Below are 121,896 nucleotides of genomic sequence, written 5' to 3' on the forward strand. Positions count from 1 at the left end.
CACACGTTCGCTTATGTGATCACAGAACCTTCCCGAAAGCCACTCCAGGCACTGCAGTGGAGCCGAGGAGAGATCTTTGGTATCTGGCACCAGGTGACCATATTAGCTAAGGACGGAGACCAGGCCAGCGCCGCAGCTCAGTAGGCTAATCCTCCGCCTAGCGGTGCCGGCACACCGGGTTCTAGTCCCAGTCGGGGCGCCGGATTCTGTCCCGGTTGCCCCTCTTCCAGGCCAGCTCTCTGCTGTGGCCAGGGAGTGCAGTGGAGGATGGCCCAGGTGCTTGGGCCCTGCACCCCATGGGAGACCAGGAAAAGCACCTGGCTCCTGGCTCCTGCCATCGGATCAGCGTGGTGCGCTGGCTGCAGCGCACTGGCCGCGGCGGCCATTGGAGGGTGAACCAACGGCAAAAGGAAGACCTTTCTCTCTGTCTCTCTCTCTCACTGTCCACTCTGCCTGTCAAAAAAAAAAAAAAAAAAAAAAAAGGACGGAGACCAAACCAAGATGCCAGCAGTGCCTGAGGGCCTGGCACATTCCCGAGGGAGCCACATCTTCTCGCACACAAGGGGCTTCAGCAAGGTCCCAGGAGAACGGAGCGAGGAGACAGCAAAGCCTCCCAGGAACTTTGGGAAGCCCTGCGGCCCACCCGTGGGGCTGCAGAGACCCCCACCGACCCGCTCACACCAGCGGCTACTGACCGTGCTCTGTGGGCGGTGACCGCATAGCGCTCGGCGTGGTGGGGGGGTCGCACTGGGGTTGCCCTGCTGGCACAGGTGCGGGGAACTGAGGCCCTGACGTGACATCACCCAGGGTCTCATGGTCAGGGTGGGTGGGGTGAGCCGGCACTTGAACCCCCCCCCCCCTGCAGCCAGAGACTGCGTCCCAGGTCCGGGTCGCTCCGCCACCGTCAGCTGTGCGGCCTCGCTCTGGCTCTCCCTTCCCCTCTCCCTTGCCTTTTTTTTTTTTTTAAGATTTTATTTATTTATTTGAAAGGCAGAGAGAGAGTTAGAGAGAGAGAGAGAGGTCTTCCATCCGCTGGTTCACTCCCCAGTTGGCCGCAATGGCCGGAGCTGTGCTGATCCAAAGCCAGGAGCCAGGGGCTTCTTCTGGATCTCTCATGTGGGCGCAGGGGTCCAAGGACACGGACCACCTTCTACTGCTTTCCCAGGCCATAGCAGAGCTGGATCAGAAGTGGAGCAGCCGGGACTCAAACCAGAGCCCCTGTGGGATGCCCCCCAGAGCTGCCCCTGGAGTGTGTTCCAAAGCAAACGCGGGGAGAATGTTCCAGATCACAGGCCGCCAAGGAGACTCGCCACCAAACGCAGGGCAGCGATGGGCGCCTGCGCCAGGAGAATGAAGCCGAACAAAGGAAGCAGGTGCAGCCTGGGAGCGGGCGCTGTCACTCGGCCGCCGTAGGTACCGGCCGCACCCGCAGAGCCAGCACGGCGTGGGGGCTGTGGCGGTGGCGGCCCGTTGCCGGGGAGAATGTTCTGGAGAATGTGGGTGAGGGGCAAGGATGTCTTCAACTCAGTCCAGCAAAATCCACGCAGAGAGAGAGAGCGGGCGCCGCGTGTGCGCCCAGGCGTGGTGACAAGCGGGGCATCTGGGGGAGACCCACAGGGGTCCTTGGGAGGAGACAGTGGGGCTGTCAGGGCTGCGGGGGGTGGGGGGAGAACTTTCCAGATTGGCAGAAATATTCTTTCTCTCTAACATGGTGCTGGTTACCCAGCCACATGAGTTTGTCAAATTTCACAACATTTTACACCAAAAAAGGGGAAATCCACTGTACTAAATTACATACGCATTAAAGTGACTTTAAAAAAGCGGGGAAGACAGAGAACTACCTGGGCCCCAGCACCCACAGGGCACCTGGGCCCCGGGCACGCAGGAGGTCCTGCCTTGAGCCAGCCCCGCCTGAGCCCCGCCCACTCTGGCCGGGGAGGGGGGCGCAGCATCGCTGGGGGGAGGGGGCTGCCCTTCGGGGCCTGGGAGCTGCTGCCCAACCTTGGCGCGTCCTCCGGAGCCGGCGGGCCGAGCCCAGGGCCAGGAGCGACCCCGCGAGTGACTTCCTTGTGGAGCCCGGGAGAGAGCAGGTGGAGGCCGCCCTGGCACCGTGCATCCGCGTGACCGCGCCACCAGCCCGAGCTCCAGGGCCTAGAGCGGGGACGCAGCTGACCCAGGGTCAGCCCTGTCCGAAACCAAAGCTGCGAGCTCAAAATCGGCCACCGGGAGACCGACCGGGTCCAAGTCTGTGCTGCGGCCGCGGGCAGCCACGTCTCAGGAACCCGGAACCCCGGGGCCGCAGCCGTCCCTGGGGGGTGTGGGCCGCGGCCTCCACGCTCAGTCCCTGCCCTCCGTCATCCCCGCCGTCCGCTCCCAAGCCGCCTCCACTCCCAGCCTGCGGGTCGGGTCAGGGGCATGCGCAGGAGCAGGTGGGGGTCCCACGCCCGCCCCCCGCCGCCCGAGGAGCGCCCACATGGCACGGAGCCACGGCCTGTGCCCAGCCCACGAAACTCACCTCACCCAGAACCTGTTTCAACTCCTCCGACTCCCCTTGGCAGCGCGCGGGCCTCATTAAGTGATGCCAGCGCCTCCCACGCGCCACCCAGAGCAGGGAGGGGAGGCCCGGCCAAGAGAAGGCTCGAGGGCACCGTCGGAGACCCACGCCTGGCCCAGAGACCCCGTGGTCCCCGCCCGGCCGACGAGGAGGCGGCCCCCGGCCAGGCAGGTTCACCTGCAAGGCCCGGGCCTCGCCGGGAGACGCCGCCCGCTGCCCCGCCGCTGTCCCGGGCAGGCCCGCATGGGCCCCGCCGGGCTGTTTCACCTCCGTAATTAACCAGCAATGATTAAGAGGCCACCTTGGAAGGCCCCTGGGGGCTTCCAGGAGGGCTGGGGGCCCGAAATTGGGGGCAGGGGCCCCCAGGGGCGACTGGCTCAGAGCCTGCTCCCACCGTGCGCCCTGGGGAAGGGACCCCCATCCCGCACCTGAGAGTCTGGGGCAGAACGGCCCTGGCCTGGCCCCCCGCCCCGGCTGTGTGGCGCTGGGAGAGTGGTCTCCCCTCTCTGTTCTGTTGCAGCAGCGGGAGGCGGGCGAGGGTGGCGGCGAGAGCTGATTAATGACTGTTTGTGAGAAGGCCCTGAGATGCCGCTGATAACAGCCCGGCTATTATTCCGGGAAGGCACCCGGGCCTGAGCCCATAATTACCAAGAGGAGAAAACAGCAAGGGAGGACCGGGACGCCTCGCCCAGCCCTGCCCGCTGCCCCCACGCCCACCCTGCAGGCCAGGGAAACCCAAGGGGGAGGCCTCGGACCCTGGCCCGAGCCTCCGTCCCTCCTCTCGGCCCCCAGACCAGTGGGCCGTTCTCATCACCTCCTGCGCTCACCCACCCGTGCGTTCCGTCCACAAACACTACTGTCTGCCGGGCAGTGGGACTGGGCGAACTGAACCCACACAGCTCCTGCCCACGGGGCTCAGTCCCCTGAAGCAGGCAGGGAACAAACAGGCGACCAGGAAGCAGAATATTAAAATGAAAATAAAACCAGAAAACAGGGGCAGCACTGGGCCTCGCCGTGGCTGCCTCCGAGCACCCGGGTTCCATGCCCGGCTTTGTTTGGCTCCCGGCTCTCGCCGCCCACCCAGACGCTGCGGGGAAGCAGTGACGGCCCAAACTGGGCGCCTGCCACCCCCATCGGACACCTGGATGGAGCTCCCCGCTCTAGACTTTGCCGTCAGCCCAGCCCCGACACTTGGGGGCATTTGGGAAGGAACCTGTGAGCATTTGCGAGCTCTCTCCGTCTGTCTCTCTGCCTCTCAAATGAGACAAGAGACAGGCGAGGGAAAAACAGGGTGGGGGCTTCAGCTCAGGTGCTCAGCAAGGGCCACGCTGGAGAGGGGAGGTCCAAGTCAGGTTCAGACCCACAGGATGAGATGCAGCCTCTGGGGCGAGAAGAACAGCACGTGCAAAGGTCCTGGGGTGAGACACTGGCTGAAGCTGAAGGCAAAATGAGGAGAGTTGGCGGGGGGGCCAGGGAGGTGGGGGGAAGGTGGGGAGTGAGGAGGTGTGGCCTCGGGGACACAGCTGGGAGCCTGAACGGCATCCTGGAGATACAGGGCGGCCACAGGAGGATCCGGAGCCGAGGGGGGACAAGGGCAGGGGCCTCTCCCAGCACAGCGCACACCGGCTGGATTCAGACCCCAGGGGCTGAGGACCCATCCATCCCGCTTGCTTCTAGAACCTTTGCCAACTCTAGGCTCCAACCCCAGCCCCACTCTGTGCCTGGCCCCACTTTCCCGCCCTGGCAGGTTCTCCTTTGCCATGGGTCAGGTGGCGAGGATGCCGCCGCTGCTGCCCCCCACCCATGGGAAGTGCTTCCTGCGGCGGGGGGGGGGGGGGGGGGGGCGAGGGGGGCGGGGCCGGCCTGCGGGAGGCACCTGCCGGGCAGCCCAGCTCAGATCCCCGCTCTGCCCCGGGGGGCCGGGAGCCTCGGGCAGATCTCAGCTCCGGGCTGCAGTCTCCACTCTGTGGAACAGGCTCAGTGACCACGCCCGCTCACGAGGGTGTTGTTAGCACGCGCGGCCAGGCCACGTGTCCACGCCTGGCCCGGGGCGGGTGCTCCTGTCCTGGCTGCTCCTCTCATTAGTGTCCTAAGTTCTCCCTTTAAAGTCCCAGTGGATTCTCTCTTTAAGATTTATTTATTTGAAAGTCAGAGAGGAAGACAGAAACGGCCGGCCGGCCGGGGTGAGGGGATCTTTATCTGCTGCTCCGCCCCCCGAATTCCCACAACAGCCAGGGCTGGAAGTCCGGAGCCCGGAACGCCACCTGAGTCTCCCACGCGGCTGGCAGGGACCCAGGCTCCTGGGCCGCCTTCAGCTGCTGTCCCAGGCGCACTAGCAGGGAGCTGGGTCAGAGCGGCTGGGACTTGAACCAGCGCCTGATCCGGGCTCCCCCCGCCCCTTTGAGCCCCTGTGAGCTTCCCGCCTGGGTGTGACCACCCGCCAGGTCGTCCCCCCCCCCCCCCTGCCGCTGCAGCCAGCGGGACGCTCTCAACCGCGCTTCTCCTCTGCTCATGGCTGCGGTGGCTCCCACCGTCTCCGCACCACAGTCCCACGAGGGGACGCCTCCTTGCCATGCTGTCCCCGGCCTGAGCAGCTTCCGGTCTCCACAGGTCTCAACCGCCCTATCTGATTCCCTTTGCACGTGCTGGTCCTTTTGCTCGCAATGCCCTCCCTGCCTGAGCCAAGTCTCCCTTCCGTGGGAGGCCAGCGGGGCCCCGCTGCTGGCCGGTGCTCGGGCTCCCCCAGCGCAGTCCTATTGAAAAGGTCGGAGCCCCTACCTGGGCCACAGGTGAGGCGTCCCTTCTGGGAGCGGAGGGGAGTGGGGGAAACCAAGCTGAGGGAAGACCTCTCCCTCTCCCTCTCTCTCTGTCTCTGTAACTCTGACTGGGGGAAGGGAGGCCCACGGGGCTCCCTGGTCCAGCCTCGCGGGGCCCAAGGAGGCGTGGAGGTTTTACCAAGCCATGGAGGACTCTGGGCAGGGGACAGGGCGGCCTGCACAGCAGGGGGCCTCTGGATGCAGCAGAACAGGTGCCCCCGCCCTGGCTGAGCCACAGGTAGGCGGGAGGGGCGGCAGGGCCTCGGGGAGCAGGCAGGCCCCTCGCACCCCAAGGGATGCAGATGGCGGGTGGTGGGGCACCTGGAGCAGAGGGGGAGGGGCTGGGCCTGGCGGGGGCTGCCCCACCCCAAGACCCCGAGCCAGCCCCACCGGCACAGAGCAGGCTCCAAGGGGCCCCAAGGACGCTGCCGGCCCGGCGGGGGTCAGTGCCAGCCAGCAGCGCGGTGGCTGTTGCAGTCAACCCCACCCAGCGCGATGTCAGAGCCGTGGCTCACACTAGACTCCCAAGCCTCGAAAAACAAGGGGCGCCTGGGACCCCCCAACCTGGTGCACACACAGACCCCCCTGGGGCTGCCTGGGGCTGCTGAGCAGAACTGACCCCAGCCCACAGGCGAGGGAACCGGCCTGCCCACCCCATCTCACGCCAGTCATTGGGGCACGAAGCCCCATGTTCGCCGCACAGGCCACACACCTGCCGTGCACAGGCGCCAACCCAGGACCGGGACTGGCTCCACCCGACACCTGAGCACTGGGCAGTGGGGTCAGCGGGTGCTGACCAGCACCTACTGAGTGCCTACTGTATACCAGGCACTGTGCTGACCCAGGGCGTGGATTTCCATGCTCCCTCTCCCAAATAACCCCAGGAAGTGAAACCAGGTCCGTGAGGCCGAGGGGGGGCTCACTCAACAGCACAGGTGTTTGCACCCCCCAGGCCTGACGTTCACCGAGCCGAGCGAGAAACCACTGCTATGGCCCTGCACCTGCAGCACGGCCCTTAGTCCTAACCACACCGTGTTCAAAGTGAGAAACTGAGGCTCGGGCAGGGCCTCCACCTGACCAAGGCCGTGCAACCCGGCAAGGGATGGACAGAGACGCGAGCCCGGGAGAGCCAGCCCCACCTGGCCGCCCTTCCCTCCCCACTTCCTTCCTGGCTCCAAACACACCTCCTCCAGGAAGCCCCCAGGACCCACTCCTGCTTCTGCCTCCCCCACCCCCATGAGTGCACCCGCCCCTGGGGCTCACTTGGGCTTCTCCACGTAAGCGTTGGCCATGCAGGCGCCATCTTTCCCAGGATTTTTTCTTTGACCGCCCCAGCCGATCCCCGCCTCGGGGTCCCCAGACCAGCGGGATCCCTGCTTGTCCCGTGATGATTCCATCAAAGCCCACCGTGACCATGGCCCCAGTCCAGGCCGCAAGCGCGTGGTGCGTGTAGGAGGGATGGGGAAGCTCCAGCGGCCGCTCTGCGGGGCGGCGGGGGCCCCCCACTGCCCGCCTGTTCCCTGAAAGGAGCTTTGGCAATCGAGGCGACGGTGGTTTTACCAGGAAAAGGAGGAAGAAAATCAGGCAGAGGGCGAAAAGCTCGTGGCAGGGATGAATCAACAGCCGGTGGGCGGGGGAGGCCGAGAGGGGACCCCAGGAGCTGAGCCCCGGACGCAGCCTCGGACCTGGCCACAGCCCAGGCCGGGGCCAGTGGCCGGAGGACCCGGAGGGGACCTCAGAGGCAGGTGTTCCAGGCACAGACCTCCCTGGCTCCGCCCAGCAGCCCCGAAGGCAGGTGGCCACGCCCCCATCAGAGAGACAGACTCGGCCAGGCCACGGAGCTTCTCGCAGGGCATCTGGCGCTGGGCCCCCGTCTGTGGCTCCGGAGTGGTGAGAAGCACGGAATTCGTCACCCCGTGGGTGACCCTGTGCCCCGACATGTCCCCACTCCCTGGGCTTCGATTTCTCTGGATAGCAGACGCGACGACAATGCGCCAGCCTCGTCCTGGAGGCCGGAGCGTGGGCCCTGCTTGGATACTCCCACTGCTGGGCGCTCAGTCCCTTACAAGAACCTTTACCCAGCCAGAAGCATCCCCTCACGGGGCCAGCGCCATGATGTAGCGGGTAAAGCCGCTGCCTGTGGTGCCGCCACCCCATAGGAGCACCAGTTCGAGTCCTGGTTGCTCCACTTCCCATCCAGCTCTCTGCTGTGGCCTGGGATAGCATTAGTAGATGGCCCAATTCCTTGGGCCCCTGCACCGACATGGGAGACCTGGAGGAAACTCCTGGCTCCTGGCTTTGGATCAGCGCAGCTCCAGCCATCTGGGGAGTGAACCAGCGGATGGAAGACCTCTCTCTCTCCCTCTCTCTCTCCCTCCCTCTCTCTCTCTCTCTCCCCCCTTTCAAATAAATAAATAAAATTTTTTTAAAAAGTCTCCTCCTTGTGCACTAAAAGATCCCGGCCTCTCCGAGCACCAGCCAGGCTGTTGGTGCCGGGGCCTCTGTGCTGCCGCCAGCCTCCGGGAGCTGGGTGACCGGGAAGGGGGCGAGCGCGGCCTGAGGCCCTCCCGTGACCCACGCCGTGGCCTGGGACGCTTGGGAGTTCCCAAGGCGCCAACAGGCCATGCCGGGAGACAGCGTCCACGGAAGCCCAGGTCTGCAGCGGCCGCATAAACCTCTCAGGGGATCTATGTACCAGAAGTGAGCATGCGACAGGGGACACCTCCAACACCGTGCACAGACCGGCTGGTGCTGCTTCCGGCTCGGTACGCTGCCCTGGCTCCTGCCTGCACACAGCTACCTGGGACCCGCGTGACGTCACGCCAGCCTCCGGGGCCACCTGGAGCTCTCCTCTCGCTCTCCAGCTGGCCGGGCCCCCACCAGGCAGTCGCATCCGGGCCCTGTCTTTGCCTCTTGGCTTCTTTCCCCGAGTCCCTGCGAAAATCCACGCAAAATGGAAAGAAAAACAGCCAGGACAGAGCGTGAGTCATTTGTTTACAGCCCCTAATTAATTACTAAGCGCAGAAACTTCATTTCCATTCTTCCTTTTTTCCCCTCTGCCCTTTGAGAATGTTTGGAATCCACAATGTTTCCCAATGCAAAAGTATGTCAAGTTTATTTTTAGCAAACACACATGATGGCCGGGACTGTTATTCATCTGCCCGCGTCAGCCGGGAGCCGGCCGCGAGCATGCGGGCCGCCTGACGCTCGCTCGCAGATGTGGCTCCGGCCGGCGTCCAGGGCGCCCAGGGCCCCCCACGCGCGCTGCGGGACCAGTTCGGGGCAAGGGTGCGCCTGCAGTTCCTCCTCCAGACCAGGGGCGGCGCTGTGGAGTGGGGACCCCAGGAGCCACCGGACAGCCCGTTTCCTGGAGCGGGACGGGGGCGGGCGACTCGGGCCCGCAGTCTCCATCTTCGAGAGGCTGGAGGGGAAACCTAGTTAGTTTGCCTTTGGTTTGCCCAGGCTGAGAAAGGCCCTGTGCCCTGTCCAGCACACGTCCCCTCTGCTCGCCCTTGCACCCCCCTGCACACCCAGGCTGGCGCTGGGGGCATCCTTGCCCCGGCCGGGGGTTCCCTGCCAACATGGCTGCTTCCAGCACGCTCGGGCCCTGTGAGAGCCGCTCCCTGTCCTGGCCGGGGCCTCGAAGCTGTGGGGACTGCAACTCACAGGTGCAGGTGTCCCGAAGTAAGGGTGACAATATGGCTGTGTGTCCCAGCGCTTGAATACAGTGGGTGCTTACTAAAGGCTCGTTGAGTGATTATGTCCTGAGCCCCAAGCTCACTGTGCACCCTCAGGGGAATCGCTAGCCCCGTCTGAGTCTCTGCTGCTTCCCTAGCCCCAGCGCCAAGATTGCCAATCCCACGGCCCACGGACGCCAGGCAGGGACGGTGGTGGGGCCAGCGCTGCCCAGCCCCAGCGCCCAGACGGGGAGCCCCCGGCTCTCGCGTGTCCCAAGAAAGGCCAGAAACCAGGGTGTCCGTGTCCAGCACCCCAGTTGTTCCGTGCTGGCGGCAGATTCCCTTGGGCCCGGCTGCCAGCCTGGGCCCCGGCAGAGGCACCTGTGGCTCACGGGGCCTCGGAGCCGGCCTGATCCGCCCAAGCCTGGGTCGGGGCCGGGGTGCAGAAGGCGTTGAAGCCTCGCCCCGCGTGGGAGTAGCTATTAGGCCGGCTTATGGGAGGGCCGGGCCGGGCTCCCGGGGGCTGGGGCTGGGGCCCGGCCTGCAGAGCTTGGTGTACTGACTTCAGGAAGCCGATAGTCATCTAAGTGGAGCGCGGAGCCCGGCCGGGAGCGAGTGAGCCAACCGGCCCGGCGCGGCCTCTCTATTGTAAAAAGCCAGATCTAATATCCGATTAGGAGACTGTGTGTGCCCATTGTAACACCGTGTCATTACGGGACGTGTTTTAATGAGGGCCCGAGCAGGCCCCCGTCTTGCCCAGGCCTTGCACGGCGACTCCTCCCAGCTCCCTCCTGCCCGGGACCGGCCGTGCACGTGCGTGTGTGTTGCTCTGAACACACGGCCCGGGCGCCAGGCCCTGGGGGGCAGGGCCAGGCAGCGAGGGAGCCGTGGCCCCAGCGAGCTCCCCTCCAGAGAAACAGAAAAGAGTGGAGTGAGTGGAGACTGGGGAGTGAGGGCGTGGCGGGGCCAGGGACGCCGACTCCAGGCACCCCTGAAGGAGGGCAAGTCCACCGTGGGCTGTCACCTCAAGAAAGGGGGCCTCGGGACACTTGCTGCGTTAGGCTGGGGACACCCTCCTGCCTACCCTGTCACCAATTCAACAAATCTCCATCGACGGCCACCGCACTGGGGGCCCAGGAACCCCCAAGGCAAGCAATCCAGAGGGAACCGCAAGTGCAAAGGCCCTGGGGCTCGAGCATCCCTGGGGTGTTGCAGGGAGAGCAGGAGCCCAGGCGGCCGCAGCAGAGAGAACGGCGGGCAGAGGCAGGGCCTGTGGCTTTGGGGGAGGCTCTGGGTTTTGCTGTGAGGCAGGAGCCTCGGACGGGCCTAAGGGACAGATCTGACGTGGGGCCTAACAGGGTCCCTGTGGCTGCAGGAGGGGCATGGGCAGTGAAGGTGGGAGCGGGGAGAGCGACCAGGAGGCCCCCGCGGCCTCCGAGCAGGAGAGGGCGGGGCCGGGAGTCCAGCGGCCGAAGTGGGCTCTGGACGTGGGGTTGACGGCGTTTGCTGACACTCGCTGGATGGAGGGCAAGATAAGAATCCAGGGCAGCTCAGGCAAGGGCCTGGCCTGGGCAGCGTGGGCCTGAGAGCGGAGGCCCAGGGGAACCTCGGGCTGCGCCTGCCGCCGCCCACTCCCCAGAAGCCCCCCGCTCACTGTCCCCCCAGCGTCTGCTGGGTCAGGGCCGCGCAGGGAGAGAGTGAGGAGCTGGCCCCACCCAGGCCCGCGGGCAGGAAAGGGGCGCCCAGCCTGGCCGCAGGATGACACAACACTTAATCATTTCTCCCTGCCGAGTGTTGCAACGGGCACCCTTTATCGACAGGCGAGGGCACAGGGATTTTGCAACTGCCCCAGCGGGAGACTGGGCTGATGCCAGCCAGGGGCTGCGAGGCCAGGCCTCCGCGGCTTCCTGACCCACAAGGCCTGAGTCCCGAGAGGCCATCCGGGCCTAAGCCGCCAGCGGGTGGCACTGAGGGTCAGCCCTTGGCCGGTGACCTTGGAGGGGTCACTTTCCCTCTCTGGACCCCAGCTCTTTCTCTGAGAAAAAAGGGGGGGGAGAGGAAGAGCAATTAAATGAATCATTTAAGATTAACATTTATTGTTAACATTTATTGAGCACCTGCTGTGTACCTTTCATGCCTCCCCACGCCAGCCATGAAATGGTTGTGCTCCCATTAGACAGATGGGACAGCTGAGGTTCAGCGAGAGGAAGTGACTACCCGGGGCATGAGCCAGGACACAGCCCCCGGCCCCCAAACCCTCCCGCTGCGGTTGGGGGGGGCACTGCTCTCGGGGCTGGGCGCTCACCTGGGAACCGGGACTTCGGCAGCGCCCACCGGCTGCCTGGCACCGGGGAGCACTCACTCCGCAGCCAGGACAGAGCGTGGGGTCACCCGGACCTCGGGGACCCCCACCCTGGCCCTCCCCCGGCCCCTTTGGGGCACAGCCAGACACCTGCTTCTCGGCTCCTGCTGGGACCCCGGGCACGCGTGTCCCCAGGATGGCCCATGGAAGTGAACCCCGGCTTGACAAGGGGAGAAGCCAGGCCAGACTGGGAAAGTGGCCCGCCCGGGACCCTGGGACATCACCAAGCACGGGCCGCCCTCCCAGCCGCGGGGGGCCTGGAGCTGCCAGCCTGGTCCCCGCCTCCGTCTCTCTCCCTGGGAGGCTCTCGGACCAGCTCTCTCTGTCCTCCCCCTGCCCACCCCGTGCCTCTGTCTCTCGGTCTCTCCCCCTCCCCTTCCCACAGTGCCTCCAGTTTGGGGTCCTACAGGTCATGGCCAGACCCGTCCCCGATTGGCCCAAGTGGAACATGGTCCCTCCCTCCCTCCCCTTGCAGCGATTGGTTGAGGCTGGCCATGGCCTGCACCTGTGGCCAGGGAGACAGGGAAGCCTGCTGAGGGGCTTCTGGGAATGAGGTCTTCCAGCTCCTGTCCCTGCATTGGTGGAGTGAAGACGAGAGGGCAGGTGCGTCGGCAGCCCCGGGGGAGCTATGGAGAGCTGGACTGGGTGGAGATGGTAGAAGTGCGAGATGGAAAGAACCCGGGGCCTTGACGCTTGGGCCCAGCTGCCAGCCCTCAACTCCCCAGCTGTTACGCATCCAGTCTTTCAGCAAGCACTTAGCACTGACTGTATGCCAAGCCGCGCAATGGGCACTGGGAAGCAGCAGGGAACAGAGAGGGAGGGAGACAGCTTAATCCACCTGCACGCGTGCGGCCGCGGTGAGGGCTCTGCGGGGGAGGCCAGGAGGCCAGCTCCCGCAGGGCCTGCCGGGCCTGAGGTCGGCTTGCCCAGGGCTCCGAGGGGAGGGAGCGGGCTGGAATGCGCATGACTCACTGAGGACGTGCAGGGGGGAGCAGGACGGGGCGGGAAGGCGCTGAGCCCTGGGCCCAGCTGGAGGCCAGCGTTAGCCAGCCCACCTCGGCGGAGGAGCTGAGCTCGCAGTCCCCACTGTGTCCACTCTGATCTGGGGTGCGGGGGTTCCCAGATACAGGAGTTCCCGTTCAGTAAGGCGGCTCCTAGAAAGCGGCTCAGCGGGGAGCCTGTGGTGGCCACATTGCCTGGCATCTGGGAGGTGGGTACAGGGCCCAGAGAAGAGAGACTGGGTGGGTCACCAGAGCACCCACTGCTGGAGGGGCCCCGTGCCTGAGACCTGCACATTAGCTAGGTGATGAAGAGAAAGCATTGCAGTAGCAGAGACAGCATATGCAAAGGCCCTGCGGCAGGCAGGAGCAGGCTACACTGGGAAAAATACCCAGGCGGCCGTGGCAGAGCAGGTGAGAGGTGATGAGGGGCCAGGCCCCATGCTGCCGCACCTGCAGGTCACGGTGAGGTTACCCTGTGGTGGGAAGGGGCGGGGGAGGGGCAGGGTCTCTAAGGCTCTGTCTCGTGGCCGTGGAGAAGGGGGAGGGGTGGACACTGGGAACAGAAGGCAGGTGGAGGCTGTGAACCCCCCCAGGTGAGCCCCCAGCCGCACAGTGGAGGGAAGGCGGCGTGGAGAGGTGGAGCGGGGGCGAGGCGACAGCTCGGGGCAGGGCAGTAGTGGTTACCCGACTTGGGCACATCCCTGCGACCAGGAGCCTGGCCGTCCCTGCTCCCCGGGGGAAACAGAGCTGGTGGGATCGGTGCCCTAGGCATGGCTCAAGCCCTCAGCTCCGGGGACTCCCCTGCCCGCCCTGTGACCCCGGCTGCAAACTTCGGGACCCAGCGAGGCAGCCGCTGTGGACCTGCCTCCCACAGCGCCAGGCTCTCCACTCACCTCCTCCGGGGAGCCCGTGTCCACCCAGGCCCTCACTGGCTCCCGCAGGGCCGGACCCCGCCCCGCATCACAGGGAAACCCAGACAGGCACTTGCCGCCGGCGAGCAGGCGGCGGCACTGGGCCTGTGCAGTTCTCTGTGGCCGGAGGCAAGGGGCCTGGTGGGACACCCACGGCCCCGGACAGGAGGTCCTGTGGCCCAGGCCCTGCAAGGACAGGCGGGCCCTGCCCAGCCACCAGATCATCGCCGCCAGATTACAACATCGCCGTCAGGGCCACGGCGGAGGCTGGGGCTGGGGGAGGGGCCGAGAGGGAGACCCAGGGCTCCTAGGAGGACGCCGCACTGGGCAGTGCCCAGGCCAGCCACCTCTCTGATGGTCTCGCCGGCTGGTGGAGGCCCTGCCGTGTGTCAGGCCCTGGACAAGGGCAGGGCCTGCAGGTGCACCTGGGGATGCCGGGAGCCTGGACCGGTGCAGGGGGGAGCGCTCAGAGAGGGCGTGGTGGGGACATGGCATCTGCGAAGGGCCTGGGATGGGCCGGTGTGGACGCTCAAGACAGAGAACCAAGCCGTGGCCCAGGACGGGAGGGAAAGGCCCTAGCGGCGAGGCGGGAGCTGAACTGTTCAGCATGGGGCTCAGGGTAAGGGCCACAGGGAGCCACGGAAGGCTGCAGGCAGAGGCTGAGGTGGGCATAGCCTCAGCGGCTCCACAGCAGGGCCTGAGGGACCTGAGCGACTCCAGGCCCTGGGACCCCAGGGCCCAGACCCCCTGGGTCTCCCCAGCCCCGATAACCCAGGGATCTGGGAGCCGGCAGGGCCGACTGGGCGCCGGGTGGCTGCCCACCCCCACCCGGACCTCCTGGGGAACATTCCAGACTGCGATTATCTCACTCTGAGCACTAATTAGGTCGGTTTCACTCCAGGCCTTCGCAGCTCTGCCCGGAGAGGGCCCCTGGGAGGCAGCGGCCAGGTACGCGTCCCCCGGGGAGACCTGGAGCTGCAGGAAGTGCGGCGAGGCCTGTGCCGGCTCCAAGGCTCCTGGGACCAGACCTGTAGCTGGGCCCAGAGCAGGAACCATCCCCGCTGGGGGCGCCCAGACACCCGGCCCCCTCCCCCTGCACTCCTGCGCTGCCGCCCGCCCTGCCCGGGCACCTGGCCAGCGCCGGCCCCGCCCCCACCCCCCACCGTCTCTGCTCTCCCAGCCTCTCTCCCCCTGCCTCTCTCTCTGTCTCCTCTCTCTCTCTCCCCTTCCTCCCACCCCGTGTCTCTGTCTCTTTGCCCCTAACCCTCGCTCTCCCCTCCCCCCAAGCTGCAGCAGTGCAGGGTGCTCTTGCGGCCCCAGCAGCTCGGGGGTGTGGGCTGGGGGAGCGTGGCCCCGCAGCCTCCAGGCAGGGGAGTGGGGATGCGGCCTTGCAGACCGCGCCAAACGTGCCGGTTTTTCCAGCTCGGCTCCGCCCCGCACTGGGCCGCCCCCTCCCCGGGGCCACCCTCCCGGAGCCCAGCAGGGTTCTGGAAGCTGAGGCCTGGAAACCAGTGGCCGAGGCAGGAGCGGTTGCCCAGGGCCCCTGCACTGGCCCAGCCCTCAGCTGAAGCCCCTGAGACCCTGCCACACACAGGGAGTCCACAGCCCCAGGACGGCCACGGCGCGGGATCAGAACCCAGGGCTCAAGCAGGGGTTCAGACCTAAGCCCAGTCCCAGCCCCACCCCCTCCCCAGAGCCACCCTGGTCTCAGCTTCCTGTGTGTCCCTCCAGAGTTGTCTACGCACAGCCACAGTGCTGTGCGTATGCGCGCGCGTGCCCGGGGCGCAGTGGGCACTGTTCCGCACCTGCTCTTTCACCCAGCCTGGCCTGGGGAGTTTGTCTTATCAGAACCTTCTTCCTTGTTTGTGACGCCCACTGGGTCCCCCGGGGCACAGGTGCTTAACCAGCTCCATTCCTGGGCGTCCCCGCTGTTCCCAGTCTTCACACAGAGAATGTCGCCGCGGTCCCCAGCCGCCCCAAGCGTGCGCTAGGGTGAGTTCTGCGGCGTCCCGGGCGGCAGGGGGGACAGCTGAGAATCCTGGGGCCCATGCGAAGCAGCCACCTGCGACGCCCACGTCCAGCTCAAGCCCCAGAGATCCAGCTCCCAGTTAACGCGCCTCCTGCAAGGCGGCCGGCGCCGGCTCAGGCGCCCACGTCGGGGACCCAGGCTGGCCCGGCCCCAGCTCTTATGGCCATTTGGGGAGGGAACCAGCGGACAGAAGATTTCTCCCCGCTTTCTGTCATTCTGCCTTTCAGACAGACAGACACAGAGAAATGTCTTTCAAAACAAGAAAGAAAAAAAATGCAGATTTCCGAGCCGCTTCCAAGCCACGAAGTCGAGGCTTTGCTGGAAGAACCCTGGAACCTGCATTTCTGGCCAACCCCCCCAGAGAGGGCGCGGGGCGGGTGCAGGGGTCGCGGCTGCTCTCTCCTCACGCCTGCCCCGGAGAGATTTAGGGGAAAGCAAGACAGAGATCACCTCCCAACAAACCCAGCCAATGGTGGAGCCGCAGAGCCGGCCGCTGGGGGCTGCAGGGCCCTGGTGCTGAGACGCAGCAAGGCCAGGTTGCCGAAGGCGTGGCCAGGGGTCTGCGGCGCAGCCAGCCACCCCGCCCGCCATCACCCACCATCATCCCTCTGCCACCTCTCACTGCCAGGCCGCCGACCGCCGGTCATCCCGCTGTCCCGCGGCTCCACCACACCTCCCCCCCCACACACACACCCCCTGCTGTGAGCCCGGGGCACCTGCTCCGCCCCAGGAGCCTTCTAGACAGGGGACACACAGCGAACAGCTCAGCCCCTGGGTGAGGGCCTGGCTGGGGCGATCCTCACTCTCACCCCCGCCCTCCGCGGGGGCCCTGGCTGTGGGCCGCGCACGGCATGGAGGGGAGCGGCGGGTGGGCTCCTTGGCCAACGCTGGGCAGTGAGAACTCATGCTCCTGGCAGAGGACAGGGAACAGCATTGGTTGAGGAGGGAACAGTAGAGGCAAAAGCCCGAGAGCAGAGGCGCTGGGGAGGGCCAGTGGCCTGCAGACGGCGAGGAGGGCGCGGGAAGGTGACCAAGCAGGGCCGCAGAGGAGGGACCGGAGGGGCTGGGGCAGGAGCCGAGCGCGGGGAGACCCCCATCAGGAGTGAGGCTCCTGCCGCGGAGGCCTGCCCGGCAGAGGCCTGGCAGCTGGGAAACTCCCCCTTGAGCAGGGAGAGCAAGCGGGGCCTGCCCTCCCGGTGGGAACTCGGTCCCGCTGGCCCCGCCAGCTCTGGCCCCCAGCTCCCCCGGGGCGGCAGGCCCTCTGCGGGGCGGGGCTCTCTCAGACACCACCCAGCACGCCGGGAGCCCCACTGCAGCCGAGCAGGTCACGGTGCGCAGGGCTGTCCCTGGGGTGCCTCCTGGGGACGGGCAGGTGGGGCCCGAGACGGGTGGGCCGCCAATGCTCACTTCCTCTCCCGGCCACCACCAGCCTCCCATGGCCCTGGGAGGAAGAAGTCGGACCACACCCCCAGTCAGCCTGCGAAGGACGCCGTGTCCCTGCCCTCGCCTCGGTCCCAGCAGCTCGCCCCTCCCCGCCTTGCTGTTCCTTGGACACAGAAAGCACGCTCCTAGGGCCAGCGCCGTGGCGCAGCGGGTAACGCCCGGGCCTGCGGTGCCAGCGTCCCACATGGGCTCTGGTTCATGTCCCGGCTGCTCCGCTTCCCATCCAGCTCTCTGCTATGGCCTGGGAAGGCAGTGGAGGATGGCCCAAGTGTCGGAGCCCCTGCTACCGACATGGTAGACCTGGATGGCGCTCCTGGCTCCTGGCTTCAGCCTGATTCAGCCCTGGAAGTGACTTGGCAGATGGAGGATCCCTCTCTCTCTCTCTCTCTCTCTCTCTCTCTCTCTCTCTGTGTGTGTGTGTGTGTCTTTCTGTGTAACTCTTTCAAATAAATATATTTTTTAAAAAAAGAAAGCATGATTCTACCTCAGGGCCTTTGCACCTGCTCTCCCTCTCCCCCGTGGCTGCCTTTTCTCCTTCTGGGTTTTGCTCAACATCACTTTCTCTCGGGAGGCTTCCCCCGACCCCGTGCCTGCTGTGAAATGCCCGCTCGCTCGCCGGCTCTATCACTCCCGCACACGCACACTCATTGTCACACACACCCCAAAGCCCCTTCTCACCTCCCTTCTGTACCTGTCTCCACTTCATCCCCAGGCGACCGTATCCCCCGGGGACAGCAGAAGCGCCACGAGACAGCCGGCCTGTCTTCTTTCCCACCCTGCGCCGGGCTTAGCGCAGGGCCGGCTGTGTGGAGCCCGGCTGTGACACGCCAGGGCACACCCTGGGGATCCTCTCTGTGCAGGCTCTGGGGGCGAAAGCATCGTGGCAAGTAGCCCCAGCGGCCCCAGCCCCGGCCTCCATTCAGCCCCGTTCTGTGTGTGGGACCCCAGGAAAACACCGGACGCCTGTCCCAAGCCACCCCACTGGCTCCCTGCAGGTGCCTGTGCCGCCCAGTGCCGCCCCCTCCCCCCGGCCTAGGGCTCCGGGTCAGCGGAGGCCCCTGCTCCTGCAGGCTCGTGGGTAAGCGCCAAAGGGCTGGAGCTCGCGTCGGCGAAATCCTGGTAACCAGCGCTGGGCGCTGCGGAGGGACTGCGCTGGGCCTTTGCGTCCGTCAGTCCGCGCCCCCGCAGGTGAGCGGAGGCCCGGCGCAGGGATCGGCGCAGGGATCGGCGCAGGGATCGGCGCAGGGATCAGCTCCGGGTGCCGTGAGCTGGCAGGCGCATGCCGGAAGTGCACATCAAAGCCACCGTGAGACGCAGCCCACGTGCCCAGATCGCGCAACCCGAGAAGGCCGCGGAGGCGGGCCGTGTCCCGGGAAGCCCCAAACGGCACTGCGGGAGGGGCGGGGCAGGAGCGCGGCCGCCGGAATTACAGCGTGTTTGCGCCCACGGCGCACCCCCATACAAAGTGTACGCTTCCTTTACCTTTTCAATTTTTATCTATTTGTTTTATTTGAAAGGGAGAGAGAGAGAGAGAGAGACAGAGACAGAGAGACAGAGAGAGATCTTCCATCCGCTGGTTCACTCCGCAAGTGCGCACAGCGGACGGCTAGGCCAGGACGCAGCCAAGGGCTGGGCACGCCCTCTGGGTGTCCCATGTGGTGGCCGGGCGAGCACTTGAGCCGCCCCTGCTGCCCCCCAGCGTGCACACCAGCAGGAAGCTGGGATCCGAGGCAGAACCAGGACTTGAACCCAGGGTTCTGATTCGGGATGGGGGTGTCCCAGGTGGTGACACCAAATTGACATTTTAACAGAACAGGCGAAAGGGAAGGAGACAGGACAGAGTGGCAGAGTTGGAAGAAACACACAAAGATCTGGAAATTCACACCCCAAAGCACAAAGCCGCTCTGGGTGTGGGGGAAGCAGGGGCCCGGCCCTGGCGGGTGGAGGTCCCGGGGCAGGGCGGAGGGCTGACTGCGTCCCCATCAGAGACACCCTCAGGCCTGAGCCTGTGCGCCTGGGTCTGCAGTGAACAGAGCGTCCCGGCCAGGAGCCGAAGAGCAGCTGGCATCTGCTGAGCACCTACTGTATGCTGGGGTGTGGGGGGGGGCACTTTCAGGCCTCGTCCTCCCTAGCTCACGGCAGGTGCCTGTGCCGCTACTGATGGAATTGGACAGCCAGAGGCGCAGTTCGCCCCGGTCCCCTGTGGCCTTGCCCAGGCCCCTCCCGCCCACTTCCCAGGTGAGGAGACAGGTCAGCCAGGCCAGCGCCGGGGACACCGGCCTCACGAGTGTCCCTGAGTGTCAGTCCTGCCCGGGCCCCGCTACCACAAGACGCAGGGCCCTGTTCTAGAATCCTGGAGCTCTGGGAGGCCCTGGCGAGCAAGGACCCCCGGGGCCCACCTGCTCCTGCCTCAGCCCAGCCTGCACTTTGGGACGGGAGTTGGCAGTCATAAAGCTGCTTCCCGCATGGCGCCCCAGCCCGCCCGCTGTGGTGACCTGCGGTGACCTGCCGGTGCCCATGTGGCCTGGGGGGTAGCGTGGAGGGGCCGCCACCACTGCACGCTCAGCAGCTGCGGCCTGGGGCTGTGGTTCCCCGGCGCTCCCCGGGCGGCTCGCTCACCCAGGAGCCACATGTGCGCTCCAGAAGGGAGGAGGCCAGAGGTCAGGGTGGGGGTGGGGGCCACAGCAGGAGGCTCTGGGGCAGGGGCTGCCCTCCGGCCCACTGACTCCCTGGCGCCCTGGGAACTGTCAGCACCGGGCTGCGCGGCTCTGCCAGCCAGGGGTTTCGCCACCCATTGCCAGGCCCTGGGGAGCCTCCGGAGCACAACAAGTCTGTCCAGGCCGAAGCCCGGGGTGAGGCCCGCGTTCCTGGGTTTGCTGAGCCAGATTCAAGTCCTGCCTCTGCCACCCACCTGCTGGGTGACCCCAGGTGACGTCCATCCCCTCTCCGTACCCCCAGGTCTTTCTGTTTTGTGCTTGGACCTGATAGGTGGTCATTGGCCTCCTTGGATCACAGGGCCTCCCCTGACCCACCCCCCTTCCCTGCCCCCGCTGTAGTGGGTAAAGCCCCTGCCTGTGGTGCCAGCATCCCATATGGGCACTGGTTCGAGTCCCGGCTGCTCCACTTCTGATCCAACTCCCTGTTATGGCCTGGGAAAGCAGCGGAAGGCAAGACTTCAGGTCAGCGACAAAGCTGGGCTGTCAGTCACTACTCAGCCCCCTCGGGAGCCCTAGAGGGAGGCCGTGAGGAGCAGGGCAAGAGGTGGAACTGTCGGAGCGGCACGGGACCCTGGGGAGTCGGCCTTGGCTCACCCCTGAATCGCAGTCCGCACAGCAGAAGCCCAGATCCTGGGCGGGGCGGGGCGGGGCGGGGGCAGTCAGAGCGGTGCAGAAGCCGGCAGAGGGCCGGGCTTTGAGTCCTGACTCCGCTTCCGATCCTGCTGCCTGCTGGTGCGCACACTGGGAGGCGGCGCTCCTGGCTCAGGCAGCTGGGTCCCCGACGCCCAGACAAAAAACACATCGAGTTCTGGGCTCCGGCTGTGGTCTGGCCTGGCACTGGCAGAAGTCCCTTGGAGGCCAAGATGAGCAGGCTGTGCCACCCAGGTCCCCTTCCGGGGAAACAGCCACAGGGAGTGGTCGGCATGCAGCCCCCATCCCCCCACCCCCACCCCCGCCAGCAGAGACCTCAGTCGCAGAGCCAGGGAGGGCAGAGCGGGGACAGAGCTCTGGCCGCCCAGCCCCACGCGGGACACCCCGGCAGGCAAGGCCGCTGCAGCCAGGATCTGCGGGTCCACAGCACCGGGAAGGCTCCCTGCCCCAGGGCGGCTCCTCCGCCCCTCTCACCCCAAACTCGACATCCGGGTCCAGACGCCCTGCCTGCGACCACAGTCCACAGTGGCGTCACCGTGTGTTTCTGTCTGTGTCTCTCGAAGGGGGAGTGGCTCATTATAATGTGACAGGTGCCGGGCCCAGGAAGAGCAGACGCCCAAAAGGCAACAGCGCAGAGGGACACGGAGCCCTGGGGAGCTGCGTCTGCAGTCCGAGACCACAGGAACGTAGGCTTCCATCGTGAGGGACGTGTGACCTATCCGACATGTGGCGGTGTGGCATGACGGGGGTTGGAGGAGGGAGACTGGGACGGGTCAGTTCATCGCAGCACAGCCACGCATCAGAACTACGTGATCATGAACGGGACTGGTGCAGGCGTGCAAGACTGATGTGAGCAAGAGCCGAGCGCAGGGCACTGTGGGAAGCCTGGCGGCCGCTGGGGAGGGACCAGGGGTCTGAGGGCGCCGTGGGAGGGGGACACCTTGCACAGTGCACCCACTCACAGCTGCCAGATTGTGAACCCCAAGCACGCATTATGGATTCAAGTCACATTCAAACTGAGAAGAAAAATGCGTGGAGACGGAGGTGGAGCTGGTGAGGAACCCCCCCACCAAGTACTGGCTGGTGGCGGTGGGGGGAGGACAGTGCTGCAAATCGCCTGCACATGGGGGAGGGGTCCGTAAGCAAACATCCTGAGGGAGAAAGCCCAGGAAAGAGTCCTGGGCAGAAGCACACAGTTCCCCAAGTGGAAGCCGTGTGGACAGACGGACAGACAATAGCACGCAGGTGTGAGCGGGTGGAGATGTAGGCATGGGAGGGTCTCCAAAACGTACTACAGAAACAACTATTAATGGATTCAAGATGTTTTGCACCAAAATCAAGTGTTCTTTGCACTCCATTTCCCATGCACGCACCCAGGAGTCGAGGCAGCCCGGCAGCCGTGAGCACACACGGCCCAGAGACCATGGCTTCTAAACCCCCTCCTGCCTGGAAGGAGCCAGGGCTCCTGGGAGAGACGGCAGACCCCAGGGTTGGGCAGGAAAGTGTTCACTGGGTGTGGAGTGCCTCATTAGGCCGGAGAGGAAGGGGGTGCCCACGAATGCTGGTGACAGTCACGGAGCCACTGTGGCTGGCGGCCAAACGCGGGACAGTGTGAGCACTGTAACTCAGTGGCGATCACTGCTCATACGCGACAAGCCGCTAAGCAGAGCGGGACCCCTGAGCCCGCACTGACCCCCAGGGTTGGTGACCTTTGGTATGCTCACAAAGGTCAAGGTCCCTCTCAAGGGCTGAGTTACAAAGGAGAAAGAAGCAGACACCATGGCCGAACGGGTCCTAGCCCAGGCACTCGGGGCCCTGCACCCCCAGGCAGGCCCGGGTGGACAGCCCAGCACTCGGGGGCCCTGCACCCCCAGGGCAGGCCCAGCTGGAGTTCCCAGCTCCAGGCTTCTGCCTGGCCCATCGCTGGTCTTGGCAGGCGTTTGGGGAGTGAACCGACAGATGGAAGACTCTCTCTCTCTGCTAGCTAGTGTCTCTGCCTCTTCCATTACATTGAACGGAAGCGCACCCCGGAGCAGCGGGCCACATAGGACGCAGCCCCTCCCCTGAGTGTCCAGCCAGCGACACGGAACTTGCAGCCAAGGCGTGGGAGGAGGACCCTCACGGCGCGGCCTGCATCCCCGAGCGCACCGAGGGCACGGGCTGCTCCTGCCGAGGGAGACCGGGGGAGGCGGTGACGAAACGCCACCCGTGACCACGAGCCAGACGCTTCCTGGACGCCGTCAGCGCGTCTGCTGAACCTGATCGCTCTCGGCCGCTGGCGGCCAGGAGCCCGGTGCCGCCCCGACTTGGTGGTGAGGTTCGGATTCTGGAAGAAAGCGACCTCGGTTACAGGAACCGCGTGCCACTGCTCCGGGTGGTGAGCGGCGCAGGTCGGCAATTTCTTCTCCACTCGTGCGGGAAAAAGGTGCTGTTTGTACCGCATCGGTCACTTTCCTGTACATTTCAGATCTTTCTCAAAATTGAAAGTTTTCAAAGCGTAGAAGAAAAGCTAATAGGAAGATCCAGGGTAAAGTACCATCGACTGGAGTTAAACTATCCTGTGGCCCAGCAAAGCATTCCGTACAGAGTTCATGCAAATGAGCATCACTTAAAAATTACACACGGGGCCGGCGCTGTGGCATAGTGGGTAAAGCTGCCGCCTGCAGTGCCAGCATCCTGTACCGGTGCTGGTTTGAGTCCTGGCTGCTCCTCGTCCGATCCAGCTCTCTGCTGTGGCCTGGGAAAGCAGTGGAGGATGGCCCAAGTGCTTGGGCCCTGCACCCACGTGGGAGACCTGAAGAAGCTCCTGGCTCCTGGCTTTGGATCAGCACAGCTGCGGCCAGTTGGGGAGCGAACCAGTGGCTGGAAGACCTCTCTCTCTCTTTCTCCCTCTCTCCTTCTCTCCCTCTCCTCTCTCTGTGTAACTCTGCCTTTCAAATAAATAAATAAATCTTTTAAAAAAAAGAAGACAACAACAACACATGGTCGTCTCAGCCAGAGCTGATGAGCTGCAGACAACGCACGCGCCCTGGGCAGCACAATGGGCAAAGACTCCTGGGCACCGCTGTGCGGCAGAGTCTGCCTGGTGACACCAAGGGACACGTGCCAGTACCCCCCACAGAGGACGGTGACAGTCACAGCACTGAGCAGACGAAGCCAGACCCAGGCTGCCTAGCGTGTGCTCCCACTTCTGCAAAGTGCAAGGCTAACCCTGTTGGAGGATCGTGGTCAAGGTCACACTCGGAGTGGGGGAGGGGTGGCCAGTGGGGGACGAGGAGCTGCTGGGCTCCCAGCTCCATCCCTTTCTTGGTCTGCACCCGGGTGGGCCTAAGCCCAGGAAACTCGCGCAGCTGTGTCCCGTGTCCCATGCACCTGCCGGCGCCTGTGTCTGTGTCACTCAGGAAGCCGCGTACAAAACAACGCGGGGTCCCTGAGGACAGACCCTGGCTCACCAGACCGGCAGCGGTGAACAGTGGGAGAAACCAACGTGGGAGCGCGACATAGGCCCGGTGAGATCCGATATCGGCCAGGGCCTAGGAACTGGGACGCGCGAGAGTCCAGGAGAAGCAGGGACGCATCACCCATGTCCACTCGCCCCTCACTGCCCCCCAGAGGGTCCCCACAGCGAGTCGGACGACCGGCTCCATGGGACGGGGGACAAAGGCCTGGCTCGGGTCCGGCAGCACTGGCCCCCGCGGACCCCTGCCCGCCAGGCTCTCCTGGGAGTCTTCCTCCTCTCGGGCCACCTCCGACCCTGCCAGGGCTCCGGCATAGGACAGAGATCTGGTGACAGCTACAAAAATAAAAGCTCACCCGGCCTGGCTCCCGGCTCTGGCCTCACCTCACAAAGCTCCCAGCTGGGCTGGCCCCACGCGGTCTGGCAAAGGCGCCCCAAGGCCCTGGCAGGCCGAGGTCTCGGTGCAGCAGGTGGTGGTGGCGGCGGCAGGGGGCACCGGGGTTATTCAGGGTGGCCCAGGGCACCTGGTCCCAGCGCGCTGGGTGCAAACACAGGGCCCCAGCTGGATGACAGACAGGGCCTGGGGGGCGGGACCTGGGGCGGACCGAGGTCATCCCAGGGGCCCGGGTCAAGCCTGACCGGAAGCACCCGGGGTCCCAGGGATGCTGCTGTGGCCGACGTCAGCACGCTCTCCCTACTTGCGCAGTGCAGGGGCACGAGGCGGTTCTCCCTGCACCTGCGGCGGCAGTGAGTTCTCCCCGCGATGGGCTGGCGACTCGGTGCTCCTGTGCACCCGCGTCACCAGAGCACGCACAGACGAGCAGGCACTGGGGCGTCGCTAAGAAATGCGGGTCACCAACCAGCGTCTATGGGTTGGTTCTGCCTTGGCAAAGCCGTCAGCTGGAAACAGAGTCGGCTGCCAGGGACAGGAAGCCAAAATGACAGAGACCTCACCAAGCAGAGCTCTGCTTCTCGTGGGTAAACAAGCCCAGAGCAAGACAGGCAACGGCTGACGTGGCTGCTCCACCAGCATCGAGAACCTTCTGTCTTTTGTCTTCTTCAGCATGCGACACACACACACACACACACACACACACACGCCGTGCCCCAGGGTTCGCCTCATGGTTCAAGATGGTCCCTGAAGCTCTGGCCATCACATCTGAGTTCCAGGCAGGAAGCAGGAAGCAGCGGCAGATGGGGGCAACCAACGGAGAAGGAACGGGCCTCACAGCCGAGTCACCCCTTTCGCAGGTGCTCCTGGGAGCTCCACCGACAGCTTCTGTTTCTGTCTGCTGGCTACATCTAGCTGCAAGAGAAGCTGGGAGAATCCAGCCTCTCTCCGCCACTCACCCCCAGCGACGGTGGAGGGGTAGCAGGGGGAGACCCCCGAGGGGCCAGCGGTGGGGGAAGGGGCGTCTCAAACCCGCAGCTCCGGCTCCACCGAGGGGAAAATGAGCAAAGAGCGAAAACTCTGGGAGGCCCAGCTCGCTCCGCCCGCGCACTTGCTCCACTGCCGGAGGCGGCTTCTACCTGGGGCCCACGGGCAGCCGAGGCCCAGCCAGATGCGGGCCCGGGCCCCCAAACCGCGCAGCAGGGAGCCCTGCGAGCCCGCAGCCTCAGCCCGGCACCTGCGCCCCTGACCTCACCGCGTGCAGGCACCGCTCTGAAGACAGGTGTGGAGTGACCGGCTCAGTCCTCGCAGCCACCATCCCAGCCCATAGACAAAGCACCTGACGCACAGAGAGGGGATTTCGGTTGCCCAGGGCGGCACAGCACCGTGAAGGTGCTTGTTTCGGGGTGGTGGAATTACGGGTGCTTTTTGCCCCCTTTGTACAGACACTGCATTCTCCAGCCCTCCCCGCGGGGTCTGGCCCCCCCTCCCCCCTCCCCCCCGCAGCCTGGGCTCCGCCTCGCACCACACCGGAGCCATGCCCTCTCCCCTGCTGGCCCGGCTCCCTGGAGACCTCTCCCTCCTTTGGCTCCCTCCCCGGAGCCCTTGGCCCGGATCCTGCTGGGTGCACGGCTCCCGGGGCTGCAGGTCCTGGGTCAGAGGCCACCCTGCCATGCGGTCTCCCGGCCCAGCGGCTCCCTGCGCCCTTCACCCACTGCACCTGGCCCCTTCCCAAGGGCCGGGGGGCCTGTTTCATTCCGTCAACAGGCTCGCTCAGAACTTGCCGGTGCCAGGCCCTGGCAGAGACGCGAGCTCGCTCATCCTCAAAACAACCCCTTCCGTCCTGGCCCCGCACGCAGGCCCCCACCATCCCCCGGCGTCCGCCCCCGACTCAGCCCCCGGCGGCCCCCACAGCGGGGCTCCTGCCCCTGCCCTCTCGCCCGGAGCCTCGTCCTGTCTCAGGGCCTTTGCACTTGCTGCTCCTGCTGCCAGGAGTACCCATAACAAGTCGTCCCTTCCCCACCGGACCGTCCCTAAGGCCTTTATCAGAAGCCGAATTGAAGCGGCCGGTCAGCTCGCCGGACAGCAGGTGCCTGCTTCACACTGTTGGATACACACACTCTCTGCTCCAAGGCGAGGACACTCGGGCCCAGAGAGGCCAACTGCCTTGCCTGAGGTCTCCCAGCAAGCAAGAGATGAAGCCGCGTCTTGGCTCTCAGGGGCAGGAACTCGGCACAGGCAGCCAAACAAGCCGGGGTCGCAGAAAGATCTGGACTCAAATCCCAATTTCTCTGCTTTCCACGCGAGGGGCGTCTCATCTCGGAGCCTCGGGGCCCCTCTGTAACGTGGGACTCCCACCTCACAGGTCAGCAGGAGGCGCACAGGCGCCAACAGCCCGGGGCCCTGGAAAGCCCCTGGCTTCCCCAGACCTGGCCTCCCTCACTGCCCTGCGCATGGCCACAGCGGCAGGAGCGGCGGCTGCAGCCGGCGGCCAGTGGGTGCCGCTGGGCCCCGCTGTGGGTCATCTGGGGGCAGGGGGAGGGACGGGACAGGAAACAGCAGCCAGAGGTCTGGAGCTGAGGGGAGGCAGGCGGAGCCGGCCTGGCGGGTTCAAAGGTGAAGCGAGAAATCCAACGTATGTTGGTTACTCGTGAGCTCAGGGGCCACGATGGTGCCTCCCTGCCTCAGTTTCCCTGCTGGAATGCAGGGGAGTGGGAAACTCCACTCCATCGTTGGGTTCTGAAGGGATCCAAGGACTCGGAGAGCACGCGGGACAGCAGCTGGGGCAGAATAAGTGACCCATGACCTCGCTGCCCCACGCCTGCCTCCCTTCAGAGGCCACCTGACATGCCACGTCCCCACCCCACCCTGTCCTCACCTGCTGTGGTCCTGCTCTTGGTTCGGCCGCTTAGTGTGCGTCTCCCCTTGGTCACCACGCGTCCCCAGCACCCCAGTACAGAGCCTGGCACACAGCAGGTGCTCAACAAATGGTTGTCAAATAAATGAAAATCCCGGAGCCCAGGACAGGCAGATGTGGCCCGGCCCCCAGGGGCACGGGGACCAGCTCCAGCAGCGAGGACAGCCTGGCCAGGCCCCAGCACCTCTAGCCCCACTGCTCTATGGAAAATCACGTGCAGTGTCAAGGCCAGGTGGGGGGTTCCAGGCCAGCCCCCAGAGCCACACCTGCCGGAAGGGGCTTGCCAGGGACACGGAGCCGGCAAGTCAAGTCAGGCTGGCGCTGGGCACACAGGGAGCTCCTGACCCACACCCGCTCCTGGCTCGGTCCCTTGAGGTCAGCCACGGCCTCCCTGGCTCCCGTGGCGACCTCAGCTCCATCCATTCCTGGCTTCCAGACCTGCGAGTGGCCTGGTCCTTTCTCCCTAAAGCCCGCGGCCCTTGGAGCCCAGAGACCCAGAGGCTGGGTGTCACCCCTCCAGGATGTCTCCTTGACCTAGGAGAGAGCTCTGGCCACACAGCCCTCACCGGAGGCCACAGAGGCCGCGGATCGAGTCCTCCACTGGTGTGGGGGGGTACAGTTTGCGACGGCCCTAGGCCTGTCCCCTTGCTAGTGCTCCTAACCATGACACTGTGTGTGGCTCTTGCAAGGCACCCTGGGGGAAGGGTGAGGACGTGGGGTCGGGGCTGGGCTCACAGAGAAGCCGCCCTGCCCCACACACTCACGAGGTGGGGGGGGTCAGGCAGGGCTTCATCCCGGCCCCACCTGTCACCCCACACAGACCTCACTTCTCAGAAGTGTGCCGATGACAACAAGGCAAGAGCGCGACCTGAGAGTCCCGGGTCCCGTGTGACCGGCCGCACTCCCGTGCGCAGGGACAATGGCTGGGTGGGGGGAGTCCTCACGGTGAACGCACCCTCTGCCCCGAAACAGAGGGGCCACCGCCCGCCGCAGGCCAGTCCCCCGAACCGGGGCCTTCTACAAGCTTCTCCTACAGGTGGTTGAGCCGACGTCGCTGTGGCTGACGCTGAGGGAGCCACGGAGACTGCTGGGCTGGGCTGGGCTGACCGAGGCCCCAGGGGCCCGCCTGGCCGCCCAGGGCTGGAAGGAGACCTGGTCAGGGCCGACGACAGGTTACCTGGCTCCAGCAGTCTGCCTGGCCCCTTGCGGCCACCACTGGGAGACGCTGGTGACTGGGAGGGAAAGCGTGTGTCCAGCCAGAGCTCCACGACGGTGGGGGCGCCCAGGGTCTCGCTGCCTCTGTCCCCCACATCCGGGGCTCCCACAGGGTAAAAGCAATGCAAGAAAACGCTCTCCCTGGCCTCAAACCGCACTGTCGGTAGCTGCTCCCAAGACCCCAGGCCACCCCTGGGCCCGGCAAGCCCCTCTCTGAAGCTGCCGCTCTGGAGTCCCTCGGGGCATGGGGACCCCGAGCCAGTGTCTGGAGCCCACGCGGAGCTGACGCCGGCAGCTGCTCCACGGCCCAGCAACAGGCGCCACCGTCGCGCCGGCTTCCCAGAGACCGGTGAGGCCCAAAGCAGCCCAGGCAGGGCCCGCGTTCGCAGGCAGCGCAGCCGCTGGCAAGCGCCCGCCACACTGGCGCTGCCCGAGGACAGAGGCGCCCGATGCCAGGAGCCTCCCAGCAAAAAATAATCGCACGGGCAAACGCTTATATAAGCCCCGGTGCGCGCCAGGCACCGGGCGACACCGCGCGGGGCTCCGTCACCCCCACATCCACGTCCTCAGCTCCCAGGAATGCTCAGGGTGGGGGGCGGGGTGCAGGGGGAGGGGCGGGAGAGCGCAGACCCCGGAGCAGGAAGGATTCAAGTCCCCGGGTTCAAGTCCGGGCACAGCCACCCCGAGCCAGCAGGTGAGGCGGAGCCTCTGGGTCACAAAGCAAGCGACTGACAAGTTCCCCCACAGCGGGACAGGGGCCAGAGGAGGAGGCAGGCCGCCCCCTGCCCGGCCCGGTGCCCCTCTTCCTGCCGGCCAGGCCCGCTCACGCCCCCATGCTGGTCCCCCAAACAGAGCGCGGGGGGGGGGGGGGGGGGGCCGCAGACCCGAGCCTGGCCCCAAGCAGAGCTCCCAGCCGCCCGGCGCCAGCACCCTAGGGCGCTGAGTCACCCCAGAAGCCTGCTCCAGCTCTGCTCCCCCAGGGCAGGCGCCCCCATCTCCAGAGGGGGCGAGAAAGCAGCTGCAACACCCCCAGCCAGCCACCAAAAGCTCCAAAAATAATGGTGCCCCCCCACACACAACCCCCTACACACCAGAACGGCAAAGCCAAAACCCTGTAAATCCAAAAGGAAAGAGGAAAAAAAAATCAAAATCCAACTACTGCCCCCAAAAGGCTTTGTAACCATTCTCAAAAAAAAGTTTATTCAAAGTATTCTCACTTAATGCTCGAAACGGAAAAAGATTCCCAAAATATACAGACGCCTCTTTTCTCATAGAAATAGATTATTTTTTATATAATACAAAAAAAAGACCAAAAAAAAAAAAACCAAAAACAAAAACAACATGGACAGCAACAACCCCGCAGGAACATCGCTGGCTGATTACTCAGGGCCCGGCTGACAGTTGCACGTGGGTTGCGTCAGGGTCGTGTGCGCCCGCGTTCAGCCATGTTGAACCCGATTGCATCAACTTCGAGAGCGGCCCGCCCGCCGGCGCCCGCGGAGCGGCAGCGGAGAGCGCCCGTCGTCCGTCCGTGCGCGCACACGCGTCTTCCTCAACCGCCGCGGCGCGCGGTGGCTGCGGCCGCAAACAGACAGACAGAAAGTAGCCAAGTCGCCGGCGGGCTCCCCGCGCGCGCGGCCGAGCGCCCCGGGGCCGGGCCGGGGCCGGCGCTCGGCGCAGTCCCGCGGCCCGCAGGGCGGCCGCGCTAGCAGTGGCCGGAGGAGGCGAGCAGGGGCTCGGGCAGCTGCTTGAACAAGTTCCGCAGCGTGCTGAGCTCGCGCGACAGCTGCTCCACCTTCTTCTGCAGCCGCTCGTTCTCGGCCGTGAGCTCCAGGACCTTGTGCTGCGTCTCCAGGTTGCGCATCTTGGCCTTGTCGCGGCTCTTGCGCACGGCGATGTTGTTGCGCTCGCGCCGGATCTTGTACTCGTCACTGTGCTTGTCCACCGCCTTCTTGGCCTTGCTCTTGACCTGCGAGGGCGCCGGCGCCGCCCCCGGGTAGCAGGCGGCCGGGGGCGCCTTGGCGTCGGCGGGGCTCGGCGTGCCGGGCGGGCTGGACGACGAGGACGTGGAGAGGCTGCCGCTGCTGCCGCTCGGCACCGCCTGGTAGCCGAGGTAGGCGCGCAGCGCGTACGGGAAGCCCGCCGCCATGCCTGCGGCGCCGCCGCCGCCCGGCGCTCCGGCCTCCTCCTTCCGCTTGCAGTCCGTGGGCTCGAAGCCCGGCTCCGCCTTGAGCTCGGCGGGCGGCGGCGGCGGCGGCGGCGGAGGCGGGTGCAGCGGCGCGAAGCAGCCGGGGTGCAGCGCGCCCTTGGCGGCCCCCAGGCGCCCCAGGCTCACGTAGCCGTACTCGGCCGCCTTCTTGCAGTTCTTGCCCCCGTAGTCGTCGGAGAAGAGGTCGGAGAGGAAGTCGTGGTGCTGCCCGGAGGAGGCGGGCGCGGGGGCGGGCGCGGGCGGAGCCGCCTCGAAGGTGTCCGTGGCCGTGGCCGGCGCCGGGGCCTGCGGCGCGCCCAGCGGCTCCAGGTACGGGCTGAAGTCGATGGCGCGCTCGTGGTCGCCGATGCTGCCCAGCTCGCCGGCGGGGGGGCGCGGCGCGGGTCTGGCCGCGGGGGGCGCCGCGGGGGCCGCCTTGCCGCCGTACGCAGCAGCCAAGCAGTCCGCCTCGTAGTAGAAGTTGGCCACTTCCATGGATTTAAAGGCAGGCGGCGGCGGCAGCGGGAGACATGCTGGGTCCCAGGCCACCAGGCGTTGCATGAACGCGGGTGCCCGGGGAGGGGGCCTGGGGCTGCCCGCTCCGGCCGGCCCGCGGGTGGCGCGGCCTCCCGGCTCCGAGCTGTCGCCGCTGGGCCGCTGCCGCTGCCGCCGCTGCCGGCGTGGCCGCTGGGAGTGCGGGGGCTGACGGCTGGACCCTCGGATGGGTCCCCTTCCCGGTCCCGTGCGCGGCTCTGACTCGCTAAAGTTTCTCCCGAGCCCGGTTATTTATAAGGCGATCCATAGCAACGGCTGCGTCACGCTGGGGGCCGCCCCGGCCCCTCCCGCCGCCGCCGGAACGCAGCGGCCGCGGCCGTCCGGGACCCCCGGGAGGGCGGCGGCGGCGGCGGCGGGACGCCGGGGGCCGGCCCCGCGGGGGCCGGAGCGCGCCCCGGGCTGGGGTCCGCCGGCCGCGGGGGGTGGCGGAGGCTGGCCTCACGCCCCCCTGCCCACCCCCACCCGGCAGCCCCGGGATTGGGAGCGACAGGGGGAGGCGCGACCCCGCCCCCGGACCGCCCCCTCTGGGCTGGAGGCTGCCCGGGAAGGGGAGGGGGCGACCTGGTCGCCTTCCCCCACCCGAAACGCGGCCGCGGCCCGCCCCCTGCTGGAGGAGGCGGTGGCTTCGGGTGGGTCCGACTCGGCCCCGGCGTCTTTCGGAGCGCGGACCCCGGAGCCCCGGCCCCAGGTCCGGCTCGCGGGGAAGCGCCCGACTCCCCGGCCCCGCCTCGGCCGCGGCCCCGCCCCAAGCCCTGCCCCCTAGGTCCACTGCGCTGGGAATGGCGACTTCCACGCCCGGGACGACTCCCCGACTCCGCACTTAAAGCCACCGCGGAGGAGAAGACCCTGGGGGTGGGCGGGCGAGGGGACAGGGGCGCGCTCCGGAGGGGCCCTGGCCGGGGTCTACCGCGCCCCGCCCCTAGCCCCGCCCCCCGCACCTGCCCGCCCTCGTAGACAGCACCTGGGGCTTCTGCCCCCGCTCCGCCCCAGCTGGGCCCCTGGGACGGGCGGCGAAGGGGCGGTGGCTGCCCGGCTCTGCCACGCTGACCTTGGGAGAGAGCCACCCGGCTTCTCCGGGCGGTCGTGGCCTCGTCCCCCCACCCCCCGCACAGCTCCCGGGGGACCGCTCTTGCGCCACACGGCAGCTGGAGAGGGACCCCCACAGAAGGGCCAAGTGGACTGGACATGGTGCTGCAGACCCGGGTGGGGGGCACATGGCCTGGTGTCCCCACTCATCCCGCAGGAGTGGCCCTGGTCCCTGACCCCTAAGACCTGTTTGCCAACCCCGGGGGCCAAAGGGCCTGGTTGCCACCCTGCTGGGGAGGGCCTGGAGTCGGACCCCAACCGGAGGTGCAGGGCAGCGGGGAGACCCCACACACACACCTGTACAAGGTCCCTGCTGGACCCGCGGGGTGGGCTTGCTGCCGGACCTGCTGTTCCCCTGCCCGAAAGATGCTTTGGTGCCTGTGTCATGGACTCGAACCCAGGCCTCCAGTCCTCTGGCCACCTGCCCCCTGCCCAGAGGGCTCTGATCTGAGGCCCCGGCAGCCCCCGCCCCCCCACACCAGGCCCTTCCCCCCCACTGCCCAGGCAGGGCTGAAGCTCCCAGCTTGCCTGGGGCTGACCCCCGGCCCACTGACCCCAGCCCTGGCCCCAGCAGGCTGGCAACCATTGCTCAACCTCGGTGTTATCTGCCGAGCTGGGGTGACCTCCGGCCCGACAGCTCGCAGCGCCCTTGGGGGGAAGGGGGCAGGGAGGGCCGGGCTAAACCGCTGGCCCTGCCTGCTGGCTTTCTGGGCCCAGACGGGTGTGGCCACTTCCCCTGGGCTACCCAGCCAGGCCTGCTGAGCTGCACAGTGGGGCGCTCAGGGCTCAGCGGGAGGCCCACCCCTCCCAGCCCGGGTCTCCAGCCACACCCCGACCAGCCCGGGGTCTCCAGCCACCATTGTTCTCACTGTCTTGTCGCCACCCCTTGCCCCCAGCCTGAGGACTGGCCTGGGCGTACCAGTGAGCCACTGCCTGGGGAAGGAGAGCACCCCCCACCCCACCACAGCTCCTCGGTTCCAGCCCAAAGGTCACCTCCCCTGAGAAGCCCTCCTTACCTCCCGTCACAGAAAGTCCAAGGCCCTTGGTCAGGCCTTTCACGCACACACACCAAAACTTCTTTTTTTTTTTTTTTTGAAAGGCAGAGTTACAGAAAGAGCGGGAAAGACAGAGAGAGGAGTCTTCTATCTGCTGGTTCACTCCCAAATGGGGCTGGGCCAGGCCAAAGCCAGGAGCCAGGAGCTTCTTCCAGGTCTCCCACGCAGGTGCAGGGGCCCAAGGACTTGGGCCACCTTGTATTGCTTTCCCAGGCCATAGCAGGGAGCTGGATCAGAAGTGGAGCAGTTAGGACTCGAACCAGCGCCCCTATGGGATGCCAGCACTGCAGGTTACAGCTTCACCCACTACACCACAGCACCCCAAGGTTCATTTTTGTCTCCATTCTCATTTTTACCCAAATGATCTCCCCTGCCATCTTGTGGCTCCCCACCCCGGGGGGGGGTGTGTGGTTTCAGTGCCTACAGCCAGCAGGTGCGCAGAGCGGCTCAGAAGGTAGCGTCCACTGGTGGCTGGGCTGGGTGGCACTGTGTGGCCTCGGGCAAAGCGGTTCCCCTCGCTGGACCTTCCAGTGGGGCCTGGGGAGTTGGCCGCTGGCTGGAGGACCCTCCCTCTCTGTGCCCCACTGTAAGTGCTGGGTGTCTGTTAACCACTTCATCCCCCTGAGAATGGGCAGCAGGCAAGTCCTGACACTTTCTCCACTTTACAGACGAGAAACCTGAGGCCGGTGGAGTGAGCGAGTGCTGGGGTCACATCACGGAAGTGGGCAGGAATACGGTGGGGCCACTGGCCGGGGGAGGCTCACAGTGGGCCAGGGGTGGGCCTGGACCCCAACCACAGCCAGACCCAACCCCTGGGGGAGCTCAGGCCTGGGATGCAGCTCACAGCCTCTGCCCTGCCTCCACGGGGTCCCGGACCCCTGGACCCTCTGACAAAGGTGGCAGCCCCGGCCCGGTGCTGACACAGGGGTCTGTGCCCTCTCGGGTCACACATCAGTGCTGTCCTTCCCCAAGGAGGGAGAAGGGGGCACTTGAGCCCCCAGAGCCCAGCGGGGCAGGGTTGGGGGTTCGGAACTCAGGACCCGCCTGGGGCCAGCTCGCCCCGGGTCCCAGCCCCGTGGGAGTTGTAAGCACGGGGGCGGGGCTGGGTGAAGGGTCTCCAGCCGGTGGCCTTGGCCAGCTCCAACTCACAGAGGCGCTCGCCTTGACCCACGGTGAGTTGCCCGATTCGGGGAGGCTTTTAAGTGAATTTTTTTGCCAGCACTTAAAATTCAGATGATTTTGAATCAAAAGTCAAACTTCCGGCTCCTCATGTAACACCTGGAACCAGGGGCTGGGCCCACGTGGCTGCCCCGGGGCGGGTGGAGCAGGTGCCTCCTGCCCCCCACTGACACTGACAGCATTGTCGCTAGTGAGTGGCAGGCACAGGGTTGTAGGGACCCTCCTTGCTATGCTCCCTGGCCAAAATCTGGTACCCCCGGGCCTCAGTCACGGGTCTGGAAGAGGGGGTGACCGCACCCCTGCTCTGCCCCGGGGGCTCTGAGCCCATGGTTCCCGTCACCTTCACTGGGGGGTGAATCAGACCTTTGAGCCCCAAAGGACTTGACTGCTGCCAGCGCTCGCAGGGAAACTGAGACCAGAGAAGGCAAGGACCTCCCCCAAGACCACAGTGAGCAGGGAGAGCCAGGCTTAAAAGTCAGGTTCTCCGACTCCAATGACCGACTTTTCCCCCACCACACTTCCTCTCCGGAGCCTCAGCTTCCGCACCTGGCAAATCAGGCCAGCGGGGTGTAGACCCCGCGGCTGCCAAGCCCCCTTGTTGGAATCCGGGCCAGGATGGCCAGCGAAGGTTGCCTGGGCGTCTGCTGCCCCCGTGCGGCCGTTTCTGGGACTGCAGGAGTGATTTAGCCGGCTCCTGGATTGAGACCAGCCTTGTGCTGAGGTGTGGGCAGCCAAAAAATGACCCAAAGACTTCATAAGGTCAAAGACTTATCAGCACCTGTGTGGCTCAGGCCCTAGAGACACGTTCACGAACAAGACAGAAGTGATGGCCTCTTCCCAGAGAAGACAGGTGAGTGAGGTGTGCACTGTGCAAGGTCAGGGGGCTGAGGACTTGACTGACCACAGAGTGGACGGGGAAGTTCTTGAGGGAACCTGAGGGAGTGGACCATGCAGGAGGGGGCCCCGGACAGGGGGCAGCAAGTGCAAAGGCCCTGAGGTGGAAGCATGCTTGTGGACACTTGGGAAGACTGGCTTTGACCCTGGGGACCAGAGCCACGGAGAGCAGGGTCTGATGGCTTCTGGTGAGCTCTCCGCAGCTGCGCGTGGGATGGGCAGAGATGGGCAGGTGAGGGCAGAGGAAGTGAGGCGGGAGCAAGTGGTTCAGGCAGCAGGTGGACAGGACTTGCCCAGAGGCTGCCCATGGCTGTGGGCCAAAGCGGTCAGATTCTGAGTCCACTTGGAGGGTGGGGCCACCGGGGTTGCCCGCAGGTCTGACGGCAGAGCAGCCCGGTGGATGGCCGGATGGTTCAGCAGCCACTTGGCAGGACAAAGGACTTGTACTCAACAGGAGCACAGTCAGGTTCCCCGGGGTGGGAAAGATGATACATTGTCTCTGGCTGCGGCTGGAGCAGGCAGAGCTACTGTTTAATGGAGACAGAGTTTTAGCTTGGCAAGAAGTGGCAGACGGTGGCAAATGTCCCCAACACCCCTGAGCTGTGCTCCTGAAACGGCTAACGTGGGGGCAGGCGCTGGGCCTGGTGGCTAAGACGCCTGCGTCCCACCCCACCCGACCCGGCTGCTGGCTACAGCTTGGCGCTCACGCAGACCCCGGGGGCAGCGGCGAGGGCTCCAGTCCTTGGGTTCCCGCCGCCCACGTGGGCGACCTGGGCTGAGCTCCCAGCTCCTGGCTTCCGGCCCCACGGTTGCAGGGGTCTGGGGGGTGAACCATGGAGAGGAGCCTGCCCTCTCCCTCCGTGCGGGTGCCTCTCAGAATAAATGGCTGTGAGTGGTTAGTCTGGTAAACCTGGTGCTGTGTGTATCTCGCAGCAATTTCTTTAAGGCGTGAGTGTTTGCCTTGGTGGTTCTAACTCTGCTAGGGACCTCCCACCCCATACCACAGAGCCTGGGTTCAAGGCCACCTCATTTCCAACCCAGCTTCCTGCAGCAGGTGTCGGCTCAAGGGCTTGGGTCCCTGCCACCCTCGTGGGGGACCTGGACTGAGATCTGGGCTCTGGCTTAGGCCTGGCCCAGCCCTGGCTGTTGCAGGCATTTGGGGAGTGAACCAGAGGAGGGAAAAGGGCCCTCCCTCCCTCCTTCCTCTCTCTCTCTCCCTCCCTCCCTCCTCTCTCCCTCTCTCCCTCTCCCTCCCTCTCTCCCTCCCTCTCTCTCTCATTTTCTCTTTCAGATGAAGTGGAAAAGTAAACAACCTGAAAACAAACGAGAAAGGACCCATCACGGAACCTGGGGATGCTGGGCACCTCCACAGCGGTCGCGTTTACGGAGACGACTGGACAGCGGCCAGCGCCTTGAGTTCCCAGCGGCGACGGTCACCGCCAGCGAACACTGAAGAAGAGGCAGGGCCAGCGTGTGGCGCAGCAGGTGAAGCCACCCCCTGCAGCGCCGGCATCCACGTGAGCACCTGTTCAAGTCCCGGCTGCTCCACCTCCAATCCAGCTCCCTGCTGATGCACCTGCCACCCACACGGAGACCTGGAGGAAGCTCCTGGCTCCTGGCTTCTACCCAGCCCAGCTCTGGCCATTGCAGGTGCTTGGGGAATGAACCAGTGGATGGAAGATCTCTCGCTCTCTGTCTCTCCAACTAAGCCTTTATTTGAAAAGTCAGAGTTACAGAGAGGCAGAGAGAGAGAGAGAGAGAGAGAGAGAGAGAGAGAGAGAGAGAGGCCTTCCCTCCACTGGTTCACTCCCTAGATGGCTGCAATGACCAGAGCCGCACTGATCTGAAGCCAGGAGCCAGGAGCTTCCTCCAGGTCTCCCGTGTGGGTGGCAAGGACCCAAGCACTTGAGCCACCATCTGCTGCTTCCAGGGTGCGTTGGCAGGGAGCTGCATCGGAAGCAGAGGAGCTGGGACTCGAACCGTGCACTCTGGTCTGGGAGTGAGGCCCCCCGAGCTGGGGCTGACCCCGCTGCAACACAGCGCTGCCCCTCCCCGCTGCTGCGGTGCCTCCATTCCGTGTGTGGCCTCGGCTGGGGTGACTGGGTCATTGCTGCCACCATAGCCCTGTGACCCTCAGTTCTCCCTGGGGCAGCCACTTCCTCCCCACGTGGCCTCTCAGTGCCCTCTGCGTGGCTTTCCTCGTGGCCTGTGTATGGCGGCTCTCCGTGTGGCCCAGCTGCATGGACTCCCCACCACACACTTCTTAACAGCTGCTGGCTTCCCCAGAGCCCTCCTCGGCTGTCACCTGCTGCTGTGCCTGGCCGGGAAGCGACCCCAGGGGCACAGGAGGCCAAGGACACAGTGGGGAGAGGGTCTGTACCTTTCTGTAACTTTAAAGTGCTGTCCCTGGGGGCAGGTGCTTAGCCCAGTGGCTAAGATGTCCAACCCAGAAGAGACCTGGGTTCAAGTCCTGACCAAAGTTTCCTGCCCACGTGCACCTGGGAGGCAGGTGCTGGCTCATCGTTGAGCTGCCACCATCCCCATGGGAGACTTGGACGAGTTCCCAGCTTCAGGCCTGGCCCCTAGCATTTGGCAAATGAACCAGGGATAGGGGCTGCCTCTCTCTCTCTCTCTCTCTCTCCCTCTCCCTCTCCCTCTCCCTCTCCCTCTCCCTCTCCCTCTCCCTCTCCCTCTCCCTCTCTCTCTTCTTCTCTCCACCCCCTTCCATCTCTGCCTTTCAAATATACAAATAAATGTTTTTTAAAAGTTCACTGTGGATGTCTTCCCTAGTCGGTTGTCTGAGTCTGGCCCCGCCCCTTCTCTCCCCGCCCCCAGCTGGACAGGTGCCCAGGAGACAGAAGGGGACCAGGCCACATTCCCCCTCCCCTGGGTGCCCCTCAAGGTCAACACGGTCTAGGTCTTCTGCACACATAGCGGGATCGCACAGGTGCCCCGTGAAGACCCGCGCTGGCCCCCAGCAGGCCCAAGATGCCACCATGTTGCACTTCCCAGAATCGCCCGGGGGCGACAGCGCCCACCCTCGCACCTCCATCTCTGCTCTCCCGCGGGAAACCCCCTTGAGGTCGGAGAGGCCTGGCCACAGCGCCCTAAGCCCAGCGTTCTGTGCCAGGCCTGTGCCCTAGCACGACACCAGGGTCCCACATGGCTGCCGGTTCGAGTCCCGGCTGCCCCACTTCCTATCCAGCTCCCTACTAACGCACCTGGGAAAACAACGTAGGATGGCCAAAGTGCTGGGGCCCTCACACTCACCTGGGAGACCCAGAACAAGCTCCTGGCTCATGGCTCCGGCCTGGCCCAGCCCTGGCCACTACAGCCATCTGGGGAGTGAAGATGGAGGTCTCTGTCCCCCCTCTCTGTATCTCTGTGACTTTCAAATAAATAAATCTTAAAAAAAAAAACAAAACAAAACAAAAAAAAACAAAACAAAACAAAAAAACCCTCCCATCCCTGCCCACGCCCCTTTTCCAAATTTTGCCTCCTTCTCGCGCCCATCGGCTGTGGTTATGCCCAGTTCCCTGTGCGCGTGCCCTGTGCTGCCGCAATGAAACACGAGGCACTGGGCGGCGGGGGGACAGACGGCTCTGATGGAAGTCTGACGTCAGGGCTCTGTCCCCCACAACGGCTTGGGGAGCTCTCCCTTGCCTCTTGCGGCTCCCAGAGGCAGCCTGCTCCCCCTGCTGTGGCTGCATCGCTCCAACCCGAGCCCCTGTCTCCTGATGGCCTCCGTCGGTCTGGGTCGCCTCTCCTCTCTCTCCTACAGACGCCAGCCTCGGGGCTCAGAACCCACCTATCCCAGCCCGAGCTCGGCCTGCGGGCACCTGGCCCTGACCGGCGGGTGGGACGGAAACGCGCCTTCTGAGGGCGACGGTGCAGCCGCTGCAGGTGCCGCATCTGGGCAGGAGTTTGCGGGCCAAAAAGATCAGAAGCCGTGCTGCTGGGTTGCCCGGCGACGCACGCGCCCCAGATTTGCTGTAAATCCAAGGTCATATTGGGGAGAAGGCCAAGGAGGAAGACCATCCTCACACCCAGCGCTGCCGGGCACCTGCGGGGCCCTGTACTGAATATGGATGAGGGGCCGGCGCTGTGGCGCAGCGGGTAAAGCCGCCAAAGCAGTGCCGCATCCCCTGTGGGCGTCGGTTTGAGTCCCGGCTGCTCCACTTCCGATCCAGCTCTCTGCTGTGGCCTGGGAAAGCAGTGGAAGATGGCCCAAGTGCTGGGTCCCTGCGCCTGCGTGGCAGACCTGGAAGAAGCTCCTGGCTTTGGATGAGTGCAGCAGTTGGAGCCATCTGGGGAGTGAATCAGTGGATGGAAGACCTCTCTCTCTCTCTCTCTCTCTCTCTCTCCCTTTGCCTCTCTATAACTCTGCCTTTCAAATAAAAAATAAAGCCTTAAAAAAAAAGAAGAAGAAAGTGGATGAGAACGGAATCAGATGACTTCTTGAATGTGCACAGGCAAACAGCCCAGCCCTCTTCCGCTCGCGTTTAAGGCTGTGAACTCCGGAGCTCCCTGCAGCCAGATCTAAAGCAAACACAAGAGGGGCCCGCACTGTGACCCCCCCATCAGAAGTCCCGCGACACCCGAGCGCGTCCCCCAGTCTCTTTCACAGGCACAGAGGCTCCCCCTGGGCTCTGGTGACTGACAGGCGCGCTGGGGGCAGGGGCAGGGAGGGGGCGCTGGCGTCTGCACCTCACTGTGAATTGAATCCCCAATACAGATGGGCGGGCGGGGCGAGGGCGGGAGATGGGGCCCTCGACTGCGTAGCCCCAGCGGCGCCCGTCTGATGCCTCCATCAGGAGCTCACCACGCTGTCGCTGTCGCTGGGACATTCTGAAAGCGAGGGAGGGAGATGGAATCCGGGCTGGGCGCTGCGGCCCAGGGGGTTAAGCCGCTGTTTGCAACATCCGAATCCCATGTTAGAGCGCAGGTATGACCTGCTCCCTGCTAACGTGCCTGGAAAAGCAGCAGAAGATGCCCAAGTGCTTGGGCCCCTGCACCCACGTGGGAGACCCGGAAGAAGCTCCTGGCTCCTGGCTTTGGATGGGCCCAGCCCTGGCTGTTGTGGCCTTCTACGGAGTGAACCAGTGGATGGAGGACCACTCTCTCTCTGCCTCTCCTTCTCTCTCCCCCCACCCCGATCTCACTCTGCCTTTCAAACAAACAAGAAATAAATCTTTTTATTTTTTTTTAACAGGCAGAGTGGACAGTGAGAGAGAGAGACAGAGAGAAAGGTCTTCCTTTGCCATTGGTTCACCCTCCAATGGCCGCCACGGCCGGCGCACCGCGGCCGGCGTACCACGCTGATCCGAAGCCAGGAGCCAGGTGCTTCTCCTGGTCTCCCATGGGGTGCAGGGCCCAAGTACTTGGGCCATCCTCCACTGCACTCCCTGGCCACAGCAGAGAGCTGGCCTGGAAGAGGGGCAACCGGGACAGAATCCGGCTCCCCGACCGGGACTAGAACCCGGTGTGCCAGCGCTGCAGGCAGAGGATTAGCCTAGTGAGCCGCAGCGCCAGCAGAAATAAATCTTAAAAAACAAAAGTGAAATGGAAGCCCTCAGAGTTGCCCCTCCTCTGAAGTCTGCAGGAGACATCAAGCCCTGGAATCCAGGGCAGGGGTGGGGCGGGGACCGCTTTGTGACCCCAGGAAGGTGAAGACCCCGGTCAGTCAGGTGCTGCCGCCCACTGCCCCCAGCGGCTGACCCGCTCTGCTCCGCGCCGCCCCCGCCTGCTGCCGCACGCACAGCCCGGCCTCATGCTCGGGTCTCCTTCCTCCTGGCTCTCCTCCCTCCCCGTCTTCCCTTCCCCGCGTCCACTCAGGGGCAGCCCTTCTGTTGTTGCGTGTCTTTGTGCTGGATGTGTCCTTGCAAAATGTGTTGCTTTTTTGTGTTATGAACGTTTAATTTATAGGAAGGGGTTTGTGTGCAAGGTGCTTCAACAAGTTCATGGAAAAACGGGATCAAAAGATAAAGACTTTGGGGGCTGCTTCTGTGGCTTAGCAGGTAAAGCCGCCGCCTGCAGTGCCAGCATCCCACATGGACGCGTTCGAGTCCCGGCTGCTCCTCTTCCAATCCAGCTCCCTGCTGTGGCCTGGGAAAGCAGTGGAAGATGGGCCAGGTCCTTGGGCCCCTGCACCTGCATGAAGAGAAGACCCGGAGACCCAGGAGAAGCTCCTGGCTCCTCGCTTCAGCCTGGCCCAGTCCTTACTGTTGCAGCCATTTGGGGAGTGAGCCAGCAAATGAAAGATTCACTCTTGCTCTCGCTCTCTCTCTGCCTCTCTTTCTCTGTAACTCTGACTTTCAAATAAATAAATGTTTAAAAAAGATAATGGTTTTTTGGTGCAAATAATTTTGAAATCCATGCATATAAGGGTCTTCACAAAGTTCATGGAAAATGCATTTTGTGAAAAAAAAAAAAAAAAACTTCCTGCCAGGTGTCACCACTGAGAAGTTACCGTCTTTCTCTTTGTAATGAATAAATACTAATAGAGATTTTATATACTCAAATATTGTTGCACCCCTAACTTTCACCCACTAATTGTTTAAGATATGTTTTATTTATTTGACAGGCAGAATGAGAGAGAGAGAGAGGGGGAGAGAGAGAGAGAGAGAGAGAGAGAGAGGTCTTCCATCCGCTGGTTCAGTTCCAAATGGCTACAGCAGCGGGAGCTGTGTCGATCCGAAGCCGGGAGCCGGGGCCTCTCCCAGGTGGCCCACGACACCGGCCAACATTCACATCTACTCACAATGCTCGCCTCAGTTAGTCCATTGCTGAGCAATAAGTTTCTCCAAAACGTAGCAGTTTAACAGAAGAATATAGGGCCAGCGCTGTGGCGCAGTGGGTTAAAGCCCCAGCCTGCAGCGCCAGCATCCCATCCAGGCGCCAGTTCAAGTCCCGGCTGCCCCACTTCTGTTCCAGCTCCCTGCTAGTGGCCTGGGAAAGCAGCGGAGGATGGTGCAAGTCCTTGGCCACTCCACCCGCAAGGAAGACCCAGAAGGACCTCCTGGCTCCTGGCTCCAGATCGGCACAGCTCCGGCCCTTGCGGCCATTTGGGGAGTGAACCAGCAGATGGAAGATCTCTCTCTGTCTCTCCCTGTCTCTCTGTAACTCTGCCTCACGAACAAATAACTCTTTTTTAAAAAGCAAACAAGGAGATTTTCTCACTGGTTTTGTGAGTCAGGGACGTGGGGGCAGTTTGGCTGGAAGGTTCTGGTTTGGTCTCCGGGGAAGCCAGGAGGGAGCCCCACTGCCCCAGAGACGCAGAACGCAAGCTATCAGCAGCCCATATGTTTAATGTTAAATGTGCAGGGAGCTGCATTTTTAAAAGTTATTTTAGGCCGGCGCCGCAGCTCACTAGGCTAATCCTCCGCCTAGCGGCGCTGGCACACCGGATTCTAGTCCCGGTCAGGGCACCAGATTCTGTCCCGGTTGTCCCTCTTCCAGGCCAGCCCTCTGCTGTGGCCAGGGAGTGCAGTGGAGGATGGCCCAGGTGCTTGGGCCCTGCACCCCATGGGAGACCAGGATAAGCACCTGGCTCCTGGCTCCTGCCATCGGATCAGCGCGGTGCGGCGGCCATTGGAGGGTGAACCAACGGCAAAAGGAAGACCTTTCTCTCTGTCTCTCTCTCTCACTGTCCACTCTGCCTGTCAATAAATAAATAAATAATTAATTAAAAAAAAGTTATTTTAAAAAAGTGAAATTCATCTTCATCGTGTATTTAATATAAGAACTTTTCATTTCAACAAATGCAATCGATAAAATCAGAAGGCATTAAGAGGCGTCTGCCTTCGGAATTCCGTGTGCGTGTGACGCAGCTCATCCGGGCCTGGACTTGGCACAGGCTCACTGCCAACAGCCGTGCGTGGCCCCCGGCTCCCGGGCGGGGCGCTGGGGCTGCTGGGGGAGCCCGCGGGTCTCCCCACATGGGCCTCTCGGGGGGCTCCGTGAGACCCGGGAGCTGCCTCGGCCGCAGAGGTGGCCCGGGACGGCGTGGGGGTGGGGGGCAGCGAGGAGAAAGCGCAGCACGTCGTTGCCTTCCGCTCCGTCCAATCCGGGGCACGCAGGCCAGCCGCCACCTCTAGACCGAAACGAGGTCAGGGCCGCGTTCAGAACAGGAGTGAAGACAGCCCCGGGGGCGCCCCCACCCCCACCAGAGCGCCGGTTCCCCGCAGCTCTGCTTCCTGCTAATGCGCCCCTGGGGGGCAGCAGCGACAGCGCGCGCAGGCTGAGTCCCTGCCGCCCGCACGGGAGACCCCGACCGCGGGCGTTCTGGGCGCAGCCCCAGCTGTCGCAGGCGTTTGTGGGGGGAACAAGAGATGGGAGGTCTCTGTCTCTCTGCCTTATGCATGAATAAATAATTTTTTTGACAGGCAGAGCGGGCAGTGAGAGAGACAGAGAGAAAAGTCTTCCTTTTTCCGTTGTTTCACCCCCCAAATGGCCGCTGCAGCCGGCGCACGGCGCTGATCCGAAGCCAGGAGCCAGGTGCTTCTCCTGGTCTCCCATGGGGTGCAGGGCCCAAGCACTTGGGCCATCCTCCACTGCACTCCCTGGCCACAGCAGAGAGCTGGCCTGGAAGAGGGACAACCGGGACAGAATCCAGCGCCCCGACCGGGACTAGAACCCGGTGTGCCGGCGCCACAGGGCGGAGGATTAGCCTAGTGAGCCGCGGCGCCGGCCTGAATAAATAATTTTTAAAATAGCATCAAAGGATTTGTAGACTTTTTAAAGATATATTTCTTTGAAAGGCAGGGTGGTGGAGAAAGGAAAGAGAAAGAAAGATCTTCCATCCACTGTTTCCGTCCCCAGCTGGTCACAGTGGCCCCGGGCTGGGCCAGGCCAAAGCCAGGAGCCAGGAACTCCATCCTGGCTGTCCACGTGGATGCAGGGCCCCGGCACTTGGACCGTCTGCCACAGCTTTCCCAGGCACATTAGCAGGGAGCTGGATCAGAAGCGGAGCAGCCAGGACTTGCACCAGGGCTCACAGCGATGCAGCCGTCGCAGGCAGAGGCTTAGCCCTCTGCGCCCCGACGCCGGCCGCTCGCTGTGGCCGTATTTGAAATGTGTGTGTGTGCATGTTGATTTGTGTCAGCGTGGCCTTGGGACTGCACCATGCTCTGCCGGCTGCTACCATCTGCTGGTGCTCAAATCGACCCGGCTGTAGCCGGCGTGAGCCCCGGGCCGGCTCCTCGGTGCGTCCAGCACTGTCACCGTGAACTTGAGCTTCTGCTTGTTGTCTGGCACACGACGCTTCAGGCCCAGTGTCCACTCTTCTTATCCCCACACGGGTCCCTCTTGGAGGAGAGTGACAAGCCCTGCAGGTGGCGGTGTGGCCTGCGTTTCCTGTCCCCGCTGGGCTGCAGCCTCCTTCACCCGCGCGTGGTTTCAGCCGCCACCCGCGCCGCTGCGGCTCACCTGCAGGCGTTCTGAACACAAGATGCCGGGCAGTTGGGCCGGTGCAGTGGCTCAATAGGCTAATCCTCCGCCTTGCGGCGCTGGCACACCGGGTTCTAGTCCCAGTCGGGGCGCCAGATTCTGTCCTGGTTGCCCCTCTTCCAGGCCAGCTCTCTGCTGAGGCCTGGGAGTGCAGTGGAGGATGGCCCAAGTGCTTGGGCCCTGCACCCCATGGGAGATCAGGAGAAGCACCTGGCTCCTGGCTTCGGATCAGCACGGTGCGCCGGCCGCGGTGCACTGGCCGTGGCGGCCATTGGAGGGTGAACCAACGGCAAAAGGAAGACCTTTCTCTCTGGCTCTCTCTCTCACTGTCCACTCTGCCTGTCAAAAAAAAAAAAAAAAAAAAGATGCCAGGCAGCACTGTCCGCTCTCACAGTGGCTGTATTTTTATTTTAAAGATGTACTCGTTTATTTATTTGAAAGAAAGAGGGAGGGAGGGATAGAGACAGAGAAAAGAGAGACAGAGAAAGAGAGATCTTCCATCTGCTGGTTCGCTCCCCAGTTGGCCACAACAGCCTGGTCTATGCCAGGCTGAAGCCAGGAGCCCTGAACTCCACAATGCAGGCTGGAGACGTGTCCGCAGTGCCACAACGCGGCCCCTGCCCTTAGCAGCATCCACGCGTCCTCTGCTAAGCACAGTGTCATGGAAACTGGTTTTAAAGGCTTTCAGCCTGTGGTACCTTTATACTTGTTCATTGTGCTAAATTACGCATAACTCAAAGTGGACCTTTTACAATATTTTACTGGACAAAGAGCTTCCATGCACCTGCTCACTGCCCCAGTGCCCACAGCTGAGGGCTGGAACCCGATCACTGGAGCCACGGCTGCTGCCCGGGGTCCGCGTCAGCCGGAAGCTGGAGTCGGGAGCTGCAGCCAGGGATCAACCGGGCGCTCGGCCGTGGGGCGCAGGCGCCGTGACCAGCGTCCTCACCACGAGGCTCCACGCCGTCCCAAATGGACCATTCCTGCCCGAGGGCTCGGTGCCCGCGGCACAGCTACACCGTGGCCCCCAGACAGAAGCTGTGCACTGGCTAACCTGTAGCCTCTGCCCCGCCCCCACCCCGCAGCCCCTAACCTACTCAGTTGAACCCACCAAGCAGCTGTGCCTCGCACAGTAGGCAGCGCTCACAACTTTGTGTCGGCCTCACTTTGAGCGCCATACAGCTGCAGTGGGAGCGGAAGTGTGTTTTTCAGAGGCTGGTGCTGGGGCACCGCGGCACTGGCATCGCTTAAGAGCGCCGGGGCAAGTCCCGACTGCTCTGCTCCTGACCCAGCCCCCTGCTGATGCGCCTGGGAAGGCGGCAGAAGACGGCCCACGTGCTTGGACCCTGGCAGCCACCTGGGAGACCCGGATGGAGCTCCAGGCTCCCAGCTTCAGCCTGGCCTGTCAGATGCAAGGTCACTTTCTCTGTGTCTCTCCCACTGTGTCCTCTGTTTTTCAATAAATAAATCTCAAAGCGAAAATGAGAGAATTGCATTTTCCTTTTCATTTTTTTAAAGATTCATTTATTTGAAAGGCAGAGTTACAGAAAGGCAGAGACAGAGAGAGAGACAGACAGACAGACAGAGAGAGGTCTTCATCCACTGGTTCACTCCTCAAATGGCCACAACAGCTGCACCAATCTGAAGCCAGGAGCCAGGAGCTTCTTCCGGGTCTCCCACATGGGTGCAGGGGCCCAAGCACTCGGGCCATCTTCTACTGCTTTCCCAAAGGGCTGGATAGGAAGTGGAGCAGCCGGGACTTGAACCAGCGCCCATATGGGATGCTGGCACTTCAGGTGGCGGCTTTACCCACTACACCACAGCGCCAGCCCTGAGAATTGCATTTTCCAAGGTCAGCATGTTTGTCTCTGGGTTATTTGCACACAGTGTGCACGGGACAGCACCAGCGTCTGTGTGAGTCACGTGAGCACACAGTCATTGTGCCGTAGATGGGGAGGGGGCTTCCGGTCCCACGGCCGCCCCAAGTCTGACTGCTTGAGGGCCACAGACCATTCTTCCCTGCTGTCCACTGCCACCCACCGAGCTCGGGGCTCTGTCCCCACATCCTCACCCACGCTTGCTACTTTCCGTTTCGGTTTTCTGCTTTTGTCCCCTAACAGCCAGCCTGCCAGATGGTGTGGTTTTGGTTTGCGTTTCCCCCAGTGCCTGCCCCGTGGGGCCGAGTTCTTGCTGGCCATTTGCACGTCTTTGTTAAAGACTGACACTGTGCTTGTTGATTGACTTTGAGATAAACATAGGGCCCAAACGCCCATGACAGCGGGGCTGGGCCAGGCCGAACCCGGGAGCCGGGAACTCCATCCAGGTCTCCCATGTGGGTGGCAAGGGCCCAGATACTTCTGCCACTTGCCACTTTCCCAGATACATTAGCAGGGAGCTGGATCAGAAATGGAGAACCAGTGCTCATATGGGATGCCGGCATCACAGCAGTGGCTTAACCCCTGGACCCCAATGCCGGCCCCAGGTCTCTGCTTTCCACTTCCGCACTCAGGCTACCTTCTTTCCGTGATTTTCCTTCCAAACCTCCCCCTGCTCTGGGGCTCCCAGCTGCCCTGAACCCATCTTGCGCAAAATCCCAAAACCCAGCTGCGCTGGGCTGCAGTGTCACTGTCTGCCAGCAGGTGTCGCCAGAGAACTGCTGATGGCCGCAGTCCGCCACCCGCCCACTAGGGCGGGAGTTTCATAGTTCATTTAATCACTCTGGAGCGTTGCGACGCTGTGGCCCATCCCCCACCACTCTGGGTTCGCAGAGCACCTACTGTGTGCGGTGCGGCACCCGGAGTAGCACAGGCATCTGGGTTTGAACCCCGCCTCCACCTTCCCCAGCTGAGTGCCAGGTCCATTTCTGGGCCCCGGTGCCGTGAGACTGGAGGGCACTCTGGACAGGTGTGCCAACACACCGCGTAACCACAACCCACCAAGACTGCACCACGAAGAACCAGGAAACAGCAGATGTGCACCCGCTAAGGAGGCGGACTCAGTGCCCAGAAAGCCCCTGGCCCAGTCGCTTCCTTGGTAAATGCTTTTTAAAAAGGATTCATGTGTTGGGGCCGGCGCCGCGGCACAGTAGGCTAATCCTCTGTCTGCGGCGCTGGCATCCCACGTGGGCACTGGTTCTAGTCCCGGCCACTCCTCTTCTGATCCAGCTCTCTGCTGTGGCCTGGGGAAGCAGTAGAAGATGGCCCAGGTCCTTGGGCCCCTGCACCTGCGTGGGAGACCCAGAAGAAGCTCCTGGCTTCGGATCAGCGCTCTCCAAATGGCCATCTGGGGAGTGAACCAGCGGATGGAAGACTCTCTCTCTCTCTCTCTCTGTAACTCTGCCTCTCAAATAAATAAATCTTTTTATAGAAGACTTTTTGTGTTCATCTAAGAGACAGAGAGGCAGGGATCCATCTGCTGGTCCCCATCCACCCCCACAGCTGCAAGAGCTGAGGCTGGGGCAGGACAAAGCCGGGAGCCAGGAGCTCCATCCGGGTCTCCCAGGTGAGCGCACTATCCAGTTTCCTGCAAATGCGTCCTGGGAGGTAGCAGGTGGTGGCCCAGCTGCCTGGGCCTCGTCACCCACGCGGGAGGCTGCGATGCAGCTCCTGGTCCTGGGGTCAGCCTGGCCAGCACATCTGGAGGTGAACCAGTGTGTGGAGTCAACCTCTCTCTCTCCCCCCCCTTTCAAGTAGTTGAAAATAATAAACATTTTGGAAATTCCCTTCATTAAAAGTGGGAATATTTCACGCCAACCCCTCGCAAACTCTTCCAGGCGCTGAGGGGGCGGGGACAGAGCTGAGCCCAACATCGGGAAAGGCGGGCGGGCGACAGCGCCTGCGCCCTGAGCCAGACCCCCCGCCAGCATCCACGCCATGCCGCCACGCGGATCCGCGCTCGGAGTCCGCCGAGGCCGCCCTGGGAGTGGACGACGGCGGCTCGCGTCGGAGCTGCGGTCCAGGGGAGACCTGGACTAAGGTCCGGGCGCCCGGCCCTGCGCGTTGTGGGCCTTTGAGGAAAGAAGCCGAAGACGGAAAACCTCTCCCCGCCCTCCACCCTCTTTCAAATAAAATGAAGATAAATAAACAGTAAAAACTTTAAAAGCCCAGGGGGCAGTGAACTTATTAAAATGATGTTTACCCTGGAATGCAGGACCGGTCCGCGAACGGAACCCGACCGACAGCGCGCCCCACGCCCCACGCACCAGGCACCAGGCACCGGCCCCCCTGCACCCCCGCACCAAGCCCTGAGCGACGTCTGCGCCCCCCGCCGACCGCTCAGAAGTCCCCTTCGGGGCCATGGGGCTGCACGTCCCGGCCAGTGCCCGCCAGAGGAAGTGGGCACGAGAAAGAAAGAAAGGGCAGCAGATTAGAAAGGGAGAAATAAAAGTATCGGTGTTTGGAGCCGATAAGATCTGACAGGTTAGGAAAAACCTACGATCACTCACACACTGATGCACACACTCACACATACACTCATACACACACACACATACACTGGTGCACACATGCTGACACACACATGTTTACACAGACACATGTTCACACATATATACTCACACACAGACACACACTTATACACTCACACACATACACTCACACACATACACACACTCACATACACACACACACTCACACACACCCTGACAACACATATATACTCACACACAGACACACACTTATACACTCACACACATACACTCACACACATACACACACTCACATACACACACACACTCACACACACCCTGACACACACATGCTCACACTCACACACGCTGGGGCAGGCGTCCGGCCCAGCAGGTAAGACACAGTGAAGATGCTCGCTCCGGCTTCCGAGGGCTCGGATCTGAGTCGCGGCTCTGCTGCTGGTCCCAGTCTTGCTGTGCACACCTGGGAGCTGGCGGGTGGCCACCCAAGTCCCTGTGTCCCTGCACCCACGCGGGAGGCCTGGATGGAGCTCTGGGCTCCCAGCTTCAGCCTGGCCCAGTGTCACCACTGCAGGCATCCGGGGAGTGAACCAGCAGATGGGAGCTCGCTCTCTCTCTCTCTCTCTCTCTCTCTGGTGTGTGTGTGTGTGTGTGTAACTCTGCCTCTCAAGTAAATAAATAAATCTTTTTATTTTTTTAAAAAAAGTGTACAAATGGTTAATAAACACACACAAAAATGCTCGGCTTTGCTAATCATTAAGAAATGCAACCAAGACCACACAGAGGGAACAGGCACCCGGTCCACCTGCCCGTGAGCTGTCGGTTAGGCAAATCCATGCCCCATGGCCCAGCCCCATCCCGGCTCCCTGCTAACGCCACCTGGGCGTTGCAGGTAAAGGCTCAAGGAGCTGGGTCCCTGGCCCCCACAGAGGGGAACTGGGCTGTGTGCTCGGCCCCAGCTGCGGCCTGGCCCCGTCGTGGCCGGGGAGGGGTCTGGGCCACGAGCCAGCAGGCGGAGACGTCTCCTCCGTCACTGTCTCCCCTTCTCTCGGTCACTCTTGCAAATGCACAGTGCAGAGATCTCGCAGACAGACAGGAGACAACAGGTGTCGGTGAGGATGGAGAGAGCGCTCGCCCTGGGCACCGCCCGCGGCCTGCACACCCGCACCGCGGGCAGAACCCCCGAGGGACGCGGCGATTCCGCTGCTCACGCACTACCCACAGGAACTGCAGGCGGAAGCTCGAATTCTCACGGCCATGCTTACGGCACAGTCTTGCACAGTGGGGCCGGGTTGTGGCACAGATTAAGCCACTGCCTGCAACCCCAGCTTCCTATATGGGTGCCTGTTTGAGTCCTGGCTGCTCCACTTCCAATCCAGCTCTCTGCTGTGGCCTGGGAAAGCAGTGGAGGATGGCCCAGGTGATTGGGTGCCTGCACCCACATGGAAGACCTGGGTAAAGCTCCTGGTTCCTGGCTTTGGCCTGGCCCAGCCCCGGCTATTGCGGTCATTTGGGAAGTGAACCAGCAGATGGGAGATCTGTGTGTGTGTGTATGTGTGTGTGTGTGTGTGACTCTGCTTTTCAAATAAATAAATAAAATTTTTTTAAAAAGAACTATGCACAGTAGTTAAAGTGCGGGGCTGGCGGGTCTATGGACAGGTTAGTGGGAGAGCACAGGGTGGAACCGACACACACTGGAATATTTTCAGCCTTGAAAGGGAGGTTCGGGCACACACCCGGTGCGTGGGAGCCTTGGAAACACTGCCTGGGCTGAGACAAACCGGGCCCAGGGGACAAGGGGGGCCGGCAGTCAGAGCGCCCGCGGGCCGGGGCCTGGTGATGGGGGCGGGGCTGCAGTCGGTGGGTGGGGTGGCGATGGCGGGGTGGGCAGCATGGCGGGACTGGGTGAGGGGGTTCCCGAGCCCTGCACGGTAACTCCACCCCCTTCCCTGTCCATCAGATAGGGCGGCTTTCCCATGGGGCCCTGCATCTCCCCCAGGACCAGCAAGGAGGAGAGCCACGCCAGCCACGCCGGCCATGCTGAAGTTGAACTCCACCTGGAGGTGTCCCGAAAATCCCAAAAGCCCCATGCGCACTGAACTCCACCCAGACCCCGCCCCTAGCTCATTAAGGGTGCTGATGACATGGGCGGGGCCTCCTGCTCCCCCTAGAATCGACCGCCCCCTGTCCCCGCGCTCTCTCCCATGTCATGGCTGGGGAAAGGAGACCCAGCCGACCACCTGCACTGGACCTGGGGCCGCTGTTCACCGGCAGCCAGGCCTCCACCCAGTGGGTGCCGCAGCACTCTGACCCCCGCTGGGCCAGCACCGATGTCTTCAGACGTTACCAAGTGTCCCCTGGGAATCACAACCAAATCAGAGTCAAGCCAGTGTGGGGCCCTGCAGGCAGCCACAAGAGGTCTCCCACCTGCTGGTTCACTCCCCAGATGGCCACAACAGCCAGCACTGGGCCAGGCCAAAGCCAAGCGCCAGGAGCTCCACCTGGGTCTCCACGTGGGCAGCAGGGGCCCAAATACTGGGGCCACCCCTGCTGCTTTCCCAGATGCATCAGCAGGGAGCTGGATCGGAAGTGGAGCAGCCGGACTCGAACCAGCGCCCACGTGGGATGCTGCTGGTGCAGGTGGCGGCTTATCCTGCTACGCCACAGCGCCAGCTCCAGAAACTGAACTTTCTACAAAAGTGACTTGCTAGGCAGAGGGGGCCAGCCAGCCTCAGAGCGCTTCCCCTGTTGGCTGCCTCCCGTTCCAGAGCAGGAGCCCACGCACCCCCCACCCGGGGGGCAGTGACTCGACAACTCGAGCTCCCAGGACACCCGCCATGGCAGGGAGCAGAGCAGGATTCCAGCCCGGGCACGCCGATCCGAAAGGCGGGCACCTTCACCGCCGCCAGACCTTCTGCCCGGCGGAGCTGGCGGCTGCCATGGGACGGAGCCCAGATCCCCCGGGCGGGCACCGAGCACGGCCGCTGCTTCCTTTCTCTAGGACACAGCTGGTGGGCTCAGGGCAGCCTGGCCGACTTTCTCCCCCGGTTCAGTGGGAAGCCACCGTTGCGGGTGCCCGTCTCCCGGCCTGGAAGGGCCTCACCTCGCACCCGGTCCCCTGCCCCAGCCGGCCTGGAAGGGCCTCACCTCGCACCCGGTCCCCTGCCCCAGCCGGCCTGGAAGGGCCTCACCTCGCACCCGTCCCCTGCCCCAGCCGGCCTGGAAGGACCTCACCTCGCACCCGTCCCCTGCCCCAGCCGGCCCTTCCTCAACCTGCAGATTTCAGCTTACCCCTTCCTCCAGGAAGCTTCCCTGACTTCTCGCTCTGGGGTTGGCCACCCCTGGGTATCTGCTCGGTGGCTCGTGTACTCAACCCTTCCCTGCCCGCATCCCCCACCCCACTCCGCCCGCTGCCTCAGTTCTTCCCACAGCGCTGCTCCCTTCCCTCCTGCAGCTGGGGGGGGGGGGGGTACCTGCCTCGCTCACCACTGGCATCGCCAGCATCGGTGTGGCGCCAGGCCCACGGCGGGCCTCTGCCGGGATCTGGTGAATAATCACCTCCACCCCGCGTCGCCGGAGCCCGGGCGGTACCTGCCCTGGGGCAACCTGTGCCTGAGCCGCAGAGCGGGGAGCAGCCGGGAAGCATGGACTGTCTGGTGCTTCCGGGGACCGAGCCCGCCAGCGCCGGCACAGAAGCCCGGCCTGGGGGGATCAGGGGCCAGGGCCTGGATTCCACCCCCACCACCTCCATGGCCAAGTGCAGACTCTCCTGGGGGCCCCCACCTGCTGCCCACAGGCCTAGGAAGCCACGCCCTTCCCACACCACGCAAGGACCCAGAGCTGGGCAGACCGGGGAACCTGCCCACAGTCACGCGTGCCTCAGTCACTCACGCCGAGGCTCCTCCCACCACCCATCATTGCCCCTGACCTTGACCCTCTCCCTGAGGCTGCTCCGCTTTGCTGGAGTGTGGAGACCACAACCACATCAAAACGGCCTGACATCTCTCCCGGGCTCCAGGCCCCGCCCCCAGGCCCAATCCCGCTGGGGGCCTCCTGTCGCGGGCACCTCCGCCTCCCAGGGGCTTGGGCCGGGCTGCGCCTTCCACACCTGCACATCCCCCGCCCCCAGCAGGTCCCTGGACTCCATCCCGGACACACCCAGATCCCAGAAGAAGGACTTCCACCCCCACGCCACCTCCTGCCCTGCCCCGCCTCCCCCTGCCTCTGTGCCCATTCTCCACGGTCCCCAACTGCCAAGTCCGTACCAGAACCTCTGCGCCGGGCGGGCATCCCAGTATCCGCGCTGGGCAGCTCTGAGCCTCCAGCCATGGGGACCCCACGCGCTCAAAAGGAGCCCAGTAAAACCAAAGGCCTGGAGTCTGCATGTTCTTAGCTGTATCTTTCTACCGTTTAGTTCTTTATCTGAATGTCAGAGTTACAGAGAGAGGGGAAGAGACAGAGACAGAGACAGAGACAGAGACAGAGAGGTCTTCCATCCCCTGGTTCACTCCCCAGGTGGCCACAGCAGCCAAGGCTGGGCCAGGCCGGGGTCAGGAGCCAGGAGCTTCCTCCGAATCTCTCACATGGGTGCAGGGCCCAAGCACTTGGGCCATCTTCCACTGCTTTCCCAGGCCACAGCAGAGAGCTGGATGGGAAGTGGAGCAGTGACACAAACCGGTGCCCATATGGGTCACCGCAGACAGCAGCTTTACCTGCTCTGCCACAACACCCGCCCCTTCGCTTAATTTTAAAATGTTGGGGTCGGCATCCCATATGGGCACCGGTTTGAGTCCCGGCTGCTCCACTTCTGATCCAGCTCTCTGCTATGGCCTGGGAAAGCAGTGGAAGATGGCCCAAGTCCTTGGGCCCCTGCACCCGCGGGGGAGACCTGAAGAAGCTCCTGGCTCCTAACCCGGGCCTGGCCCAGCCCTGGCCGCTGTGGCCACCTGGGGAGTGAACCAGGGGATAGAAGACCTCTCTCTCTCTCTCTCCCCCCTCTCTCCCCTCTCTCCCCCCCCCGACTCTGCCTCTCTGTAATTCTGCCTTTCCAAATAAATAAATAAAACTCTTTTAAAAATAAAATGAGATAAAATGTTAAAAATATTTGAGAGAGAACTCCCATCCTCTGGTTCAATTCCCAAATGCCCCACAAGAGGGCGCTGGGCCAGATTGAAACCACGAGCTCCACCCAGGCTCCCACTGCGCGGGGGCAGGAGCCGGGAGCAGGAGCCAACACCTGCTGCCACTGAGGCGCTCGCTAGCAGGCGGCTGGGGCTGGGAGTGGAGCTGAGGCCACGCGCAGGCACTCCCGCGTGGGATGCGCGTCCCGAGCAGCGTCCTAACTCGCGAGCTTCCTCTCGCAGCAGCCGTGCCACTTCCAGCGGTGAACCCACTGCGAAGCGCGGCCCTGCGCCTGCACCGTGGGCACCGCGTTTATCACGCCCTGGACAGGAAGCCGCCCAGGTGCCGTCCGCAGGGAGGGGAACGGGTGTGCCCGGCCATGCCGCAGAACATGACATGGTCATAAAACAGACCCAGAGCAAAACCAGCCAAAGCGGAAAAGAGGCCAGTTCTGACTCCATCAAAAGTAAAAACTTCTTGGGGCCAACGCTGTGGTGTAGCAGGTAGAGCCACTGCCTGCAGTGCCAGCATCCTGTATGGGCGCTGGTTCGAGACCTGGCTGCTCCACTTCCCATCCAGCTCTCTGCTATGGCCTGGGAAAGCAGTAGAAGATGGCCCAAGTGCATGGGCCCCTGCACCCACATGGGAGACCCGGATGGAGTTCCAGGCTCCTGGCTTCAGCCTGGTCCAGTCCCGGTTGCTGTGGCCATTTGGGCAGCAAAACAAGCAGACAGAAGATCTCTCTCACTCTCGCTCTCTTGCTCTCTCTCCCTCTGTCACTCTGCCTTTCAAAAAAATCTTTTTTAAAAAGTGGAAAAAACCAAACGTCCATCAACCAAATGCATGAGCGAGATGGGGCCCCTCCTTACGAAGGGAGGGAACCCAGCGGGAAAAGAATTAAGTCCTCGGTGGCACCGCTACACGGAGGAAGCGCGATGCGGGAGCCCACACAGCGAGGGTTTGGCCCCGGGGAGGTCCACGGGAGCAAGCCCTCAGAGGCAGGAAGGAGCTCATTGGCGCTCAGGGCTGGGTGTGCCTGCTGCACGTGGGGTCTGCGGTCATCGCCGTGAGGATGCCGCCCTGTGCCCCGGAACGGGGCGCACCTTGGACCTGAACAAGGGTGGAGTGGCAGCGGCAGGTTAAGCCGCATCCCACAGGAGCGCCCGGGCTCAAGGCCCAGTTCCGCTCCCGTCAGCTTCCTGCAGGTGCGCACCCTGGGGGCCACAGGTGGCTCCAGAGATCGGGTCCCTGCCGCACCAGTGGGGAGACCTGGGCTGGGCCCAGCTATCGCAGGAAGTTGGAGAGTGAACCAGTAGAAGGAAGGTCTCTCTCTCTCTCTCTCTCTCTCTCAGCCTTTCCAGTAAAATAAAAATAAACAAATAAATACACTGATTTTTTTAAAAGAGTGGGAAGAAGGAAACTCTATCACGAAGGCGGAATCTGAAAGAGCCCAGGAGCCAGGCCGGTGGGCTGTTATGTAAAAGCAACAGGACGACGCCCGGCCCCGCGAGGACACGCAGGAGCCCAGCGGGCGGCCGCTCGGGCAGGGAGGCGCGCCGGGGAGCGCCGGGGAGCGCCGGGGAACACCAGGGAGCAGGGCTGCGCACCACGAGCCTCTTCACGTGGTTTTGATTTTCAAAGCCGCGAACGTCTCCCCTACTGAAAACGAAATCATTTTTGAAAATGAGTCAGATGCCATCGTGCCTGCACTCAAAACCCCAGAGAGAAGGGACTTCCCAGGTCACTGCAGGTAAAAAGCAGGCCTGGTCATCCCCTTCGAGGTCCTCCCGTGGGCCCCGTCCCTTCCTTTCTGACCACGCCCCCTCTCCCCTTCCCCTCCAACAGCCGGCTCTCCTCCCAGGGGCCTCCCCGCTCAAAGTTCCTGGAACGCAGCAAGCAAGTCCCTGACCCGGGACCTTTGCACTCCAGGTCCTCTGGGCTTGGAGGAATTTGTCTCCAGACATTTGCACGACTGACTCTGCGTCCTTTAGGTGCTGGCTCAACGTCCCCGTCCGGAGCAGGTCTCCCCCACCTCGGCCCCCGCCCGGGCAGAGCAAGGATTCTTATTCCCTGCTGTTTCTCAGAACACAGCCTGGGCCACAGCAGCGCGTCATAAACAAGTGGCCAGCAAACAAGCGAAGGAATGGCCAGGCTACCCGCCCACCACACACCTAGTGCTGGCCCCAGCAGCTACCCCGCCTGCCCAGAGGCACACGTGGCCAGACGCTGGGAGCCAGCCTTCCTTGCGCCCGGGGGGTTAAAAACCCACCTGTGCAGTTACTAAGCGAACAGGGCAGCCCGCTCCCCAGGGCTCGGCCGCCCGCCGCCCCTGCCCTGAACGCGGCTTTTCCTCCCTGGGAGGCAGCATGAGGAGCAAGCCCGGGCAGCACACTGGTCTGGCTGGGGACGGTGGCCTTCGCGGCAACACCCCAGGGCGCAAACCCTCAGGGAGAGGAAGGAGTTCTGGAAGGGGGGTTGCACCTCCCCTGCCTGCTCCCCCAGGTGCCTCGGGGCCCCTCCTCAGCAGCTCCCATGGGCGGCTCCCACTGGATGACCCGGATGGAACTTAGGCGAGCAATTCCTGCGCATGTTGTAGCCAGCAGGACGTGGGGAAAACCCTGGCGCTGTCATTTATTTGCTAGGGTAGTAAAGGCGCTCCAAGGAGCCGTGACTCCTCCCACGAGCATTTATGGAGCTCCCACTGTATGCCAGCAGCTGGCCCAGGCACGGGAGGGGGTTCCGCAGCGGCCAGAGCCAAGCGCCTGCCCCCAGGAACCTGTCCTCTGCCAGGGGAGACGGGAGCCACAGGTTTGTTGGCTGGGACTTGCACAATGAAGACACAGAGGGTGATGTCACAGTGACGGGAGGGCCGCTCCAGGGAGCTAGGGTTATGGAGGTCATTCAGGGCGAGTGGAACGTCACCCCCCCAGCGCCCGGCCCGCGCCTCGCAGACACCAAGCGCTCCACCGACCTTAACAGCCGCTCCTCCGATTTGCTCCTGGGCCGGCTCCCTGGAGCGGGGCGCACAGCAGGTGCACGCCGCGGGCTTCCCATCCGCCCTGCGGCCGAGAGAAGCAGCCCGCCAGGGAGCGCTGTACCAAGTGCGCACCAAGCACCCCCGGCCCCGGGCCCGCACCCTCCTCTCGCTTTGCCCCCACACAGCAGACGCCTAACGGTGCGGGCGGAGGGAACACCCGCCCATGGGCTGGGCCCACTGCACAGGCCCGAACACCGAGGCCGGCGTGGGTGGCGCTGCGCCCCAGGCGCCCGAGGCGCCAGGATCCGAGCGAGGAGCCGGGGCCGGGGCCGGGCGGGGCCGCGCCGCCGCCCCGCTTCCGCGCCCAGCTGCGCCCAGCTGCGGCCCTGCCCCCGGCGCCGCGGTTGGCTGCGGCTCGGCGGCCGCCGATTGGCCCACGCGGCTCCGCCGGGGGCCCCGATTGGCTGTGACGCGTGGCCGGGCGATGCCCCCGCCCGCGCCGCCGCCGCGCCCGGCGCTGGGCGGTCATTGGGCGGCGTGATCTCGCCGCGGACCCGCGGCCCTGCCGCCGCCGCCGCCGCCGCCGCCAGCAGAGCGCACCGGGCGGGCCGGGCGAGTGGCCATGGCGGGCGCCGAGGACGCGCCGGGCCAGCAGCCGGAGCTCGACGAGGACGAAGCGGCGTACTGCCGGCGCTGGGGCGCGCAGCACGCCGGGGCCCGCGAGCTGGCCGCTCTCTACTCGCCAGGTAGGACCTCCGGCCGCCCCCCCACTCCGGGCCTGCAGGCTGGAGCCCAGGCTGCTGACAGCGACCCGAGCTCCCCACGTCGGAACCCCAGCCCCGGGCCCACATGCGGAAGTCCAGTCTCGGCTTCTAACTTGCAGATCGCGCGCCGGGGTCCGGGACCCCGCCCCAGCGCCCCTCCTGAGCCCGGGGCAGCCCCGGGCCCGGCGACTTGCCGGCTGTAAGGACGCTCCCCAGGTCCCGGAGCTACGGAGTCAGCTACCCGGGCTACAGCACAGCTCCGGTCGCACCCACAGCTCTGGAATCCGGGCCCCGGGGCGCCTCCGCCTGCAGTGAGCGCCTCTGGACTTGGGGACCCCCCCAGGACCCAGTCCAAGCCCGAGGCAGCCCCTCAGCTCTAGACACGGTCCCCAACCCCCTGAGAGCCACACCTCATCCCGGCCTCCCCCCACACCCGGCGCCCCAGACGCCCTTCCGCCAAGCTTCCGTGGCTGCAGACCCGGGTCTCCTCCCCTCCCCCAACCCTCCAGCGGGGCGCAGTCGCCCTCACCCCATATTCCTGCCTGCTCGGGAGTGGGAAGATGCAGACCCCTGCGCACAAGGCTCAGCTCCAGCCCGTGTCCCCCGACCACACACACATCCTTGCGTTTGCTGCCTTCCACGGGACTAGGGGTGTGGGGCCCCCACCCTCCCCAGATGGCTTGCTCCCCGCTCACCCTCACCGGCCAGGTCCCCACTGTTTGTGCTCCCACAAGCACCAGCCCTCTTCCCTTCGCTGGCTCCCACGGGAACCCCCAGAGGGCCCAGGTCCTGGGGGGGATTTAAGGAAGTGCCTTTGAGGGCTAGGAGTCAGGTGACTGGACACTGCTGGGGGCCCCCTGCCTGGGCTTTGTTTGTCAAACATTCTGACATCTTCCCTTGCCTGGGGCGGTGCCCTCCTTGGCCTCCTGCCCTGGCTGGCCTGGGTTTGATGCGGCCCCTGCCACAAGTGTACGTGACCTTGGGCCACTTGGTGTTTCCTCCCTGGGTCCTAACTCACCGGATACTGGCCTGGCCTTGCGCCTCCATGCTGGCTGTGCAGTGTCCCAGCCTGGCTCTGACCCACCCCTGCTCAGGCTGTACCCAGAACACCCAGCCTGTGGCTTGACAGCTGGGGTTGACGGCCACTCTGGCTGTGGAGCTGTGTGACCCAGGCCGAGCCTCTGCCTCTCTGAGCCACAGTGAGCTAAAGCTGCCCTACCCCTCGTGTTGTTAGGGGGAGGGATGGACCACCCACTCTGTCACCCCAGTAGTCTGTGGGGTCATCTCCCTCCCCACCTGAGAACTGAGGACGAGGAGTCAAAGCCCTCCCACCCCTGTCTTTTATTTTTTAAGACTGCTTTATCTGAAGGGCAGAGTGTGACAGACGGATCTCTCCGCGGGTTTGCTCCCCAGATGGCCACAACAGCTAGGGCTGGGCCGGGCTGAAGCCAGGAGCTCCATCGGGGTCTCCCACGTGGGTGGCAGGGCCCAGGGACTTGAGGCCTCGTGCGCTGCTCCCCGGTGCACCTGCAGGGCTGGCTCAGGAGTGGAGGAGCCGGCTCTCCGCGGGCCCTCCGAAGTAGGATGGGATGTCCACGCTAACTGTGGGCGTCACAGCGGTAGCTTCACCTGCTGCGCCACAGAGCCTGCCCCAGGCCTCCCCTTGGAGGCCAGCTCTGCCCACCCAGGTGACCCCTGCCAGCCCAGGTGCCTCCCGGGCACTGTGAGCCTCCCCAGGGGACTGCCATCTGCCCACGCCCAGGGTCCCCAAGTGCCCCTGGTCCCCTGCAGGCCTCTGGGGGCTGAGGCTGCGCCAGCCTCATGGCACCCCAGCCACAATCAGGGCCCCATCTCCTGAGCGCAGGAGGGGTGCGGGAGACTGGCCAAACTGGTTTCTCCAAATGTCCTTCCCTTTGGCCTTGCTCTTTGCCTCTGACCCTGGCCTTGGTCTTGGAGCAAGAAGTGCCTCGGCCTCTCTGGGCCTGACCTGTACCGCGAGGGACCCAGCTCCGTGGACAACGCCCCGGCCGTCACCCAGGCGCTGAGCAAGGAGACGAGTGGGGACGATGCGGGGACGGTGCCGGTTCCACAGGGCGGTTAAGGCCTCTCTAAGCGGGGGCATCGGAGCAGAGACCGAGGAGAGAAGGGGGCAGGGAACCCTGAGGATGCTCTCAGAAGCATCGTGTGGGTCAGGGAGGCAGCACGTGCAAAGGCCCGAGTGGGGAGGCTGTGGACGGGAGCGCAGGAAGCGGGCAGGGAGGGAGGAGCCCAGAAGTGGAATCCTGGAGATTCCTTGGGCCCCAGTGGTCAGGCGGTGACAGGGACGCTGACGGTGGGTGACAGGGCGACCTCCGCTGGGGATTCTCTTGACGTGCTCGGTTCATCCTCACTGTGGCCTCTGAGGGGCCCCTGCTCTTAGCTCCGTTTTCTAGAGATGGGAGCCCCGTGATAACACCGCGCACACACGCACACGCGTGTACACACGTACACGTGCACGCGCCTAATGCCATGCTGCTTGGGCTTGGGCCAGGTCCCTGAGCCCAGGCATAATCCGTCAGACTTACCAGGAGCGCCCAGTCCGCCCCAGCACCGCGCCCCCGGACGGGACAGTCCATGAGCGCTGAGCAGGCACCGTCCCGAGTCCCACAGTGGGCCACGACAGGGCCGGAACCGGAACACAGGTGGGAGGTGTTCTAGGTTCCGCGTTCTTAGCCTTCACCGTGGAAGCGAGCCAGCCAGGCGTGGGTGTGTGGGAAGGGCACAGGATACCAGGTCACCGGAACAGCATGTGTGCGTGGCCCATGGTGGAGCGAGCGGGCCCAGTGTGTGCGGGGAGCTGTGAGTCGCATGAGCAGGGTGTCGCGGGGCCGAGGGCCTGGTGAGGGCCGGGGCAGAGGCTGCGTGTCTGGCCCAGGCCTTGGGACCTGGTGCTATAGCGGCTCCTTCCCAGCGCTCCACCTGCTCCAGCCTGAGTGCAGGGGTTCGAGAAGGGCCCCGGGAGCTTGGCCCAGCCTCTCTTGGCTGCTCAGGGCAGCCACCTCTCTGGATCCCCCTGTCCACCCACCCTGGCCAAGCCTGGATGCCCCTGCCTGGGGACTCCTGACGTGGGTGTGAGAGCAGCGAGACATCTTCCTGGCCCAGACGCTCGAAGCAGGGCCGCAGGTTCGGTCCCCCGCAGGGGCCCTGCCGAGGCCAGAGGACCCCCCCACCCCCCGGGGCTGAGCTGTCTCGCTCTCTCCTCACAGACCACGGTCTTTGTCTTCTCTCTCCCTCTCCCCGCCTCTCCCGGTCTCTCTTTTCACTCCTGTGTCTCCCTCTCTCTGTCTCATCTTTCCGTATCTCCAGTCCCTGCTGTCTCCCTCTGTCTTCCCGCATCTCTCACCCCCGTCCCTCTCCTCCCTGCTGTCCCTCACCCTCTTCTCCTCTCCTCCCTGCTGTCTCTCACCCTCGTCCCCTCTCCTCCCTGCTGTCTCTCACCCCCATCCCCTCTCCTCCCTGCTGTCTCTCACCCCCGTCCCCTCTCCTCCCTGCTGTCCCTCACCCTCGTCTCCTCTCCTCCCTACTGTCCCTCGCCCCCATCCCCTCTCCTCCCTGCTGTCTCTCACCCCCATCCCATCTCCTCCCTGCTGTCCCTCACCCCCGTCCCCTCTCCTCCCTGCTGTCCCTCACCCCCGTCCCCTCTCCTCCCTGCTGTCTCACCCCCGTCCCCTCTCCTCCCTGCTGTCCCTCACCCCCGTCCCCTCTCCTCCCTGCTGTCTCACCCCCGTCCCCTCTCCTCCCTGCTGTCTCTCACCCCTGTCCCCTCTCCTCCCTGCTGTCCCTCACCCCCATCCCATCTCCTCCCTGCTGTCCCTCACCCCCGTCCCCTCTCCTCCCTGCTGTCTCTCACCCCCGTCCCCTCTCCTCCCTGCTGTCCCTCACCCTCGTCTCCTCTCCTCCCTACTGTCCCTCGCCCCCATCCCCTCTCCTCCCTGCTGTCCCTCACCCCCATCCCCTCTCCTCCCTGCTGTCCCTCACCCCCGTCCCCTCTCCTCCCTGCTGTCTCTCACCCCCATCCCCTCTCCTCCCTGCTGTCTCTCACCCCCATCCCCTCTCCTCCCTGCTGTCTCTCACCCTCTTCCCCTCTCCTCCCTGCTGTCTCTCACCCTCGTCCCCTCTCCTCTCTGCTGTCTCCCTCTGTCTTCCCGCGTCTCTCACCCCCGTCCCCTCTCCTCCCTGCTGTCCTTCACCCTCGTGCCCTCTCCTCCCTGCTCGGCAGCTGTCAGAGGTGCAGGTGTTTGGGGCTTGGCTACCCCGCGTCCCGAAGAGCCGGGCCAATGCGAAGCCTGTGGCTATGGCCTGTCCCCGGGGAAGCAAGATGGCGGAGGCCTGGCGCCAGGCCTGCCCTGCCCCCCACACCCTCCACCCAGGGACTCGGGCCAGCTGCAGTGTCTCCTGAAATCGGCCCAGGACACCCACGCTGCCAGGCCGGGGCTGGCTCAGCCGCCAGCCAGAGGACAGCAGAGCCGCTCATGTCCCAAGCAGAGCGCTTGCTCTCGGCCAGCCCCGGGCTGCCCATCTGAACAATGACAGCATTTAGGCTGCCTGACCCCCGGCCCTGCCAGGCTGGTGGGCCATGCTGTGACTTGAGACAAGTCCTTCTGTCTGGGCAGGCCTGGTTGGCCCCCGAAGGCTGGGGCGAGGGGTCCCCAGTGTACGGGCGATGGAGAGTGCTCCTACTCCACGCCAACCCAGCACGCTCTGGGCCTCAGTTTCCTCATCTGTGAAATGGGATCCTATGCCACCTTTCTCCAGGGAACTTCAAGCTCGGGCTCGAAGCCTCAGACACTGCAGGGGCCAGGCCAGGGCTGCCACTGAGGCGAGCTGCCTGATGCGAGGCCGCAGGAAGCGGGCAGTGTTAGGATCAGGCCAGGGTGGACCCAGAGCCCTTGGCCAGGCCTGGGGTGACCAGAGCTCTGTGTTCTCAAGGGAAGCAGGAAACTGGGACGTTTGCTGATTTTTAACTCTAGCTCATTTTTTTTAAAAACCCGAAGCAACACATGGGGGAGGCCAATTTGCAGCGGCCCTGGGGTGTGGGATGCCCTGGGAGCCTGGTGCTGGCCGTGGGACAGGGGCAGTGGGTGGGCCGCCCCCGGAGCCTGGTGCTGGCTGTGGGACAGGGGCAGTGGGTGGGCCGCCCTGGGAGCCTGGTGCTGGCATGGGGCAGTGGGTGGGCCGCCCCGGGAGCTTGGTGCTGGTGGCAGGGTGGGGGCAGGGTGGGAAGCCAGGGGCTCTGTCTGTCTGGGGGGGGGGTCCCCTGCCCGCACTCACCTCCGCCTCCCCCCGCAGGCAAGCGCTTCCAGGAGTGGTGCTGCGTGGTCCTGTGCTTCAGCCTCATCGCCCACAACCTGCTGCACCTGCTGCTGCTGGCCCGCTGGGAGCACACGCCCCTCGTCATCCTGGGCGTCGGTGAGTTCCTGCCTCGCCTCGCTTTCCCCGCGGCCGGGCCTCCCTGGGGGTGCTGTGCGTGTCCTGGAATCAGGTGCACACACGGGCAAGCCCACCTCTGTCCTGCGCTCGGGCCCCACACCTGCGCGTCGCCCCCACTTCCTCTCTTTTCTCTGACACTCCACATGCAAACCAGCAGCGAACGCTGGTGGCTCCAGTGTCAAGTTTGCACCCAGAATCCAGCCATTGCCCCTCCCCTGCAGGGCAGGCTGTAGGCCGGGCCCCTCTCTGCCTGGACAGTTTCTGCCACCCCCCCCACCCCCCACCACCGCGCCTGCCTCCCTGCCCCCTGCCGTCTGCAGTGAGCGCCGGGCGCCTGAGGGGCCGCAGTCAGAGCGGCCGCCCCTGGGTACTCAGAAGGAGAGCAGCCCTCCCAGAGTCCTGTGCAGCTCGCTCCCGTCCCCCCTGCTCCCGTCCTCCCCCCTGCTCCTGTACCCCGCTCTCCTCCCCCCTTCCCCTCCCCCCTTCCCTCATCCCCCTGCTCCCCTCCCCCCTGCTCCGTCCCCCCTACTCCCATCCCCCCATTCCCCTCCCCCCTGCTCCTGTCTGACCACACCTCCAAGGCTGCTCTAGGGCTCTCTCAGAGGTTGCCTCCTCAAAGAGGCCCTTCCTGACTGCCCCTCCAAAAATAGCAGACTCCACCCCACCCTGTGACACGGGTGCTCATTCATCTGCCCCCCCCAAGATGTCCGCTCCACACGGGGGAGGTTTGTCTGCTTCATTCCCCGCTAAGCCGCAGCCCCAGGAACCTGGCACCTGGCAAGTGCCCACCTGCTGCGTCGGTGAAGGAATGAGCTGAACTCTTTTACAAAAGATTTATTTATTTTATTCGAAAGGCAGAGTCGCAGAGAGAGACAGACAGACAGAAAGGGCTTCCATCCGCTGGTTCGCTCCCCAAGTGGTCACAGTGGCTGGAGCTGCGCCGATCTGAAACCAGGAGCCAGGAGCTTCTTCTTGGTCTCCCATGGGGTGCAGGGCCCAAGCACTTGGGCCATCCTCCACGGCCTTCCCGGGCCACAGCAGAGAGCTGGATTGAAAGTGGAGCAGCCAGGACTCGAACTGGTGCCCGTATTGTGTGCTGGCGCTGCAGGTGGCAGCTTAACCCACAGCACCGGCCTTGAATGAGCTATGATTTATTGGTGCCACCCTAGTGTGGCTGTCGGGCAGTCCTCACTCGCCCATGGCCTGGGAAGTGGGTGCCGAGGTGGTCAGTGTTTTTTGGAGGAGGGCCAGGCCGGAGCCGCGCTCAGAGCTGCAGCCAGGGGCCGGCTGGGCTGGCTGGCCGCTGCCTCCACGCCCAGGCCCCGGGGGACGGTCGCCTTCTTCTCTGTCCCACTTCTCCCTCCTCTCTCTTACTGCGCCCATGCCCTTCCTGTCCTGGGCTTCCCGGCGAGCGGAGGGGGCAGCCGTGCCCTGGTCCTGCCTGGCCCTCCCTGAGGGGTTCAGCTCCCACAATCTCATTAAAAGCGCGCTGGCCTCCTAAGCCAATAGTGCTCAGGCCGCTAATTGAGCCATCTGGGTCTGTGGTGGGGGAGAGCAGCTGCAGGGGAAAGAGGTTAACCCTTCCAGCGCTGGGGAGCCCGACACGCCCCTCCCCTTGCACCCCAAGGTTGAGCCCCGAGGCCTCTGGGCTGGTGATGAGCAGGCCTCAGTAGACAGACCTGGGTTCAAGGCCCAGCTCCACCACCTCCTGGCTGGGCGGCCTCAGCCTGTGCCCCGCCTTCATGACTGCTGTGAAGGCGGAATGGGGGCCCCTCGGGGCTGAGAAGAGGTGGGGAGGGGTCTGGCCGCCTGTACTGCCCCCCCCAGCATGTGCTCAGCCTCCCCAGCCAAGGTAACAAGAGCTGGGCTGCGGGCCTCTCCCAGGCCCCTAGCCCTGAGCTGGGCCATTGCACTCTGCAGCAGCCCTGTAAGAAGCCCCAGGTCGCATCCCTGTGAGGCCCTGAGACCTGCCTGCCCCCAGACAGGAACCCCTCCTCCAGGGGCCGTGCAGGCCCTGCGGTGCTCGGAGCCTGGAGCGGAGAAGGGGACATCCTCGCCAAGCAGGCCCCGCGGGTCCCCGCCTCCCCGAGCATCCAGCTCCGGCCCGGGAGCCTGGGCGGGCGGCACCGCTTCCCCATCTCGCGCCTCTGCCTCCCGGCTGATAAGAGACAAGTCCCCTGATAGCTGTGTTTGCGCAGTCCCCAATCGATTCAAATAGCCGCCCTGATTTGTGTGTGAACGCGCAGGCGGTGAGGGCACCATGCCAGCCCCTGGGCCCGCCTCTACCATTGGTATCTCCTCGGAGCTCCTGGCGCCCTGGGCAGGCCCCGGAAATCAGGGAGGGCAGAAGCTCCCTAATAAACCCAGCCACACGACCCAGCGACCCAGCGGGAAGCAAGGTGTCGATAAGGGAATAAGAGAGCAGAGGCGCGGTGAGGGAGAGGGCTGTGCAGATATCTGGGGGGGTAGGGGGTCCAGGCAGGGAAACAGCAGGTGCAAAGGCCCTGAGGCTGCCGTGGGCCCCGAGTGTCGGGCGTGGAAAGCCTTGATCAGAGGAGAGCAGGCAGCTACCGCTCACTCGGAGCAGCAGTGAGCCAGATGGCGGAGGGCCTTGGGGTCCGTGGTCTGGACTCTGGGTTTTATTCCGCCGGCCTCGAGAAGCCATTAGTGAGTTTTCCTCAGAGCGACTTCATCCAGTGCTGCTGGGAGATGAGGTGGGAGTGGGGAAGACCAGGGAGGAGGCAGCCAGCGTGGTGCAGTGAGGGAAGGTGGTGGGCGTGGCTGGACGTGCCGGGGGCGGGGGGCACTGCCCCGAGAGCTCTGGAACGTTTGCCAGGATGGCAGGAAGGCACGGAGGGGCGGATTCTCAGGCCCCACGGCAGCGCGGACCTGCCTGGGAAAAGTCAGGACAGCCGGCCTCGGGGAGATGCCACAGGGATCGCCAGGTGCCCCACGCCCCAGGCGAGCCGCAGCCAGCAAGGGAGGCTCCCACGCGGGGGAGGAGGCCTAGGGAGGGGTGGCCTGGGAAGAGCAACCCGGTGCACCTGTGAGGTGAGGGACGCGGGATCCGGCCACGTGGAGGTCACCAGCAGCTGCTGCGACCACGGTGTGGGAGTGACGTGGAGCAAATGAGTGACAGGCTGCCCCGAGCGGCGGGGGCAGGTGAGTCAGGTGGGCGGCGACAGCGGTGGCCAGATGCAGGTCATGGCAGATGCAAGCCGGGCCCTGGCTGAAAGGTGGTAAAGCCGGTCTGGACCCCGGCACCCTCTGCGGTGGCCCCTTCTGTCTCTCGGCCACTGAGCAGCTCCACACAGGCAGGGACTGGGAAAGCCCCCCAGGGAGCCCAGAGTGACAGCCCCCATCCCCTTCCCGTCCCAGTGTCTGCAGGGTGAGGCTGAAGCCGCCCCGGCGTGAGTCGGCCACCAGCCGCCACCACTGGAACAGGGACAAAGAAGGTTCTGTGTGGCTGTCTCTGCCGCCCAGACCCGCCCCCACGACAGGCCCCCAGCCGCCTGGCGTCTCCTCCCTTCTCATCCAGTGCCATTTCGGCCGTCTGTCCAAAGCACCTGTCCCCTGTGCCCCGCGGCCTGGAGAGAACAGGTGTTGTGTCCACGTGGGCTTCTGTGCCCTGGGCCGGCCTGGAGCCCAGGGCATGGGGCATTGTCCCTGTCCCGCCCTCAGGGAGGACCCCAGCCCTGCCCCTGCGCCCTGTGACCTTGAGTCGTCCTTCCCTTGGGAGCCTTCTGGAAGGCTGGGCCCTGGGCCCGCCCGTGCCTGGGAGCGTGAAGGGAGAGACTGCGGGGTTTTGTTCGTAGACTTTATTTTTAGAACAGTTTTAGATTTATAGAAAAATTGAGCAGCTAGAGCGGAGTAGCCGCAGGCGGCCTGCCCGCCTTCCTTAGGATCCTGTTTGTTACAATGTGTGCGGCTGTCTGTTACAATGTGTGTGCACCCAGGCGGGTGGGGGGGGATACATTGTCAGGGGCCGCAGTCCCCGCCCCCACCGGCCTGCTGGTTTCCTCCTTTTCCACCTGACGTCCGCTCCAGGAGCTCGCCCAAGACACATTTTTCAAGATTTATGAATTTGCAAGGCAGAGCTACAGGGAGACAGGGAGCTCTTCCGTGTGCTGGCTCACTTCCCAGATGAGGCCAGGTCAAAGCTGGGAGCCCCGCCCTTCATCCGGGTCTCCCCTGTGGGTGTCAGGGACCCAAACACTTGGGCCATCTTGCACTGCTTCGGCAGGTGCGCTATTAGGGAGCAGACCGGAAGCAGAGCAGCCTGTCACGGCCCTGTCGGCTCTTGCCCGTGGCGGGTTCCCAGCGTCCCTGGGTTTGATGTCCTGGGTAGTGAAGGGGGGTCTGGCCGTGCGTTTCGTCGGATGCCGCTGTCGTGGGATCTGCCTGGTGTTCTCCTCCTGCAGAGTGGGGTGATGGGTTCAGGGGAGCAAGCTGGAACACGCCGTGACTTAGCCACCACCACGCTGGCCCTGCTCACCTGGCCGAGGTGGCGCCTGCCGCCTGCCGGGAGTCTCCCGGACCGGCCCTCTGTGGGAGGAAGCCCCTGGGCCCCGCCCACACTGAGGAATGGGGAGTTAGGCCCCCCCAGAGCGCTCGTCAGTGTCAGCCATTGCCACAGCACTGCTTTTCTAATGCTGTTTTATCATCGTCACCCGTGAGGATTAAATGTTCAGGACGATTAAGAAGATAAGGAGTGGAACCGCCTAGGCCTGGCCTTGGCACAGCTTAGGGATTAAGGAGATAAAACATTTAAGAGGCTGGCACGGGCCTGGGACTGCGGGCACTCGGCTTTAAAAGAACACACCTTGACAGGCAGGGAGTGAGTTCAGACGGAGCCTGGTGCCACACCTGCCTTCGCACGGCCGGGCCCAGACACCCCGCCAGAGAGGCTCGCAGACGGTGGAGAGCCCCTGGGAGACAGCGAGAAGCCTGGCCCTGGGGAGCGAAGCCAGACCCAAAAGAGCGCCCCCCCCCCCAGGAACCCCTTCACAGGCAGTTCTAGAACAGGCCGGCTCCGTGTCCGCCAGTGCCGGAAGCGATTCTGGGTTTGCACGCAGCAGTGCCGGGAGGCAGCCTGTGGCAGCCGGAAGTGCCCCGTACCAGGCGTCAGCACGCTGGGGCCCCAGGACGGAGAGAGTAGGCCGGGAAGACCCCACCCCACCCTGGACGTGCTGTCGGTGTCACTGTCGCGTCCAGCCGCAGAGCCGAGCGGCTGCTCCCGAGGCCGTGCGGCCTCAAGGCTGGGGGGATTTACTGTGTGGCCTTTGAAGAAAGTCTGCCAACCCCTCGCAGTCTGCTGAGGTGTAGAATCTGTGTCTTTTAAGAATGACAAGAGAAGACAAAGAGAGAGGTCTCCCACTGCTGGTTCACTCCCCAAATGCCCTCCACAGCCAGGGCTGGGCCAGGCCACAGCCAGGGGTCTGGAACTCCGTCTGGGTCTCCCAGCAGGGTCCCTCGTTCTTGGACATTGTCCGCTTCCCCTAGGCGCGTCCGCAGGACGCTGGGCCAGAACCGGAACCAGCACGTGACCTGGGATGCCGGCTTCACAAACAGCAGCGTACCGCGTCGCGCCGCAGCGCCAGCCCTCGGCTGTGGGTTGTTTGTTTATCACTGCCGAGAGGTGTGTGGGTTTCTCTGTTTGTGTTTTTGCTGTGTGGCGCTAGGGAAAATGTATTTAAAGTCAGCCCCACTTACTGAAGGCGTTTCACGAGTCGCTCATTGGTGGTGCCTCGGTCCCTGTACAGCTGGAGGCGGGGTCTCCCTCGGGGTCGGAGCTGCACTTCCTGGCCGGCTCCCTGCCACCGAACCTGGGAAACCCAGATGGAGTTCCAGGCTTCTGGCTCCCGGCTTCAGCTTTGCCCCAGTGCTGGCCGGTACGGCCATTTAGGGAGTGAACTAGCAGAGAGAGCTTCTCTCTCTCTCTCTCTGCCTTTCAGATAAATAAAATAACATTTTAAGTTACCTCCAAGGGGCAGGCAACGGGCCTGTTGGTAAATGAGCCATTTGCGATGCCTCTGACCCAGATCTGAATGCCAGGGTCACGTCCCACCTGCAGCTCCTGGCCCCAGCTTCCTGTCATGTGTACCCTGGGAGGCGGCAGCTGATGGTTGCTCAGCCGCGTGGGTCGCTGCCACCCGTGTGGGAGGCTTGGGTGGAGTTCCCAGCCCCACTGGGTCCCCGCCGTTGCAGGCCCTGGGGGAGCGAGCCCGTGGGTGGCAGCTCTGACTCTGTGTACTTGGCAAACAAATCCCCCAAGGGGGCCCCGCTGCCTAGCCCGCGTGGTCCCCTCAGCGCCCCCCCCCCCCCCGTCTTTCACTGGGCTTTGTTCACAGGCCCCCGCTTGAATGATGGACCTACAGGTGACAACCTCACAGTTCCGCTCTGGGAACCCTGGGGTTCTAACTTCTTGGACCGGTTTAGCCTAGGGTCGTGGTTGGGAGAGATGGATCCCTCGTCCACACTGGCAGGAGCTCAGGGCTCCTCATTCCCGGCATGCTCTCCAGCCGGGCAGACCCGTGGGCTGCGCCTGCGCCTTCCAGCTCAGGACGTCCCGGCCCACAGATAAAGGCTTTCGAAAGCCAGGGCAGTCCGGACGCGTCGTGGCAGCGTGAGAGTCAGGACGCTGGATCCACAGCCCCGGCTTCGCCCCGGCTTCTCCCTCGTGCCCCGGGCTCCCTGCGGCCCCAGAACCAGCTCTCCCGGCTCTCAGGGCTCGCTCCCTGCAAACTGGCTCAGACGAACGCGGCTTCCTGTGTGTTACCAAACTCCTACGAACCACCAGGTCTGGGTTGCAAACAGCGATTTGTTTTTTGCACCTGTCTCTAAGGCTTTGTCCACAGTTAAACAGAAATACACACGTGCTAAGGGGTGCAGCCGAGAGGCGAGAAAGGGAGCTGGCTCGGCAGGCAGAGCCACCCGCCTCCTCCCGTCGCAGGCTGCCACTTGCCAGCCCTGGGACTGCCCCGCGGGAGGAGGGAGGGGCCGTGGCCGGGCAGCCGCCTCCCGGCCCTTCTTTGTCTTCGCCTCCCCAGCCTTCCAGCCCTGCCCGCCTCGCCTTGGTTATCGCTCTGGGCATCCTCGCCCAGGAGTGGGCTGCTCTCCCGGGGTGGGGCCTGGACACGTGGCCCCTGTGGGCCGTGCTGAGCCCTGGCCTGCCCCAGCCCAGCCTCTGCGTGCTGCCCACCCGCTCCGATCCCCAGAGCCTCAGGAAGCTGGGTCACCCCCTCTCCTCCCATCCCTCCCACGTTCAGCATTCCTGGGTGCAGGTGCCAGGGCCTCTGGAAAGTTCCAACGCCTCAGGCCACAGAAGGGCGAGTCCGTGGTGACGCTGCACTCCTCCCGTCCTCTCGGGCCCCACCCCGCCTCCCAGGGAGTCGTCTGGGACCTGCAGAAAAGCAGCCGCCACAGTGCCCCAAGGCCCTGGTCCCTGGGCCTCAGACATGTGGTTCACACGGAGCAGCCGAGTCGGGGGGCAAGGGGTGCCCAGCAACTGCGCCGTCTTCCTCGGCCTCCCTGGCGAGCCCAGTGCCGGCGCGCCGGACCGCAGGGCTTGGTGTGCCGGACCGCAGGGCTTGGTGCGCATAGGTCCTCGCAGGCTGTGCCTTAGCCCCGTGACTGACTAACAGCGATGCCCCAGGGCTTGCTGTGTGCCCAGCACCGGACTCGGTGCTTTGTTGAGCCCCCGGTGTGTGTCAGGAACTGGGGCGCAGCCACAGCGGAAGAGACGGAGGTCCCGGCCCTCGGGGAGCTGGCAGCCGTGTGCAACAGGGGAGATGACAAACGAGTGAAAAGGAAGTCGCAGGTGACACACGCCTGGAGGACTGTCCAGGGTGTGTCGGAAGATTCTAGATCGGCTGTCCAGGGAGGTTGAGTAAAGACACGAAGGAGGCGAGGGAGTGAGCTGCTGCATCTTGGGAAAGAATGTTCCAGACCAAGGGAACAGCAAGTGCAAAGACCCAGAGGCACGGAAGGGCATGCAGGGTTAGGGGAGAGGAGAAGGGAGGGGGAGATGGTGCTGGGTGTCGCCCTGGGCGGACGCCGGCTACACAACTCGGTTTCCCCATGTGTACACAGTGCGGTGCATCCGGCTGTGTTAGGCTCGGACCTCACAGCAGGTCAAGAGCCCGGCCTGCCTGCTGCCCTGCGCCTGACCTGGGCCCGGTTACTTCTGCTCCCAAGCCTGTTTCCACCTCTCTCTCCCCCTCCTTCTCTTTCTCTCTCTCTCTCTCTCTCTCTCTCTCTCTCTTCCTTCTTCTCTCTCTCTCAAAGATTTATTTATTTGAAAGGCAGAGATACAGAGAGAAGGAAGAGATCTTCCATCCACTGGTTCACTCCCCAAATGGCCACAATGGCCAGGGTTGGGCCAGGCTGAAGCCAGGAGCTTCTTCCAGTCTCCCACATGGGTTCAGGGGCCCAAGCACTCAGGCCATCTTCCACTGCTTTCCTGGGGCATTAGGGGGGAGCTGGATGGGAAGTGGAGCCGCCGGGACTTGAACCGGCGCCCATGTGTGATGCTGGCACCGCAGGCAGAGGCTCAGCCGTCTACATCACAGCGTGGCCCCGTTTCCCCTCTCTCAAGTGGGAAATGCCGCGCACCTGCAGCCTGGCCCGAGCGAGTGCTCAGCGGAGGCGGCTTCTGCCTTCCCCCCATCACCAGTCCCCGCGCCCCAGGAAACAGGCACAGAGAGGTTAAGTGGCTGTCACCCAGCAGCTGAGTGATGGCACTGACGTTTGAGTCCAGGTCCAACAGCTGGAGCCCCCCGGGGAGCAGCGACGTGGAGTTTCTGCGGGACCCCACTCTGGTCCTGAGCAGAGTGCCAGCACAGGCAGGGAACCGCCTGCACCTCGCGGTGAGGCTGCGCGGTGAGGCTGCAGGCGCCCGCGTTCCAGGAGCTCCGGCGGCAGCTCCGGATCAGGCTCCCCGCCAGCACAGACTCTGCAATCAGTGACAGCTTGGGGGCGCTGGGCTCCTGCCACCCACCTGGGACGGAATTCCACCCCCTTCGATGGAATTCCCAGCTCCTTGCTTCCTTGTCGCCTGGGCAGGGTCATCGCCGGCATTAGGGGAGTGAGCCTGTGTGTGCGAGATCTGTGTGCCTGTGTGGGTGTTTGTCTTTCTCCGCCTCTCAAATTAAAAACAAACAAGAAGCTGGAGGAAGGGGAGCGCCCATCTTTTGGTCCCTGGAGGCGGGCAGGTGCCTCTGACACGGAACCCACAGAGACAGTTCTCAAGCCCCAGGCAGCCCCGGGGCAGAGCGGGCGTTGCTGTGTGGGCCAGCTCCTGCCAGGGCCAGGCTGGGCTGATCTGAGCATGCCCAGTGTATTCTCCCAACTCCCCTAGCGGATGGGACCCGGCCTCTCCCGTGGGGCAGACGGGGGCCAGCAGGGTTGGGTCCGAGCCTCCATCCACAGGGGTGGAAATGTTTCAAGAAGAGACGCCTTTCCCTAAGGAACGAGTGAGTGAGCAGGCACCGAGTGGGTGAATGAATGAGTGACTCCCGGGACGGGAGGGAGGTGTGGGCAGGGATGGGTCCCCCACCCCACATACCCGCCTGCCCCCGGCTCACCCTCTCTTTGTCCACAGTCGCAGGGGCTCTCATTGCTGACTTCCTGTCCGGCCTGGTGCACTGGGGTGCCGACACGTGGGGCTCCGTGGAGCTGCCCATCGTGGGGAAGGTGCGTATTCCAGGCTTGCATGCCGTGGTTGTCCGATAGGAAAGGTGGGAACCGTCCCTCCCAGACCACAGAATTAGACGCTGTGTCTCACTGTTTTAGTTGGATTTTATCTTGGCTCAGTCAGACTTTTTTGGTTGTAGAAAATCCAGGCCATCCTGGCCAGACCGGATAAGGATACTGAGTGGTCTGAGGATTTGAGGGGCAGAGCCAGAGCCAGCTGTGGCCAGCAGGACAGGGGCGGAGCGCACCCTCCAGCCACAGGCTTGCTGCGTCTCCCTCTGCTGTCAGGGCGGCCTCTAGCTGCCTTGCAACACCCTTGCTGTCAGCTCCCAGGAGCAGAGACCCTCTGCATAGTCTTTCCCAGAATTCCAGCCAAAATCTCATGGCTCACCCCCATTGGCCCAGCTTGGGTCACATGCCCGTGTCTCAGCCAATCACGCAGGCAGAGGAATAGAGTGCTCTGATTGGCCAGGCCTGGATCATGTGCTCCCTGCCAGCCCGGGGTGGGGTCAGCCCTATCAGGATGAGCAGTATCAAAGGTTCCCACCAGTTCCTGCGAGGGCTCCTCAGTGGGGGAGGGCAGCAGTTGTCTCCAAGTCCCCTCACAGCAGATATGGGGCGACCAGAGCCCAGCGGGGACAGGATCAGCCCAAGGGCTCCGCCATTGCAGCCGCTAGACCTGGGCCCTCGAGGCCGGCTGGCTCCGTGTAGGCCATGCTGGGTGGAGGGAGCCGTGGGAGCAGCAGCCGGGCCAGTGTGTTCCGTGGCCGGGGAGAGCCGGGACCGCGGCCTCGGGCTGACTGGCGGGGTGCGGCTCCCCTCCCCGCCCTCCCCAGGCTTTCATCCGACCATTCCGGGAGCACCACATCGACCCCACAGCCATCACGCGGCACGACTTCATTGAGACCAACGGCGACAACTGCCTGGTGACGCTGCTGCCGCTGCTAAACATGGCCTACAAGTTCCGCACCCAGAGCTCCGGTGAGGCACCTGCTGGGAGGGGCCCGGGAGGGGGGCTGTCAGGGACAGAGATGGCCGGATGCCCCTGGTGGGCGGGCATGTGGGTGTGAGGGAGAGAGGGGGAGGGAGTCCCCCAGCAGGTACTCCACTTGGAGCCTCCGCTCCCTCCATGTCGGGGAGGTAGGCTGGGACCAAGCCCCGTGCTAGCAGTCAGCCCCTCGCTGCTCCTCAGGCAGCCTCCCTGGGGGCAGAGGTGACCTGTGGGGTTGGGGGACAGGTGCTGTGGCGCGCCCGCCCCCTCCCCGGGCTGCACCCATGCCTGGCTGCTGGGCGGGGCGCTGCCTGCAGAGACTTTGCTGGGGGAGGCACCACCTGGCGCCTCGGGCTCAGTGGCTGAAAGGCCCAGTGAGACCTGGCCCTCCGCCTCGGAGCCACTGATGCCCCCAGAACTCCCACGGGGTCAGGCACGGGTGCCCCTGCACCCCTGGAGAGACTCCAGACAGATCCCACGCGTGGGACCCTGTCTCAGGCCCCGCTCCTGGGCACCCGGGCAGAGGCACTGTCCCCGCACGACTGATGGGGAAGTTGGGACCCCGAGGCGCAGGCTCACTGGACCCACGTCCGTGCATTCAGAAGTGGCAGAGCGGCCGGGAGCCAACTCTGGCTGCCTCCGTTATGTGCCCACTGCACAGAGAGGGAAGGCTGAGGCCCGGAGGAGGAGTCTGAGTGCCTGCGGCCAAGCAGAGGCTGAAGGGAGCCTGGGGGCTGTCCCAGCACAGCAGCTGCCCGGGGCGGACGGTGGGGGCCAGGTGGATGCTGGCCCCCCGACCCCCGCCGTGTGACAGCCGCACGACCCCTCCCCGCCCCACCACAGAGGCCCTGGAGCAGCTGTACCCCTGGGAGTGCTTCGTCTTCTGCCTCATCATCTTCGGCACCTTCACCAACCAGATCCACAAGTGGTCCCACACCTACTTCGGTCTGCCGCGCTGGGTCACCCTCCTGCAGGACTGGCACGTCATCCTGCCGCGCAAACACCACCGCCTCCACCACGTCTCGCCGCACGAGACCTACTTCTGCATCACCACAGGTGTGGCTCCCGTGGGGTCGGGGGCGGGGGGGTGGCGGCCCGGCCCAGGTGATGCAGGCCGTGCTGTGGACACGCGCTGCTGGGGCACCCTTGACGTGCCTGCGCTCTGAGGGCCAAGGTCACAGCGCTGCACAAGCCCCTAACCCCTCCCGTGTCTCAGGGAGCTGGGAGTCCAGCCCCCAGCCGGCCGGCGGATACTTAGTGAGCACCACGTATGCGCCAGGCACTGCTCTGGGCTCAGCATCCAGCCGTGAGCAGAGGCCGAATCCCTCCCTCATGGCACCGGCTCGGGCTGACCGCGATGGAGGTCGGTAAAGAAAGACCTGGACAGCTTTGCCCTGCAAGTAGGGTGGGTAGGGAAGGCCACGCTGCAGAAGGACGTTTGACCAAGGAGCAGAGCAGATACTGGAGGAGGACCACTCCGGGAAGAGGGAGCAGTAGGTGCAAAGGCCCTGAGGCTGGAACACCCCCGTGTGGTGCCTTGGACAGCAGCAAGGAGGCTAGTGTGGCTGGAGTGGAGGGGGCATGGCAGCCGCCTGTGTGTAGAGGTCAGAGAGCGGAGCGTGGAGGGACCTGCGGCTGGAAGGGAGCAGAGGCCCCGGCTGGAGCACCTGGCGCACTGAGCTCAGCCAGGAGGCCCGCAGCTGCGGTACCAGGGCGGGACCGTGAGCACCAGCAGTGGCTGCTCTCCCGAGGATGGAGGTGCTGTCACTGAGGCCATGCTCTTCCCTCGGGAGCCTCGGACTCCCCGGCGGGGAGTGGGGCAGCCGTTCCTTCCCACGGCGCCGTCTCCAGGCCGAGCGCGGGTGGCAGAGGGCAGTGCGGAGGGCTTGGCACGCAGCAGGTGCTCCACCGCGCCAGCCGCAACTCTTGAGTGTGTGAGTCTTCCCGGGGGCAGAAGCTAAGCTGGGTCTTGCAGGTTAACAGTCTGGCGCCCTGGAGGGCAGGTGCGGGATTAGATCAGCTCAGGCAGGGCTGAGTTCAAATCCCGACGCGGCTGCCTGAGCTGGGCTCCTGGAAGCGGAAGCCCAGGAGGATCTGCCCGGCGTGGGGAGGGAGGCTGCACCAGGGGCGAAAGAGGATTTTGAGCGGCACTGATTGAGCGCCCGCCCTGTGCCGGGTGATCTGCCGGGGCCCGAGCTTGGCAGTGGGAGAGCGTGGGGCCCAGCCTGTCAGAGGTGGCGTCCTGGCTGGGGAGAGCCAACTCAAAACAGGAAGACAGGGCTAACGACGTGGGGTGGGGTTATGGTAAAGCAGAGGAAGGTGGCGTGGGACAAACCAGGGGCGCCGCCTGGCAGACTGGCACTTGGGCTGCCGGATAAGCCGCTGTGCCCAGCACAGATGGGAAGTGTGCGGTAAGGAAATGACTGGGGTGGGGGGGTCGGAAGCGGGAGGCCCCCGTTGCTGGATTTCCCAGCTGGGCGCCCGCACCTGCAGGCCAGCTCCCACCCGCCCCCCTGGGGCTCCCACTCCCCGACTCAGCCCCCGGGCCGTTCCCACCGGCAGGCTGGCTCAACTACCCCCTGGAGAAGATGGGCTTCTGGCGACGCCTGGAGGACCTCATCCAGGCCCTGACGGGCGAGAAGCCGCGGGCGGACGACATGAAGTGGGCGCAGAAGATCAAGTGACTCCTCCGAGCCGCTGCCTGGCTGCCAACCTCCCCCAGTCCCTGAACCGAAGCCATCTGCCAAACTGCAGCCTCCCCGCCCCACCCCAGGCGGAGAGACGCCCCCTGGGCTGGGCCCGGGCACCCCCCGCCCACCCCTCGTGACACAGAATACTTGAGCCACTGATTTTCACTTCCTTCCTGTTTCCTTGCCTCGGGCCCCGCCCAGCCACCTGAGCTGCGCTGCCAATCCTGGCTGCCGAGGGAGCCCCGCCCCGCCGGGCAGCCTGCTGTGTGGCTGACGCTGGGGTCGGTGAGCCACCTCTGTCCTCCTGTCCGTCTGCTCCCAGGGGTGCAGGGAGCTCCCAGGCACAGCCCTGTGTCCCCAGAAACCCACCTGCTGCACATGGTCGCTGGAGGCGTGGGGGAAGGGCGGAGGTGGATGCAGAGCCAATGCCTCGGGCCCAGCTTGTCCACCCAAAGGCCCCGGGGCAGCCTGCTGGGAGAGGCCCCGGCAGGGAGCGGCTGCAGTCTCCTGTCTGGGACCCCTGCCCCTCCCCCATGCGCCCTCCGCCGCCCGGCCCCGTGACTCGGGCCAGATGCGCGGTTTCCAGTCTGAGGCTGCGTTTGCGCAGTCCCTGCCCAGGGTCTTAGTCGTGTGGACGAGGACACGGCTTCCCCCGTGGCCAGGGGTGTCAGGAAGAGGGCGGCTTTTTTGGGGTTTTTTGTTTGTTTTTTTTTTTAAAGGTGCTTGCTTGTTTAATGTAAATAATAGAAAGCCTTAATATCTTTTCTGTAACACGGAGTAATATTTTACTGTCACGTTTTGGATGTACATAATATATTTGTAACAAAGCAGCAAGAGTCTACTTAACCTTGGCTGCCTCGTGGTGTTTCCTGGGCGGCTGGGGTGAGGGGGGAGTTAAGGAGCCTGGAGGGTGAGGCCCCACCCCCGCCCGGCTGCCCCCAACCCTGGCCTGTGCCATCTGCTCGCAGACAGCTGGGCCGAGGACCCCGACGGGTGAGGAGCGGCCTCTCCGGTTGGATCGTGACGGCGGTGTCACAGAAGCCGATGCCTGTTCTTGAATGCCTTTAGCGAATGCTCAGTGGCACCCAGTGTGTGCCAGGCCCCGGCCTGGACCCTGGGGTGCGCAGGGAGCGGAACAGCGAGGACCTGCCCTGGTGCCGCGGTGGAGCCGGCCTCCTGGAGAGAGACAATAAACATGCGTGAATGCACACAGAGATTCAGATGGTGCTTTGTGGAGAGAAGCAAACAGGATGGACCTACACCGGAAAGCAGGGCTGGGGCCACGTGGTGGTGGTGGTGGGCCTCCGAGGAGGTGCTGTGAGAGCCGGGGCCGCCAGGGAGAGCACCAGGGGAAGAGGCCTCTTGCTGGGATAGCGAGTGCAAAGGCCCTGTGGCAGGAGCACACTTGAGGTTTAGATCTGGGGAGGCGGCCAGAGTGACTGGAGCTGGACTGGAGCGGGGAAGTTTGTTAACCCAGAGCCCCAGACGCCGGGGGGCTGGGGAGCCACGGCCTGCCCGTCTCTCTTTCTTCAGGTTTATTTATTCTTATTTTTTTGGAAGGCAGAGCAACTGAAAGACAGGGAGACCTTCCACCCACTGACTCGCGCCCCAAATGCCTGTGTCAGCTGAGCTGGGTCAGGTGGGAACTCACCACCCCCATCCAGGGCCCCGCCGTGGGTGGCAGGGTTTCAGGCACTTGGGCCGTCCTCGGCTGTGTTCCCAGGCACATTAGCAGAGCAGGCAGAACTTGAACCCGTGCTCGGAGGGGCTGCCGGCACCGCAGGTAGCGGCTTGAGCCTCAGCGCCCCAGGCCTGCCCTGCATGGGGTACTGCACGGGTTCCGCGATTCTAAGGCAGCTCCTATGTGCTGGGCACGGGGCGGAGCATGAACGCCGCAGACCTGACGCCAGTCTGGGCTGGATGGGCTCTGCGGTGGGAACGCGAGAAAAACCCCGGGAGATGGAGACGATAAAAGCTGCAGGATAGTCACAGGTGGGCTTTTTTTTTTTTTTTAAAGATTTATTTATTTGAAAGAGTTATATAGAGAGGAGGGGAGGGGAGGGGGAGGTGGGGAGCGGGAGAGAGAGAGAGCGGTCTTCCATCTGCTAGTTCACTCCCCAATTGGCCACAATGGCTGGAGCTGCACTGATCTGAAGCCAGGAGCCAGGAGCTTCTTCCAGGTCTCCCACGTGGGTGCAGGGGCCCAAGGTCCTGGGCCGTCCTCCACTGCTTTCCTAGGCCACAGCAGAGAGCTGGAGCAGCCGGGACTTGAACCAGCGCCCATGTGGGAACCAGCTTTACCTGCTACGCCAAGCGCCAGTCCTATAACCTCATTTTCTTTAAAGTTTGCTCAGAGCTACATCTGTGATTTGTGACTGGAGTTTTTATGTATGAATGTATATATTCTTTTTTTTTATGTTTTGACAGGCAGAGTTAGAGAGAAAGGTCTTCCCTCCCTTGGTTCACCCCCAAATGGCTGCTATGGCCGGCATGCTGCACTGATCCGAAGCCAGGAGCCAGGTGCTTCTGGTCTCCCATGCGGGTGCAGGGCCCAAGCACTTGGGCCATCCTCCACTGCCCTCCTGGGCCACAGCAGAGAGCTGGCCTGGAAGAGGGGCAACCGGGACAGAATCCGGCGCCCCGACCAGGACTAGAACCCGGGGTGCCGGTGCCGCAGGCGGAGGATTAGCCTAGTGAGCCGCGGCACTGGCCTGTATGTATATATGCTGAAGGCAGAGCTAGAGAGAGGGAGAGACGGAGAGATCTTCGATCCACCAATTCACTCCCCAAATGATTGAAGCCAGGAACCTGGAACTCCATCCGGGTGTCCCACGTGGGCAGCAGTGCTAGGGCCATCTGCTGCTCTCCCAGGTGCTGTAGCGTAGTAGTCATGACTCAAACCCATGCTCCAATAGTGGACAGTGGTGTCCCAAGCAGCAGCTTAATCCATGGTGCCACAGCATTGACCCCTGTGTTACTCTCCTGAGACTCCACACTGGACTAGCTCAACGATCTCCTTGGGGAAAGCCTTCCCAGCAGGTGCAGTCAGAGTCCCAGGGCAGGCTCTCATTGGCCAGGATTTGGTCACATGCCTAGCTCTGAACCAATCAGCTTTGCCTGGGAGTGGAGTGTTCCAACTGGTCACCTAGAGTGGCAGGGATTGGACCAACCCCTTCCAAGCCAACAGAAGGGAGGAAAGTCCCCAGGAGGATACTCGGGCCACATGACAAAAACCCCGTGGTGGCTGGGGCAGCAGTTTGGTTTCTTGTTCCCGGGCCCTTCCAAACGTCCCCTTGAGCCAGCAAGAAACCTCCACCTAAGTGCAGAGAAGCCAAGCCACTTGCCCGAGGCAGAGAGCCCGTCCAGGCAGAGCCTGACTTCTCCTCAACACCGGAAGCTACAAACCTAAGACTGCTTGTCCACACCACAGCGAGGTGTGTCTCAAGTTAGGGCTGCCGGGGAGATCGGGGCCTTGCAGGCACGCGCCTCCGGGGGCAGGGCAGAAGGGTGCCAGTCAACGTCCAATGAACGCTCTCTCGTGCCCGTGGGCAGCTGGCTCTGGCCCCGCAGCTGTGCGGACTCCTGCATTATTTATAGGTGGGGAAACAGGCACGGAGCTCCTGTACCGTACCTGAGGCCACAGGTGACCCAGTAGGATTTGGGGGCGGAGCTAGAGCCCAGGCATTTTAGCACCTGCTACTCCATTGGAGGCAGGCAGCCAGTGAGAAACGTGCCCACTCCCAGAACAGGGGGCACACAGGGGAAGACGGGGACCCAGGGACACCAGGCTCCCGAGAGCACGTGCAGGACAACCGCTGGGCACAGTGGGTTAAACTGCTGCTCAGGGGCCCGCATCCCATATCAGAGTCTGATTCGTCTCACTTCGGATCCAGCGTCCTGCTAACACGCCTGGGAGGCCACGGATGTTAGCTCACGTATTTGAGTCCCTGCCACCCACCGGAGAGACCCACATGCGAGTTCCTGGCTGCTGGCTTTGGCCTGGCCCGGTCCTGCCTGTTGTAGGCACCTAGTGAGCCAGCGGGTGGAAGATCTGTTTGTCTTTCCCTCTCTCGTCATTCTGCCTTTCAAATATATAAATCTTTCAGAAATACAAAGGGCAGCTGGACTCATAGCCCCGTGGAGAGAAGTCAGAGGGGCTGGCGTCGTGGTAAAGCCGCTGCCTGCAGCGCCAGCGTCCCACACGGAGGCCACTTCGTATTTTGGTGGCTCCACTTCTGATCCAGCTCCCTGCTAATGGCCTGGGGAAAGCAGCAGAAGATGGCCCGAGTGTTTTGGCCCCCACCACCAATGTGGGACACCTGGAAGAAGCTCCTGGCTCCTGGCTTTGGTTTTGTTCAGTCCTGGCCATTTGGGGAATAAACTGGCAGATAGAAGATCGAGATCCTCTCTTCCCCTCCCCTCCCCTTCCCTCCCCTCCCCTCCCCTCTCCTCTCCTCTCCCCCTAATTCCGACTTTCAAATAAATAAGTACATCTTTTACAAAGATTTAGTTATGGGGGCCAGCACTGTGGCACAGCGGGTTAACAGGCGCCAGGGCATAGCCAGCACAGCTGCTGCCTGTGGCACTGGCATCCCATATGGGCACCGGTTCAAGTTCAAGCTATTCTCTTCCAATCCAGCTCTCTGCTATGGCCTGAGAAAGCAGTAACCGGAAGAAGCTCCTGGCACCTGGCTTCAGATCGGCTCAGCTCTGGCTGTTGCAGCCATTTGGGGAGTGAACCAGCGGATGGAAGACCTCTCTCTCTATCTCCCTCTATCTGTAACTCTGCCTCCCAAATAAATAAATCTTCATAATAAGTCTATGGGCCAGCAGCTGCTGCCCCTCCCAGCCAGTGCAGGGCTGGCTTGGTTTTGGTGTAGGTTGGTGCTGCTCTCTGCTGGTGGACGTGGAGGTGACACGCCGGGGAAGCAGGTTCCTGGCCGGACTTGGGCGGGTCACACATTCTGTGTCCTCGCTTCTCTTTGGAGGGCTGTAGGCACCAACCATAACCCTTTTTGGATAAGCCACATAATTTCTAAATACTCTTTTCTTTAAACAAAACAAAAAAAAAAGATTTGAAAGTCAGAGTTACAGAGCGAGCGAGCGAGCGAGATAGGGCTGAGCCGGAGCCAGGAGCCAGGAGCTCCATCCGGGTCTCCTATGTGGGGGCCGGGGCCCAAGCAGGGAGCTGGATTGGAAGCGGAGCAGCCGGGACTGGGACTAGCGTTCCGATGTGGGTGGCAGCGTTGCAGGCGCCTGCTGAGCCCGGGGCACCACGCGCCAGCCCCTGCCTCCCCTCCTCTCACACAGGAGGCGAGGTACGTAGCCAGCTCTGCGCCTTGCCCGTTTTCACTCAACACAGTCTGGAGACAAGCCTGCCATCAGGCTCAGAGAGCCGCCTGCCCCTTGCACAGCCACAGAGCACGGCCTCGCCCTTCTGATCCCCCTCCTTAGACGTTGAGGTCATTTTCGTTCTTGGTTTCATTCTCATTTGTACAGAGAACCCAGGTCTTCCCCCCTGGGGGCCGTGGATCCAAAGGGTCAAACGCTGGGAATCTGATCGCTGCACCAGAGAGTGATTTAAGGCCGACTCGCCGGCCACGCCTTCCCGAGCCTGTGCCGCTCTGAGCGCTCAGCCCCTTAGAGGGCGGCCGTTTCCCCACACTCTTGCCAACGCGGCCTGTTACCAAGTGTTCGCTTCCCTGCCAATCTGATAGGCGGTTGTAATTTGCTCTTCTCCTACTGTATTTCATGGACTCTAAGGTGTCGCTGGTTCTGAGACGCACCCAGATGTCAGAGACGTCTGTAAAAACCTGCATCTTACAAACACCGAATCTGATGGGCCAGGTGAGATGATGGCGAATTTCCAAATGGCTGCTACGGCCTGGGAAAGCAGTAGAGGATGGCCCAAGTGCTTGGCCCTGCACCCTTGGGGGAGACCCAGAAGAAGCTCCTGGCTCCTGGCCTTGGATTAGCCCAGCTCCAGCTGTTGCAGCCATTTGGGGAGTGAACCAGCAGATGGAGACCTCTCTGTCTCTGCATCTCTGTGACTCTGCCTTTGAAATAAATTAATTTTTAACAAAGAGGCATTTGCGGCAGGCGGTCAGGCAGCTGTGTCCCACGCTGAAGAGCCCGGCTCCAGCTCCCTGCCAATGCACACCTCGCGGAGTGAGGCCGTGCTCACGGCGCCAGCAGCCGGGGTCCTGTCACCACGTGACACCGGACTGCGTCCCCAGCTGCTGGTGCAGGCGTCTGAGGAGGGAACCAGCTTACGGGACAGGTGCTCTCCCTATCTCCCCCTCTCCCTCCCTCTCTCCCCCCCTTTCCCCCTTTCTCCCTCCTTCTCCCTCCCTCTCTCCCTCCCCCTCCCCCTCTCTCCCTCAGTCTCTCCCTCTCCCCCTCTCTCCCTCCCTCTCCCTCTCTCTCCCTCCCTCTCTCCCCCCTTTCCCCCCTCCCTCTCTCCCCCCTTTCCCCCTCCCTCTCTCCCTCTCCTTCTCCCTCTCTCCCTCTCTCCCTCCCTTCCCCCTCCCCCTCTCTCCCTCCCCCTCCCCCTCTCTCCCTCCTTCTCCCTCCCTCTCTCCCCCTCTCTCCCTCCCTCTCTCCCCCCCTTTCCCCCTCAGTCTCTCCCTCCCCCTCCCCCTCAGTCTCTTCTTCTCCCTCCCCCTCTCTCCCTCCCTCCTTCTCTCTCTCCCTCCCTCTCCCCCCTCTCTCCCCCTCCCTCCTTCTCTCTCCCTCCCTCCCCTTCTCCCCTCCCTCCCTACCCCCTCTCCCTCTCCCCCTCTCTCCCTCCCTCCTTCTCCCTCCCTCTCTCCCCCCTCTACCTCTCTCTCCCTCCCTCCCTCCCTCTCTCCCTCCCTCCTTCTCCCTCCCTCTCCCCTCTCTCTCTCCCCCTCTCCCTCCCTCCCCCTCTCTCCCTCCCTCTCTCCTCTCTCCCTCTCTCCCTCCCCCTCTCTCCCTCCCTTCCCCCTCCCCCTCTCTCCCTCCCCCCCTCTCCCTCCCTCTCTCCCCCTCTCTCCCTGCCTCTCAGATTAAGGAAACAAGGCAGCCGCATCTTCCTATCTGTACGTGTCCTTTTCCTGTTTTTCCTGGGAGGCTAAGAGCTTGGCGTTCAGGGCTGGCGCTGTGGCGCAGCAGGTTAATCCGCCATCGCCGCAGCACCAGCATCCCATATGGGCGCTGGTTCAAGTCCCGGCTGCTCCCCTTCCGATCCAGCTCCCTGCCAATGCGCCTTGGGAAAGCAGTAGAAGATGGCCCAAGCCCTTTTGCAACTCTTTCAAGTAAATAAATAAACCTTTGTTAAAAACAAACCAAGAAAACCTCGGCGTTCCAGTCCCAGCCGACCAGTTTCAGGCCGGCGACGCCGGGCGCACGACGTAGCCTCTCTGTGTCTCCGCTCGCCTGGGAGACGACACTGCCACTGCGAGGGTGAGAACAGCCCCGCGACCTGGAGCTCGCTGAACGCCCGCTGGGCATCGCCCGCCTGGGAGGCGCTCCGCTCTGCCCTGGGGAGCTGCAGGGCCCCTCATAAGTTAAGGAGACACCTCTCTGTCACCCCCTGAGCCCCAGCCTCACAGCCCGCGCCTCCATTCCCGCTTCCCGACCACAAGTCTGATGCAAAAGGCAGACTTTACAAAAATAACTTGCATGAGAACCAGCCGTGGCTCCTCGGCCTTCCGGCTAAGGTCAAGCGGAGAATCGGCCGGCTGGAGAAAGGGGTAAACCAACGTCCGGCCGCCGCCCCGACCCCGTGGTGGCTGCGGATGCTAGCGGCTCCATCGCGCGCTGCGCTCAGCCACGCTCGGCGCTCGTCATTCCCCACGCGCGCCCTGCACGCCACTGGCAGCGGTGCCACACGCCGGGGGCCGCCTGCCGTGCCCTCCCCCGGCCTGCCCCGGCCTCCGGCCCCCCACTCCAGGACCCAGGACCCCAGGTCGTGCCAATGGGCCGCCCGCTGACCCCTCCGAGGCACACTGGGAGGCAGAGGCAAGACTCCAGCCCGGGCTCTCTGATGGGGAGCCGGCACCGAGCAGCTGCTGAACCCCACAGCGCCTAAGGCCCAGCCCTGTGCTGGCATCCGCAGTGCGAGTCTTTTGGCCTCAAGCTTGTGCCTCATGGTCTCACGACATTGCCGCAGCTCCAACCATCACAACCCCCTACTGTCGAGAGGAGGAGCCACTCCAGCGTGGCCAGGAGAAGGGCGCTTTGCAAACACCTGCCAGTCCGCACGGGCACACGGGGCTGCAGGCCAGCCTCGCGGCGGCCTGATTCGGCCTCCTCACTCTGCTCCAAGCGCTTCATCGCCACCTCCTCCCCGGTGGCGGAGCCCGCAGGTGCGCTGAGCTCCCAGAACCGAGTCGTCGCCTTTCCGGTCACCGGCCCTGGAAAGCCCTCTAACTTCTCCGACCTCAGATGCAGCCCGCCACTCGGCAAGCGCCGCGGCCGTCCTGGGCGGCACAGAGCGCCAAGCCCGTTTCTTGGGAACTCTAACGGCTCCACGCTTCCCAACAGTCGGGCAGGGCTCTCATTCCCACCACGGCACACAGCGCGGACGACGCAGGCGCGGGGAGGGGGCGGAGCCTCTCCGAGGTCGTGCGGGCGCACTACAACTCCCAGCGGGCTGCGCGGCCCACCGGGACTACAATAACCAGCATGCCCCGGGCCGCTCCACCTGGGACTCGCCCCGCAAAGGAATGGGCATTGTGGGTTTCGCTTGCAGGAAGTTCCCGAGGAATCTGTGCGAGTAAACATTTAAGCCTCACTTGTTTTTCCTAAAGTGGGAGCCGCTGCATTGAAAAGCTGGATGCGGTGTTGGGTACGCGCTGGCTTCCCCCTGCGTGCCCCGCGCGCCTCTCCTCTGCACGGCCACCCCAGGAGGCCTCTCCCGCCAGGGTCCTCGAGGTCACGCGGCAGAGGGAGGGAGCCAGGGGCACTCGAGCCCGGAGAAGTCCATTCCGGAAGTGAGCCCCAGACGGCTGCTCTACTGACGCCTCCCAGCGCCCCCGAGCCCACGGTGGCCATTGTCCGTGCTCCCCACGACCGTGCCCGTGGCCGGTGCGGGAGAGGAGGCAGGCCGGGCACGAGGAGAGCCAGTGATGGCTGACTGCTCTGGCTGCTGAGACAGGGATGGCATGGGGACCCCAGAGCCAGTGCTGCCGCCGGCCCGGGGTGCGGAGGTTGAGATGTCGCCTGGGATGCCCACGTGCCACTCTGCAGAGCCTGGGCTCAGCTGGCTCCGCTCCAGCTTACAGATAAGGTGTATCCGGGGAGACGACACAGGGGACAGCGCAGGTGCCTGGGCCCTGGCCAGCCGCGTGGCACGCCCAGATGTTGTTCCAGGCTTCTGGCTTCAGCCTGGCTCAGCCCCGGCAGCTGGCAGCATTCAACCAGGAGACGAGGGAGGGAGGAGCCGGTGTGCTCACAGGTGTGAAACATGGGAGGGAGGGAAGGGCTGTGTGGCTCACAGGTGTGAAACATGGGAGGAAGGGAAGGGCTGGTGTGGCTCCCAGGTGTGAAACATGGGAGGAAGGGAAGGGCTGGTGTGGCTCCCAGGTGTGAAACATGGGAGGAAGGGAGGAGCCGGTGTGCTCACAGGTGCTGGCAGAGCAGCGGCTGGGGCAGGGGGCATCCAGCGTGCAGGGCTGATGGGGACCTGGCTGGCAGGATTGGCAGCGCAGAAGCCTCCAGGCCCCGTCTCCCTCCCAGCCCTGGGGGCCAGGCCTTGTGGGTAGGGCAGCATCCCCGCTGCGTGGCCCTGGGGAGTCCTCGCCCCCAGGAGCTGCCCCTAGCAGATCCCCTTTAAGCCCCCGACTGCTCGGCTTGGAGCGGAGTCTGTATTTCACCCAGGCGGAGTGGGCAGCCGGCGAAGGCGTTAGCTGGAGGGTTCTGAGCAGGACCGTTCTGAGCAGGACCACGGGCAAGCGGAGGCAGATGGGGTGGGGAGACGCACAGTGGGCCCTGGGCCGGGAAAGGGCGAGCTGGGCGTGCTGGCGAGGGCATCCCGCCTCCTTGCTGCTCGGCCGAGCGCCGGGCCCTGGCCTGCAGCCGGCTTCCTGCCTCTCACCGCCTGCATTTCCACACCCGCACGCGGGATACAGGAGGCGCTGCAGGCCGGGCTCATTGGCGTTCATCCGCAAAGACGTGCCAGGTCCCTGCACCTGCTGTCCCGGGGCTGCCGGGAACACGACCCCCTTCCCGGTTTGGTGTCAGTGACCGTTTCCTATTCATAACCCCTCAGCGGGTTCCTGGGTGTCTGCCGGATCTCTTCTGCCCGAGGGCAGGGACCTGCTGCTCACCCCGCACCTCGGCCAGGGGTGCGACATGGCGGTGCCTCATCAACCCACCTGGGGGTGAACGAGGGCACTGATGAGGCAGGTGAAGGGCAGGGGTGCGGTGGGGTGAGGGAGGGCACTGATGAGGCAGGTGAAGGGCAGGGGTGCGGTGGGGTGAGGGAGGGGGTGATGTGGGGGAGACATGGGGAGGAGAGGGGATGGGGTGGGGAGACACGGGGAGGGGTGGGGTGGAGCGGGGGGGACACGGGGAGGGGAGGGGTGAGGTGGGGGAGACACGGGGAGGGGGTGGGGGGGAGACACGGGGAGGGTGGGGGTGAATGCCTCCCCTGCCCCAGGACGCCCACGGCCAGGGGGCGGCGGGACCACGGCCGACCCGGCCACTTGCAGCCGCCGGGCCGCTCCGCTTCCTCTCCACATTCCCGCTGACCAGGGCGGGAGTGGACGAGGCGCCCACCGGCCGGGGAACGCCCCAGGGAGCCGGCGCCTTCGGCCCCGCGGCGTTCCCTTCTCCTCCGCCTTCCGCGACCGCGCCCTCGCACGAATCCGCCCACCTCCTCACAGAGCACCCCAAAGCCTCCCGGGCACCTGAGCCGGGGGAGGCTCGCGGGTTGCTGGGCCCTAGCGCAGGCCCAGATTTCCTGTTCTAAAAAGGAAGGGAAAAAAACCTCGCCGGGCGCGGGTCGCGCCTGTGGGCGGAGCGAGCGTCAGCGCCGGCGTCTGCGCCTGCGCGCGCGCCTGCGCAGAAGGGCCCGGGACGGGCGGGGGGTGAAGAAGGGGCCGGCCTTCGAGCTCCAGCGACGCAAGATGGCAGCCACCACGGGCTCGGGTGAGCGGGGGTGCCGGGCCGGGCCGGCCGGGGAGTGCGGGCTTGGGCTGGGGGGCGGGAGCCCGCAAAGGCCCTTGCAGCGAGGCCAGAATCCCCGAGTCGCCTCTGGCCGGTGGGCCCCGCTGCGGCGACTGGCGCGGCCTGACGGGGGAGGAGGAGCAGGCGGTGGCCGGAAGCACGGGTGGGGGCCGGAGGGGCCTGTGGGCGGCGCGGCGGGGCCCAGAGGCTGCACCGGCTGCGTGAGGGCCCGGCCCCGAGGCGCTGCTGGGGTCCTGGGTGGGCGAGTCCCGGGCGCTGCGGAGAAGAGCGAGGCTGGCTGCTCTTCGGGGGGATCGAGGGGGCGCCCCGAGGCGGACGGAACCCTTGTGGGTGCTGGGGGTCCGGGTGTGAGAGGGGAGCTCTGGGCCGGCTGTGTGGACGGGACGCTCGGGAGTCCCCTGGGGGGGGGGAGGAGGAAATGGGGCCCCCGTGGTGTAAGGGGACGGTTCCAGTGTTAGTTTGGGACCTGGGTGAGCTGGAGAAATCCTTGTCGATTAAAAAGGGGTGGCGGCTTGTGGGGGGACTATGGGCTCTTCGCTAGACGAGTCGGAGGGCGTAGGTACCAGAGGGGTCTGAGTGGGGCGACCGATGGCGAAAAGACCCTGGCATTGTCAGGCCTAAGTTAGGCTTCTGGAGGGAGGCGCCCCGTGGGGCCGCTGGAAGAGGCGCTGGGCCTGGGTGAGGTGGGAGCCCTGGAGGGTCCGCGGGGGGTGGGCGTGGGCGTGGGAGCCCAGAGGGGTCGGGGTCCAGAGGCGTTTCCTTTGGGGAGGTCTTTCTGCACCGAGTGAGGGAAGTCTCATCTGCAGGTTCCCTGTGCTCAAAAGGGCCAGGTTTGTGGGTTCAGCTCGGAAGCCCCCCACTGGGCGGGAGTGGGGGGAAGAGGCCTTGAGTCTGGATCCCCGGCCACACTCCCAGGCCGCTGCAGGGTCTGTCTCCTGTTTAACGTTCTGCAGTGGGCGCTCGCGGCCAGAGGTCCCCGGGGGGCTTGGGGGAGTGGGTGACCCCTTCGGATGAAGTGCCTGGCAGTGGAGTTGGACCAGGGAGGCTGTGTCAGAGAGGTGAGGGTGGCTGTGTGGAGGGAGCAGGCAGGGCCACAGTGTCCCCGTTCGGGCCTGCAGAGACAGCAGCCGGGTCTCTGGACGCCTCGGGCTGTTGGGACGGGATGGGGGCCCTCTTTCCAGGGTGTCCCAAAGAGCCCCGTTGGCGGGGTGGGAATCCGAGGACTTGGCTGCAGGGGAAGTGCCCCCCCAGGCTCTGCCTCCCACTGAGAGCCCTGGGGTCTCCTGCAGGGCCCCCCCCCCCCCCGCGGGGCACTGCTGGGCACTCCCAGGAGAGAGGCTGAGTCAGCCGGGACTGCTGGGGGACTTCTCAGCGGAATCACACCCCTGCCGGTGCTGTCACAGCTCAGCGGGGGGATTGGCTCCCTACAGCTCCTAATCCCAGCTGCGGAGGCCCTGCGGGTTGAGGGGTGCGCCCTGGCTGCCGCGGCTCAGATAAGACAGCAGCACCGGGCACTCGGCGCTCCGATAGCGCAGCAGGCTGTGCGGGGCGCTGGGCCGGGCCCCCGAGACTCTGTCCAGCGATGTTCGTTGGGGGCCCCTTGTGAGCGGCACGCGAGGCGGACGCAGCGCCTGCCCTGGGGAGCCTCCTTTCCAGCCGGGGAGAAGGCGGATCAGGGGTAAATAACTTGGGCGATTTCAGGTCGCCGGAAGTGCCGCGGAGGGGGCGTCTGGGGAGTGGCCAGGCGAGGCGCATTGGCCCCAGACAGCGATGGGGCGAGGCGAGCCTGCGCGAGGGTTCGGCCTCGGTGCACCGGCGGGCCCCTTGGGTGGCTGAGGTGGGGAAGTGGCTTCGCAGTGCAGCAGGTGTGACGTGAAGCCGGGAACCGGCATCGCTTGGAGCAGGCGTTCGGTAGCCATGTTGGTTGAGTGCCGAGGTGGACAGGGAGTGGCCAGATCTGACCTGTGCCCTGGGCGCAGCGAGAGCCCGAAGAATGCTAAGGGGACTTAACTGGGCTACGTGAAAGTAGATGTCCAGGGCCCTGCTTTCCAACCAGAAGTCTCCAGGTGTGGTCAGGGCCCTGGGGCCTTTTTAGTGGGTTTAGAGCAGCCTGTGGAGTCCGCTGTGCCTTGGTTGCCCGGGACAACCGTGAAGCCTTCCTGTTCCGGTATAGGCTGAACCTGGTGTTTTGTGGTCACTGCTTTCACCACTGGGCCGTGACCTCCCGCTTCCACGGTTCTGCCTGTGAGAGTCTGTGTGGGTCTTAGCGTGGGACTGTGGGAGGCCTGCCGCGTCCCTGCAGCAGCGGCCTTGGCTGCCTGGCCCTTCCACGCTCCAGTTCCTGGTGCTTGACCGGAACCCGAGGGCCACAGGACTGGGTCTACATGTGCGGTCGTCGGGGAGGCCTCATGCGCGGCTGTGGAGGCTGAGTCCTCCTCCTCCCGGAGAGGTGGGGGGTGGGGACCCGCGTGCCCTAGCGTAGCTGGCCTCACTTCCCGCCTGTCCCCCCCCCCCCCCCGTGGTTCAGTGCCCGCTGCAGGACCTGGGCCCTGCGATCCGAACGCCGCATTCTGTGTCGGCCAGGGGCTGGTAGCAGCTCATTCTTGAAGGCTCTGCCAGTGTGACCTTCCTCCATGGTCCCTTCACAGTAACCATAAAGCCCCCTGCCGCCCTCCCCACGTCCTCACACCGTCTGTCGCACACACACACGTCCGGCTGAATTGCCCCCTACGGTGGTTTGATGAGGAATGCAGAACGTGAGTTGTGTTTGGTGGCCGCGGTGACGCTCAGAGCGGCCCGCTGGTGACGTGACTCTCACGGCGGTCACGTTCCCACGAGGAGCAGCGCTCCAGGGGTGCTGGTGCGTGAGGCAGGAGCCCAAGCCGCCCGAGGAGGGGAGGTGGTGCCAGACACGGCCTCCTGCCCTCCCCAGCACAGAAATGCAAAAGGCGTGGGTGGGCTTGTGTTCTTCCTGGGGCTGCGTGTTTGGTCTCGGAGAGAAGGGTCTGCACTTGCGCGGGCTGACGAGAGGGAGTTTTTATGTATCTGCACTTCACTGCACAGATCTTCCCTCCACTGGTTCACCCCCAGTTGCTGGCGACAGCTGGGGGCCCCGGTGGAAGCCAGGGGCCTGGAGCTCCATGGGGTCTCCCTCGTGGGTGCAGGGACTCAGGTACTTGGGCCACTGCTGCTGCCTCCCAGTGTGTGCATGAGCAGGAAGCTGGGGTAGAACTGGGGCCCAGGCACCCCGGTGCAGGATGGATGTGCAAGTACCCCCACACACACACACACACAGCTCTGTGCAGGCACCCCGGTGCAGGACAGACCTGCAAGTACCCCCCCACACACACACACACAGCTCTGTGTGCAGGCTCCCTGGTCAGGATGGACGTGCACATACCCCCCCCCACACACACACACACGCAGCTCTGTCTGCCTCACACTGACTCACACTGTTGGCCTTGGGGCCTCTCCTATTGGATATGAGTCTTCATTTATATGCAGGCCCTTAGCCTTTTTTTTTTTTTTTTTTTAAAAGCCAGAGTGATGGAAAGTTTTTCCGTCTACTGGTTCACTCCCCAAATAGCTGCAGTGGCGGAGGCTGGGCCAGGATCTGCATCCGGTCTCCCGCGTGGGTGCAGGGGCCCAGTTACTCGGGCCGTCTGCTGCTGTTCGCCAGGCACGTTAGGGAGCTGGGTCAGGAGAGCTGCCGCTCTGGGGTGCCGGCGTCGCAGTCACAGGCAGAGGTCTGATTGCCTGCACCGCCATGCCCGCCCCCACTAGGGCTTCCTGGGCTTGCTGTGTGCTGACGTTCTGTTAAGGTCATTATCGCACTTCCCACACAAGCCTTCGAGGGACGTGTCTGCCGTGAAGGCAGAGGAACAGGCTGGCCCGGCTTCACGGAGGCAGGACAGACGCGTTCTTCAGCCCCGTTGCTGGTTCCCCTCTGGGCACCTCCAGCTCTTCCCCCCATCGGCGCGTCTGCTGAGCTCTGCCTTGTCCAGAGTTCATTCCCGGGAGGTGGGGCTGCCCCTCCGGTCTTGGGCCATAGGTGTAACTGGAATACTGGCCAAACCCTCCTCCGGCTGCCCTGCCGTCTCCTCTGGCCCAGACGACCTCCTGCTTCCAGCTTTGCCCCTTCCCAGCCCTCCTGTACGCAGGAGGCAGAGATCATTTCCAGACACAAAATGGGAACTGCCCCTCCCCTGCAGAGAGCCCCTCCCTCTGTGCTTGGGCTAAGACCAGTGTCTTGGGTGGGTGTGGTGGTGCTGCGAGTCAACTGCTGCTTGGGACGCTGGCATCCCAAGTTCATGGGCTGCTCCGCTTCCAGTCCAGCTTCCTGCCGATGCTCCTGGGAGGCCGCGGAGATAACGGCCTGAGGACTTGGCTTCCTGCCACCCGTCGGGGAGACCTGGCTGGAGTTTCTGGAACCGGCTTCAGCCTGGCCCAGCCCTGCTGCAGGAGGCTCTCTCGCTCTCTCTCTCCTCTGTCACTATGCCTTTCAGATAAATCTTTTTTTTTTTTTTTTTTTTTTTGACAGGTAGAGTGGACAGTGAGAGAGAGTCAGAGAGAAAGGTCTTCCTTTGCCGTTGGTTCACCCTCCAATGGCCGCCGCACTGCGGCCGCCGCACCGCGCTGATCCGATGGCAGGAGCCAGGTACTTCTCCTGGTCTCCCATGGGGTGCAGGGCCCAAGCACTTGGGCCATCCTCTACTGCACTCCCTGGCCTCAGCAGAGAGCTGGCCTGGAAGAGAGGCAACCAGGACAGAATCTGACACCCCGACCAGGACTAGAACCCAGTGTGCCGGCGCCGCAGGTGGAGGATTAGCCTAGTGAGGTGCAGCACCGGCCCAGATAAATCTTAAAAAAAAAAAAAAGGTCAGCTTCTTTCCCTGGTCTCATGCTCGCTCTTCTGCCCTGGGAGCCTGTCTCCGGGTGTGTGTGTGCCTAGCTCTGTCACAGTTCCCAGAAAGGCCAGGCAGGACCACGCCGTCAGTGTGGTCGTCTTAGCGACTGTCACAGCTCGTTTTGTTCTCTCTAGCGTTGTTTTCCTGGTATGTTTGCCTCTCGTGGGTTTCTGTGCCTTTTCACTAGCTTCTGGGCCAGTGTCTAGCACCCAGCACGATTCCTGAAGTACTGGTGGGTGCTTGCTGGGTGGTGCTCAGTCTTGCAGGGAGTTAATCCAGAGCCCCACTGTGAGATCCGTCGCAGGCAGAGGAGCAGTGCTGGAGGCGCAGTGGCTGTGTGGTGTCTCAGGGGCGAGCTCTTGTCCCGTGAGGTCCTGGTAGAGGCGCATCCTCGTGGCATTGCTGGGCCCGCCGCTCCCCAGCTTATCCCTTGTCTCCACTCCTGGCAGTCCCGGCCGATGGTGGTCACGTTGTCTGTCTGAAGTGTGGTGGGTTGCCACTGTGTCTGTCCCGGAGAGTGAGGCCCACACGGTGCCACCAGGCATCAGGGGGGCATGCCAGGCCGAGGGCCCACCCTCACAGGCCCACATTCAGGATTCCCAGGGTCGGGGCCGTTTCAGCAGGTTGCCAGGGCCTGGCACCACCACTGGCAGGGACCAGCAGGGTAGCCCGAGGAGCTGGGTGCCCGACTCCGTCCTGACACGTGACTTTGGGTCCAGCTTTCAGGGACTTGACTCCCATCATCCCTTCCAGGCAGCACCCGATTCTTAGCTCCGTTCTAGTCTTCTCTGGATGGGCACCCGAGCCAGCTGTAACTGGACCTGTGAGGCTCTGTCACTTTAAGTCAAGACCTTGGCCAGGGCAAGGTTTTCCCAGACTGATGTGCTGTGGTCGCCGCTGCTTGGTGGCCAGGTTTTTCCCCCAGGTGATGTTTAAAGGATTTGAAAATCCTGTTTGCATCACACACACTTTCCTACGTTGTGGGTTTTCAAGTCACCACATAGGTGTTTTACTGTGGTGTTAGACATACCGAGTAGGCACGCGTGTTCAGCTTGGCTTCGTCCTTTCTTTGTAGCATCCTGCAGCTGCTGACTTGTGAGTTTATATTTAGCCAGGAGAGTAACCAGCTGAATTCTGTACTGACCACAGATCCAGGAAGAGGCCTTCTGGAACGAGTTCTGAAGCAGTGAACCAAACATGTTCTTCTAGACAGTCTGGGATTACTGTTTTAGCACCTTGCCGGTTACTGTCGTATTTTCATTGTTAGCTTTTTAAGATTAACAGCCTGTTGAGTTATACTTAGCGTTTGCTGTAGACGGTCCTGGGAGGCAGCTGGTTACCGTAGAGCCTGCAGTTTCCTTGGTTGGGGGATTAACAAGAATGTTTTTATGTCCCCCGTAACGTCCCTGGGAGCATTTGGCTGTCAGATTCACAAGGAAATATTGGGATCCTCAAGATTAGGTTGATTCAGCTGGACGTGGGTTAGTTCTGGAGCTTTGTGGTCAGTTACGACTGTTGGATGTTTCTAGATTTGATTTTCTAGTATACTCACTGAGACGTGTTGACATGGGTGCAGGGTGACTGAACCTACACGCTCTGCTCAGGGCAGGCTGCCGTCCTCACTGGCAGCTGACCCCTGAGTCAGGAGAGTCGGAGCTCCACGACAGCCTGGGTTTGAGTCCCTGCCGTGGCCCCTGGAGTTCTTATCTATTTTATACTGGTGAATCCTTTTGCTTGTGCGAGTTAGGTGAGAAGTCAGTTTCCTCTTGTTTAAAAAAAAGGGTGTTTCCCTAAAATTCTCAAATCATTAACAAAATAAAACTAGTTGTCGAGCTTTACTTGTCTCAAAATAAGAAGCCTTGGGTGTCTGAGGTTAGCAGTCAGTGTCCAGTTTTTGGGTCATAGTGGAGTTTGCACAGGAAGGGAAGAGATGCTGTGGTTTCTTCAACCAGGAAACATCTACTGAGTGCCATTGTGTGCCGGGGGCTTTTCCGTTCCGGGGAGCCACGATTCAGTGAGTCACAGCTCTGCCCAGCAGCGCAGGGCGTGAGTCAGACGGTTAAAGAGAGGAAAGGAAGTGGAGAGGAAAGGGGTGGCGCAGAGGAGCGGGGGCTCCGGGAGCGCTGTCGATGCCTGCTGGCTCTTAGCTGAGCTTTAGAGTTTTTAAGGTGATTATATCAAAATTCCACATATAATTTCCTTGGGCTTTAAATTCTGTACTAAGCCCCTTTTATAATGTTGATTAAATTAGGTTCCCTTTTGATGGTGCTGCGAATGTTTTCCTGTTATATTTTCAGAAATAAGCCAGAGTTGGAGTTTTGTGACACTGAAGGGTGCTCATCCTAGAATGATATCCCTAACTCATGCAGGCCACCCATCCACCCCCCCATCCATCCACCTACCCACTCACCCATCCATCCACCCACCCACCCATCCATCCACCCACTCACCCACCCATCCATCCACCCATCCATCCACCTACCCACTCACCCATCCATCTACCCACCCACCCATCCATCCACCCACTCACCCACCCATCCATCCACCCATCCATCCACCTACCCACTCACCCATCCATCCATCCACCCGTCCATCCACCCACCCACCCATCCATCCACCCGTCCATCCACCCACTCACCCATCCATCCACCCACCCACCCACCCATCCATCCACTCATCCACCCACTCACCCATCCATCCACCCACCCACCCACCCATCCATCCACTCATCCACCCACTCACCCATCCATCCACCCACCCACCCACCCATCCATCCACTCATCCACCCACTCACCCATCCACCCACCCACCCACCCACCCATCCATCCACTCATCCACCCACTCACCCATCCATCCACCCACCCACCCACCCATCCATCCATCCACCCACCCATCCACCTACCTACCCACCCATTCATCCATCCACCCACCCATCCACCTACCTACCCACCCATCCATCCACCCACCCACTCACCCATCCATCCACCCATTTATCCACCCACCCATCCTCCCACCCACCCACCCACTCACCCATTTATCCACACACCTATCCACCCATCCATCTACCCATCCATCCATTCCTCCATCGACCCACCAACCCATTTACCCACCCATCCACCCATTCATTCATTCATTCATTCCACAAGCAGCTGAGAGGCCCAGTACCTGGCTGCACTGCAGACTCACCAGTGAGCAAACAAGACTGATGCAGCGTATATTTAAATGGCGGTGAATGTATTTAAAATGTCAACTGGCAGAGCAGTGCCTTGGCACAGCAGTTAAATGGCTGCTTGGGTTACCGTGTCCCCTGTTGGAGTGTCTGGCTGAGTGCCGACTACTCCACTTCCATCCAGCTTCCTGCGAATGCACACTTGAGTCCCTGCCAGGAGTGTGGAAGATCAACCTTGAGTGCCCAGTTCCTGGCTCAGCTTGGTCCAGCCTGGGCATTTGGGTGGGGAGTGAACCAGTGCATGGAAGATCTTACTTTCTGTGTTTCTTTCTCTCTCTCTCTCTCTCTCTCTCTCTCTTTTATTTTAAATTTTTTTTGACAGAGTTAGACAGTGAGAGAGAGACAGAGAGACAGGTCTTCCTTGCGTTGGTTCACCCCCCAAATGGCTACTACGGCTGGAGCTACACCGATCCGAAGCCAGGAGCCAGGTGCTTCCTCCTGGTCTCCCATGCGGGTGCAGGGCCCAAGCACTTGGGCCGTCCTCCGCCGCTTTCCCAGGTGCATTAGCAGGGAGCTGGATTGGAAGTGGAGCAGCCGGGACTGGGAACCTGTGCTGAAATGCTGTGCTGATGTTACAGGCGGCAGCTTAACCTGCTGTACCACAACACTGGCCCCGAGGTTTGATTGTGTGTGTGTGTGCTAATAAAAAACAAAGAAGGGGCCGGTGCTGTGACACAGCAGGTAAAGCTGCCACCTGTAGTGCCGGCATCCCATATGGGCGCCTCTTTGAATCCCAGATTCTCCACTTATGATCCAGCTCTCTGCTATGGCCTGGGAAAGCAGCAGAAGATGGCCCAAGTGCTTGGGTCCTTGCACCTGCATGGGAGACCCTGGGGAAGCTCCTGGCTTCAGATCGGCCCAGCTCCGGCCATTGCTGCCATTTGTGGAGTGAACCAGTGGATGGAAGACCTCTTTCTCTGCCTTTGAAATAACAATAAATAAGTTTAAAAAAAAAAAAAAAAAGATGATAGCTGGCAGGGGATATGGGTCAAGGGGGGAGTTTTATTTCATGGTGGGTAGGATGTAGTAAGCTCACGAGGGCAGGTAGTCTCCAGCACGCGCTCTGGTCTTACCCCAGTTGCTGTTCCTTGTCTGTGGAGGTGGGAGTATTGGGAGCCTGCTCTGCTGGGGCATTAGCGGACGTGCTCAGCCTCAGCTGGGCTCTAGAAAGTCGTGGCGCCGGAGCTGGAGCCTCGGTCTTTGCTGCCCATCCTGCTGGACGCCGATGCGTATTGCTGAAGTGTGTTCCGCTCCTTATTTGTGGGAGGCACTCAGACGGCCTGTTTAGGACGCAGGTCCCTAGCGGTCGTGACTTGCATCTGCGGCACACAGACCTTGCTGCGAGGGCACCCCGCCGAGGGAGCGCGCGTTGCCTTGTGTCATTCTTTTTATGGGATGGAGTTGTCAGACCATCTTATCTTTTAGCTCAGCTTCCCGCCCCCAACAGAAAACGCTTCTGGCACTTGCTGTGTGTGGTCAGTAGTTTTTGTGTGTCATTGTGGAAACTAGGACCTGCGCCATCGCCACGGCGGCGCAGAGGCGCTCCCGTGGGTCTGACCGGCCGTGCTGCTGCGAAGTTTGCTGAGAGATGTCGCGTCACAGCGCTTGCCCTTAGCGATGCCCTGGCTTTGTATCCTGAGACAGCAGCAGCAGCACAGCCGCACGTTCATCTCTTCCTTTCGGCCCGTCCTGCCCACAGCAGTTTGCAGCTCCGCAGGCTGGCCCGCAAGGTCGAGTCCAGGGGTCTCCGTGACAGCCCCCTCGCGTTGGTTCCCATCATCACGGTGCTTCCAAGTGCAAACCCTGTCCCGTGGTAGAGTCTCTCTCATGCCTTCATCATGTCTTGGTTCGTTGAACTCTCTTGTTTCCACACTGAGACTTTACACTCCTGGTGGGGAAGCCCTGTCTTTCTTTCACAGTGCCTATACTTTCTGGAAAATGCTGGATAAGTACTGGATAATTATCACACTGTAAAAAGGTGTGCGTGCGTGCTTATGTATTTCTGATAATCTATGTATTGGGGCAGCACTGTGGCACAGTGAGTTAAGCCACAGCCCGTAATGCCGGCATCCCATATGGGTGCATGGTCAAGTCCCAGCTTCTCCACTTCTGATCCAGCTCTCTGCTAATGCACCTGGGAAAGTGGTGGAAGATGGTCCGAGTGCTTGGATCCCTGCACTCACTTGGGAAACCTGGATGGAGTTCCCAGCTCCTGGCTTTGGCGTGGTTCAGTCTCAGCCATTGAGGCCATTTGAGGAGTGAACCAGTGGATGGGAGACCTCTCTCTCTCTCTCCTCCCCGTCCCTGTAACTCCATCTTTCAAATAAGTAATTAAATCTTCCAGTGTTCACAGTCTGTGGGTGCCAGGGAGAAAGGCTGGAATGTGTGCACACAGCGTGACGACCCGCAGTGGGCCGCTGCCAAGAGCTCTGTGTTGGGCCGGCGCCGCGGCTCACTAGGCTAATCCTCCGCCTAGCGGCGCCGGCACACTGGGTTCTAGACCCGGTTGGGGCGCCGGATTCTGTCCCGGTTGCCCCTCTTCCAGGCCAGCTCTCTGCTGTGGCCAGGGAGTACAGTGGAGGATGGCCCAGGTGCTTGGGCCCTGCACCCCATGGGAGACCAGGAAAAGCACCTGGCTCCTGGCTCCTGCCATCGGATCAGCGCGGTGTGCCAGCCGCAGCGCGGCGGCCATTGGAGGGTGAACCAACGGCAAAGGAAGACCTTTCTCTCTGTCTCTCTCTCTCACTGTCCACTCTGCCTGTCAAAAAAAAAAAAAAAAAAAAAGAGCTCTGTGTTGCCCGCCCAGCGGAGCTCAGTCTGCTGTGGCCGCGGGCCATTAGCCGCTTCCGAGTACCAGCCTGCGTGCTGCTGAGGAGTTTCCAGCGCGTGGACTTGAACTCCTGACGACGAAGCCAAATCGAGGCCAACAGACTGCCCTGTGCTGGCTTATCCAGCGCGTGGACTTGAACTCCTGACGACGAAGCCAAATCAAGGCTAACAGACTGCCCTGTGCTGGCTTAGTGCACCACTTGCTATCATCTTGTAAATCAAGGACGTTTCTTTTTTTTCTTAAGATGTGTTTTATTTATTTGAAAGGCAGAGTTAGAGATCTTCCATCTGCTGGTTCACTCCCCGAATGGCTGTGACAGGCAGGACTGGGCCAGGCTGAAGCTCGGAACAGGAGCTTTTCCGGGTCTCCCATATGAGTGCAGGTTGGGGCATCCTCTGCTGCTCGTTCGGGTGCATAAGCAGGGAGCTGGGTCGGAAGTGGAACAGCCGGGTCTTGAACTGTGCCAATATAGGATGCTGGCCCTGCAGGCCATGGCTTTAACTCACTATGCCACAGCATGCCCCCCACCCTTTAAGATTCATTTTTATTTGAAAATCAGAGTTAGAGAGAGAGAGCGATTCCATCTGCTAATTCACTCCCAAAATGGCCACATCCACTGTGGCTGGGCCAGGCTGGAGGCAAGAGCCAGGAGTCAGGGGCTTCGTCCATGTCTCCCATGTGGGTGCAGGGGCCCGTGAACTTGGGCCATCTTCTGTTACTTTCTCAGGTGCATTAGCAGGGACTTATACCAGTGCCCATATGGGATGCCTGCATTGCAGGGAGTGGCTTAACCTGTTGTGCCACAACATTGGCCCCAGGGCCGGGGCTAGCGCTGTGGCGTAGCAGGTAGAGCCACCGCTTGCAGTGCCGGCATCCCATATGGGCACTGGTTCGAGTCCCAGCTGCTCCACTTCCAATCCAGCTCTCTGCTGTGGCCTGGGAAAGCAGTAGAAGATGGCCCAAGTGCTTGGGCCCCTGCACTCACGTGGGAGACCCAGAGGAAGCTCCTGGCTTCAGATTGGTGCAGCTTGGGCCATTGTGGCCAATTGGAGAGTGAACCAGTAGATGGAAGCCCCCCCCCCCACCTCTTCTTCTCTCTGTGTGTAACTCTGACTTTCAAATAAATTAATTAATTAAAAAAAAAAAAAAAAAAAAAAAACAAGCATTGGCCCCAACATTTGCTATTGTTACTCAACCTTCTGAGCTAAGAAAGGGCTTCACTCTCCGAGCCAAACCTCCAGGATATCAGGGGTTGGAGGGATTTATCTGTCTGAGCAGAGGAGCCACTGGACACCTGGTCTCCTACTCACCGAGTTCTTTCTCCTCCCTGTTGTTTTAAGTTAGACATTCAATTTGCAAAGCCATGTCACTCTTCTTTCTCATCACTTTTCAGAAAATAAAGTTGGTTTCATAAGATATTTATCAGCCGGCGCCGCGGCTCAATAGGCTAATCCTCCGCCTTGCGGCGCTGGCACCCCAGGTTCTAGTCCCGGTCGGGGCGCCTGTTCTGTTCCGGTTGCTCCTCTTCCAGTCCAGCTCTCTGCTGTGGCCCAGGAAGGCAGTGGAGGATGGCCCAAGTGCTTGGGCCCTGCACCCATATGGGAGACCAGGAGAAGCACCTGGCTCCTGGCTTCAGATCGGCGCGGTGCGCCGGCCGCAGCACACCAGAAGCAGCGGCCATAATGGAAAAAGGAAGACCTTTCTCTCTGTCTCTCTCTCTCACTATTCACTCTGCCTGTCAAAAAAAAAAAATATATATATATATTTATTTATTTGAAAGAGTTACAAAGAGAGGTAGAGCCAGAGAGAGAAGTCTTCTATCCGGTGGTTCACTCCCCAAATGGCCTCAGTGGCCAGAGCTTCGCTGATCTGAAGCCAGGAGCTTTTTCCGGGTCTCCTACACGGGTGCAGGGGCCCAAGGACTTGGCCCATCTTCCACTGCTTTCCCAGGCCATAGCAGAGAGCTGGATGGGAAGTGGAGCTGTCGGGACTCAAACCAGCACCCACATGGGATGCTGGCACCGCAGGCAGCGCTGTACCTGCTATGCCACAGCACCGGCCCCCACTCTATTTTCTAAAACTTTGCAGTGAGCTTGTGATATGTAGGTGTTAGGATTTACTAATTAGATCTGGTTCTTAGATGATTAGACACTCAACATCTCAGCCTCAGGGCTGTTTGCTGAAGTTCGCAAGAGGTATAGTCATACTGGAAACAGATACTCCAGCCTGATTTGTTTTCATTTTTTAAGGATTTATTTATTTATTTGAAAGGCAGAGTGACACTAAGAGGGGGAGAGGCAGAAAGACCGCTTCTATCTGCTGATCCACTCACCAAATGGCTGCAGCGGCTGGAGCTGGGCCGATCAGGAGCTTCTCCCAGGTCTCCCACGCGGGTGCAGGGCCCCAAGGTCATGGCCCATCTTCCACTGCTTTCCCAGCCACAGCAGAGAGCTGGACCAGGAGTGGAGCAGCCGGGACTCGAAGCATTGCCCATATGGGATGTGGCATTGCAGGTGGCGGCTTTACCTGCTGCGCCACAGCGCCGGCCCCAGACACCGTTTTTGTTTGCCATCCCGTGGTGGCTCCGCCTCCTCCTCCTTGTGTTGTTTCATGAGCATCCCTGAGCCCCAGAGAGGTGCAGTAGCAACAGGAGAAACAGCCTCTTCTCGAGGCATGTATGTGAGCGCGTGGTGGTGGCGGTCTCCTTTCACGCCAGTGGGCCCACGTTAACCAGCGTGGAGACTTGTGAACCTGGTGTCGGAGGGCGGGGGGTGACGTTCTGAGTCTGGCTGTCTAACCCGGTCACTCGGTGTGTCAGAGCTGGGTGCCTTCCCTCCGTCGGTGTTGGTCGGTGCCCCTGGCAAGTGCGGTTTGAGGTGTCTCAGCTGTCAGTGAGGTTTGCATGCTCAGGTGGTGCTAACGAGCAGCGAGCGCTAGACTTAACAAGCTCCCCTGCAGTTGCTAGTATCTTGAATTTCTTTCCATTTATTTTAGGAGTAAAAGTCCCTCGCAATTTCCGACTGTTGGAAGAACTCGAAGAAGGCCAGAAGGGAGTAGGAGATGGCACAGTTAGCTGGGGTCTAGAAGATGACGAAGACATGACGCTTACGAGATGGACAGGGATGATAATTGGGCCTCCAAGAGTAAGCGTCGAGCTGCCGCTATCAATGTCAATGTCTTACATTCACTGCGCCTCCTTGTAAAACCATTAGCTTTCTCGTGGACAGAGCTCACCAATGGTATATTTTCTGAAATGTGGCTGTTCTTTTCTGACCAGTTTCAGTTTGTGTGTTTGAACCTCCTCTGGTGCTGTTTAATCCCTCTGAATGGTAAGCAGAAACCCGTTTGAGACTCAGCAGTGTGGATTGACGGGACGCCGTGGACGTGCAGATGTCGTGTAGAACACACTCCGAGCTCGTCAGGTCCCCGGGCTGAAGCCCCTCCAGGCGCGGCTGAGGAAGCCCCCGCAGCTCCCAGGCCTGCTCGGCCCCGTGTGCCCGTGCACCGGCCGTGCAGCGCCAGTCTGTTCCAGGCACTGCTGCGCCCGTGCACAGAAGAGCCGCACAGCGGGACGGGCAGGGGCCTCTTCTAGAGCTGGGGGTCTGGGAGTCCCTGCTCTCCTCCACGCCAGCCCCCCTTGTTTTGAGGGCAGAGTCAGCCCTCAGGAAATGGTAGGCTCACAGGAGCAGGGGTGCGTTGGGTTTGTTTTAGAGATGAGACACAGCTCAGGCGCGATAGCACCTGCACGGTCACTGGGCTGCCGCCGCGGGTCAGCCTGTCTGGCCCCAGCCTGCCTCTTCCCCACAGGCCCACCGTCCCCTCTGGGTCGTGTGTGGAGTCTGTTTGCTGCCGCTCTGGCGTTCCCCGGGTGTGCAGGGGTCGGATGAAGACCTCCATGCTGGTGATAGCCACTTCCCACGAGCAGGGGGTCTCGGCGTGCCCGTGCCAGAGGATGCCAGCGCTCTGCGCCCGCGCCGGGGCCGTAGAGGAGCAGGAAGCCGGAGCTCTGGCGCCAGCCTCGCCAGCCGGCCACACTCGGGCAGACAGGTGCCTTTGCTCTCTAGTCTTCTGGGACCTTAGAGTGCTGTGGACTGTTGCAAAATAAGCGTTCAGCCTACTGTTACTCATTTCCTTATCCTCTTCTCCTGTGACCCCAGAAGTATTTCCTACGTCTTACATAGCAGGGGTCGCCAGCCTGGAAGTCCTGTTTCCCCCTGGAGATCCGTCTCCTGCGCTCTGTGCTGATGGCTTCATCCCAAGAATGGTTTTGGTTTCTTGTTCTTTCTTTCTTTCTTTCTTACTTGAAAGGCAGCGTGAGAGATCCCTTCATCCACCTGTTCACTCCCCGAATGCCCGCAGGAGCCTGGCTGAAGCTGGGGCCAGGAACTCCCCTCCTGGTCTCCCACGTGGGTGGCAGGGACTCAGATACTTGAGCCATCAGCCATTGCATCGCGGGCACAGGAGTGGGAGCTGGCGTGGCCGGGTGCCTTGAGAGTGGGCCTGGTCCCCTCCTCCTGACTCGGCAGGTTTGTTCATCCGCGAGTTCTGACAAGTTCACGAATGAACTGGTGCACGGCGCTGTGAATAGCATGCCAACGCCGCTGTGCTGTGCACTTAAAAACCCCACAGAACAGCAAGCAGGGCGTGCGCGATTCCACCCGAAGCGGCCTGTGTTACCACGGATTTCAGTTTCCCTCCCTCCCGACGGGGCTGAGTTTCAGTAAGTAGCCGTGCTGACTTGCAGTCACGCATACTGTGAATTCGTCCTCCCGAGCGGTGCAGCTCCGTGGTTTGACCCTGTTCGAGGCTGGACACCAGACACTGGTTGTGAACATTTTCATCACCTGCAAGCAGTCCCAGCCCTGTCGGCGGTCACTCCCGTCCCTCTGGCCACCCTCTGCCTCCTGCCCTTGACGGTCAGTCACCAGTCCAGCTCCTGGCTCAGGGAGTTTGCTTCTGGACATTGCATGTGATGGGGCTGTGCGGTGTCTAGTCTTAAAGTACTTGCTCTTTCGTCCCGAGGTCCCTGTGCTTGTCCTGAGGTCCCCAGGGTTTACCTCTGCTGACAGCGTCTGTGAGCGTGTCATTGAGTTACGGCGCAGTGCTCATCGGTGGACGGTGCCGTATTTCGTCCCTCGTTAGCTGGCGGCATCTGAATGGTGCTGCCTTTTGGCCGTCGTGGAGAGACTGCTCAGATGGCCGTCTGGAGGCTTCTGTGTAGACACACACTGCAGTTGTCCTGGGCAGTGCGTGCCCAGGAGTGAGGTGTGGGGCCGCAGGGTCCCTCTGCGAACGTTGAGGGCCTGGCAAATGTTTCCAGAGCAGCTGCAGGTTTCCATCCCCGCCGGCAGCGTGGGCGGCTCTCGGCCTGCCCTCTGTTGTCTCTACCCCCAGTCTGAGTACCTGGCTCCCCAAGGTTAGGAACAGCCGCAGGGGAGCCGTGTCGGGTCCTGAGTTGACCATGGTCAGTGGTCAGCTTGACGACCTTTTCACTTTATGATGGTGCAGAAACACACCCATTAACCCATTAAGCCCTTCTGTTTCTCTCGGCACAGTACTCACTGAAATTACCTAAGACGTTCAACACTCAGCTTTTTATTTATTTATTTATTTATTTTCTGAAAGAGAGGTAGAAAGAGAGGTCTTCCATCCACTGGTTCACTCCCCACATGGCTGCAACGGCCGGAGCTGTGCAGATCCGAAGCCAGGAGCTTCTTCTGGGTCTTCCACGTGGGTGCAGGGGCCCAAGGACTATGGGCCATCTTCCACGACTTTCCCAGGCCACAGCAGAGAGCTGGATCAGAAGTGGAGCAGACAGGACTCGAACCGGCGCCCATATGGATGCCAGCGCTTCAGGCCAGGGCGTTAACCCACTGCGCCACAGCGCTGGCCCCTCAACACTCAGCTATTAAAGAGGCTTTGTGTAGAGCAGTGTGAGTGTTCTGAGCACGTCTAGGCCGTGATGCTCACCGGTTAGGGTGTGACACGTGCTTTGGCTTGGGGCACTCGGCTCTTCAGGTTTTTCAGGACGGAACCCCATCGCAGGTTGAGGAGCATCTACCTGCTCCCGGAGCTTCCTGTGACCGATCTGTTTCATGAGTAGCAGAGAAGATACCTGTGGGGTGGGTGTGGGGACGCAGTAGGTTATGACTGACATCGGAGTACAAGTTCAAGTCCTGCCTCCTCCACTTCCAATTCCATTCCAAATTCCTAACACACCCGGGAAAGCAGCGGAAGTGCCTGGGCCCCTGCCACTCACGGGGAAGAGCCAGATGGCGCTCCAAGCTCCTGGCATCAGCCTGGCCCGCCCTGGCTGTGGCAGGCTTTTGGAGCGTGAACCAGCAGGTGAAAGATCCGTCTCTGTCTGTTAAGTATGCCGTGCACTGGACTATGAGCAGAATAAAGGATCTAAACAGAGCACTCAGTGATCTCCCCGTTGTACGTTTGTTACTGTTTTACTAAAAAAAAAAAGTCTTCATCAGAATGTAAAAGGCAGTGCTTTAGGGCCTGGCTTTCAGATCCGCTAGGAAAGTTTTTCTTGTGCATTGCTCAGAGCGGTGTGCGAGAATTCCTTCCTGGGCTGGGTGGTGCTGTGGTGCAGCAGGCTGTCTCGGCCTGCGGTGCCTGCGCCCCGCGTGAGCACAGGGTCACGGCGGGCTGCTCCACTTAAAATCCAGCTCCCTGCCAAGGCGCCTGGGGAGACAGCAGAAGGGGCCTAAGTGATCGGGTCTCTCCCAGCCCTGGCCATTGCAGGCATTTGGGGAGTGAACCAACAGATGGAAATCAATCTCTCTCTCTCTCTCTCTCTTTCTCCCCCACCTCTCTCCATTTCCCTCTTTCTAACTCTGCCTTTCAAATAAATAAAACGAATCTTTAAAAAAAAAATTTACTTCCTGCAGCATTATTCAGTGGTAGTGAAATATTAGAAGTAACTTCAGTGTCTTTAATAGACTGTGTAATGTAACCTTAGCTGTTGAGGAGAGGGGCCCAGACTTGGGTACAGAAAAGCTCAGTTACAGAGCAGTACACAGGGAGTGCTCCCACCTGGGGGCCAGGGAAGTGGGAGAGGGCACGGGGATGTGTGTGACAGGTGTCAGTGTCCTGAGGCTGGGGCCAGGGTGGGACGGAAACTTGGTTTTCATTGTATGCCCTTGTGGAGCTGTGGGCGTGTAGTAGTCCTGTCTCAGTGTTAACTGTTTGGATGTCCTCTCTCCCGTGTGTGTGTGTAGAAAAGCGAGTCCTCCAAGCCTAAAAGCAGAGCTTCCTGGGCAAGTCCTCCGTGGCTAATTCTGACCTCCAGCGTGGAGTATTCCCCGACGGCATAGGTGCTCGCTGGGGTCGGGCTGTGGGGCAGGGTTTCTGAGCCTCTGTGGGTGACAGGTCGGGCCGGACCACAGGTGTTTAACATTCTGGCCTCACTCAGGTGTATGCCCGCAACTTGTCCTTTCGCAGCAGTGGCCACCAGACCTGCACAGTGCGTAATCCCCCCTCCCCCCAACAGGGGGCAGACATCGCCCTTGTTAAGGCACTGCCAGGCTTCTGGGTGCTCCACAGCGTGTGTGTGCACGTGCTTATCCAGAGTGCCGTGGCTGTGCTTAAGAGGAAAACCCAGTCCCAGGAGCGTGGAGGAAAAGGAAAGTCGATGCCTCCCCCAGTTCGTTTGCTCTGCACTGAATGAAAGCCGCTGAGTTGATGTGTAGTGTTTCTGCCCACTTCCACTGTGGGCACACAACCATAAGTACACGTTCTTTCCAGGATAAAGTGAGAGCGGGCGTTGGGGTCCTCCTCGGATGCCTGTGTGCCTTTCACACGCCCTGGGGCAGGTGCTGGCCCTGGAGTTTGCCCTCGGGCTGCAGCCTGGGTTGAGCCTCTGTTGCAGGCATGGGGGAGTGAACCAGCAGATGCAAGATCAGTATCTACTCCCCCCCCCCCCCCAGTAAATTTTAGAAAAAGACAAGACACACGAGACCTTACGTGTTGTGTTTTTGCAGTTTGCTCTCGTCATGTGACGGGTGACGGGTGTCACACGTCTCTCTGGATCAGTCCACACTGATGCGTCTTTAGGAAACCCTCCCTTGGGTGACTGATCCACGAATGTATTCTTGTAAAAATGCCCAGCAGTGCCGATGCGTAGAGGGAGAAGTCGGTCACTCCCCCGCACGGCGTCAGCTGTCTCGTTCTCCCAGTTTTAGTGAGGCGTAGCTGGTGGAAGGGGTGCAATGTGGTGATGTGGGCACACTTAGGACCACACATGGACGCCTCCACCACACACGGCTGCTGCTGTGAGTGTGAGCACAGAGCCACTCCCGGGCAGCTCCAGGCGGTCAGGTCTGTTAATGTAGTCACCGCACACAAGGCCCCAGAGGTAGATGTGGCTTTGCTTTTCATATTTACTTGAAAGGCAGAGTGACGGAGATCCTTCATCCGCTGGTTCACCCCTCAAATGGCCACAACAGCCGTAGTCGGGCCAGGCCAGAGCCAGGAACTCCATCAGGGTCTCCGCGTGCGTGGCTGGGGGCCATGCTTGGGCCGTCTTCTGCTGCCGTTCCAGGCTCTTAGCGGGGAGTTGGATCAGCAGCAGAGAGCCAGGATGCAGCTGGCCCCTCGCTGATCTCCCGTCTGCAAGTGCGCCTTTGCTCTGCCCGTTGCCTCCACTCCCACCCCTGACGTCACCCTGTAGTGTGTGTTTCTGTGAGGTCTGCCTGGGTTCCATGTGTGTCTCTCTGTTGGGTCTGGCCTGTTTCACACCTGACGTCCTCTAGGTTTATCCATGTTGTCACAAACAGCAGGGTTTCTTTCTGGTTCCTGGTTCCGGTGGAGTGGCGTTCCAGCCCGCACACAGACCATGTTTTCTTTGTCCGTTCATCCGCTGTGGACACATGGGTGGTTTCCTATCCTGGTGAGCCTGGGAGTGCAGGTAGCTCTCCCACAAGATTCTGGCTGCATCTCCCTCGCAGGGATTGCCCGCACTGGGCACTTCAACAGTGATGACTTGGTACAGGAAGTTGATCCAATAGGTGTCGGACTGGGAGAGTGAGAGGCTCAGGCATACCGTGGGAACCAAAAGCACTCGCTGCGCTGGGCGGCCTGTCAGAACCAAGCACGTGGAGGAGAGGCACCCTCTGCTGCTGCCGGCGCCTGGTGGGGGCCCCTGGCTGGCTGGGGGTCTGGAAGACAGGAGCCCAGACCAGCTCTTTCTGCCAGCGCCGTTCCTGTAGCGAGGAGGAAGGAGCGCGAGGCCCATTGTTTAGTCTCAGGTCAGGCGGTTACTTTACGGCTTAGTCTTCAGGTTGTAGGACGTGTGGGTGGCATGAGGACTGAATCAGAGACGCGAATGTTGCCTGTGGCTCCCCTGGAGGACACGGCAGTGGTGGGGAGACAGCGATGCGGGGCCAGGGATAATTACGTCCCCGGATGTGCCGCGGGCGCGTGCAGAGGCCGTTTGCTCACTAGGACGCAGGCTCCGCTTCTCATTGTCAGCTGGCTTCCTGGTGAGGCCCCAGCAGTCGGAGACAGGTGCCCAAGAGGCAGGTGGGCGGGGCTGGCACCGTCCCAGTGGCCCACTGTTTGCACATTCTCTTACCGAGCCTCAGCCTGGCATTGCCGACGGGCTCTGCCCCCAGCCTTGTCCAGTCTCCTGTCGTTCCCCGATCCCTCAGCCCCAGGAGGGCCCCGGGGCAGCCAGGCACCTCGGAGGTCCCATTCAACCCTTGGGATCCCCGCTTCCGGCTCCAGCCCCGCCAAACCCCAGCTCAACCTTGCAGCCCCAGCTTAGGGTTAGCACCTGCTTCCTGCCGGTGCCTTGCTCGGCGCTGTCTGCTTAGCTGCCCTTCTGCCTGCTGCAGCCTGACGGGCACCTGTTTCCCCAGCTCCCTGGGCTGAGGCTGTGGTCCTGGGTTAGGATGCTGGCTCCCGGCACTGCTGTGGTGGGCGGCGGCGCCTGGCGCACCATCCCAGGCTGCTGAGCTGATGGGCAGCTGCACACGGCCCTGCCGCTCGAGGGACCACTTGTCCTGCTGTGGCAAGTGCCTGCGTTTATGCACGCGACTGCGTGGGGTTCGGGTTGAGTAGCCGTGGACAGGTCGACCTGATAAACTTGGGAATTCAGATGCTGTGATTTTCTTTGCAAGTTTTGTAGCCAGCATGCTGTTCCCTTTTCACGTCCCACAGATTTTGAAGTTTGATTTGCTAACCCTCTCAGGCCCACAGAAAGGTCACAGGCAGTTCCCATGCGTCCCTCCAGCGCTGGAGTCGCTGAGCACGCTGGGGTTCCGCCGTCTGTTTCCTGTCTGGAACCCCAGCCTCGTGAGCCTCGTCACGCTGGTCCTCACGGCCGGGGCAGTGCTCCGGCTCCCCGCTGCTGGCGCTGCCCTTGCGGCTGCCTGGGCAGGTGTCCCTCTGCGTGTCTCGCACGCCTGATGCACCTCCTCGCACCCAGGAGCGTGTGCGCACACCGTCTCCTGAGCTGCTTTGCGTGTGCTGTGGAGGTGGTGTGTCGGAACGTCCTGCAGCTCCTGTCGGACTAGCGCGTGCTCCGTGCAGTGGGCCGGTGTGTCTGGGCCTCCCTGTGGAGCGGCTGCCGGGTGTCCGGTTCCAGAGCTGTGCAGGTGGACGTGGAGGTTGTCAGCGCTCCGCGTGCGAGTCCCTTGGTGGGAAATCCCCAGAATGCACGTGCCCACGTCCGGCCCCGCCAGCCCCTCAGGAAGCGCCACAGCCTCCACGGGGAGTGGTGCTCGTGGGGACAGGATGGAACGTTCCAGCAGTTCTTCCTGCGCGGAAACCTCTGTAGCGGAACCCCGGAGCACGCATGGGCAAAGCAAGGGCAGGAAGTGCTGCGTGGGCCGGGGCAGGCCCCTCGGGCTCCGTGAGCTCGGGAGGTTTCTGCTGCGTCCAGGGACGGCGCACGTTACACATCAGTGGTGACACTGCCAGGTTTCTCTCTAAGAAATTGGCTGTAGCGTGGATGTTTTAAATTTTCACTTCAAAGTAATGTTGAGATACAATCTTTTTATTAAAGATTTATTTATTTACTTGAAAGAGTTACACAGAGAAGGAGAGACAGAGAGAGAATCTTCCATCTGATGGTTCACTCTCCAGTTGGCTGCAACAGCCAGAGCTGGGCCAATCCGGAGCCAGGAGCTTCTTCCGGGTCTTTCCACGTGCGTGCAGGGGCCGGAGTAATTGGGCCATCTTCCACTGCTTTCCCAGGCCACAGCAGAGAGCTGGATCAGAAGTGGAGCAGCCAGGACTCAAACTAGCACCCACATGGGATCTCGGCACTGCAGGCAGTGGCTTTATCCGCTACACCACGGCTCTGGCCCTGAGATATAATTTTTTTTTTTTTTTTTTTTTTTTTTTTTTTTTTTTTTGACAGAGTGGATAGAGACAGAAAGGTCTTCCTTTTTGCCGTTGGTTCACCCTCCAATGGCCGCCATGGCTGGCACGCTGTGGCCGGTGCACCGCACTGATCCGAAGGCAGGAGCCAGGCGCTTCTCCTGGTCTCCCATGCGGGTGCAGGGCCCAAGCACTTGGGCCATCCTCCACTGCCTTCCCGGGCCACAGCAGAGAGCTGGCCTGGAAGTGGAACAACCGGGACAGAATCCGGCGCCCCGACCGGGACTAGAACCCGGTGTGCCAGCGCCACAGGTGGAGGATTAGCCTAGTGAGCTGCAGCACCGGCTGAGATATAATCTTTTAATGTTCCAAATCCTCCTTAGGCAGTTGAATGCTGTCGTCAACACATAGAGTGCCCTGTGACCTTGTCTCAGTACTGCTGAAGCCACAGAACCTGCGTCAGGGCCTTCAGAAGTGTGTTACGGAAGATGCTGGAGGCTGTGGTGGCACGTGGGCTAAGCTACTGCCTGTGACAGTGGCATCCCATGTCCGAGTGCTGGTCTGTGTCCTGGCGGCTCCGGTTCGGATCTGGCTCCCTGCTGATGCACCTGGGAAAGCAGCGGAGGACGGCCCAAGTATTGAGCCTCTGTCAACCATGAGGGAGACCCGGATGCAGCTCCAGGCTTTTGCCTGGCCCTGTCCTGGCTGCTGTGGCCTTCTGGAGAGAACCAGCAGATGCAAGATCTCTTTCCCTCCTGCCCCCACTCCCAGGTCACTCTGCCTTTCAGACTGTCAGACTTTGTGATTTTGGTAATTTCTATAAGCCCAGGAGGGCTTCCAAAATGACCCTTTTTTAAAAAAATAGAAATTCTCTCACGTGGCAGAGAGTGTGGAGCATGAATAAATTTGGGCTCCCGGGGCCAGCGCCGTGGCTCATTTGGTTAATCCTCCGCCTGCGGCACCAGCATCCCATATGGGCGCCAGGTTCTAGTCCCGGCTGCTCCTCTTCCAGTCCAGCTCTCTGCTGTGGCCAGGGAGTGCAGTGGAGGATGGCCCAAGTGCTTGGGCCCTGCACCCCATGGGAGACCAGGAGAAGCACCTGGCTCCTGGCTTCGGATCGGCACAGCTCTGGCCATAGCGGCCATTTGGGGAGTGAACCAACAGAAGGAAGACCATTCTTTCTCACTGTCTGTAACTCTGTCAAATAAATAAAATCTTTAAAAATTTTTGGGGTCCCTTCTGTCAGCAGATGTGAGTGTGCAGTGTGCCGATGCTGCCCCTCCCGCGTGGGCTGTGGACGTGGGGACTCTGGATCTCGGAGGAGCGGCTCTGTCGGTGCTGTCCAGGCTCCATGTTAAGTGCCTGACGGGGCCTGAGCGCCAGAGCCAGGAGGACATGGGGGGCCGGGCCCAAGGCAGCCAGCAAGTGGTAGGTGGAAGAGGAATGAGGAGGCGAAGGGGCAGGTGAGGCCAGAGTGCTCCGGGCCAGAGGCTTCCTTCCTCCCGCGAAGGCGCGGAGCGAGGATCCAGCCAGGCTGTAGGTGGAGGACAGTGGACGGAAGTGGGGCACTTGGAGGCGGACGCGCCAGGACCTGGTAGTGGAGACGCCCGGCTGCCTGGGTGGGTGGCGGCGCAGGGTGTGGAATCCTGACCTAGGTCTGGTTTCGCTCTGGTTTGGGATCTTTACGAATGAGAAATTTTCCTGTGGGTATGTTAACTGCCTTGTGAACCTTAAGGTTGATGCCCACGTGGTGTTGGGACAGGCCACTGTGCAGTGTGGCCGAGGCCTTAGAGCTTGTCCTCTGTGGTCGTTCCCCAGTGTGACCACTAGATGTCGCCGAGCACACGGTAATCGACCCAGTGCTGTGCAGGCTGAGAGGGACTCAGCAAGGTGGCCCCAGCCCTGCAGGGGGCGCTGTCGCCTTCGGTGTGCTCTTCAGACCCAGGAGTGTGACCGCATAGAGGAGAGCAGCTTAGGGACCCGGTGTGTTGGCACCTGGTTTTCAAGGTGTCTGGCAGTTGGGGGTGGGTGCTGTGGGGTCTGGGCTTTCGGGTGCATCGCAGCAAAGGCACACTGGCTCGAGGGCCTGTCCTCTCCTGTGCGGGGCTGCAGCCCGCGGCCCCCACCTCACCCACTGAGAGCGCGTGGGCTCTCGGGTCATCACAACTGTAAGACAACCATGAAGAAGTGCAGGGAGGCCTGGGGCGGGCAGCTTCGTGCCTGCACCCCCAGCCCAAGCTTAATTCTGAAGCGCTCGGAAGCAGTGGCCTGTGGGCACTTCGCACACAGTGCGGCAGGTGCCTCCCGCAGACGGCCCTCTGCGTGGGCTTGGCCGAGCTAAACCGCACCGAGGCCGGCTCACGTGTTCTGACTTATCCCCAAGGCCAAGAGTGCGTGTAAGCTGGGGCCCGAGGCAGGTGTTGGCTGGGCGGGAAGTGCGGGCTCACGGGTCTGGGTTCTTTGTTCTCAGTCACCTGACCTTTCTCTACCTTTCTTTCCAGACAATTTACGAAAACAGAATATACAGCCTTAAAATAGAGTGTGGACCCAAATACCCAGAAGCGCCCCCCTTTGTACGATTCGTAACAAAAATTAATATGAACGGAGTTAATAGTTCTAACGGAGTGGTAAGTCCCCTGCCTCCCCAGCCAGCCCTTGTTCCTGGGAGCGAGAATCGCTTTCTGCTCACCGTCGGGCACCCCATGGGCTCGCGGCCTCCTGCTCCTGGGTCGTGTGGTGCAGGCCGGAGCGGGGGCTGTCCCCCACTCCATTTAGGTGTCACTCACCGGGGCTCTGTGCCCGCCCCGCCAACACGAGCTCATTGTGTCCTCTGAGCTCATTGTGTCCTCTGACCGGGAGCTGGAGACTGCAGGGCCACCACCACCACCACCACCCCCGCCTGGGCCACGCCCCCCGCCTGGGCCATGCCGCCGGCAGGAAGTTTTGTTTTTCCTCTATGGCCTTGCCTTGTAAACTTGCCTTTCACAGGTTGAGTTCCTACTGGAAAGTCTCAAGCCTTGTGGACGCCAGCGTGACACTCGGGAGGTGTCCGGTGTCTGAGTGGGCTTCCTGTGTCCCGCGTCACAGTGCCCGGCTTCAAGTCCCGCCTCTGCTTCTGACCCAGCTTCCGCCTGGCCCAGCCCTGGTCGTGAAGGCGTTTGAGGAAAGAACTCACAAATAGGGGATCCCCCGCTCTCTCTGCCTTCAGATAAGAAAGTGTCCGTGTCGGGGCAGGTCAGATTAGGGAGACTCAAGCATTTGTCAAGTTGCTACCAGGGCTCTAAAGTCCAGCCGCTTCTGAAATCACAATGCTCTCGTTCCAAGCCTTTGGATTAGGAATGCTCAGTCTATACTGCATTTTTCAAAAGAATTCCTACTTACTTATTGGAAAGAGAACGATTTTCCATCTGCTGGTTCATTCCCCAGATGACCACGGCGGCCAGGGCTGGTCCAGGCCAAAGCCAGAAGCCCGGAGCTCTGTCGCTCTCCCCCGTGAGTGGCAGAGGCCGGAGGACGCGGGCCCTCGTCTGCTGTCTCCCAGGTGCATTAACGGAGCTGGATCAGAAGCCGAGCGCTGGGACCTGAAGTGGCGCCCGTGTGGGATGCCGGCCGCCTGGGCGTAGGTGGGGAAGCAGTGACGGCGGCAGGGTCTGTCGCGGCCTCAGCGCCAGTGGGGCCTTCCCGAGAGGCCGGCACGTGTCGCAGGCGTGTCTGTGTGCTCGTGTCACTTCTGTCCCGCACGTCGCTGTCTGCGGCGCTCAGGAGACTGGACTGAGAGAGGAGAGGGCCTCGGTGCCCTGGCTCAGCACTTGACGTTGCACCCGAGCCGGCTCTCAGCCCGGCACTGCACTAGCCTGAGAGGCTTCGGCTCTGGGGCAGAAGCCGGCCCCAGCCGTGCTCACCAGCGCGCTCCTCACTGCCCTGCACAGCCAGGTGCAGCACGGGAGGACGCCCCGGACGGCCCGCGTGGGCCTGGGATGGCCTCCCGAGCCTCAGCAGCCCTGTTCCTCCTGACAGCTCGGCGTGGAGGGAGGGGCGCTGGGTGGGGTTTCTGCGTGGCCCTGTGGGCCCCGTGTCCTCCCCGGCGCGGGGGCCTGACCGTGGGCTGTCTGCCTCTCCGCAGGTGGACCCGAGAGCCATCTCCGTGTTAGCGAAGTGGCAGAACTCGTACAGCATCCGAGTGGTGCTGCAGGAGCTGCGGCGCCTGCTGATGGCCAAGGAGAACATGAAGCTGCCTCAGCCGCCCGAGGGCCAGTGCTACAGCAACTGAGCGCCGGCCCGGCCACGCCCTCCGCAGTAGGGATCTGCTAGGTTCGTCCTGTAGGCCTCAGAGTACTGGAAAGGAAGCTCCCTGCAAAGGCGATCTATCTAAAGACACTGTCAGTGATACTAATTTTTTGTCCATTTGAGATATGAGTTGTGCTATGACATCATCCTGTCGAGTGTAACCACTGTCCACGTAGCTGAGCTTCGGGATCAAGAACGCGTATTTCAGTTGACGCCCATCGTCGCGGTGGGACACGGCTACTCCACTGTGAAGACACATCACACGGCACCTTGCTGCTGACGGCCTGGCCTGGGCCTCCGTTCCCCCCGCCCCGCGCCCCCTCCACGGCGGCCCTCCGGCGTGGGCTGGCTCCTGAGAGTGGAGGTGACGGTTTCGGGGGGACTACTGTTGGGTATGGGGGTGCCTTGCACCCTGGTTTCTTTTTCTTTTTTCTTTTTTTTTTTTTTTGAGTCTTAAATGATGTTCTTTCCAAGCCATTGTCCCCTCCCGTCCCACTCCCGCCCTGGGCCGAAGCATAGATTGTAACACACACACACACACACCCCCGCTCCCCTCGGAAATTGGCCTTCGGGGAGGAATTCAGGGCTTTCCCGGGATCTTTCTCCCCCACTCTTTGTTGAGGGGCGCTGCTCTCCCTTCCTCACGGCCCCGGGGCCCTGCCACCCCCACACTTCCCGTGCCCGTCCGCACGTTGGCCAGACGCCGTCAGGGAAGGCTGGAGGGCCTCTGACGTCCCTCGTCGAGCTGGGACCCAGCCCGGGAGATGAAGGCCAGGCCGCAGCCCTGCCGCCCGCTGCCCTCGTCAGCCGCTCAGGCGGCCTCGCGGCTCAGGTTCTGACGGGGGACAAGAAGGGCGGCGGGTGCCCGCCCAGACCTGCCGGCTCCCCAAGTCCTTGGTGGTTAAGCCTGGGGAAAGGCCACTCGGGGACACGCAGCCCGCAGGAGCCCTCCGAATCGCTCTCCCTGTCATTGCTTTGGCTTTCCACTTGGAAGACGTTTGAAACAGGGTCCCGCTCGCTCAGCCCTGCAGCGCGTCAGGTCTAGTGTGGAATCCGACAAAGAACCTTCGATCCAGGCACTTGGTGCTGGCGCTGCCGCCCCCTCGGTCGTCCGCAGGGAGTGAGGGCTCGGCACGCGGCCGTGTCCCACTTGCAGTCGGGACCACTAGATGCTGACCTGGGGACGCGCCGACGTGACGAAGTCGCCGTGTCCCAAGGTTTTTTTTTTAATTAGTATTTGTGTAAAAAAACGACCTGTGAAGCAGCAGCTGGGAGTCTGAGACGCGGTTGTTCCCATTCCGCTTTTCCGGGAACCTTAGCTCGAGGAGGCGACGCCGGGCGGGAAGTCTAACAGCAGTGTTCCATCCGCAGCCTTTCCATTGTCAGACCATTGCCTGATTTTAATATAATAAAGTGTGCGTTAATATTTAACAGGCTCTGCTCTCTTGCTCTCGGCTTAGTGACTTAGGGGCAGAATCCCTGTTTCCGGTGCTTCGGGGCACAGACCGAAGCCCTACAGCCAGTACTGTCTTCTAGAAAGATCTAAATTAGTCAGTAGTTCGGCTTCACGGGCCCAGAGACGTCGGCACCGTGGAACAAGAGGAGGGCTCGTGCTCTTTTCTGTTGGTGAGATTTTGACTGATTTCTGTCCTCGTCTTCCCGCCTGTAGTGGAGGTTTCTCCCAGGGCATGTTTGGGTCAAGTTCTCGGTCTCCAGGTGTTGTGGATGTCGCTCTGCGTTTGTGAGCCATTCACAAACAGTTGGCTAGGTCTGGCCAGGGGGCCGTGCCTGCCAGCCCCTGTCCCAAAGTAGTTTGCTCAAGATTTATTTTGTTTATTTACAAGGAAGAGTTAGAGACAGAGAGAGGTCTTCTATCCACTGTTCACTCCCCAAATGGCTGCAGTGGCCAGGACTGGGCCGGGCTGAAGCCAGGAGCTTCCTCCGTGTCTCCCATGCGGGTGCAGGGGCCCGAGCACTTGGGCCACCCTCCACTGCCCTCCTAGGCGCAAGAGCAGGGAGCTGGGACTCAAACTGGTGCCATGAGATGCCGGCTTTGTAGGCGACAGCTTAACTCACGCTGCCACAACGCGGCCCCAAGGTCATAGTTTTAAGAAAGGATTTTTGGGGCTGGCGCTGCGGCATAGCAGGTAAAGCTGCTGCCTGAAGCACTGGCATCCTATGTGGGCGCTGGTTCGAGTCCCAGCTGCTCCTCTTCCGATCCAGCTCTCTGCTGTGACCTGGGAAGGCAGTGGAGGATGGCTCAAGTCCTTGGGCCCCTGCACCCACATGGGAGACCCAGAGGAAGCTCCTGGCTCCTGGCTTCGGGTCGGTGCAGCTCCACTTGTTACAGCGGTCATCTGGGGAGTGAACCAATGGACGGAAGACCTCTCTCTCTCTCTCTCTCTGCCTCTCCTATTTCTGTGTAATTCTGACTTTAAAATAAATAAATAAATCTTTAATAAAGAAAGAATTCTTTGGTTTCAGCAGCCGTGTGGGACGCTAGCCTTTAGCAGTGCCCTCGAAGCCGGGCGCAGTGGCGGCTGGAGCCTCCTGGGGGAAGGCCCACGGGTGTGGCCTCACCTGCGCGCAGTGGGCACGCGCCTGCAGCTGTCTCACCCGGGGTTTGGACTTTAGTCTCCCCACCAACAGGCACTGCGGTCCTGGCTGTGGGGCCCGGGCCGGGGCTGGGGAGGGGGCCCCGTGGTTCCCCTCTAATCTGCGAGCCCAGCCTACCTCGGTCCTGACAGTGGGCGGTGCCCCGGGCAGGGAGCAGGATGGGGGCTCCGTCATTCCCAGATGCTACAGGGAACCCCCAGAGTGAGGTCGGGGCTAACCCTAAGGGGGCCCACGGCCTAAAGCAGGCGCCTCCTGCTGCTGCTGGCAGAGAGAAAGCTGGCCTAGGACTCGGGGAGCCCGGCCCCGCCGCAGGGGATGGCCTTTCCTGGGGGCGGGGGAGGTGGTCTCACGCATGCGCGGGGCGCTGAGGTTCAGGGCCCGCGGGTTTGTGCCCGGTGCCTCTCCTGGAGCACACCCCTGAGCTGTGCCCTCCTGGGTCCCAGTGAAGGTCATCCACTGCGACTTCCCCTTGGGAACTCGGGTGCAGGGAGCTCATCACAGCGGGCTAGCGATGTTGAGGGAGGCCGTGGGTGGACCACTAGGCCTGCAGGGGTCTCCATTGCCCTGTGACTAGCTCCCCTAGCTGCAGCCTCCACTCTACAAAGTTCTGGGCCCCTCGGGTAGGGGCACCGTTGACCACACTGCCGCCTCAACTGTGCTGGCCAGTGGTGGGGACCCTGTTGGAGAAATGGAAGGGCTCCCTGCCCCCGCCAGGGGCCCAAGGGAGCAAGTCCCTAGTGGGGAATCGGGCTGGCTGTGCCTTACCCCACAACGGAGGACATTGGAGGGGGGACAGCTGTGACAGCTTCACAGTTGGCGACGGGCTGGGTGTGCCCAGCCCTGAGTTCCTGGGGTGACAGCAGATCTGTGGACTTCCCAGGCGGGCCACACACGTGCGCTCGGCGCTGAGCCCACGGCTGGAGTGGCCCTGGGGGAGCGAGGTCTTCATGCCCAAGGCAGCCTCGCCGCCGCCACAGCGGCCAATCCCACAGCCATGAACCAGGAGGCGCTGGATTCGGGCAAGTGTTGCCACATGGGTGGGGACAGGTGCGTGCAGCAGTGTGGCTCAGTGAACACGAGAGCTTTCTGGCTGGAAGAAGCCACAGGTGCAGGCTTTACGTGAGATTCAGCATTGCTGTGTCAGACAGTTCCTACCCCACACAGGACACCGCAGGCACATCCGCGGGCCACGCATGGCTGGCAGACCACCCGAGACCCTGTCACCGGCTGCCCCTCGTCCCGCCAGAGTCATCCGTGTGTTCTTCAACCCCTCCCCCAGGAGGCGTGGTCCTGGAAGTGCTGCCCAGGGACCCACTGTGCCCCGGGGCCAGGGCGGCCACACCTGTGTGGACCCACAGGTCACGGAGTCCGCTGTGGGTCACCACTGGTTGATGTCCCCCGTGGAAAATGCTGTTGAGGGCTGGCATCATGGCACTGCAGGTTAACCACTGCCCATGACACGGGTGTCTCATGTGAGCACCGGTTCCAGTCCCGGCTGCTCCACCTCGATCCAGCTCCCTGCTAATGGCCTGGGAAAGCAGTGGAAGGTGGCCTAAGTGTTGGGCCCCTGCACCCACATGGGAGACCCAGAAGGAGCTCCTGGCTCCTGGCTTTGCCCTGGCCCAGCCCTAACTGTTGCGGCCATTTGGGGAGTGAACCAGTGGATGGAAGACCTCTCTCTCTGTCTCTCCCTCTCTCTGACTCTGCCTCACAAATAAATAGAATCATTGTTGGTTCCAGCACGAGACACTGAGTCGTCAGAGCAGGCCCGGTTGCAGGAGGGCTAAGGTGGGAAGGTCCGGGGAGCAGATGCGCCTCTCGGCCGTGACGGAGACTGCGGTGGCACCGCGCCGCCCAGGCAAGGACGGGAGGTAGATCTCTGTGCAGGGAGGTGGGCGTGGGAAGCTGCTGGGAGACAGGCAGCGAGGTCCCATCTGCTGGGTCACTTCCCAAATGCCCACGGTGGCTGGAGCTGGGCCAGGTCGGGGCCAGGAGCCTGGAACACAGCCTAGATCTCCCACGTTGGAGCCATCACCTCTGCCTCCCCAGAAACAAGAATCAAGCCAGAGCCTGGACCAACACCCAGGTAGGCAGAGAGAGAGGTCTTCCATCGCTGGTTCACCCCCCAAATGGCTGCAACAGCCAGAGCTGGGCCAGTCTGAAGCCAGGAGCCAGGAGCTTCCTCCGGGTCTCCCACATGGGTGCAGGGGCCCAAGGACTTGGGCCATCTTCTACTGCTTTCCCAGGCCACAGCAGAGAGCTGGATCAGAAGAGGAGCAGCCAGAACTCGAACTGGTGCCCATATGGGATGCCGGTGCCGCAGGTGGCCCCAGCGCTGGCCCCGGGACCTGGGTGTTTTAGGTAGCTTCGTGGCCGCCAGGCTAAGTGCCTACCCCGACACCAGCATCTCCCCCGTGACCCGTCCGGGTCGCCCACCAGGGAAGCACGCAGGGCTGCCCCTCCCTCTCTCCTGAGCGTCCCGCTGAGCCTGCCCGTCAGCCTCCGTGGGAGGCTGACCCCTGCCCCTGAGATCCTGGCTCGTCCACCCTGCTGCGCAAGTGAGGCAGGAGGGCCGCCCCCGCTGTTCCCTGTATGCCTTGCGGGGCTGGCTGCTGGGAGGCCCTGTGGGCCAGGCAGGTGCACGTGGACGGCTCAGACTGGGGCCTCTTCCCCATGGCCAGCTGGGGACGTGCCCAGCAGGAGATGCTGGCAACGGCGGGGCTGGGGAGCCTGGGCCTCGCGGCCGAGCTCGCAGCCTGGCAGGGAAGCAGGTGCGCTGGAAGCCCCTCCCTCTCCAGAGCCGCTTCTCGGGGCCGCCGTCAACTCCTGTGCTGTCCACTTTGCCCTTGACCCCCCGTGCCCATCCTGGCCTTGACACGTGCTGGTCCCTCCGCCCAGAATGCTCTCGCTGCCCCTTGTCCTGCCCCTGACAGCAGCTGTGTCTCCTCCTGAGCGCCAGCTGTCCCCAGCCCGGGCGTGTGGGCGTGGCCGGGACGCTTCCGGTTGCCGCAGTGGGGGCCGTGCACCCGTGGGCACCGCCTCTGGCTTGCTCGGGGCTGACCACAGCGAATTCTTCCCCAGGGCTGGGCCACCAGGCTGCGGGCAGTGACGGGACTGTACGGACCCTGCCGCCTCTGCCGTGAGCTCACCAAAGGGCGCTGGGTGGCAGGGGGCCGGCCGAGCAGGACTGACATCGAGTTCGGCCAGGGCAGGCGCTGGGCCCGTGTGAGTGCCGGTTTGAGCCCCAGCTGCTCGGCCTGCAGCTTAGCTCCCTGCCGACGCGCCTGGGAAGGCGGCGGAGACGGCCCAGGCACCTGGGTGGGAGACCGGGATGGAGTTCCAGGCCCCTGGCTTCGGTTTGGCCAGCCTTGACCGCTGTCTCCCTCCCTCTCTGTGTTGCTCTGCCTTTCAAATAAACAAACAAACAAATAATCTTTTTAAAAAGGGAGGAAGGGGAGGGGGAGGAAGGAGGAGACAGGTGCAGAGCTAGGGAAGCCCTGTGCCCTGGCAGGGTGGGGGTCTCAGCCAGGCGCAGAGTCAGGAGGAGCCCGGAGCCCACTGCCCGTGGAAGCCGACAGCGCCTCTGGTCCCTGCGCTGCCCGGGGCTGGCTTCGTCCCGGGACTCCCAGGAGCAGTCGATGCCACTGCTGGACGTGGCTGGCATGGGCTGGGGGTACAGAGGTAGCATCCAGGACATGGGTCAGGGCACCAAATCCGTCCTCGCCGCCACCACCCTCGACAGTGGGTTCCGCTCTCGGAGGACAGCGGGGACGGGGGGGCCGACGTGGAATTGGCTTTTCAAATATTAAGTACGCGTCAGTGGGCTAGAGACAAAGGCCCAGCAGTGCAGGTGGGGCTGGGGTGTGGCAAAGTCGGGCCCGGCGTGCGCGCATGCGTGCAGGAGGCTGGGCATCGGCCACGCTGAGGACCGGTCGTGCCCGCTGCTGGCTGCCCCTCCCCTCCCCATGGAGTCTCAGCTGTGAGACAGAGCCTGCTGTGTTCTCTCACAGCGACTGGCATACAGTAGGTGCTCAATAGATACTTACAAGCAGCTGAGTGGGTGGCAGGTGACACCTGCGGGGAGCCTCAGCACCTCGTTGCAAACCTGGGATTCCGGCTCTTTTGCCAACGAGCTGTGCGAGCCCGGGCAGGGCCCTTAACCTCTCTGTGCCCTTGGGGATCGCTTCACGGGGTTACCGCAGGGATGGCGTAGGGGTGCCCCTGAGTGGGCGTGTCCCAGGTGGGAAGCCACCGCCCTGGCCGCGTTGCACCCCGGGGCTGCGCGCCCGCTGGCGGCCAGCAGAGGGCGCCCGCGCAGCGCGGCCCCAGGCGCCCGTTCGGCCCGGCCACGCGTCAGCTCCCGGCCGGCCCCTGGCCCTGGGCTGGAGGAAGGGACAGAGTGGCCGCTGCGTGGGCGCGGTGGTGGGGAGCCACAGGAGCCCCGGGGACGAGCTGCGCACCTCCCCATCCCCTCGGCTGCGCTTCCAGCCCATTTGTCACCGGGGACCCCCGGGGCTGGGGAGGCCCATCAAGGTCGCTGGTGGGCGTGGCCGCACGAAGTGGCCTCGAAGACCTGGTGGGGCTGTGGGGCCGCCGTGCCATCCTGGTGGCCGAGCCCCTCCGCTGGCACCGGGCGCTGGCTCCGTTTTTGGGTGACAACGACCGAAGGCCGGAGGGTTCTTAACCCCAGCCCCCCCGCCCAGTCGGCGCTGCCCCTCCCTGGCCGCGGGTGTCTCCACCTGCGTCAGGCAGCCTCCCGCCATTAGTTGGTTCATTTGCCTGCTGTGTGCCTGGCCCCGTGCTAGGAACATGGCCGCACGAAGAGATGAAGCCCGCCTTGGCGGACCCCCGCCCCCGGCCTGG

At 62.8% G+C, this 121,896-nt stretch overlaps 3 protein-coding genes, 3 long non-coding RNA genes and 1 other non-coding gene across 17 annotated transcripts; 3 read left to right on the plus strand and 4 right to left on the minus strand.

The window, feature by feature from the left end:
- The first annotated feature begins 11,874 nt into the window (after positions 1 to 11,874).
- LOC149123324 (uncharacterized) lies at positions 11,875 to 17,239 on the plus strand. 2 transcript variants are annotated; one of them, XR_016217089.1, is made up of 4 exons: positions 11,875 to 12,012; positions 14,223 to 14,269; positions 15,217 to 15,313; positions 17,021 to 17,239. It is a non-coding gene; the product is annotated as an uncharacterized LOC149123324 (long non-coding RNA). The 2 variants fall into 2 exon arrangements; XR_016217090.1 differs by lacking the exon at positions 14,223 to 14,269 and having other exon boundaries at positions 17,021 to 17,211.
- Positions 17,240 to 29,314: 12,075 nt separating this feature from the next.
- Positions 29,315 to 31,307, minus strand: CEBPB (CCAAT enhancer binding protein beta). The gene has a single exon (XM_002723927.6). It carries the CDS (start codon positions 30,888 to 30,890, stop codon positions 29,847 to 29,849), a length of 1,044 nt encoding a protein of 347 aa, XP_002723973.1. The 5' UTR covers positions 30,891 to 31,307; the 3' UTR covers positions 29,315 to 29,846.
- A 26,271-nt stretch (positions 31,308 to 57,578) lies between these two features.
- Positions 57,579 to 77,884, plus strand: PEDS1 (plasmanylethanolamine desaturase 1). 2 transcript variants are annotated; one of them, XM_070051693.2, is made up of 6 exons: positions 57,579 to 57,815; positions 63,162 to 63,281; positions 72,904 to 72,995; positions 73,832 to 73,976; positions 74,830 to 75,042; positions 77,645 to 77,884. In XM_070051693.2, the coding sequence occupies exons 1-6, from the start codon at positions 57,692 to 57,694 to the stop codon at positions 77,671 to 77,673; spliced, it is 723 nt and encodes a 240-aa protein (XP_069907794.1). In that variant the 5' UTR covers positions 57,579 to 57,691; the 3' UTR covers positions 77,674 to 77,884. The 2 variants fall into 2 exon arrangements, with proteins under 2 accessions (XP_069907794.1, XP_069907792.1); XM_070051691.2 differs by having other exon boundaries at positions 57,581 to 57,815; positions 76,549 to 77,884.
- LOC149123325 (uncharacterized) lies at positions 63,915 to 73,022 on the minus strand. Its single transcript, XR_016215772.1, has 3 exons — positions 72,887 to 73,022; positions 68,575 to 68,636; positions 63,915 to 67,717 (listed from the first exon to the last, which is right to left on the minus strand). It is a non-coding gene; the product is annotated as an uncharacterized LOC149123325 (long non-coding RNA).
- On the minus strand, positions 70,059 to 70,182 carry LOC138844502 (small nucleolar RNA SNORA40). Its single transcript, XR_011380378.1, has one exon. It is a non-coding gene; the product is annotated as a small nucleolar RNA SNORA40 (small nucleolar RNA).
- LOC138844276 (uncharacterized) lies at positions 77,437 to 85,232 on the minus strand. Its single transcript, XR_011379836.2, has 2 exons — positions 84,889 to 85,232; positions 77,437 to 77,852 (listed from the first exon to the last, which is right to left on the minus strand). It is a non-coding gene; the product is annotated as an uncharacterized LOC138844276 (long non-coding RNA).
- A 107-nt stretch (positions 85,233 to 85,339) lies between these two features.
- Positions 85,340 to 115,848, plus strand: UBE2V1 (ubiquitin conjugating enzyme E2 V1). Of its 9 annotated transcripts, none has more exons than XM_089307041.1 (5): positions 87,745 to 87,791; positions 97,666 to 97,812; positions 101,791 to 101,939; positions 112,632 to 112,757; positions 114,254 to 115,848. In XM_089307041.1, the coding sequence occupies exons 1-5, from the start codon at positions 87,770 to 87,772 to the stop codon at positions 114,398 to 114,400; spliced, it is 591 nt and encodes a 196-aa protein (XP_089163167.1). In that variant the 5' UTR covers positions 87,745 to 87,769; the 3' UTR covers positions 114,401 to 115,848. The 9 variants fall into 9 exon arrangements, with proteins under 9 accessions (XP_089163171.1, XP_089163170.1, XP_089163169.1 ...); XM_089307042.1 differs by lacking the exon at positions 97,666 to 97,812 and adding an exon at positions 101,310 to 101,467; XM_089307048.1 differs by lacking the exon at positions 97,666 to 97,812 and adding an exon at positions 101,412 to 101,467.
- Positions 115,849 to 121,896: the final 6,048 nt, after the last annotated feature.

Source organism: Oryctolagus cuniculus, chromosome 11, assembly GCF_051225735.1.
Source record: "Oryctolagus cuniculus isolate XC-2025 breed Fujian yellow rabbit chromosome 11, ASM5122573v1, whole genome shotgun sequence".
Lineage (NCBI taxonomy): Eukaryota > Metazoa > Chordata > Mammalia > Lagomorpha > Leporidae > Oryctolagus > Oryctolagus cuniculus.

Bases quoted from the DNA above. Each gene is read 5' to 3' on its own strand.
- CEBPB (XM_002723927.6), bottom strand. From the start codon at position 30,890: ATGCAACGCCTGGTGGCCTGGGACCCAGCATGTCTCCCGCTGCCGCCG.
- PEDS1 (XM_070051691.2), top strand. From the start codon at position 57,692: ATGGCGGGCGCCGAGGACGCGCCGGGCCAGCAGCCGGAGCTCGACGAG. The intron at 73,977-74,829 runs GTGAGGCACCTG...GCCCCACCACAG, and splicing joins GTTCCGCACCCAGAGCTCCG to AGGCCCTGGAGCAGCTGTAC. The intron at 75,043-76,548 runs GTGTGGCTCCCG...TCCCACCGGCAG, and splicing joins CTACTTCTGCATCACCACAG to GCTGGCTCAACTACCCCCTG.
- UBE2V1 (XM_089307041.1), top strand. From the start codon at position 87,770: ATGGCAGCCACCACGGGCTCGG. The intron at 97,813-101,790 runs GTTCGTTGAACT...CATTTATTTTAG, and splicing joins CATGCCTTCATCATGTCTTG to GAGTAAAAGTCCCTCGCAAT. The intron at 112,758-114,253 runs GTAAGTCCCCTG...GCCTCTCCGCAG, and splicing joins TTAATAGTTCTAACGGAGTG to GTGGACCCGAGAGCCATCTC.